General features: G+C 43.0%; 1 protein-coding gene across 2 annotated transcripts; it reads right to left on the bottom strand.

Moving 5' to 3' along the window:
- Positions 1-1,462: 1,462 nt before the first annotated feature.
- tax1bp1b (Tax1 (human T-cell leukemia virus type I) binding protein 1b) lies at positions 1,463-98,940 on the bottom strand. 2 transcript variants are annotated; one of them, XM_055659915.1, is made up of 18 exons: positions 98,788-98,940; positions 82,468-82,659; positions 65,981-66,083; positions 65,009-65,196; positions 61,294-61,452; positions 59,649-59,797; positions 58,304-58,394; positions 55,089-55,274; positions 46,206-46,451; positions 45,533-45,688; positions 40,319-40,430; positions 38,260-38,381; positions 33,985-34,107; positions 28,703-28,798; positions 26,539-26,728; positions 26,246-26,403; positions 2,533-2,624; positions 1,463-2,415 (listed from the first exon to the last, which is right to left on the bottom strand). In XM_055659915.1, exons 2-18 carry the CDS (start codon positions 82,642-82,644, stop codon positions 2,214-2,216), a joined length of 2,550 nt encoding a protein of 849 aa, XP_055515890.1. In that variant the 5' UTR covers positions 82,645-82,659; positions 98,788-98,940; the 3' UTR covers positions 1,463-2,213. The 2 variants fall into 2 exon arrangements, with proteins under 2 accessions (XP_055515890.1, XP_055515899.1); XM_055659924.1 differs by lacking the exon at positions 28,703-28,798 and having other exon boundaries at positions 98,788-98,939.
- Positions 98,941-103,170: the final 4,230 nt, after the last annotated feature.

The raw sequence follows: 103,170 nt of genomic DNA, 5'->3' as shown, positions 1-103,170 counted from the left end.
TGTGTGTCTCTGTGGCTGTGTGTGTGTTTCTGTGTCCCTGTGTGTGTGTGTGTGTGTGTGTGTGTCTCTCTCTCTATCTGCGTGTGTGTCTGCGTGTGTTTCTCTGTGTGTGTGTGTGTGTGTGTGTGTGTGTGTGTGTGTGTGTGTGTGTGTGTGTGTGTGTGTGTGTGTGTGTGTGTGTGTGTGTGTGGGGGGGGGGGGACTGGAGGGGGGGGGTGGGTGGGGGAACACTGGCGGAAGAGGGGGTGGAGGGAGGGGGCTAGAAGGGGGGGGAGGAGGGGGGGGGGGGGGAGAGGAAGAGGGAGAGAGGGAGAGAGAGAGAGCATTGGAGAGAGAAGAGAGAGGAAGGGGGGAGAGAGAGAGATATATAGGGGGAGAGAGGAAATTGGAGAGAGAAGAGAGGAAGGGGAGTGGGGAGGAGAGAGAATTGGAGAGAAGGGGGAGAGTGAGAGAGTGAGGGAGAGGGAGAGAGAGACGGGGAGAGAGGGAGAGAGAGAGAGAGAGAGAGAGTTCTCCCTTCTGCCTCACTACCACTGTTGGCTGCCCTTTGTGAGGTGGTTGGAGACCAGAACCAGTTACCCTTTAGATCTCCCTCCCCCTCCCCTTGCCTCCTTCTTTAGAGAGGGGGGAGGATTAGGGAAGGAAGGGGGGGGGAGAGGGCGGAGGGGAGAGGGGAGTGTGCCTTTGCTTGGTGGAGAAGTGGGATGTGGGAACGCTGTACGCAGGTGGTGACTCACTCTCACACTGGGATTCACTCTGTCATTGCGCAGTCTATCTGACTCCCTGCATCCCCCCCCCCCTCTATGGAGCGAAGGAAATATGCAAAGTTTTGGGTTGAAACCCTTCTTTAGACACGGCCCGAAACGTTGGCTATTTCCTTTGCTCCATAGATGCTGCCTCACACCCGCTCCCGTTGAGTATCTCCAGCGTTTTTGTCTACCTTCGATTTTCCAGCACCTACAGTTAATTCTTAGACGTTTTGCGGTGATGGCTGCATCTGCGGTTCCTTTCTGTTGGGGGGGAGGGGGAGGGGGAGGGGAAAAGAGAGAGAAGAGTCCTGGCCTGTGGCGGCGCGTGTGCTGCCTTGCGTTGAGATGGCAGTCGGTTCCGCTATCCGGTGATGGAGGCCACTCGTAGCCATGCGAGCTGCTTCTCTCCCCGGCCACAATGCGGTGGCTCCGCGCCCGGAGCGGTGAGTTAGTGTTACCGGCATGAACCCGAACCCCTCCTTCTCATCGCTCCTTCCCTCCTCGCAACTTTACCCCTGGCTAGACTCCCCACACGGTGTGAAAGGAACTTTCCCCGAATTGTCATGTTACTCACGACACGTGACTCAATCATAATTATTTATTTATACGAATTTTTTTCCCAATTGGGCCCCGCACATCCTAAGGCCGGCCCTGGTGAAATGATAATGGGTATTTTGTCTTGAGCAGCTGTGATGTAATCCATGATCACTGGATAGATTAGGCAGACCTGGCTTTATTGCAAAGAGAAATTTCACCGAAACAAAGCTGGATACATCATTACTATTGAGAAATGAAACTTACATTCAGTTACATGCTTAGACTTAACACCATAGCAAAATTATTTGTAAAATATTTATCAGTAGACATTTACAGAAAAGGGCTATTCAATCTCACATTCATGGTACAGGAGGTTGCAATATTTTAGTGGAAATGCAATTGTTTTACAGAATATGTATTCAGTTACAATTGTTCATAGATTCAAACTTCATTTAAACCTTTATAAATTTAGAATAAAGAAAAAATTCAAACTCAAGCATAAACTAATTGGCTACTAAGTATCTGTATACAGAGGTTTTGAAAGCTGAAATACACGATATAATTCAGAATCCTTAATAGATTAAATGTTGGAATTGTACTTCTGGTTGCTGACACAAAGATAAACTGCAATCAAATTCAAGATTATCATCTATGGTCTTGCAAGAAGAGTTCAAAATAGTTACTGTTGTTTTCTATGTAACTATGCAAATAGGTAACATTATAATGATTATTCTCATGCTTCTAATAACATATTTAAATTATATTTATATGATGCAATGTAATCATGAGCTTGAAATTATTTAAAATAATACAGCAGACTACTTGCTTAAAAGTGGCCTTCAGTGATAAGATATAGTGTATTTGCTAAATTATTAACATTAACCAACTTTAGTTATAGAGCAAAAAATGGTAAATATGCTTTGCAATTTAATCAAAGCTCTGAATGTTTTCAGAAAAATGTGTCAAGACGTGTCTTTCAAAAATACTTTGGTCAAAATCTGGCGCAAATTGCTCACTGCACATGGGACACACCTTCCAGTGACTATCAACATGTTCTTCAAATTTGCTCTGATCATAACTCGGGGGAAACATCACATCACAAAGTGGACACTTCTTGTGAAGATCAATGCTACAAAATAAAAAATGCATATCAGATTAATGAAGAATTACTTTGTAATTATTTCTAGTCAAGGCATAAAAAGTTAGATGGCAAATAAATGTCAGTGAATTGTAGAAATAAAATTACCTTGAATTAAAGCAGAAGTGAGCACCTTGCTCACGTAGAAGGAAACTTGGAGGATCAGAAATGCCTGGCGGTGACATATTGTCATCATCCTCCTGTCAAAAGAACAAAAATATCATAGTATAAATAAGAAAATGAACAAATAACGATTGTATAGCTGATATGGAAATGCACGCACAATTCTTATGTAATTTTGTCAGTGGAATACGTAATACCAACATATTTTAAATTGCCAAGCAATATCTATCTATCTGTCTATCTATCTCTTCTATATATTAAATTACAAAAATGTAATCTTGTTTGCTTGTATGCATGTGTGTATGTGATCCTGAAACTATGCCAAAACGGTACACGATAGAGCTACAATATTAGGCCCACCTTATTCACCATTGTCCTGCGGTGTGTTGTGGCAGGTTTCCATTCTCCAGATTAAAGAATGCATTACAATATAGGCCCAATTGTATGTAACAATTAATATCATGAAATGGCAACAAATATCACTGCATTTTATGATTTGTTTTGAGAATGATTAAATAATTTGTGAAAAAGAAAAACATAGCAGCATCACAACCATTACGCCTCATTTTGTAGGTGTGGCTTCAGAGAAAAATTAACGATTCCTCAAAATGAAAGATACTCAAAACATTTAACTCATGAGAACGTCTGTACTGCTCCACTCTCTCCAAATTGCTAGAATGCTTTTCTGACATCAATAACATAAATGGAAACCTCTTCTAACAAAATAAATTAGGTCATTGTTTTTCCTACCCCACAATCACCATTCCCTAATCAGACTTCACCCCACATCCAGTCAGTTGCCCAAGGCTGAGCTGCATCATTGGTGTAATACATTACCCAGTGATAGAAACATTGAAAATAGGTGCAGGAGTAGGCCATTCGGCCCTTTGAGCCAGCACTGCCATTCAATATCATCATGGCTGATAATCCAAAAATCAGTGTCCCGTTCCTGCTTTTCCCCCCATATCCCTTGATTCCCTTCGCCCTAAGAGCTAAATCTAACTCTTGAAAACGTCCAGTGAATTGGCCTCCACTGCCTTCTGTGGCAGCGAATTCCACAGCTCTCTGGGTGAAAAGGTTTTTCCTCATCACAGTCCTAAATGGCCTAGCCCATATTCTTAAACTGTGACTCCTGGTTCTGGACTCAGTGCAATGAGTGATGAGCTTCCAAATACACATACTTGACAGAACATAGACCACCTATTTTTCTACAATTGTAACATCTAATATCCCTGCCAACAGCTCATGTGCTGATGAAGCCCTCATGAAAATCCATCATGTCTATCCCATATGCCTGGCATCCTTTTCTATACACCTTGTAACTTGATCAGCCAAAGCACTGCTGCCAAACAAGTTGTGTTTGCTCACTTTACTCAAAGATCTCACTACCAGTTAAGTGATATATTGATTTTAGAATGATAGAAATGTGCAGCAAGGCAAGAGGCCCTTCAGCCCTCCAAGCATTTAAACTAAAGCTATGCTACTTCCAGTTTTGTATTATTCTCCTCATTCTTATAAACAACTCCACTGGTTCTACAACTCGTTTACACACTCGGGACAATTTGCAGTGAAGACTTAATCAACCAAACCACGACTTTATGATGTGGGAGGAAACTGGAGTGCCTGGAGGAAACTATTTTTAACGTTATATGCTCATGATCTGGATGATGAAATTGATGGCTTTGTGGGGCCAAGTTTGTCTGATATGAAGATAGGTGGAGGGGCACATAGTGTTGAGGAAGCAGGGAGTCTGCAGAAGGACAGGTGGGAGAGTGGGCAAAGTATAGGCAAGTGCAATACAGCACAGCAAAGTGTACAACTATATATTTTAGCAGAAGGAATAAAAACGGACTACTTTCCAAATAGACAATAGGTGCAGGAGTAGGCCATTCGGCCCTTCGAGCCAACACCACCATTCAATGTGATCATGGCCGATCATCCCCAATCAGTTCCTGCCTTCTCCCCATATCCCCCGACTCTGCTCTCTTTAAGAGCCCTATCTAGCTCTCTCTTGAAAGTATCCAGAGAACTGGCCTCCACCACCCTTCTGAGGCAGAGAATTCCACAGAAGTAGGGAGACAATTCAGAAATCAGAGGTGCAGGACCTGGTTCAGGATTCCCAAAAGGCTAATTTGCAGGTTGAGTCAGTGGTAAGAAAGGCAAATGTAAAGCTATCATATAAAAGCATGGATGTAATGCTGAGGCTTTATGAGGTACTGGTGAGGCCACATTTGGAATATTGTGATCAGTTTTGGGCCCCATAATTGAAGGATGGATGTGCTGGCGTTGGAGACGGTCCAAAGGTTTACGAGGATAATTCCTGGGATGAATGGGTTAGTTTAGGAGGAACGTTAGATTGTTCTGGGCCTGTACTCGCTGGAGTTTAGATGGATGAGAGTAGATCTCATTGAAATCTATCAGATAATGAAGGACCTAAGAGTGGATGTGGAGAGGATGTTTCCACTGGATGGAGCGTCTAGAATCAGAGGGCACAGCCTCAAAATGACGAGGAGGAATTTCTTAGACAGTGGCTGGTCAATCTGTGGAATTCATTGCCATAGGTGGCTGCGGCGGCAAAAACATTTGGTATTTTTAAAGTGGAGATTGATAGGTTCATGATTAGTAAGGGCATCAACGGTTACGGGGAGAAGGCAGGAGTGGGATTGAAGGGGAAAAATAGATCAGCCACGATCAAATGGCAAAGTAGACTCGATTGGGCGAATGGTCTAATTCTGCTCTTACTCATAGATCACACTCAGGTGATCACAGGGATAATTTGCATATTCCATAGTCAGCTTCGAGATCAGACTGAACTGGGGTCACCGGTACTCTAAGTGCAGTGGGTCCATCCAAGCTCACTTTCAGACCCATATAATTTAGAAACATATAAATTAGGTGCAGGAGTAGGCCATTCGGCCCTTCGAGCCTGCACCGCCATTCAATATGATCATGGCTGATAATCCAACGCAGTATCCCGTACCTGCCTTCTCTCCATACCCCCTGATCCCCTTAGCCACAAGGCCACATCTAACTCCCTCTTAAATATAGCCAATGAACTGGCCTCAACTACCCTCTGTGGCAGAGAGTTCCAGAGATTCACCACTCTCTGTGTGAAAAAAAAAGATTCTCATCTCGGTTTTGAAGGATTTCCCCCTTATCCTTAAGCTGTGACCCCTTGTCCTGGACTTCCCTAACATCGGGAACAATCTTCCTGCATCTAGCCTGTCCAACCCCTTAAGAATTTTGTAAGTTTCTATAAGATCCCCTCTCAATCTTCTAAATTCTAGAGAGTATAAACCAAGTCTATCCAGTCTTTCTTCATAAGACAGTCCTGACATCCCAGGAATCAGTCTGGTGAACCGTCTCTGCACTCCCTCTATGGCAATAATGTCCTTCCTCAGATTTGGAGAACAAAACTGTACGCAATACTCCAGGTGTGCTCTCACCAAGACCCTGTACAACTGCAGTAGACCCTCCCTGCTCCTATACTCAAATCCTTTTGCAATGAAAGCTAACATACCATTCGCTTTCTTTACTGCCTGCTGCACCTGCATGCCTACCTTCAATGACTGGTGTACCATGACTCCAGGTCTCGCTGCATCTCCCCCTTTCCCAATCGGCCACCATTTAGATAATAGTCTGCTTTCCCGTTTTTGCCACCAAAATGGATAACCTCACATTTATCCACATTATACTGCATCTGCCAAACATTTGCCCACTCACCCAGCCTATCCAAGTCACCTTGCAGTCTCCTAGCATCCTCCTCACAGCTAACACTGCCCCCCAGCTTAATGTCATCCGCAAACTTGGAGATATTGCCTTCAATTCCCTCATCCAGATCATTAATATATATTGTAAATAGCTGGGGTCCCAGCACTGAGCCTTGCGGTACCCCACTAGTCACTGTCTGCCATTGTGAAAAGTACCCGTTTACTCCTACTCTTTGCTTCCGGTTTGCCAGCCAATTCTCTAGCCACATCAATACTGAACCCCCAATGCCGTGTGCTTTAAGTTTGTATACTAATCTCTTATGTGGGACCTTGTCGAAAGCCTTCTGGAAGTCCAGATACACCACATCCACTGGTTCTCCCCTATCCACGCTACTAGTTACATCCTCGAAAAAATCTATAAGATTCGTCAGACATGATTTACCTTTCGTAAATCCATGCTGACTTTGTCCAATGATTTCACCACTTTCCAAATGTGCTGCTATCCCATCTTTAATAACTGACTCTAGCAGTTTCCCCCACTACCGATGTTACACTAACTGGTCTGTAATTCCCCATTCATGTGATTTCATTCATCTTTATAGGAAAAATGCCTTTGGATGCCAGGCCATGAAGTTCTGAAAGTCCCTTACAAAACCTCAAAATCTCTTTTCCATGTAGGATGCTCCATACATTCCATCTCTCTGACCAATTTGTTTCTTGGCTGACTTTGATGTGACATCTGTCAATCACTTTAGGGATTTACTATGTTGTAAATCTATAAAAATACAATCTGAAGATGTACTTAAGTATCTATAATGTATTCAGACGAATAATACATACTGGTGGCCCATTCATAGTATATCTTGGCAGATTTGCAGCCTTGTTTCTTTTCTTATGAAGTATGACTTAATTCTGCTTGGTAGAAACCCAGATTGGCAAGATTACTTCTATCATTAATTTGCGATCTGGGGCAATACTCATGACGGCCACATATTCTCTTGAATCCAGAGTATACCTGAATTTACAATGGGTCCAGTGTATACCTGAACAAGGCAGTGTATGCAACAAATGCTATCAAAACCATATGCAAATTGCTAGCAAGAAAACACTAACAGGATTTGTGATACCTCAGATTAACCAGGACTGATATTTTAACAGGGATATTAATCAGAAAGTCATCTGGTTAAGACTTACAGGTGTGAATTAGTGTTTCACCACTCCAGGAAACAACATAACAATATGATTATTACTGAAATCACGCAACACATAAATTTAAACTGCATATTAAATAGAATTTATGTCACAGAAAGACTATGTTATGGTAGAATTTAGTTCCACAAGAGCCTTCAGCTTGCATACACTTTCTCGCTTGTGCATTTATTTTGTTTCCTCTTAAATGCATTTATAATATGTTTCAACCACTCCCTTTATTTGCAAGTTCTACATTCTGACACAAAAAAAAATCCTACTGAATGTCATACTGGATTTATTGGCGAGTTATCATTCTTATGGACCTTAATTTTTTTTTAATGGCAGCAGTGCAACTTGGAAGTGTGAGATAGAGGATGATTTTTTAGAATCTATGACATGAAGGGCAGGGATTCAGTGCATTTAACTATGAATTGATAAGTTGCTCCAACACTTTAAAAATTGCATAACCCATATTAAGTACAGGTTTGAAAGAATCATACATCGATGATGGCTCTTTAAAATTTGCTGCTTCAACAAGATGAAGTTACTGTAATTATTGAAGTTCATTGTGCACGCATTTTATTTACAACACTTTTTCATAATTGAACTTAGAGCTAAACTATCTCCCCAATTTCTCTCAGCAGAACATAAGAGCATGGCTGACTGAAAGTCACTGAGAGTGGGAAACATGAGTGTTGGTATTTAGATGGGGATACCCCATCAGTAGTTGACGACTGGTGTACATTAATAGGATTTACCCACTTTTCTTTTGCCACATCTTCAGTGTCTTCTCAACTAGATTTCCCATGTTTTCCTTCTGCCCTTATAGTTTAGCGATACCACTTTCACCACCCCTACCCCTTGCCTGGATCTTCCTGTCCCATTGAAACATTTGCAACTTGAAATTATTAGTCCACTATGTCTCTTTACAAAAGTTGTCTGACTTGCTGCATGCTATCAAAATATTTTTTTTATATTCCAGTTTACAGCACAATTATACCAGAATATATTAAAAACATTAACATTCTCTAATCATTTTTTGGCTTTCAAAAACGATTCTTGTTAAATAATTAATTCCCAAGAATGCTTTATTTTGTGCCATATTGCCCCACAATGTATTCAGTTTATATGTTGTGAAGACATGTTGCTTGTGAATGGAAGCTCAACAAACCAGTAATCGTTAATACTATTAGTTACATTCTTGATTTCAACAGTTGTAGTTTTTACTTTATATTTTAGTTTTGCAAAGAATATTCAGGAGACTGTTTGATTGGAAGGCTTGAGTTATAAGAAGAAATTGGATAGACTGGGAGCGTAGAATGCTCATGAGTAACCTTTCAGAGATACGAGGGGTATAGATAAGGTGAATGATCACAACATTTTTCCTCCCAGGATAGAGAGGTCTAAAAATAGCAGGCATAGATTTAAGGCGAGGGGGAAAAAAGAGGACTTAAGGGACAACTTTTTCCCACATGGTGGGGATGTGAAACTGCCATTGGAAATGGTAGAGGGGGTGCAAACACTGGGATAGATTGAGGGGGAAATTAGCAAAATGGGCAAATGGACTAGCTCACGTCGGCAACTGTTTTGGCATGGACAAGCTGAGCCAGAGGGCCCGTCTCTGTGCCGTGTAGCTCAATGACTAAATCATGTCATATGTTATCTTTATAGAGACCAAGCTCCACTTCCTGAAAGCGTTCACTTGCAAAGTTTACACAGTGCATTCAGAAAGTATTCAGAACCCTTCACTTTTTCCACATTTTGTTATGTTACAGCCTTATTCCAAAATGAATTAAATTCTTTTTTATCATCTACACACAACACCCCATAACAAAAAAGCAAAAACAGGTTTAAAAATTTTGGCAAAGTAATTAAAAAGAAATAACCGAAATATCACATTTGCATAAGTATTCAGACCCTTTACCCAGTACTTTGTTGAGGCACGTTTGGCAGCTATTAGCCTCAAGTCTTCTTGGGTATGACGCTACAAGCTTAGCACACCTGCATTTGGGTAATTTCTCCCATTCTTCTCTGCAGATCCTCTCAACCTCTGTCAGGTTGGATGGGGAGTGTCAATGCATAGCTATTTTCAGGTCCAGAAATGTTCGATCAATTTTAAGTCCGGGCTTTGGCTTGCCACTCAAGGACATTCACAGACTTGTCACGGAGCCACTCTTGCGTTGTCTTGGCAGAGTGCTTAGGGTCGTTGTCCTGTTGGAAGGTGAACCTCCGCCCCAGTCTAACGTCCAGAATGCTCTGGAGCAGGTTTTCATCAAGGATCTCTCTGTACTTTGCTCTGTTCATCTTTCCCTCGATCCTGATTAGTCTCCTTGTCGCTGAAAAACATCCCCTCAGCATGATGCTGTCACCACCATGCTTCACCGTAGGTATGATATTGGCCAGGTGATGAGCGATGCCTGGTTTCCTCCAGACGTGATGCTTGGCATTTAGGCCAAAGAGTTCAATCTTGGTTTCATCAGACCAGAGAATCTTGTTTCTCATGCCTTTTGGCAAACTCCAAGTGGGCTGTCGTGTGCCTTTTACTGAAAAGTGGCTTCCGTCTGGCCACTCTACCATAGAGGCTTGATTGGTGAAGTGCTGCAGATATAGTTGTCCTTCTTGAAGGTTCTCCCATCGCCACAGAGGAACTCTGTCAGAGTGACCATCGGGTTCTTGGTCACCTTCGTGACCAAGGCCCTTCTCCCCCGATTGCTCCGTTTGGCCGGGCGGCCAACTCTATGAAGAGTCCTGGTGGTTCCAAAGTTCTTCCATTTAAGAATGACGGAGGCCACTGTGCTCCTCGGGACCTGTTGTTTTATACCCTTCCCCAGATATACGTCTCAACACAATCCTGTCTTGGAGGTCTACGGACAATTCTTTCATCGTCATGGCTTGGGTTTTGCTCTGACATGCACTGTCAACTGTGGGAGCTTATATAGACAGGTGTGCCTTTCCAAATCATGTCCAATCAATTTAATTTACCACTGGTGGACTCCAATCAAGTTGTGGAAACATCTCAAGGTTAATCAATGGAAACAGGATGAACCCAAGCTCGATTTTGAGTGTCATTGCAAAGGCTCTGAATACTTATGTAAATGTGATATTTCTGTTATTTATTGTTAATTACTTTGCAAAAATCTCTAAACACCCGTTTCGCTCTTCATTCTGGGGTATTGTGTGTGGATTGATGATAAAAAATAATAATTTAATCAATTTTAAAATAAGGCTGCAACGTAACAAAATGTGGAAAACGTGAAGGGGTCTGAATACTTTCTGAATGCACTGTATAGAATTGAATAAACTCTTGAACATGGAGGTTAATATAATCCTGTCTACATGTCTCTGTCAGTGACTGCTGTGTGGGAGATTGCAACCTTCACGTTGTCCGCCCTATTTCAACTAATGCAATCAACCTGGCGTGCACAATCAAATAAAACAAGTTGTCCTACATCTTTAAGCTGTGCATGCCATACGCAAAAAGAAGTGACTGCCAATTGAAGAAGTGAAAACACATTTGTTTAAACCTGCCTAAATTAAACTGGATTCTAGATTCGCAGACCCTGTGCTTATCACAACCATTGAAATATTAATTAATAAGCCACTAATCCCCAATTCACAACATAAGGAATTAAGAAAACAGATGATTTATAAAATATCCATTAACATTCTAACAATCTATTTTTTAAATGTATGTGACTTCAAAAATCTCAACCTCAGTGTTGTGGTAACAATCATGGTGGAGGGCAAAAGTTACAGATTTAGATCCTTTTCCAGGAATGTATACACCTAGTTTAAATTGAAGAGGTTATTGCACAAGGAACAATTACCTTTAGGGTGAGGCATTAAATTGAAACCATGTCTTTGCAATAGATGAATAAAATCCTATGCGAAGATCTCCTGCCATCTTTTCACTCGTCAATAAATATTAAGATCACAGATTGCACAGTTGTTACGTAAATGCAGATGGTAGGGCACTGTATGCAAAATTAGCTGTCATGTTTCATAAATCATAATAGTCTGTGATAGTTTAAACCACAAAAGTGTGTAGTGAATATGAAGTGGCTTATAATGTCCAGAGGTTGTGAAAGGCATTATATAAATGAAATTTATTTTGCTCTATGAAAGATAGCTTACCCTTAAGGTTATATTTGGGAGATTGTTACACCGCATTATACTCAACCGTGTAATCAGCCACTTAACTCCTGATTTAACATATCCAATAGAAGGGCAATATCCTCCCAGTTAAAACAAAAACTTAAGCAACTATTTTTGTGCAGTAGATAAACAAGCTGCAGTGATACCTTACATAAATTATACATTAGAATTTAGCTGGTTTTATGAAGAATTAAGGATTGAATTAATAAATAGATATGATAAATAAGCTTTAATTCATGACTTTTCTTCTCCTGCCTCCAAATATGAGAGAAAAAAAAATATATATTTTTTTAACTTCCTCTGCCAATTTATCACAAGATGGAGTGTAGTCCCAGAGGGAATTTGAAGAGAATACCTGCATTCTCTCCGGCACGGTGGTGGGCAGCAGATTAACATACTGACCAATAATTGACAATAAATTTTCAATATCAGCAGCATGCAAATAGATGTTTAACCAAATGAAATCCATCCTCCAGTGCCATACCAAGGGCATGCTGCCAGAGGTGACATGCTGTGGATGATACGCCAAACCTTTTCAGACAATGAGAAATATGCCATGTCATCATCCGAGACATAACAGGGGAGAACTCCAGAGACTGTAAATATTTATTTCCTGACCAGCATCATCAAAACTTTAACGTAATAAAAAGGAACTGCTGACGCTGGTTAATACCAAAGATAGCCACAAAATGCTGGAGTAACTCTGTGGGTCAAGCAGCATCACTGGGGAAAATGAATAGGTAACATTTTGGGTTGGGACCATTCTACAGACTGAGTAAGGGTCCTGACCCAAAATGTCACCTATCCATTTACTGAGTTACTCCAGTATTTTGTGTCTGTCACCAAAACCTTGTTTTTTTGCAGGAGATTGCTGTGCACAAATTGCCTGCCATGTTTCATACATTAAGACAATGACTAGCATCACAGTGAAGCGATTTGAAATGCCTTGATATTGTAAGTGAAGTGATATAAATGCACATTTTCATTGTTTACTCATTTTTACAACTTGAGAAATTAAAGAATAATGTTTTTCTTGAAAAAAGGACTATTCAATAAGGTGACAAGGATAAAACCAAACAATTATATAATCTGGCACAATAGAAGCAACAATGAGCCCCACAAAAAGAATGATACAGCCAAAATACCATATTACCGAAAAGGGGGAAAAAAGCATTCCACGTGGAAAAGAAGACTTTAAAAACAGAAGAGCTGTCAATTCTAATTCTGCAAAATCTGTCAATAATGATCTCCACAAGAAAAAACATTGGTCAGCCCTGCACTACGCTTGCCAGCGGTCAGTTCTGAGTGATTTGTATATCCAAGTAAAGCTAGCCAAGCGTGACACACATGTCACGGTGCAGTCAGATGTATCAGCTAAATTGCCCAGTTGGGCTGCTCCTCTCATCAGTTCTGTCAGTAGTGCTCTCATTTCATATGCACTAACAGTGCATAAATAGTTGCAGCAGGCACTGATGAGGATCACAATTCTGATGGACAGCAAGGTTGGCCTCAAAGCACCCATCAACAGTCAATGAGATGCTGCATCACTGGAGGACGTGGCCAAATCTGCTTGCAATTTGAGAAAACATCTGCCGACAAAGTTATGTAGGGATCACGTGCACCAATGAGCAGAGATGCACTGAACAAATAAAAATTACCAGCAATTACCGGTAGATAATAACTATTGCTGAACTAACACTACTGCTTTAGGATTACAGTAAAATTATTTTGAATTGCAATATGTAAAATATTTTAATGTGGATATTTTAAATTTAAATACTTATGTAGATCACTGATGCTGTCTTCATATTTACATTTCAGCATCTGGAAGTGGATTACTGTATGTGTGCAACTGTGCATGTAGAGATCTCCCTCCTGACCAGGGAAATCCATATTTCAGCATCAGCGCAATTAAGAGTACTAGCTGAATGTAGAGCACACCTAAATTTACAGGTGCAAGCTTGTCTACTGAAATCCTTAAAAAAAACATACATTTTATTGGATCAGGACAGGCGAAGCAACATTTCTTATAATCCTATCCTTAAAGAAGTTCTCTTGCCATTTTCCCATGCAATAATACAGATCATATTCCAGCAATACAAATTAATTTGCCATGTAATAGCAGTTCTTATTCACCTTCCTTTTCGCATGAGACAAAATTATTAATTAACTGGTCACTACAAAATTACAAAAGCAAAGGTTAAATGGTGAAAGGCAAATTCCAGAGATTCGAGGAGACTTCAAAATAAATTCTAGAACTAAAATTACAATGTAAAATAAACAAAACCAAATTGCAGCAGTGAACATTTTAAATCTTTCATAGTTCCTCAGTGACAACGTAAAAAATGAGCATTTTGCCACAAAGCAGCATGACAGCCCTAAGATAGCTTGTAAATATGTGTTGTAGAGAGTTAAATCTATTAAAAAAATAATTAATCTGTTCATTAAATGGGTCCAGTATGGAATATATTTTCAGACATACTTACATTTATATTGTGATAAAGAAATGGTAACTAGCCCTTGAACTGTGGCCAATTTATTGCTATTTTCAGGTCCATTGACCGTTCAATCCTGACCTTGAATATTGTCCGAGCACATTCTTCATAACTAGGTTTATTTCATCCAGATTCCCTGGTTTCCACCCACATCCAACACACAAATACCCTGGTAGGCTGATTATAGCTGAGTGGTATAATCTAGGGCATGTTTTTCACAAATGTGTGAAAGAATAAAATTGGTTTAGTGCCGAATTAGTGTAAATGGGGATGTGAGATGGCTGGCACAGACTCTCTGGGCTTTAAGGCACGCCGCATGACTCTCTGTAACTCTAAAATCAAGGTCAATGTAACCATCTACAGTCCATGGACATGAGTTCCCTTCTACATACAAGGAGTAATTTGAATTCATTCCGTGCATTTATTGTAAAATATTCCAAGGTATTTCACACAGACTAAAGAGAGGGGAAAATAACCTGGAGGGTGACAATGTTTGATGAAATTAGTACGGTCCAAGCAGTAAAGGGCCTGTCCCACCAGCATGCGATTGCATGCGTCTAGCGCGACCAAACGTGGTCGCTTGAGGCATACGGCCTCGTGGGGCCGGTCCTAATTCGAACCGCGGAGGCGTATGGAGTTGTGCAGGGCTGGTCCCGACATCATACTCACCACTCAGCTGGGCAGGAGGCGGGCCGACTGTATTTGGACGTCGCACGGCGTTGGGCGACGTCATCGCGCCACGCCACGCGCTAGGCGTCATCGCGTCACGCCACGCGCTAGGCGTGAAGACACTGCGTACGCCGTCAAGACGCTGCGTACGCCCGTCAAGGCACTGCGTACGGCCTCAATGCGGCTGCAGGCCGATAGGCCGTTGTCGCACGGGATTTTCGGACGGTGCAAGATTTTGGGAGCCCCGCACGATATCGGGACCAGCCTCGCACGCCTCCGCCGATCGAAGTGGGACCGGCCCCGCGAGGCCGTATGCCTCATGCAACCACGTTTGGTCACGCTAGACGCATGCTATCGCATGCTGGTGGGACAGGCCCTTGAGTTCCAGAGTTAAATGCACATGTACCAGATTTGCCAAGCAGGGAGTACTGATAAGTTAGAAGTCAGTTTGAGCAACAAAGATTTCTTAAGTGAAAGGAGGTTACAGAAATGCTGCCAATCAAGGGATTGTTGGGATTGAATGAGGTGGTGATGAACTAAGAATCAATTTGATTTGTGAGCAAAGAGCAAAGTTGGAAACAACAGGCACTAGGGGCGCTGCACTGGCAGCAGCCTCTACCTACAGCCTGTCTGTTATTTCTATCTCTTTTTTAATTTTTAGTTAGTCTAAAGTTTTGTATTGGGGGAAACTAACTTTTCTATGTGGTGGAGGGGGGCAGGGTAAGGGGGAAACCGTTTCCCAGTCTCTTCCTGGCGGGGACGCGACTATTTCTCCGAGTCGCGTCCTCGCCTCCCACCTCGCGGCCTACCAGCTGGATCGGAGCGGCCTTTCCTGCCGGGAACCGGACCAGGGCTGTTACAGCAGCGGCGCAGCGCTGGAGTCACCGCGGAGCGGGCGATGCCTACCCGGGTCGCCGTTTGGAGCTCCAGAGCGTTGGGCCGTTGCTCCAACATCGTGGAGCTCTGGTGCGGAGAGCTTCCAACGCGGGCGGCGCTGAACAACATCGTGGAGTCCTGGGGCACCTTGCAGAGTTTCTCCAGCAGCAGTCTCCACCCGGCGCGGCCTGCGGACTTTGGAAGCCGCCGACTCCAGTAGGAGGGGGCCGACTCTGGTGTCCAAGCCGCTGAGGACGTCCCGCAGCCCTGACGTCGGACTTACAACACCCCGGCGAGCGGTCCTGAACATCGGGCCGCCCGTAGCGGCAACTGCGGAGGGCACAGGGAGGCCCTGACCACGGGGAACAATGGAGGAAGAGACTGACTTTGGTGCCTTCCCACACAGTGGGAAACTTTGATTCTGCTGTGTGGGGATGTTTTATGTCAAACCCTATAGTGTGTTGTGTCCCTTATTTTTAAATTGTATGGCTGTATGGGAATTTCATTTCACTGTGCCATCTGGCACATGTGATGAATATATATCTTGTATCAATTAAATCATCATGTTTGAGGTACAATTAATAGAAATTGGAAATTATCCAGATTACAGTACAATCCAAGCATCATAAATGGTGGGATGGGAGAGGCAAGTGGCAGAACTTTTGAACTGGTTCTTGGCTGCCTACACATGGGGTCTAATATCATACCTTTAACAAACATTGCTGAGTGATAGCAATTGGATGAGACGCGGACCAGAATGGAGGCAGGTTTAAGAGTAAAATGGAAGCCATTCTGGGAATTTTTTGGATGAATTGTAATCTTAATAAACAATTGTCAATTAACATGCAAGGACAATCTTACTCAGCTTGGGCAAGGACTGGATTTAGAGCGAGGTGGCATGGGCAACCATGTCAAGAAAGTTTAATACACCGTGTGCATAGTCTCAGCTGGTGCCATTTGATTAGGCTAAATATTCCAGAGACACTAGTAAAAAATGTTTTAGGAAGATATAAACATGGTGTCACGGGAAACACAAGCACTGATTTATTACTTCAAATTTGTAAATTATCGATACAGAATTTTCAACAATAAATTTTCACTATTTTAAACTGAAATTTTTACTCAATTACGATGAAGCTTGCTGATTAAGTTTTTTGCGAGTTTTGATGCTGCATTAATTGATCATCCACTAAATACTTGCAGTTGTATAGCATCTTTTACACAAAGGCTGTAGGTTTCATATAATGTCTGCCAATTAAATGCTTTTTTTGAAATGCAGTTACCATTAATTGTGATGTAGCTACTAAGAGCTCACATACAGCAATATGGTTCAGACCATACTGTTTTTCAAAACTGATTCTGGCTGAAGAATCAATTTCATCTACATATTGGTGAAGAACTGACCACTTCTTTAAAACTTCTTTATGGAATTTTCATTTCCCAAAATGTTTTTTGTCCAATTGTTGAACACCTCATACAATACAAATTATCTAATCTAGTACAACATTAATGTGCCAGCCGCACACATTGTTCTTCAATCTCTTGTACAGATGTTTAAACAGCAAACTTTGACAGCGCAAGAGTGCCACTATAACAGCTGGCTTCAGAAAATAAACGTGGGAGGAACAGCCTGAATGGTCTGTGTCTCAAAAACACATCAAAAGTGATTTTACTCTAGCCTGTTCTACCTCATTTATCAGGAGTAACAATAGATGCTGTCTGTTCAATCACATTCAAAATAAGTAGCTGGTTGTTCCCTCCATCAAGTAGTTAGCACCTTTGCCGCTACACAAAATATGCTGCTATTTCAGATGACAAAAGTAGAAATCAGCTCAAAACACATCATCATTTAACAATTCAATTTAACAACAATGCACACACCTTCATGTTTTTATTCATAGTATGTAGAAGACTAGGAATAATTTTGAGATGGTGATTTATGGAAATTATGAAAAGTATTGATAAAGGGGGCAAGGCATACTTTACTCATTTCCGTAGTTAGGAAATGTGGAAAAACAAGCACAACTATAATTCAGGGCAGATCTTTCAGGATAGTAGCCAGAGAAACACATATCTATGAGTGCACTTCTCTCCCATAGGGATATTGGGGGGGTAAAAAAAATTGTTTCATGAATACATGAAGATAGGGCATGGTATGAATTACCTGAAAGATCAGTGGAACTGAGAACAAACTCAAGGGGCTGGCCGAATCACCTATTGACGTTTTTCTATCATGTGTCTGTGGTTTAATTTCAAGCAAATTATAACACATCCATGGCGTTGCACCTTAATTTTATTGATACTGTCTCAATTAAAGATCACGACAAGTGTGAGGTATTGGTATATCAAACCAGTGCAGGAATTACAAAGAGATTTAGAAGTTGGGGCACATAGCTCTTTGAAAATGGCATTCAGATAGACATGATGATGCAGGAGATGTTGGCTCGCTGGCTTCATTGGGAAGGAAACACGAAGCGCTGGAGTAACTCAGCGGGTCAGGCAGCATCTCTGGAGAAAAAGGAAGGGCATTTGGTACAAAGGTTGGGACACGATACAGCTGTACAAGTCGTTGGTGAGATCACACTTCGATTACTGTAAGCAGTTTCGATTGCCCAGTTATAGGGAGAGTGTCATTAAGTTGGAAAGAGTGCAGATGTTATTGGGCATGAGTTATAGGGCAAGGATGGATAGAATCAGAGTTATACAGCACATAACTAACTTGGCATTGTGGGCGAGTCCCATATGCCACATTTGGCCCATTGCCCTCCAAACCCTTCAACAACTTTCCCACCACTGATGTCTGCCATACCCTGGCCAATAGTTCTCTGGCTTGTCCTTGCTGCCCCTTTTAAATAAATAATGGTATAACATTAGTCACCCGCTAGTTTTGGAACTTTACCAATGGTTAAATGCGATATTCGTATCTTGGCAAGGACCTTGCAAATACTTTAGTTTTCCTACAAGTTTCAAGGATGTACAGTCAAGCACTGGGGATTTTCTACTCAATGTGCTTTAAAACTGCCAATACCTCCACTTTTGTAATATGTCAAAACCATTTTCTTTGGTGTGTGGGAAGTTGAAGGGTAACTTTTTTCCCCCCCAAGGTAGAAGATTCTAAACGGCTCTATGACTATGAATCGCAGTGGTTGTGTGTTTGTTATGATCCTTCCTATGTCAACAGTTTAATCAATTAAAGGTTAGCAATTCTAACTTGCCAATAGTGGAATTGGTAAAGTAACACAAACGCCTTTATTTGTTTTACCATTAGCATAAAGTCTTGGTTATACCACAAAGAACTGCCATTATTTATTTATTATTATTTATTTTATATTTAATATTATATACTATTAGTATAAGAATACCCTTATTTATATCCGTGGGTTCATGTGACTTCCAGAATGTAGAAGTAAATTAGATGGACCTTGGCCAATTTCCTCTAGTATTTCCTACGTTCCAATAAATTTAGCAGTTTAATATAGTTTGTCCAGATACAGGACTATCATTGATGTAATCAATTAAGATAAGATTATAAGCAAGATCACAGGTGCAGCAATAACATTACAAGTGATGGATCAAAATAGATATTCATAAAACAATAACAAAAAAAATAAGACGATGAATGTGAAATTTGTCGATTTGAACATAATAAATGTAAGTCTTAATATTTTTATTTTTATCTATTTAGTTTATTAATTTATTCATTTGCTATGGATATTCTAAACAAAAAGATCCTGTAATTTAATCAATGCTGTTAAAGAGCCTGGATAAAGGATGAACTCATTGAGCATCACTTGTCATGAATGAAAAACAGAAAAACCATGCCATCTGTTGAACCGTTTTAAGAAATCAGACTTTTTGTTGTTTTTCCTCAGCAAGACTGGGTAAGAACACACCAATGTACTTCAGACTAGTCATTGACTTAGTTTGCAATATTTTTCTAGATAATGGAGACTTATTCCCTGGCCTATCTAAAGAGGCAAATATGTAATCACAGCTGATTTGTATAAACTTAGCCATCAATAATGAACACGTTTCAATAAGCAAAAATGACCTTTCTTCAAAAAGAAATGCATTAAACGTGAACAATGCAGATTTAGAAGAAAACAATAAGTAACTGCAAATGCTGTATACCTGAAATAAAAACAGCTAAACTTTAAATAGCCGAGTTAACATTGCAGGTAAATTAAATTTCAGCAAAACCTTTCAGATCAATATAGCTTCGCTATAAATTGGCCATATAAAAATATGATTTCACATCGTAATCTATCAAATTATGCCAGTCACCAACTTCAGAGTCTGATGTCCTCTATGCAAAATTATGTTTAAAGTTTGATTGGCATGGTTGGTGTTAGGAGCTTAATTCATTTGCGGTGTATCATCTGCCATCAATTATTTACTCAAAAATGCATCTTATTTTGAACAACCCGAGACCACCATTTAGGCCACTATAATCTTTCCAAATTCTGTAATGTTAAAATAGCTTTGCAGATATGGGGACTGCCAATGCAAATGGGTCATAAAGCTACATTTTGAGCTCAACAGCACTGGAAACAGCACGTTACTGCATGGTACTGTTTTGCAAGCATCCAACGTTTTAGCTTTAACAATGTAAATATAAAATAAACTGGATGGAATATAAAATAAACTGGATGTGAAGAAGGAGAATAGAAACATAATAGTCAAAGACTATGAAACTGTAGTGTTTTGAATACTTAAAATTGCATTGATAAAGTCACTTCTACAGTAGTAAGTTCATACAAATGATATAGAATTTTAAATAAGTGTCTATGAAAAATTTGTAAATTTACAATCGTGACAATTTAGTTACAATAAATTAACATTTGCGTATACAAAAGGTTTGTTTGGAATATTAATCTTAAATATTTAAAGCAAATGTAAACATTGTTGCTGCAGCAAAATGACATTTGGCTGAAATTAAGCTCCAAGATTCAATCTAAATGATTTTCAACTAACTGCAGATTTGATTAATTGAAGAATTAATTGAATTGTACATACTTAGTCTTTTGCATCAGAACAAAATAGTCTGATAGAGGTATATTGAATTGAAAGTACCCTCAAAAACAAAGAAAACAATATAATCTATAATTTCTGAAACATTTAAATAGTTTCATGTTCTTTAAGGAATTGCAATTCTGTAAAACCTATGACCCACTGACAATGTGCTCATTGGTACACATTAGAATCCCTCTGTCTCATTACAAAAGCTGAGCTATGTCAGCAAATGAGCACAAGACACAAGCGTTCTTCCTCCTGGGTTTGCAGAAGGGCAAAGAGGATCAAAGGCACTCAGATCAGAGTGAATACAGTGCTAATTAAACAGCAGCAGATGACGAAAAGAACTTGTCACATGTAACACTTGCACTGGGGATGGTCATATTAGCAATGCAGAATGAGCACCATGGTAGGTAACATCGCCAAGTGCGCATTTCTATTCTTTCAATGTACTCGTGACAGTTTCTCTAATTATATGCAATAACAGGCAGAAAAGGATAAAAGTCAGGAAGGTGAAAATCATTCTCCCTTTCTCAGATGCTCAGCCATAGATTTGAAATCATTTCTGTCTGTACACTGTTCAGCTTCCACAAAGGTTAATAGCAATTAAATGCAGCAAACTAGATCAAATGAGAAACAGGTCATGATACTGCTGTACTCATTGTGAACAAAATTCCAAACAATGGAACACTGCAATTTGAAATTAGCCAAGAGCATAAAAGAATTACCACTGAAAAATAAATTCTCATTCATCTTTACTTCAAACCCTTCCAATCAATAATTAGAAATGATTATACAACAATTACATGAAAATAAAAAACAATTAAAAGAACAGACACCAAATATTTGATTAGATATATAAATGGAGATATTAATTTTCATTAATCTACAATAACATTGTGCCCAGCATCTACAACTTAAATCCTTGCCAATACAAATATAACCCTTAGATTTGACTTTCTCAACTTCACAATTTCACAAACAGCCAACACAAAATTCTACTGAAGATTCCCGTGAATCTTTTCTTCTCGGGCAATTACGGGATCAAGAGCGATTTACTTCCACTTTTGTGGGTTCTGAGGTGACTAATGAAGCCAATGTAGAAAGCACACATTTTTCTTACCGATGAGCAGATGGTGGGTGGATGAGTAGCTTTTGAGGTGGTGCAATTTTTCTTCCATTTATTCAAGGCCACTGAGTGCTACTACATTCTTAACATTTTACAACATTCTTAATACCCAGCCCTAATGTTCCTTCAACCTCTGCAGTCATGGGTCATGGAATACAAAGAGGCTTTGTGTACATTTTTGAATAATTCCTTCTGTCTGCCTGGGGTGTAATCTATGCATATGAAAGAGCTCGGAATAATATCCACCAGGTAGGGCAGAACAGCAGTGTAAGCAGTTAAGCAGTAGAGTAGCAGTAGGCACGGTGGCGCAGCAGTAAAGTTGCTGCCTTACAACACCAAAGACACAGGTTCGATCTTGACTACGGGTGCTGTCTCTATGGAACGTGAGTTTCAGAGCTTGCTCCTGACTGCAGGCTCTATTTGTACAGTTTATACATTCTCCCTGGGTGCTTCGGTTTCCTCCCACATTCCAAAGAAGTGCAGATTTGTAGGTTAATTGGCTTCTATAAATTGCCCCTCGTGAGTAGGATAGAACTTGTGTATGGGTGATCACTGGATAGTGCGGTGGGCCGAAGGGACTGTTTCCACACTATAGCTATAAATTAAACTCTAAACTAAACATGTCTGCTTCAGGAATCTGGTGTCAGGCATGTGAGTGACAGAGTCCTCAGTGGAGCCATTGAGAAAAACTAGACGCTCAATTCTGTCAATATTAGCCCGCGAGAGGATAATTACAATGTTTCTCTTATCCTTCCAGTGAATGTGGAAGATTATGCAGTGACAGTGCCTGGTAGTGCCTGCTGTGTAAAGTCCAAGTCTTAGAACGGCAGGGATAACTGCTGACCTGAAGACCTTGAGTTCTGTACTCAGTGTGAGGTTTTGATTTTAAAATACCCTTTTCCTCAATGCACCAAATGTTGTTGATGGTTTATTAAAGATAATGGGGAAATTTCATAATCATTGTGTGCATTTGCTGAGCAATTGGTCTTGAGACATAGGAACTGGTCAATATTTTCTAAGAGTTTGCTATGAACCTTTATTGTTGGAGGATGAAGGTGTACAGGGGTGGAGTCTTGTGGTTGATTTATATGACCCATACACCTTCATACTTCAGCAAACATGTTAATTATAGGTAGAAAAGAACTGCAGATGCTGGTTTAAATCGAAGGTGGACACAAAATGCCGGAGTAACTCAGCGGGACAGGCAGCATCTCTGGAGAGAAGGAATGGGTGATGTTTCGGGTCGAGACTCTTCAGTCTGAAGAAGGGTCTCAACCCGAAACGCACCCATTCCTTCTCTCCAGAGATGCTGCCTGTCCAACTGCGTTGTTCCAGCATTTTGCGTCTACCTTTATGTTAAATATAGGTTGGCACTTTATACAAACATTATTTAATTACTGTAGCATAATTACGAAGGTCTGTGCTCGCTGATCTACACTGGTCCTCAGCTAAGTTACACAGGTCTTCAAACTGGCAGCATTTCTAAATTAACTTTCACATCCCTCTGCAGTCTCGTCTCCCAACTCCTTCCTGTTAACAAGCTCCCTCCTGTCTGCAAACTGAATCAACGCAACAACCCTTTGCAATCTCTGTCGTCCATCCTTCATCCTCCATCCAATTTTCTTTAATACCATTCCTCTCAAAACTCAAGTGGACACGATGGTAAACATATACATTTCTCCACTCACACTACACTAATTTCTCCCTTGCACTTCATTGCGACCCATTGCTACAAACCATCTTCATTTATTATTGGGTTTTAGAATTTAAATTCCTGGCAGAATTTCCATTTCCAAGGCACCAGTAATTCATAGCTTCTTCAGGATGATACTCCAATTCTGCACTAACGTGGACACAAATAGATATGCAAGACTATTTCCTAGGCATTTAATAATCTTTTGACCAATTCCAATTGCTTTTCAGAAAAACATATTAGGTTGTAGAAGGTTTTATTTCTATGTTTTGAAGAACATAGTGTGGAGGGGAGGGGATGGGGGGGGATAGAATCTCATTGAAACCTACCCGATAATGGAAGGCCTAGATAGAGTGGATATGGAAAGGATGTTTCCAGTTATGGGGAGCCTCGAAACAGAGGGCACAGCCTCTGAATAAAATAATGTAACTTTAGAATAGAGATGATGGGGAATTTCTTCAGCCAGAGGGTGGTAAATCTGTAGAAAACGTTGCCACAGATGATTGTGAAGGGTAAGACATTGGGTATTTTTAAAGCAGAGACTGATAGGTTTTTGATTAATAATGGTGTCAAAGATTGCAGGGAGGTCAAGAGAAGGGGCTTGAAAGCCTAGATCAACCATAAGTGAACGACAGTTGACTCAATGGTTCAGCCTAATTCTGCTCCTATGTCTCATGGTCTTAAATCATAAGTTCAATTGTTCAAACAAACCTAATGAGCTTGAGATTTCCTATTGACTCTTTCTATGTTTCTTCAATGCAGCACAATCTTGATACATCCAAAATTACCATCTTCAATGGTTGAAGAAGGCTTCCGACCCGAAACGTCGCCTATTTCCTTCGCTCCATAGATGCTGCCTCACCCGCTGAGTTTCTCCAGCATTTTTGTCTATCTTCAATCTGTACATAACTAAAGCTCTGAACTTGTTATCCTCTGGTTATCACCCCCCTCCCCCATCCTCCCTCCCCTCACACCCCCCGCCCCACACACCCTTCCCCCCACCCTTCCTACCCCCTCCCACACCACTCCCGCCCACATACACCCCCCACGGCCCCCCACCCCCATGCACCCCCTGCACCACCCTCTCCCCCACGCTCTCCCCCACACACCACGCTCTCCCCCCCCACCCTCTCCCCCCACGCACCACTCTTCCCCACCCCCCACAACACCCTCTCCCCCCCCCCTCCCTCCCCACACACACACCCTCCCCCCCCACGCACCACCCTCTCCCCCCACGCACCACCCTCTCCCCCCCACGCACCACCCTCTCCCCCCACGCACCACCCTCTCTCCCCCCACGCACCACCTCTCCCCCCCACGCACCACCCTCTCCCCCACCACCACCCTCCCCCCCACCACTCTCCCCACCTTCTCCCCCAACCACCCTCCCTCGCACCCCCCCCCACCCCCCCACGCACCACCCTCTCCCCCCACACACACCCTCCCTCCCCTCCCCCCTCCCCCCCCCGCCCCCCTTCCCTCACACACATGAAGAGGAGGGGGAGGGAGTGCTGGTGGATATGGGGAAATGAGCCGCACCTGCACAGTTACCGGCTTTGGGTGAGTGGTGGAATATTGCGTTGGGGGAACGGTTGAGTGGAGGAATATTGCGTTGTGGAATGGGTTGCGTTGGGGGACCAAGCCTCCCGTGTGACTGGGACCCAACGGGTCCCACTGCGTCAAGTGTTCATTAAAACTTCAAAACTCTTCTTAAAGTCTAGTTTCAAAGTTCACAAATTCATGTTGTAGGAGCAGAATTAGGCCATTCGGCCCATCAAGTCTACATCACCATTCGATCATGGCTGATCTATCTTTCCCTCTCAACCCCATTCTCCTGCCTTCTCCCCATTTTGTTTGTTCAAATTTCTGTTGAAAACTCATCAACCTGAAATGCCAACTACTGCACTCTCCACACTGTGTTTGTTATGATTCCCACATCAATATATTTTAACGGAGAGTTAAATGACCCTTATACAAACATAAACATTTGGTATTATTTTGCAAATGATGCCCACTAGAGACACAGTATCTTAAGGTAGAGATGGCAATGAAGTACATTTAATTCTGTGCATTTACCAGAGGTGAAAAATACTTGGTTTGATTGCAAAACCTTCCACTGTTCATTTTGAAATGCAGCATAATATATGTATGAATATTTCTGTGATAGACATAATGTTGGAGTAACTCAGAGGGATAGGCAGCATCTCTGGCGAGTAGGAATGGGTGATGTTTCAGATTGAGACCCTGCCTTAGACTGTCAGGGTAAAGGGGAACTAGAGAAATGGAAGGGTAAGGCGTGAAAACGACAGATCAAAACAGACAATGCTAAAGGAAATGTCGAATGGTCCATTGTTATCCGAGGGGAAGGTGACAACGAGACATACCATCAGTAAAATTAATCAGAAGGATAGGAATATTTCTGCATCGTGAAATTGAAATACTGCTATAATTATTACAATTAAAAGATAAACATGAAAAAGGGGTATTTTATGAGTCAATGAAATACACTTATATCATGTAAGTATGAAAGGAATTCATTGCCTTCAGTATTCAGATGATTGTTGCACAAGTTGTATTATTCGCATTACTCGCATTTACTTATAATTTTGGTTGTGAGAAAACTTATTTCTGACACTCAATTGTACAACGAGTAAACTTTGTTGCTGAACTACAGGTGGCTCGAAATAATGACATGTCAAAGCCTTTTTTTTGCAACAAACTGAATATAATTTTCTTTAAAAGCAAATGAAAATCAATTAGAACTTGCATTAATAAGCTCTTCAGGGTCCTCAAGGCCATCTGGCCGACTGAAGTTACGAGAGGGTTGGCTGCAGACCACGGCACTCTCCGATCCCCATGGGTGGATTCCTGCAGGTACTTTATGGATCTCATCAGAATAAAGTGTTGCAGCTGCTGCATCTAAACCTAAGCATAAGGAAAACGTGTCAATTTGTTCAGTGACAAAAATGGCTGACATTTTAGTGGTACCTCATTGATCAATAATTTCATGTTGATCTGTCTTCATATACCAAGAGGATGTATCAGATTAATAACACCAACCTCTTCCAGGCTCGGCATAAGGATTTCCAAATAGTAGTCCAGGATGTTTAATGGGCACCAGGGGAGGGTCCAAAGAATATGGATTTGGATATTGAAGTATTTCCTGATCATCTTGGTGTTTTGAATTTTGTAAAATGACCTCTTCAGGGACTCTTTCTCCATCATGCCTGCTCACCTCTTGTGAAAATTCCTGCAAAACAGAGAATGCAGTTAGTGGTGGAATAATGTATACATTGAGAGCCAAAAATAAATAAGATTAACAAAGCTATAAATATTTGTTATACAGCTATGTTTTGTCCAGAAAATAACATATCAAAATTAGGTAATCTACTTGTTTTCGGTAACTTTATTATAAATCAAAAAGATATTTCAGTTACAGTGCTTAGGAAAAAAATATGTAATTTTACAAAGTTTCATCATAATTCATGCCATCAGATTTTAAATAATCCTTATTACATAGTATAAATACCATGAGATTTTTGATCAACTGAGATTATATATTTTACCAGTGCATTACACCTTGTATTCTTGTCTTTCTTCAGTTTTATACTGAACTAGACTAAGTGGGACCCGTTGGGTCCCTGTCACATGGGCGGCCTGGTCCCCCAACGCAACCCGTTCCCCAATGCAATATTCTACCACTCACCCGTTCCTCCAATGCAACCCTTCCCCAATATTGCACCACTCACTCTTAGCCCCCAACTGCCCAGGCACGGCTGATTTCCCCTCATCCCCAGAACTCCCTCCCCCCCTTCACCCTTCCTCTTCTTTCTCCTCCATGGTATTGTGACATCACACAATGGAATGTGCTGCAACATCACGCGGGGGAGGCGGGGCTGGGGCTGGAGCAAAGGCATATGTAAATGAATCAATTCCGGTTGGACACCTGTGAGCATTGGGCATTGTGACATCACACGATGGAATGTTCACCAACATTCTATGGGTGAGAGCTGTTTGATTTTTTTTAACATTTTGAAATTTTTGGGGGGGAAGGATTTTAATAAAAATGTGTACATAAAAACGACAAAATTTAATGAGGAGTTGATTTGCGAATGTAAAAGTGAAAATCTCTACCGAAATGGAAAAAATCTCGGAGTTTCTGCGTGTGGTTTTGGAATCAAAGGAATCAAAGGCCAAAAAATCTAATCTGAAAAAATATCTGAAAATCGAATCGGACATACACCCAACGGGTCTGCACTTGGTCTAGTATACTTATAAAAGTCTGGTGTGTGTGGTGTGTGTGGGGCGTATGTATTTTCGCGAAAACGGTGCCCAATAAATAGCGCAAACATTTTTGCAGAACCTTACTCAACTTTTTTTCTGTCGTTGATTTAATAAGTTTCCTTCAGATTTGATGTTATCTTTCACAAGTTATTGATATTTAAAGTTTTAAAAAGCCAACTTCGAAAATAATAACTGCTTTTGAGGGAGACTCTTCCAGCAGCTTCCAGTGATGATGTCACAATGGCATCTCACAGTTGTCCAATCACAATAGGATCTTTCACACAAGCTGCCGTGAAGATTCCGAAAACCGAAAATGGCATCACAATGTGATCTCTGCTATCAATACCCAAGCTATGAGAGCGTTTTTACATTATTGTAAGGAGAGGGACGTAGTGGGGGATATTTAAGTTTTAAAGTGACATTTAAAAGTTGGATTTCTTCAAATGTACACTGGCAGTTAGGCAGTTATGACATCACAATTCCCTACTGGCTACAATGTTTCTATCCCAGAACACCGAGTCCGTCACAGCAAATGTCCTTCAGAGAAATAATCTGCAAATAATCTGCCAGCCTAACCCAGCACAGCAAAGTTTAATAATTAGATTTGGATAACAAAAGATGGCCTTGTCAGTGGCACCTACATCACATTAAATCTTGGTGCAATTGCATTATTTTTAAAGTTTAAAATGACCTGCACAGTTGGGGACTATGGGTGAGTGGCAGAATATTGTATTGGGGGAACAGGTTGCATTGGGGGAACGGGTGAGTGGTGGGATCTTACGTTGGGGAATGAGTTGCATTGGGGGACCAGGCCTCCCCTGCGGGGGGTTATGGGTGAGTGGTGGATTATTGCGGTGGGGGACGGGGCCCAACGGGTCCCACTTGGTCTAGTTATATAATGAAAATCAGAAAAAAGAGCGGATACATTTGAAACACGTGCCTTCTTCAGCTCTTCCAGCATTTCTTTCTCTTTATCAATTTTTGTCAATTTTGCTTTGAGTTCCTGTATTTCCTGCTCTTTCTCTAAGAGTAAAACCTGGAAGAAACAGTTGGACAGCAAGAAATTATATTGCTTTTACTTTCATTAAAATATTACTCAATGATAGGAATGGTGCTGTGTTTATGACTGTACTTGTATCTGCCGTAATGTGTACAACAGAACAGTGCAGCCCAGAAAAAGCAAACATGCCATACACCTTCTTTACCATCATCTACTTGTGTTATCTCTTTCAGGGAGCCATGGACTTGCATGCCAAGGACCCTCAATATTTCAATGTTTGTTAGGGTCCTATTATATACGTATACTTTCTCCTTACATTTGACCCCACAAAGTGCAACACCTTATACTTGACCACATTAAACTTCACCTGCCATTTCTCTGCCCATATGTCCAACTGAGTGCCATGCCAAATTAAACATAGTGAGAAAGTGATTATTAATGAGGTCAAGAGTCAAGAGTGTTTTATTGTCATATGTGCCGGACGGGACAATGAAATTCTTACTTGCTGCAGAACAACAGAAGTCCAGCAGGCAGGAGAAATACAGGTAGTATGGAAGAGAAGTGAAACTACGTTTATTTTAATAGAAGAAGCTTCAAATATGGATATGGATCAGCTCATGGGATTTTTATATTTAACCTATTATGAAAGTGATGTTGAGAGATAAGCTGGATTGGCAGTTCAATAATCAATAGACAATAGGTGCAGGAGTAGGCCATTCGGCCCTTCGAGCCAGCACCGCCATTCAATGTGATCATGGCTGATCATCCACAATCAGTACCCCGTTACTGCCTTCTCACCATATCCCATGACTCTGCTATCTTTAAGAGCCTTATCAAGCTCTCTCTTGAAAGTATCCAGAGAACCGGCCTTCACAGCCCTCTGAAGCAGAGAATTCCACAGACTCACAACTCTTTGTGAAAAATTGTTTCCTCATCTCAGTTCTAAATGCCTTACCCCTTATTCTTAAACTGTGGCCCCTGGTTCTGAACTCCCCCAACATCGGGAACAAGTTTCCTGCCTCTAGCGTGTCCAAACCTTTAATAATCTTATATGTTTCAATAAGATCCCCTCTCGTCCTTCTAAACTCCAGAGTATACAAGCCCAGCCGCTCCATGTGAACCCACGCTGCACTCCCACAATAGCAATAATGTCCTTCCTCAAGTTAGGGGACACAATACTCCAGGTACGGTCTCACTGGGACACCATACAACTGCAAAAGGACATCTTTGCTCCTATACTCAACTCCTCTTGTTATGAAGGCAAACATGCCATTCGCTTTCTTCACTGCCTGCTGTACCTGCATGTTTACTTTTATAGACCACCAGATCCCGTTGCACTTCCCCTTTTCCCAACTTGACACCATTTAGATAATAATCTGCCTTCCTGTTTTTGCTACCAAAGTGGATAACCTCACATTTATCCACATTAAACTGCATCTGCCATGCATCTGCCCACTCACCCAAATTGTCCAAGTCACCCTGCATTCTCGTAGCATCCTCCTCACAGTTCACACTGCCACCCAGCTTTGTGTCATCTGCAAAATTGCTAATGTTACTTTGAATCCCTTCATCTAAATCATTGATGTATATTTTAAATAGCTGCGGTCCCAGCATCGAGCCTTGCCGTACCCCACTAGTCACTGCCTGTAATTCTGAAAGGGACCTGTTCATCGCTACCCTTTGTTTCCTGTCTGCCAACCAATTTTCTATCCATGTCAGCACTCTACCCCCAATACCATGTGCCCTAATTTTGCCCACTAATCTCCTATGTGGGACCTTATCAAATGCATTCTGAAAGTCCAGGTACACTACCATTCACTGGTTCTCCCTTATCCATTTTCCTAGTTACATCCTCAAAAAATTCCAGAAGATTAGACTCGGACCGATCCTGTGACATATCCAATTGTGCCACTATTTCATCTTTTATGATTGACTGCAGCATCTTCCCTACCACCGATGTTCAGCTAACTGGTCTGCCTGTGTACTATATATTGGTGAGACCAAGCGCAGACTGGGTGATCATTTCGCTGACATCTTCACTCAGTCCGTCTTTGCCTACGCAATCTCACGGTTGTCAAACACTTTAACTCTTCTTCCCATTCCCATACTGACCTTGCTGCCCCTGGGCCGCCTCCATTGTCAGATTGAGGCCAAATGCAAATTGGACGAACACCACCTGATTTTTCGCTTGGGCTTTATCGCTTGTAAATCCAGCGGTATTAATTTTGATTTCTATACCTTTAATAACCTCTCCGTTCATCCCCCACTCCTAGTCGTCATGTTAGTATCACTGTCCGTATGTATCCCACAGCCAACAATGGACCATTGTGAGCTCCACCCTTCCTTGATCATTGTTACTTTTTGCATATCTTTCATTCATTTGTTCCTTGTACCTTCTATTAGCTCATTTCCAAGGTCTCGATCCAAAATGAAACCTATTACTTTTCTCCAACGATGTTGCCTGACCCGCTGAGTTACTCCAGTACTTTGTGTATTTTAGAATATTTCGGAATGCATGGTGAATATTGGAAAATTGGATTTTGTCCAAATCAATCTATTTCTGAACCCAATTATTTATATTATACAAAAGTCACATCTGTTCTTCAAAGTATACATAACTTAAGGTTAAAAAAAGAAAATAAATGGTGTGCAAGAAATGTTCTGTGTGATCTTATACAAATAAGAGATTTGTCAGAATTAATCTGGAGCACTTCTATGCATGTGTCGTTTTTTAAATAATCTTGACCAGAGATCTGTACAAATTCTTTACTTTGAACAGTGCCTAATTTGCATGTAATTAAGGAGCAATTTATTCAGCAAATTAAAATTCTCCAGAAATCTTTTAAACAAAACCACAATAATTTTTTGAGTTTTGAGATGGAATTTTTAATGAATTACACCAGTGTGCAGCATTTTGATGGTATTGTTAAACAAACCCAGTTATTTGAGACTTCTTCTAAAAAGGGAGTTTGCAAGAAAACCAGCAGCGAGAAAATTTGTGAATATTTCAAATGCAACTATCTAAGTAATTTACACTGGATATTAGATCACAAAGAGGAATTATTGGGAAATTCCCAGAAGAATTGTGAGTAAATATCTTGATGATTATGAGCATGTCTTAAGCAATATAAATGCAAAAGCACAATCCATTAAGTGCTGAAAAATAAAGTATGATAAGTGCTCTAATTTGTTTTGAATCATAGCATGCAGAAAATTAATTGAAATTGGCAAGTATCTATATTGAAAGACATCAATTGAAAATTTCCATAATGTGCTGTTAAAAACACTAATTCAAGCTGCATCTGTATAATCCACATCAGGCTTTCAGCTAAAATGATTTCAAATCTTGTGTCAATCCAGTTAAAATGCAGTACAAACTATTGTAAATGTTAGTTTGCATTGGATTAGTTTTTAATCCTGGATCATATTAATGAGTTTCCAGAGCATGCAAACAATTTTCTACACCGTGAGTGTTGTGAAACGGGAAACAATGAAAATTATTTATTTTAAAAGTGCATCGACTTCAGCTGTAAGACCTTTTGTAAAGACATATTTAAAAACTGAAGTGATCACGAGGAAATAAATGAATCCAGAAAATGGTCAGGCAAAAGTGTTATTTAAATTTCTAATATCCCTTTAGAACCAAACATCCTCGACCAGTTATTTTTTGCAAGTTCCTGACAGACGTCATCAAAATTACACCCCGTCGCCCCCAGTTGAGGACTTCAACTTGAGGATCATTGCTATCTTTTTCCAAAACTATCTTGAAAACAATAGAATTATGGTCACTTGTCCCAGGGTGCCCTCCCCCCCACCCACCTCTGACACATCAATGCCCTGTTCAACCTCTTTTCCTATGAGTTGATCAAGTGTAGCTCCTTCTCTGGATGGACCATCTAATTATTGATTCAGTAAACTTTCACAACACATGTAATTAATTTTGTTCTATCTAATCCTTCTAGCACTAACACAGTCCTAGTCAATATTAGGAGAATTAAAATAACCCTTTTAGAACCCTTTTATTCCTAAACTTACCAGTGATTTTGTTCTGCTTGTTCCTCTAATTACTGACTATTGGGAGTCTTTTATAATGCCATCAATGTGATTAAAGGGATATGTGTTTCCTATTTCTATATTCGACCTGAATATTCCCCCCCATGATATCCTCTGTTGTGATGTTCCTAAACAATGGTGCAACTTTCCCACCTATCTTACCTCCACTTCTCACAGTGGAAGCTTCAATACCCTGGGTAAAAAGACCCTAATAGGACTTATCTGCAGGCCCCCAAACAGTAGCCTGGATATAGGGTGCAAGTTGAATCAAGAGTTAAAATTGACATGTTGTAAAGGTAATGCTGCGGTTGTTATGGGAGATTTCAACATGCAGGTAGACAGGGAAAATCAGGTTGGTACTGGACCCCAAGAAAGGGAGTTTGTGGAGTGCCTCCGTGATGGATTCTTCGAGCAGCTTGTATTGGAGCCTACCAGGGAGAATGCAATTCTGGATTTAGTGTTGTGTAATGAACCGGATTTGATAAGGGAATTTGAGGTAAAGGAGCCATTAGGAGGTAGTGACCATAATACAATTTGAGAGGGAGAAGGGTAAATCGGAGGTGTCAGTGTTGGGGACTATGGAGCCATGAGGGAGGAGCTGTCCAAAGTTGACTGGAAAGATTTCCTAGCAGGGATGACAGTGGAACAACAATGGCAGGTATTTCTGGGAATAATACAGAAGGTGCAGGATCAGTTCATTCCAAAGAGGAAGAAAGATTCCAAGGGGAGTAAGGGGCGACCGTGGCTGACAAGGGAAGTCAGGGACAGTATAAAAATAAAAGAGAAGTGCAACATAGCAAAGATGAGCGGGAAGCAAGAGGATTGGTCAGTGGATATTTAAGGCAGAGACAGATAGATTCTTGATTAGTACAGGTGTCAGAGTTTATGGGGAGAAGGCAGGAGAATGGGGGTTACGAGGGAGAGATAGATCAGCCATGATTGAATGGCGGAGTAGAAGATAGGCCGAATCGCCTAATTCTCCTCCTATTACTTTTGATCTTATGTAGAATTTAGAACAATTCATCAACTCTATTGACAATTTTCATCTTTGTTCCCTATCACTTTTGAATCATTTACAGCCTGGTTAACAAAAGTTGGAAGATACCCATGTTAAAGAATACCATATGATACTTTTTTTCTCTGATTTAATCATTGCTGAATGGTTTTACCTTGTACTGAAGATCGTCCGCAGCTTCTCGCTTTAGGTCGTTGTTTATTTTTAACTGCTGCTTCAATTTTTCTTTTACATGAGCCAGTTCTTCAGCAAAAGCTTGACTTCTTTCACTCTCTTCCTGAGGATGAATTAGACAAAATTAGTCAGTAAAGAAGAACATTTACATCTTATTTCATTTCTCATTTTATGTTTCAATGAAATTCCTTCAAAATTTCGTTCCTTCTCGAGAAATCAACATTCATACCGCTGCGTTGTAAGCTGCTCAAGTAAAATATGAGGTGCTGTTTCTCCAATTTGCATGTAGCCTCACTGACAGTGGAGGAAGTCCATTGATCTTTTCCCTCTAATTTCAAGTAATCCTGTGTTCCCTCTTTCGCCCGTCTCCCACCCTACTCTTCCTACTAGTTCCACTGTTTGAATCCTTGTGTCCCTTTCTTATCATCACTTCTGCAGCCAACAATGGGCTCCACTCCTCCTTGGTCATCTGTTGCCTGCCGTACTTTGTTCTGGCCTTATCCTACCTCCAATTCTCTCTCTTCCCCCCGCCCCTACCCCCTCCCAGTATTTAAGATGAGATTGCAGTGGATAGGGCACCGAGAAGCTCCACCACATGTTGCCTGGGATGGCATTGCTGTTACATTGAGAAAGTAGATAGGTTGGGTTTGTTTTCCTTAGAGTAGGAAATTTGAAGGAGGGGAATGATAAGACTACAACATAATGGAGCACAGATAGGATATAAAGTAAAAAACGTTTCCATACATGCACAGGGCTCGAAATTAATGTTTGCCCGGGTGCCAATGGCCACCGAAAGTCCCGCTGGGCAACCTAAAAGCCTGGTCATTTTGCCCGGCTTGACACTGCAGACACTGGTTTATACTGAAGAGACACAAAAAAAACTGGTGTAACTCAGCGGGTCAGGCAGCATCTCTGGAAAAAAGGAATAAGTGACGTTTCAGGTCGGCGGTGGCTCCACCTCCTCCTGCACCCGGCGTGCCCAGATAGCGACCATTGCGTGCCACTCCGTCAACAGCGATAAACGCTTTCAAAACAAACCCTCCCGCACGCCGAGAGGTGGGAGGAAGGGGGAGGCCCCCTTCCGCTGTCTGAAGCACCTTCCTGTTGGCTGGCAGAGGAGGGGAGGCGGTTGGGAGATCCCAACTGCCTCCCCATTTGGCGGCTGCACTTGGCGGTGGACTGGGATGGCCAAGGCAGCGGGGCGATGATGCCGGTGTTGTCGGAGGAGTGCTGACCTCCCTCCCTCGCTCTCTCTCTCTCTCCCCCCCCCCTCCCCCCCCCCCCATCCTGGGACACCTCCTCTCCATCTTGCACTGATCCCCATTCCCGCCTCTATTCAGTCCTCACTAACATCCCCGTGCACCCCTCCCCATCTACGCCACCCCCTCCTGCACTGCTCCCATTCATCATGTACTGCTCCACCCATTCATCCTGCACTGATTTCCCGATCCATCCTGTACTGACCCCGTCCTCCATTTATCCAGCACCGATCTGCCCTATCCATCCTGTAGTGATCTCCCCATTCATCCTGCACTGATCCCCCCTCCATTATTCTGCACCTATCCCTCCATTCATCCTGTACTGATTCCCCCCATTTATCCTGTACTGATTCCCGCCATTCATCCTGCACTGATCCCTCCCATTCAATCCCCAGACAACCCCCGCACTCTCCCCTCACAATTTTACCTATTCCAACCAACACGCACTAATTCCCCTGCCTCAACCCATCCATCCTGCACATGATTGCCTTCTCAACCCCCCCCCCCCCCCCCCCCATCTATCCATCCCGCACTGATTCACCCCCCCCCCCCCCCCCCCCCACCCTCCGACCCTACTGCGCTGGAAATGTCTTCAGAGCAGTGGGTGTAGTGCGGGGTGTCGGAGCGAATGACGAGCCCCGCACAGCAGCAGCGGCTCCACCTCCTCCTGCACCCGGCGAGCCCTGACAGCAGCCGTTGCGTGCCACTCCGCCAACAGCGGAATGCAATCAAATGTGTTTTAATTCCCGATGTTATTTTTTGTTTTAATCCATAAAGATGGATTAATTAAATCGTGAACACGTGAAACATTAAAACCGCAGTGTTCGATTGTTACAGCTGCCATTTACACTTTCATTTTAATTCATTTTAATGGCAAATCAATGCTCTTAATATGGAGTATCAGTACTGTAGTTATTTAATGAGCAACATTCACAACTATTCGTTTTTATTCGTTATCCTGGTTTTACTTCTACAGTCGATCATATACATCACAAAGTTGGTCAGGCGATATTTCAGTTGAAATTTGAAAGTTAATTCTGAAGTGGGAATGGTGGAAACAGCATTTATCAATACATTTTTGTTAATTTGTTGCTTACAAACTGGGCATCTTCATTGCTGTTCACAACACATAACTAATCTGAATGTCCGGTAATGTCGCATTTTTACACGTTTAAACATATTACCAAAAGAACATTTGCTGCAGTTATGTCCTTTGGCCATCTCTTGTCAGTTAGTGTAATGTTTAACCGGTCAGATGGGTATAGTCGGTTTTAACAGATATAATCATAAAATGCCTTAGAAAATACCTTGCAACCTGTATATTTTGTTGTGGATAAATTATGTGGGAAGCGAGAGTGTTTATGTACCAATAGCAATAACGACCCATGCTATGGCCATGTCATAAGTGTCGGTCCTTCACAGAAAACATGCTTGAATCAATCTGTAGTGTGCATGCTTAAACATATATGTTACCATGGTCCAGGATTTATTGACACAGGTTGATCATACGCTGAATAACCCAACCACATTTTTGTTTGGAAGTGGAAAGAAATAATCTGGTGGCCGATTGGGAAAGGGGGAGATGCAGCGAGACCTGGGTGTCATGGTACACCAGTCATTGAAGGTAGGCATGCAGGTGCAGCAGGCAGTAAAGAAAGCGAATGGTATGTTAGCTTTCATTGCAAAAGGATTTGAGTATCGGAGCAGAGAGGTTCTACTGCAGTTGTACAGGGTCTTGGTGAGACCACACCTGGAGTATTGCGTACAGTTTTGGTCTCCAAATCCGAGGAAGGACATTATTGCCATAGAGGGAGTGCAGAGACGGTTCACCAGACTGTCTTATGAAGAAAGACTGGATAGACTTGGTTTATACTCTCTAGAATTTAGAAGATTGAGAGGGGATCTTATAGAAACTTACAAAATTCTTAAGGGGTTGGACAGGCTAGATGCAGGAAGATTGTTCCCGATGTTAGGGAAGTCCAGGACAAGGGGTCACAGCTTAAGGATAAAGGGGAAATCCTTTAAAAACGAGATGAGAAGAACTTTTTTCACGCAGAGAGTGGTGAATCTCTGGAACTCTCTGCCACAGAGGGTACTTGAGGCCACTTCATTGGCTATATTTAAGAGGGAGTTAGATGTGGCCCTTGTGGCTAAGGGGATCAGGGGGTATGGAGAGAAGGCAGGTACAGGATACTGAGTTGGATGATCAGCCATGATCATATTGAATGGCGGTGCAGGCTCGAAGGGCCGAATGGCCTACTCCTGCACCTAATTTCTATGTTTCTATGTTTCTAATAGAAATTGCATTAATTGCAACGTGTAAAAAGAGGAGAGAAACTGTATTATAATTTTACTGCATGTCATTGTGGTATATATCATGTCTTGATTGATGAATATGCTTAGTTTGTGACTTCATTTGAAGCAGAAATAATATGTAAATGCTTCATTGAGCATAATTCCGACTGGTAACTACGCACTTCGGCCGAGCACATTATCACACGCGTCATGCAAGCTGTCTTAAATGACCACCTAAACTATCATTTGGCAACCTAAAAAGCTGCCTAGGTTGCCCGGCTGACAAAAGAGAAAAAAAGTTAAGTGAGAGCCCTGATGCAGATAAGAGGTGTTGAGGTGACCAGAGGATGAACTTTGTCACCCGAGGATGATTGAAATATGGAACATACTGCCCAAGTGATGGAGGAGCCAGGCAGTATGTGACCCACTTGCCTGCTGCAAATGTTTCCTGTTAATTCAATTTGGATTAATGGAAACACTAAATGCAAGGTAAATTCATATTTGGGTTAAGTTCTATGATCATAAATAAAAGACAAGCAAACAAGATTTGCCAGAAAACAAATTATATGAAGTGAAATTTCTTCCATCTCTTCATTATGAGAACCATGCTGTACGTCTTCTTTACTACTTCCTCCACACCCGGTATGACGTTCATAAAGAAACCAACACGTAGGAAGCATACTGACAATAGGTTCACTTACATCAAACATCTGTTTGCACTTCTTGAACTTCATTGTTTTTTCATTTATTTCTTGACTCATTTTACTGATTTTCGTTTGCACCAAGAGATCAAATGTGTAGTCGAATGGAGCAGGCATGGCTGCTATTGTGAAAAGAGCAGAACGTTAACATAAAAGTTATTCAATGAAATTATGTTACAACCAAACAACCATGAAGGATACAACCTTAAAAAAATAGGAATAAGTAGGCAATACATCCCCTTGAGTCTGTTCTCCTGAGCAATAAGATGATGGCTGATCAGATTGTTACATCAACTTCCCATTTGCTACCATTCTCCCAAAATTCCATATATTGTTTATCATGCATCGATCACATTCTGCCTTAAAATAGGCAGATAATAAGCTTCTAATGCCTCCAAGGAGGGGTTATAAAGACTCCAACTGTTTGAGAAAAACAAACAAGAAGGGTCTCGACCCAAAACATCACCCATTCCTTCTCTGCAGAGATGCTGCCTGTTCCGCTGAGGTACTCCAGCTTTTTGTTTCTATCTTTGATTTAAACCAGCATCTGCAGTTCCTTCTTACACATCTTTCATAAATGGGCAAATCATTATTTTTAAATGTTAGTTTTGGAAATCTTTTCTCATGATATCTTATGTTCAATCTGGTCATCCCATATTTATCTAAGCTCCAGCAGGTAAAAGATTTACTTAATCAATTTATTACATCTTAGTCAAAAAGTCATACAGCATGGAAACAGGCCCTTCAGCCCAACTTGTCCATGCCTACCAAGATGCCCCAACCACAATTGTCCCACCTGCCCACATCTGGCCTTTTAAACCTTTCCTATCCATGTACCCGTTTCCTCCTTTCCCCTTCTTTGTATGGTTCTCTCTCATCCCATCTCCCATTCCCTTTTATCCCTCCTCTTTTCCCGTCGTCCTGTCCTCTCACACCCACATCTCCCCTCTCCAGCTTTACATTTCATTCTTCTCCTCCTCTAGTTTACCGTTTAGTCCACCCATCTGCCAACAAAACTCTCCCTACCATTGGAATCCACCCATCACTTGCCAGTCTTTATTCAACCCCCATCTATTTTCCAGCTTTCTCCCCCTAATCCAATCACTGAAGAAGGATCTTGAATCAAATGTCCAGTCCATTCCCTCCACAAAAACTGCTTGCCCCGCTAGTTCCAGCAGCACCTTCCTGTCAAAGCTAAGTGGGTTGATAGAGTTGACCTGAAATAGCAGAAATTATCCACCGTGCAGGATTTGTGTTAGACATATGCCTGATTATGATTACTAACATGTCAAACTTTGTATCCAATCAGCACAGAGACTCGCAATTCATTAAGTGAATTTAAAATGCAAATGTATCATCTGTGCCCAGCAATTTCTGAATAGTGCACAGTGATTTGCTTTTGTTCCAAAATAATTACAGTTAATGGATCAAAACATGGTTATATGATTAAAGCAGATACTGGAGCATCGGAAGAAATTCAGACAATAAATTATATTTTGGAATATTTCTATAATGAAACTGCAAATTTGCAAAATGCGTCCAGTTTATTGAGCAGTTATGAAGTCTTGGTATATCATTAAAATCTCACTAGATTTTCAGAATATATTCCACAGGGATTAGTTCAAATATACATTATATTCCTTTCAAGTTCATGTGATTTCACCTCTATAATTGTGGATAAGATTGCAGTCTATAAAAGTGCCCTGGATTGCTGACAGCAACACTTGAATTTCCATATTAAATTGGATGTGTAGAAAATCCTCAGGCTGTTGTTAATTTAATGGGGTGATGGCAGATAACACCAGTAGTTCCTCCATCATTACTCAAGCTATAATACATACTATTTTTTGTTGTTTTATTAACTACAAACGAATATACAAATTCACGCAACAACTAAATTATGTAAAAATGCAGAGGATATGCAGACTTCATTTGCATTTTACAAAGAGAAAAGTATGCAGACAAACTATTTTTAGAAGTATATATATGTTAATTAATGCAGGATACCTAAAATTGCTTGTTTACCATTATGGATAGAGGCTAACAAAGTGCACAGTACCTGGAAAAGTGTCTTGAGTAAAATCTGCTGCAGACACTGGAGGTGAATCTGTATTTGTTTCATTATCAGTTAGTTTCTGCTTGTTAGAGAATGGTCCATCTTTTTTCTCTTCCTATTAATATAATTACATGATTAGATTGACCTCTTTAAGGAATTGTTAGGGATTATTCAGGGGTCATAAATAAGTGGATAAAGCAGGCATTAATTCAAACAAGAAACAGAAAACCCGTTCTAGCATACATTGCAGGTTGTATCAGTCTGAAATTAAAAAGGACAGCTTTGTAAACAAACTGGGCTGTCTACTGACAAGACCATGGGAAGTTCTTGTATGTATCAGCTAAATGCAAGATAATGCGGTATGTTAATTGGCCTACATCAAACCTTACATCTTCAGCCCAAGTTATTTTGCGCCATTATGGCAGAGATGAAGGAAACTTCCAGACCAGACTTATTTTGTAATTTGGCACATCAAAAATGGTTATAGGCACATGTGTCTGTTTATCAATAATTAAGAGTATTTGTGTACTCAAGAGAGTCAGCCCTCACAAACCACCCCCTATCCCACTTCAGAAGCTTTTAGACCATCCATATGAATTAGTTGTCCCAGCAAAGGAGTTTGAACATTCAAAGGCATATTGTCAGTTCCAATGTAAAAGTGTAATTCAAATGTACCATTTGTCAGACTTAAAATACAAAATTAAACATATCAATGTAGCTATTGAAATTATACTGAATCGTGTCCCGTTTAATTTGATCTGAAGATGCACTGAGTTTGGGACATCCTATTGAGATGGATTCCAAGAGTCTTTTCAATTGGCTTAGTTCACAATTCAACAGCAATTAACATCTTTACAAAAGATATGATGAAAGAATATGCATTTAAGAAGGAACTGCAGATGCTGGAAAATCGAAGGTAGACAAAAATGCTGGAGAAACTCAGTGGGTGAGGCAGCATCTATGGAGCGAAGGAACGTTTCGGGTCGAAACCCTTCTTCAGACTGATGTGAGGGTGGGGGCTGTGGGAAGAAGAAAGGAAGAGGTGAAGCCAGAGGGCTGAGGGAGAGCTGAGAGTAGAAAGTAAGGACTACCTGAAATTAGAGAAGTCAATGTCAAAACCGCTGGGGTGCAAACTGCCAAAGCAAAATATGAGGTGCCGCTGCTCCAATTTACGGTGGTCCTCACTCGGGGCCATGGAGAAAGCCCAGGACAGAAAGACCGGATTCGGAATGGGAGGGGGAGTTGATGTGCTGAGTCACCGGGAGATCAGGTTGGTTATTGCGAACCAAGCAGAGGTGTTGGGCGAAGCAATCACCGATGGAGAGCAGCTGACATCTAGAGCAGCAGATGCAATAGATGAGGTTGGAGGAGGTGCAGGCGAACCTCTGCCGCATCTGGAAAGACTGTTTGGGTCCTTGAATGGAGGAGGTGAAGCGACAAGTGTAGCATTTCTTGCTGTTGCAAGGGAAAGTTCCTGGAGAGGGGGTGGTTCGGTTGGGAAGGGAATTGACCAGGGAGTTATGGAGGGAGCGGTATCTGCGGAAAACAGACAGGGGAGGAGATGGGAAGATGTGGCAAGCGGTGGGATCACGTTGGAGGTGGTGAATATGTCGGAGGATTATTTGTTGTATGTGACGGCTGGTAGGGTGGAAGGCGAGGACAAGGTGGATTCTGCCCTTGTTACGAGTGGGGGTGGGGGGAAAGAGATGGCGAGTGAGAGCAATGACTGGGTATAGAAGAGACCCTGGTGAGAGCCTCATCTATAGTAGAAGAGGGGAATCCCCGTTCCCTGAAGAATGAGGACATCTCCAATACCCTGGTGTGGAACGCCTCATCCTGGATGCAGATGCGGCGCAGACGGAGGAATTGGGAGGAGGGGATGGCGTCCTTACAGGAAGCAGGGTGGGAAGAAGTGTAGTCCAGATAGCCATGGGAGTCAGTGGGTTTATAGTGGATGTTGGTCAGTAGTCTATCACCTGTGATGAAGATAGTGAGGTCAAGAAATGGTAGGGAAATGGCCGAAATGGTGTATTTGAGTACTGGAAGGAAGTTAGTGGTGAAATGGATGAAGTCAGTGAGTTGTGTGTGGGTGCAGGAGGTAGCACCAATGCAGTCGTCGATGTAGCGGAGGTAAAGTTCGGGGATAGGGCCACGGTACACCTCGAACAAGGAATGTTCGACGTACCCTACCAAGAGTCAGGCATAGCTAGGGCCCATGCACGTGCCCATAGCTATGCCTTGTATTTGGAGGAAACGGGAGCAGTCAAACGAAAAGTTATTAAGGGTAAGGACCAGCTCCGCTAAGTGGAGGAGTGTATCAGTAGACGAGGATTGGTTGATTTGGAGGAAGAAACGGAGGGCTTTGAGGCTCTCCTGGTGGGGGATGGAGGTGTAGAGTGACTGGACATCCATGGTGAAGATGAGGGAATGGGGGCCTAGAAAACGTAAGTCCTGGAGTAGATGAAGAGCGTATGAAGTGTCTTGAACATAGGTAGGGAGGGATTTAACCAGGAGGAATATGCACTGGTATTCATTAAGATGGACACAAAATGCTGGAGTACCTCAGCAGGACAGGCAGCATCTCCGGAGAGAAGGAATGGGTGAATTGGGGGCCTGTCCCACTTAGACGATTTTTCAGGCGACTGTCAATTTGCCGGCAGTCGTCTGAAAAACCGGCGACTGGAACGGCGCCTGTCAGAGTGGAACACACAAACACACCGCTTCCTTCACCAGCGGTTACGCAGGGAGGGACAGGGCAAGGGGGAGGAGCGTAGTCTGAGTGAAATTCACACGGTGCAAAGAATGAGTGGAGACAACTTTTAAAAAGCCAGAGATGCACAGCTGTGAAGCTCGGCGGACATTAACATTACCAGTCGGTTATCCTTGGTTCTGAAAACTACTGCTTACTTTTTTTTTCCCCCAATGAGCCAATGAAATTTGCTGTACCGGGTACAACCTACGAGAACCTACGACAACCTTACACCTCCTTGCAACGCACTACCATTGCACCTACGGCACGAGAATTCTCACTACTCTCCATGGCGGCTTCATTCTGGTCGCTGCTAATTTTTCAACATATTGAAAAATTTGCGGCGACCATAATGAGGCCACGACTAGTTCCCACAACGCGGGAACTACTCACGACTATGAAGGTTACTACCCGGCAACCACCTGCCGAAGTGGGACAGGCCCATAAGAGACAAGTTTCAAGTTTAGTACAGTTCCAGAAGGTGGCACGGTGGTGTAGTTGTATAGTTGCTGTCTTACAGCGCCAAAGACCCAAGTTCAATCCTGACTCCGAGTTTTGTACGTTCTCCCTGTGACCGTGTGGGATTTCTTTGGGTGCTCCGGATTCTCCCACGTTCCAAAGACGTGCGGGTTTGTAGGTTAATTGCCATCTGTAAATTGTCCCGAGTGTGTAGGACAGAAATAGTATATGGGTGGTCGCTGGTCGGCACGGATTCGGTGGGTTGAAGGGCCTGTTTCCATTCTGTATCTCTAAACTAAACTAATTATCAAGAAAGCTGAACATGCTGAACCTGCAATAAAAACAGAAAATACTGGATAAACTCAGATCTGGCAGCATTTATGGAAAGAGAAACTGTTAATGGTTCAGCTCTGGGACCTCCAGAGCCTATCCATGGTTGCTGCCTGACCTGGTGAGTTTCTCCAGCATTTTCTGACTTAGCTTAGTTCAAGTCCTGATCAACAAGCTTCAGCGCAAAAAATCTACTTTGACACTTTAATGCACTATTGTCAGCCCTCTGCAACATCAGAGATGTCTATTGAATGGCACGTTAAACCAAAGCACACTCAGGATCTCATGGCAGTACTTCAAAGATGAGAAGGGACCGTGAACAAGGTACTATCTACTCTGTGATCAACATTTCCAAAGTGGATTATCTGGTCATTATCACACGCTGTTTATGGGAGCTTGTTGAAAGGGTTTAAAAGGATCTACATAATTGAAAGTTTTTATTGCCAGTACTCTTGGTGCTCTGTAGAAAACATTAAACCTCTCCTTGGTTGGAGAGTGTCTGTGCTTTTTCTTCAAATGTGAAATTCACATACTAATAAAATAATGAAGCGTGGGTAGCATTTAATTGTTTTTAAAGCACGAATCATGCACGATAAAATGCTCACTGAAAGACACCCTTCTGACTTCTTGGGTGCCAACTACCTCCAGTAACTTTCCCTCAAATGAACATGGCATACGAGATGAACGTTTTACAATGAGCATTGCCAGGCTACAGAATAACAATATCTCAACTACTCATTCATGTTTTCCCCGCAGACTTCCATCAATATTTATACTGTGCGATTTTCCCCTCCCATTCTAGAAATGACTCGTGAATTTTTTTTTCATTATTTCAGGATGATCCAAAGGGTTTGACAGCAAATTAATTACTTCAAAAGTGCGCACTACTTATTTTGTAATTGCACAGCAAAGTCCCACAAATGGCAATGTAATAGGCCAGTCAGGTTGCATTGATGTTGTTGATTAAGAAATATTTTATGAAGACACCAAATGTAACCCCTTGTTCTACAAAATAATGAATGAGGCCCACTTACATCCACTTGGGAGAATGGCTTTGTGTCCTTATTTGATTGCATTTCTGATAATAGAACACTAGTTCTGAAACGCTCGGCTAGATTATTTATTGGAGCTTCTGGAACTGGACTTCAACCCACAAACTGTCAGCTCAGAATGACACTGCCAAACCATATCTAAGAGTAATTATTGAGCCCTACTCCTAAATCAGCATATGTATGGGATTCCCAACTACATTAGCACTGAATGGGTTTGCTTAATATCAAGTAAAACAGATTGTTAGCTTGAGAATTCTCATGAACTGAATGGAACAAGGCCATACAAGGTAATACTCAATATATACTGTTGGTAGAATCTTGGATGGGAGAGAAATAAAGGTAAACAAGGCACCATGGGTTACATTATATACTAGCAAGCCAAAAAATATAAACTGCAATTTCTAGGCATAGGCCTTTAAGCTAAAGATTACAACGATAACCCCTACATAGTTATTTCAGAAAACCTTCAATAAAATTAGAATTTTAAGGAAGTACAAGAAATCTGAAATACAAATGATCATGTTAATTAATCTACTGAAATAAATAAATCTGGAAAAATAACTTTATATTACAATCTTTAATTTTGTTTTGCATCGCCCAATGAGAAAATCTAAATATTCAACTCACCAACTGCTCTGTGAGTTTGGTAACTTGCTTCTGCAATTTTTGACAGTCCTTGTATTTGTCTTTGTAATGTTCTGCAGCCATTTGAAGCCTAAGTTTTAAATCTTCAACCTCTTTATGTAGTTCTTGTTCCACAGTACTGCCAGCCACCGAAAAACCCTAGTTATAAATTTCATAATATGATGTCACTTAACATCTTATCATACACTCTCAAACCTTGTCCACAAATATGTTTTTATTCTTGAGGTGAATCGTATTTACCCTCTAAAACACAGTAAATTAAATAACAATCCCCAAAGCCTTTTTCAATTAAAAGGGAGCCAGGAGAAGAGAGTATGATGACTAAGATGGCAAAAGACAACTGGAGGTGAAAAAGGAAGAAAACGGACAGGATGTCAAGAGGATGGCAGGAAAGGAAAGGGCGGGGGCTGGAAAGGGGGAGGTTAGAAGGAGGTAGGTTGGAGGGGCACAGATCGAGAATGCAGAGACAAATGGGGACAAAAGAATGAGATTGGATGAAGATATGGAGAAGAAAGATAATCTTGAGGGGGAGCAGGAAAAAATATACATATTCGAAAGGGTTAAGAAAATAGTGAGAAGAGTGAGAAAGAGTGAAGAAACTAAATCTCAACTAACCAACCAAAAAATCCAACCTCATCAAAAAAGAAATATATACCTTCTCTTTTTTTGATAAAGCAGCCCTTAGCATTTGTATTTCTGCTGTATACTTATTTTCAGCATCGGCAAACTCCTTTTTTAGCAGATCAATTTTTATTCTTGCGCTATGCAGATCACCCATTGTCCTGTCGCGAACATTAGAAGTATCAGCAAGCTCCCGAGCCATCAAGACAACTCTCTGCTCACTCGCTTGCAGGTGCTCCTCAGCTTTTCGTAACGATTCCCGAAGAATAGATACTTCATCCTAACATTCAAAGCAAGAAAGGAACATGCTTTAGATCTCATAATGGCATACATTCATGTATGAACTCTTGTACACATTAAATAATTGGAAAGACCCATCATCAATAGGCTAGAAACAATTCTATGACTAGTTTAATAAACCAGCAGATACTGAGAATAAAAGCATTTTAAAGTGCTTAGGCAATAAAATAGTCTCCTGTTACCACAGCAGTCCCACAGTAAAACATGTTTTCAAAATGGCTAAGAAAACAAGGCATAAGAGACAGCCCACCAAGCCCCTCGTGGTTGATCTACTCTAGTTCAACAACTCTTCTGTGCCATTTCCCCACACCCCAAAATATTTAAAATATCTACACTGCCCTCCATGTTTGGGGCAAAGTTCCATCATTTATTTATTTGCCTCTGTACTCCACAATTTGAGATTTGTAATAGAAAAAAATCACATGTGGTTAAAGTGCACATTGTCAGATTTTAATAAAGGCCATTTTTATACATTTTGATTTCATTATGTAGAAATTACAGCCGTTTGTTACATAGTCCCCCCATTTCAGGGCACCATAATGTTTGGGACACAGCAGTGTCATGTAAATGAAAATAGTCATGTTTAGTATTTTGTTGCATATCCTTTGCATTCAATGACTTCTTGAAGTCTGCGATTCATGGACATGTCGTCTTCTCTGGTGATGCTCTGCCAGGCCTGTATTGCAGCCATCTTTAGCTTATGTTTTGTGGGCTACTCCCCTTCAGTTTTCTCTTCAGCATATAAAAGGCATGCTCAATTGGGTTCAGATTGTGTGATTGACAGTTACTCAAGAATTGACCATTTTTTTAGCTTTGTTGTTTTAGCAGTATGTTTGGGATCATTATTTTGCTGTAGAATGAACCACCGGCCAATGAGTTTTGAGGCATTTGATCGAACTTGAGCAAATAGGATGCGTCCATACACTTCAGAATTCATTATGCTACTACGATCAGCAGCTGCACGTAAATAGATTTATTTATTGCTCATATTTATGTCGCTCTTCTAGGGAGATGCAAACTGAATTTCGTTGTCTCTGCACTGTACACTGCACAATGACAATAAAGTTGAATCTGAATCTGAGGTCTCATCAATGAAGGTAAGCAAGTCAGTACCTTCAGCAGCCATACATGCCCAGACCATGACACCCCCACCACTGTGTTTCACAGATGAGATGGTATGCTTTGGATCTGGGGCAGTTCCTTCTCTCCTCCAAACTTTTGTTTTTGCCATCACTCTGGTATGTCAATCTTTGTCTTATCTGTCCACAAGACCGTTTTGCAGAACTGTGGTTGCTCTTTTAAGTACTTCTTGGCAAACTTCTTGTAACCTGGCTATCCTACTTTTGCAGCTAACCAGTGGTTTGCATCTTGCAGTGTAGCCTATGTATTTCTGTTCATTAAGTCTTCTGCAGACAGTGGTCATTGACAAATCTACACTTTGCTCCTGAAGAGTGTTTCTGATCTGTCGGACAGGTGTTTGGGGATTTTACTTTATTATAGAGAGAATTATTTCGTCATCAGCTGTGGAGATCTTCCTTCGCCTGCCAGTCCCATTTGCGATTAATCAGCTCACCAGTGCTCTCTTTAATGATGTTCCAAACAGTTGATTATGGTAAGCCTAAATTTTTGCTGATGTCTCTAACAGTTTTATTCTTGTTTCTCAGTCTCATAATGGCTGCTTTGACTTTCATTGGCACAAATTTCATCCTCATGTTGATAAGGTGATGGAATGACGGGAGGAAAGACTAGGTGCTGAGAGCTCTCTTATACCTGCATTAAGGAGGCAATTGAACACATCTGATCAATTACAAACACTGTAAAGCCATGTGTCCCAAACATTATGGTGCCCTGAAATGGGAGGACAGCTGTAATTTCTACATGGTGAAACCAAATGTTTAAAAATACCCTTTAATAAAATCTGACAAATCTGCACTTTAGCCACGTGATTTTTTTTTCTATTACAAATCTCAAATTGTAGAGTACAGAGGCAAATAAATAAAAGATGGGTCTTTGTCCCAAACATTATGGAGAGCACTGTATATATCTACTTTCTGTTTAGTAGACAAAGAGTGGAAAGATATACTTTAACGGTATAACTAATGATCTGACCTCTACCCTCTTTGGTGGCAGAAAATTCCAGAGATTCACTGCTCAGAGATGGAAGAGAAGATCTACGCTACATTTCCAAGGAACTACTCACAGTACTTGACCTTTTCAAACTTTGAGAAGTTCAAGATTTTAAGAGACAAAGCAAGCAATCTTATACAAAGACAAATCACCATTTAGATCAAAGGCACTTTAGCAATGATTCAAAAAGAGACGTTTGACGCAGCTCAGGAATGAGGGGTAGAATTTGTCTAACGAAGGGGACCCAAAAACTCAATGTTAATTGAAATAAATGTTAGTTTAAGTGTAGAAGAAGAGATTAACTTATTTTAATTCAAAATTCCTTTTTTGTCAAGTTGAAACATTAATTTGAAGCCAGAATTGATGCCTGGAGCAAGGCAATTATCCTGAGATCTGCTAAAATCTGCAGTGGCAAAACCTTGTGTCGAAATAGGGCTTCACACAATGTAATGTTATCACATGAACGGGCCAGAACAAGTGTTACATATGAAACAATGAAAGCAGCTCTGGCAGCTAGCTAAAACATACTGCTGAACGGTGTCAAACATGGCACAAACAATCAATGCTTTATTCATTTCTTCATTCCTCTTGCCATTTCAATTCAGACTTTTTTGCTGCCTTCTTGCCATTTGCAAGGGGAGAGAGAGAAGGGGGGGGGGGGGTCGAGAAGGGGGGGGGGGGGGGGAGAAGGGGGGGGTCGAGAAGGGGGGGGTCGAGAGGGGGGGGGGGGGGGGGAGGGGGGGGGGTCGAGAGGGGGGGGGGAAGGGGGGGGGTCGAGAAGGGGGGGGAGGGGGGGGGGTCGAGAGGGGGGGGGGTCGAGAAGGGGGGGGTCGAGAAGGGGGGGGTCGAGAAGGGGGGGGTCGAGAAGGGGGGGGTCGAGAAGGGGGGGGTCGAGGGGGGGGGGGAGGGGGGGGGGGAGGGGGGGGGGGGGGGGGGGGGGTCGAGAGGGGGGGGTCGAGAAGGGGGGGGGTCGAGAAGGGGGGGGGTCGGGGGGGGGGGGGGGGGTCGAGAAGGGGGGGGTCGAGAAGGGGGGGGGTCGAGGGGGGGGGGGGGGGTGTCGAGAAGGGGGGGGTCGAGAAGGGGGGGGGGGTCGAGAAGGGGGGGTCGAGGGGGGGGGTCGAGAAGGGGGGGGGTCGAGAAGGGGGGGGGGGTCGAGAAGGGGGGGGTCGAGAAGGGGGGGGGGTCGAGGAGGGGGGGGGGGTCGAGAAGGGGGGGGGGTCGAGAAGGGGGGGGTCGAGGGGGGGGGTCGGAGGGGGGGGAGAGAGGGGGGGGGTCGAGAAGGGGGGGGTCGAGAAGGGGGGGTCGAGAAGGGGGGGGGAGAGAAGGGGGAGGGGGGTCGAGAAGGGGGGGGGGTCGAGAAGGGGGGGGAGAAGGGGGGGGGGGGGGGGTCGAGAAGGGGGGGGGGTCGAGAAGGGGGGGGGGTCGAGAAGGGGGGGGGGTCGAGAAGGGGGGGGGGGATCGAGGAGGGGGGGTCGAGAAGGGGGGGGGTCGAGAAGGGGGGGGGGTCGAGAAGGGGGGGGGGGGTCGGAAGGGGGGGGGTCGAGAAGGGGGGGGTCGAGAAGGGGGGGGGGGTCGAGAAGGGGGGGGGGTCGAGAAGGGGGGGGGGTCGAGAAGGGGGGGGGGGTCGAGAAGGAGGGGGGTCGAGAAAGAGAGGGGCCGAGAAGGAGGGGGGTGGAGAAAGGGAGTGGAGGAACTAAACTCGCTAGCGAAATGTGAAAAATGTCGGCGTTTTTTGGAGGAGCCGGGCGGCAGCAGCCATTATGGTTGCTGGCCAGCAGGAGGCGGAAAGATGAGTGGGTGGGCGGATTTTATTAATGATGTGTACAGACAAATGACAAAACGTTATGATAAAACGTCCCACCGCTAGCAACATGGTAACGATCTCTCCGTTTCAGCGTGTTGTTTCGACGGACACACACACACACAAAAAAGTATATAGATAGATAATAAAGTTCAGCGGGCATTTAACCTACCGGTCGGGTTTCCTTGGTCCTGGAAAATGCCGATGAGCCAATCAAAATGCCCGGTAAGCGAAGGAGATTGCCTACGGCTGCCCTCGACTGCCTGTAACTCAATAGCAACCCCACTCCACTGCACTACGAGTTAAAAATAACCATGCCGACCAAATTTTACTTGCGTAAAATTTTTCAACATGCTGAAAAGATTTCTGCGACCTAGCTGAGGCCACGAGTATTCGGGAACTTCCCTCGAGCATGAAGGAGAGTTCCAGCGACCTCATAGGACCTCCTAGGACCACGTGTCGACCACACTGCGAGTTTGAAGATCGAAGACACTCTTCTAAACTAGCAGATTAGGTCGCCCAAGTGGGACAGCCCCTTAAAGGCTTGCCATTGATTTCTTGATTTACAGAAGGGATGCTTTGCTGGAAAATAATTTGCATAGTGACATTTTGTAGTGGAAAGGCTGGTGAAAAGCATCACGGAAAGTCTGGTACATTATACTTTAGAAAAACAGTGTGGAAACAGGCCCTTCAGCCCACCAGCGATTACCCCTCACATTAGCACTATCCTACACTAGGGACAATTTAACCAAAACCAATTAACCTACAAACCTGCACATCTTTGACGTGTTGGAGGAAACTGGAGCACCTGGAGAAAACCCACGCGCAGTGACAGGGAGTGTGTGGGTGGGTGTGTGTGTGTGTGTGTGTGTGTGTGTGTGTGTGTGTGTGTGTGTGTGTGTGTGTCTGTGTGTGTGTGTGTGTGTGTGTGTGTGCGTGTGTGTCTGTGTGTGTCTGTCTCTGCGTGTGTGCTGTGTCCTGTGTGTGCCTGTGCCTCACACATCTGGGCACAATCTGGTTAATTCCTATTTTATTCCAAACGCTAGGCCACAGCCTTCCCATTTTCACACATTCTATTCACATTTTCCCGTCGAGGCGATCTTCCAGTTGCATTCCTACCTATATTTCCGAACCTTTTAATCATTTAAAATTTTAAAACAGCCAAACTCAACCATTTTGAGAAAACAAAAAAATCTGACTGACGTCTCTATCCCCCTCCCTCTCTACCCCCCTCTCCCTCTTTATCCCCCTCCCCCATTACCACCCCTCCCTCTCAACCACTTCTCCATCTCTAGGGAGTAGTGAGTATTGGGACCTATGGGTGAGTGGTGGGATATTGTATTCGGGGACCAGCCCTCCACTGTAACACCGCGCACCCCCCCCCCCCCCCCCCCCCCCGAATTGGGGGACGGGACCCAATGGGTCCCACTTGTATATATTACTAAAACTCTCACCTTTGTTTGTATGTGTGTGTTCTCCAAAACCGCTAAAACGGTACATAATAGCGCTACAATTTTTGGCCCACATTTCTCACCATTGCCCTGCGGTGTGCATTAGCCAAGTTTCGTTACGATTGAAGTTATGTTTTACAAGTTATTGACATTTTAAACTTTACAAAAAACACTTTTCCACTTGCCCTGCCCGTCAGCCACGTTCAACGTCACAACAACGTTACAATGGGATCCCAACGGGTCTGCCCCCAGCGAAGTTGGCCCGCAACCATCTTGCAATCAACTTTCACATTGCCATGTTTTTTTTTTCGTGTGTACTTAACTGACCTCACAAGGACCCAATGCCTCCACATGTCCTCTATTCACCTTATTAACTTAACTTCAGCTGTCAACGGCACAACTTTGAACGTGGCAGTCTTTGTTTCCCATTTGCCAGCCACTTCTCTATCCATGTCAGCACTCTACCCCCAATACCATGTGCCCTAATTTTGCCCACTAATCTCCTATATGGGACCTTATCAAATGCTTTCTGAAAGTCCAGGTACACTACATCCACTGGCCCTCCAGTTTCCATTTTCCTAGTTACATCTTCAAAAAATTCCAGAAGATTAGTCAAGCATGATTTCCCCTTCGTAAATCCATGCTGACTCGGACCGATCCTGTTACTGCTATCCCTGGCCCTGGCCCATTTATCAGCCTTCAGTCCCATCAGTCTATCCAACACCATTTCCTGCCTAATGTGGATTTCCTTCAGTTCCTTGTCACCCCAGATCCTCTGGCCACAACTATTGTTTGTGTCCTCCTTAGTGAAGACAGATCCAAAGTACCTGTTCATTTTAAAAGGTCAACTTATTGGTTTGAACATATTTAGAACTGGAACAAAATTGATTTTCCCTCTGATTTTATGCCTCCAATTTTCTATCTCATTGGTGATAGAAATTGGAATCTACTGGCACTGGTTCTCCAGCAATTGTGCTGTGCCTTATTGAGATCATACTGACCTTCTTGTATCATAGGAGGTCATCCTTTTTGAAAGCTGCTGGACTTCAGCAAAGATTAAATCTTTCTTGGCATCCAAGGTCTCTGGTTAGGGTAGACCCTAATACTCTTTTTGTCAACTATTTTTTGTGTGAAATTGGTAACAGGTATATTCATTCAGGTTGGATGAAGTGATCTTGAACATGTCCTAATCCACATACTCAGGACAATCCTGAAGTAGATTTTCAGCATCCATGGATCACTACTGTATTACATGCTTTATTGATGCCACTTATTTTATTCTGTTTGTAAGTCAGCAATTGCAGCAGCAACAGATAATCAAACTGCCCAAAAACAAGGGCAAAGGAAATAGATATAGGGAGAATCTATTAAGGCTTAGCAATAGGTGAAGGTCGAGAATGTGAACACCCTCAGTGGGGCTAGAAACATGCAAAAGTATTTGGGTAGCACCTTCCTTTAGTTTGCTTGATTGTTATGCCATAGTATAAATGGCCAATGCTTAGTGGTGCAACTTGTAATGAGTTTACAGATGTGGAAGTTATTGTAAATATGCATTTAAGAACACTTAAAATTATTGCAGTGTAAAAGGCTTGGCCAAAACTTCAATTAATAACTCAGTTTTGCATATATTGAAATTTTATTAACATTAAAAAAGGACAAGGAATATACTTATACTTTGTGGGGCTAAAGGTAATCTAAAACATCATGGGATCTTTTTGTGTATTCCATGAGAGCAAAGGATTTTCCATCTCATGATAAAGACAGCATTTACAACAACATGACATTCCTCAACACTACAGTCATCATACTGGAGTGCTGGATATTTCTTTACTCAAGTCTCTGTAATGAGACTTAAGCCCAACCTCTGACACAGAACAGTAATTCTAACAACTAAACCACATGCTCATAATCTTATCACTTGCCATCTAGCAAGTAAAATAAAAGTTAGAAATGGTCTAACTGTAATTATGTCAGATCAGAGCCAGCCACTAGGTATAGCCAAGTATTATCTCTGAAAACAATTAGCCTGCAAAAGCCAAGTTCATAAAAGAATGCCAAAAAGAGTAAGCAGACACTTTTTGTAACTACCAGCTGTTTCTAATTTAACATTCAAGATAAGTAAACATTGACTGGTCTGTAAAATCTTACAAATAAATGGACAAAACTGTCTAGACAGATAAGAATATCTGGTATTGTCCCTTAGAGGTCACTTTCTTATCAGTTTGGTGCCAGATTAGAAGGGTGAGAAATCAGGGAATTAAACATCTTCTCCAGCAGCTAAATTTACACATCAGTGTCTTTTATTCCCCGGCTCCAGGAGAATGAAAGATGGTCTAATTGAAACTTAAGAAAGTCCTGCATATGTCAAGAACATAGATGCAGGGGGTAATGATGTTCTAGGGTGAGCAGACTGGAACTTATTTCAGAAGATTGGAAAGGCTGTTTAGAACTAAGATGGGGATACATTTCTTCCTGTGCAGAGGAAATTCCTTGGAATTGTGGAGGATGGTGGAGGCTCCTAATTCTTTAAAAACAGGATTGAAACATTACTGAAGAGATAGGGAATCCGAGGAAATATCAAGTGCGGAAAATGGAGCTGAGGCAATATCTTGATAAATGCCATAACAGGCTTGTAATACTAGGTCATCTCCTCAGAGTTCTTGAACATTAGCATTATTATTGGACAAATTGGGCAAACTACAAATTACCTTTGAAGTGTTGTATTCTCTGTGTCTTTCTAAAGCCCTCATCACCCACTTGATAACAAGTGATATATAATTGAATGGGAACAATCATATGGCTTAATCACTTAACCCGCCTGTACATTTATTAAATGTACACAAATTGTGGCAGCAAAGCAAGCAAACGCAGTGTATGAAATACCATGGTAGACAAAAATGCTGGAAAAACTCAGCGGGTGAAGCAGCATCTATGGAGCGAAGGAAATAGGCGACGTTTGGCGTCGAGACCCTTCTTCAGACATTCCTTCGCTCCATAGATGCTGTCTCACCCGCTGAGTTTCTCCAGCATTTTTGTCTACCTTCGATTTTCCAGCATCTGCAGTTCCTTCTTAAACGTATGAAATACCATAATTCTTTCTCCTGATATACAATAACAATGAAGACATACGAAGCAAAGTCTGAAACAATACTGCCAATAATCTATTGATTGCCGAGACATAAATAACTTAAGAACTCATGGTACTGAAAAGTTTGCCTTCTGAAATAACAGTTCTTACCATGTTCGAAGAATGAACTAGCATTTCCTTTTGCAATTTCTCTTTTTCCGACAAGCACTGTTGTAATCTTCCTACTTCTTCCTTGAAATGGGTCAGCATGCTCTCTTTATTTACATCAAGATTTTTAAATGACTGCATTTCTGTTACCATCTTTGTGTTTTCAATGTCTGTATTTTTTGCATGAACCTGAAAATAATTAAAATTTGTTAAAAGGGTAATTACATGGCTTGATAGCAAGTACAAATTACTACTGAATAGTTGGGGGGTTCTGCTAAATCTTATGCAATGTTGCATCATGCACATATTGCAAAAGTAACCACCTGCAAGTTTGTTACAAATCCCAAAATAATTGATTTTTAGTAGAGATGTTCCGAGATGGTTGATTTATCAAGAACATTAACATAATGTAGATTTTGCTTAGCAAGTACAGAAAGATCAGAGGAAATTTGAAAATATCTATTTGCTCATACTAAACCAATTCCATTATGGGGAACTTAATGTGTGCGATTTTTGTTAAAATGTTTGACTGAAAATTCAAAGAGTAATTCAAACTCCTCAATGACTATATTTCTTCATTTTTACTTTGAAGATAAAGGAAACTATAAATAGGGAGAATTATGCTGAAGATACATAGGGTTAGGGATCCAAATGCTTATGAAATTCTTAGATATCTATCAAGCCTGGAACATTCCCCACCCAAAGCAATTTCATTTATTTTTGAGTGTTCAAGTGCTTGTGGAAATGTGAGATGGCAGCAGTTTTGTTTTAGTTATTGGGATTGACGAGTTGCTGGAAAGGCCTGTGTGTAATGGCCTTGGGAAGGTGATGATGTTCACTTTATTGAACCACAGACATCTTACAGTCCTTTGACTTTAAAACTCAGAGATATAGCATGGAAACAGACCTCTCGGCCCACTGAGTCGGTGCTGACCACCGATCACCCGCACACTAGTGCTATCTTACACACTATTTACAGATGTCAATTAACCTACAAACCTGTATGTCTTTGGAGTGTGGGAGGGATACGGAGACAACCTACGTGGTCACAGGGAGAACGTACAAACTCAGTACATACAACACCCGTAAACAGGATCAAACCCAGGTCTCTGATGCTGTAAGGCAGCAACGCTACCGCTGCGCCCTTCTTTAATTGTTTTTTCAATCAAGTGTGATTGAATAATCAATACTTCTAATTGACAATCAATACTACTGTGAGGAGGAAGTTTGAAGATTTAAACCACATTGCAAAATTTAAAAAGTTATATTTACTGGTCAAGATAGTGTGCAACTTAAGAGAGAAATCTTCCTGTGGTGATGTTCCTACACAGCTGTTGCCCTTGCCCACCAAGGGATGATGCAAGCTGTAGGTTTGGGAGGATCAGTTTTGGAATAGTCCAGGTAGGTAACGTGAATATTTTTTATGACAGGAACAAATGCTTAATATGGTGGTCAGTGTATTTTGGTCTATTTGAATCATTCTTTTTGGTTCTTTCAACCTTCAACTACATAAAGCGAATAAGCTCATCCCTAAACTTTGGCCTTAGGGCCTCCATCTGCAACCGGCATCTGAACTTGCAGACTAGCAAAACTAAGTTTGTTAGAATTAGTCATGATATTTCTTGCGCCCCCTGAATGTCCGCACTGGTACACCTCAAGGTTGTATGCTCAGTCCCTTGGTCTATTCCCTGTATGATTGTGTGGCAAAGTACCCCAACTTGATTTTAAATTTGCTGTTGGTACTGTACTACTGTTGTTGGCCGGATCAACAACAACGATGAAACCAAGTACAGGAATGAGATAGCAAACATTTGAGTCATGACATCAAGGTAACAAATTAGCCCTAATGCCAGCAAGACAAAAGAGTTAGTTGGTGACCTAAGGAAACAAAGGGTTAAACATAATCATGTGTTCATGTGATCGACAGCGCCATGTCCCTCGGTATCCGTTTCACCAGCAACCAAACCTAGTCCCTGTCCTTGATTAGTAATGGCGTCGAAGGTTACAGGGAGAAGGCAAGAAAAATGGGATGAGAGAGAAAAGTAGATTAGCCATGATTAAATAGCAGAGTAGACTCGATGGGCAGAATGGCCTAATTCTGTTCCTATGGTCTATGGTCATTACACTGAAGCGGGGATCAAGAAAGCGCTTCAGCGTATTTATGTTCATAAGACATGGGAGCAGAATTAGGCCATTTGCCCCCATCGAGTCTGCTCTGCCATTCTATCATGGCCGATCTATTTTTCCCTCTCAACCCCATTCTTCTGCCTTCTCTCCATAACCTTTGACGAACTTTAATATCCACTTTAAAAATATCCAATTAAATGCCCTCCACCACCGTCTGTGGTAATGAATTCCACTAATTCACCAATCTGTGGCTAAAGAAATGTGCCCTCTGGTCCTCAACTCTTATACTACAGGAACAACCTCTCCACATCCATTCTATCTAGGCCTTTCATTATTCAGTAGTTTTCAATGGGAGGAAGTCCAGAAGCTTTACTTTTTTTTTGGTGTTTGAGATAATACAGCATGTTCACGAGGATTCTTTAGAAATAGCAGATGTGCTACAGGAAATATTCTGAATGCATTTCAGCTTGGTATGGCAACTGCTCTGCTCTCGACTGCCTGAACCTGAAAAGAGTGGTGAACACAGCCCTATCCAACTTTTTTCCACCTCATCACTTCCTTCCACCTCGTCCATTTTCACAGTGCATAGCATGAGGAAGGCTGCAAGTATCGTCAAGGCTGCCTGATTGATTCCTTATTTAGTTAGTCCAAAAATTCATTTTGTTGTCTCAATTCATTTCGTTGTCTCAAATTGAGACAATGACAATAAATTTGAATACAATACAATACAATACAATTATTCTTCAATTTCAGATGGCACCAATTTGGCAGCATTCTGCTATTTTACGGTCACACTTGCATTTATTGTTCAATGAGAAATTTCCTTTTTTGTTGATGTGTACAACAATAAACTAAGTTGAATCTGGATCTGTGTTGCTTTATATTTTAGGCTGTAATAGATTCATTCAATATTTACCCAAAAAACTGAATGAACACAAGGTCGATTAATCAATATGAACTCCATTTTTTTTTTTTTTTTTTTTATTTTTACACATTGTGAGATGGCCTTTACATGATCATTACAATCGTTTGCATGACTAAGATTTAAGACAAATTATTCAAATAAAATCAAAAGCTATTACTATTTTTACCTTGTAGAGCTCTTTCTCGTCTTTTTCATTCTTCAATTGTAATTCTAATTGTTCTTTTTCAGCAATTAATCTCCTCAGTTTGTGCCTTATGCTGGTGAAACAATTTAACATCAAGTTGTACATTAATATGCATTACAAGAAAATAAAGAATATAACATAAGTTATAGAAGATTTTATGGCTCTCAAGTCTGCTTCACTGTGCGTTGTCCACTTGGCTACCTAATCCTCATTCATTTCCTGAAAATCATTAAAACAACTCCCTTCCCAGCATGTACATTGTCATTCATTCTTAAAATTTCATATTACTCAATGATAGATATCACCTCAAGTGCTTCAAATTTAATTGAGTGTAGTTTCAATCTCCTACGAGACTGATTTCCTTACCAGGAATAAATGTAGTGAATTTATGCAGAACTAGATCCTGCCTATTTAAGTAAGAATGACCCAAAACTGCATACCATACTCCAAACAGAATCTCAGAGCCCTGACAAATCTCCCTACATCTGTACACCTAACATTTTGCAATAAAAGTAAAATATCACTGACTTTCTGATCATTTGATTGCAGAGTCCTATGTCCTTCTCACTTTGCAGTAATTATACTGGACTTTGGTGCATTGCGGATTCAGTAGATTTTTTTTATAAATTGAGATTGTGCCATGAATAGAAACGGAGTAGGTTAGACCATTGCTCACTGCAAGTGGAAGACCAAGAGGTAATCTCATTGAAATACATAGAACAATGAGGGGTAACCAATTATGTACAATTAAAAATCTCAAATGGGGGTAGGTATAGTTTAAGCATTGGTCATTTGAGACCGAAATACTAAACGCCTTTATTTAATTGTAAATGATTGGAATTTATTTCACCAGATGGCTTTGGATGCTCAATCAAGTGTATGGAAAGTTCAGTAGAGTAGGTTTTTGGAACCAAGGAAATAAATTTGATATGGGATTTACAGGAAAGTAAAACGGAGGTATTGTATCATTCATGATAGTGAATAACCTTACACCCTACGTTCTTTAAGGACCTGCTTGAAAAATGTGTTGCTGGCGAAAGCAGCTGGATGAAAAGGGATATCAGAATGGTGCTATGAAAAAAAAACAAAAAACAAAAAAACATGAATGTGGTGCTCATACTACTTTGGGCCAGAACTTGCCATCAGCAATGGACAGTCCCTACTTTGTATAGCACTTCTCAGCACGCTCTAGCCAAAATTTGTAAACGACAAAATGTCAACACTATTTAAAGAATTTAATGCAAAACGCACATGCAAATCAGACTCCCGTAATAATTATGAATCAAAATGGGAAAGTAACTAAAGAGCATATCAATATTTTTCTAACCTATCCAATTCAGTTTCCTTTGCAATCGCTTTTTGATTGGCAGTTACTATGTCTTCTTCAAGTTGTGTAATTCTAGTAGCAACTTCCTTATACTTCTTTTCAAAATCATCCTTCTCGATTTTCAATGTTTCTGAACTCTGAAAGAGATCCTATTCGTACAAATTATAAAAAAAGTGTTAGTAAGAATTTGAAAGCAAAATTTATATTTTGTACATATACATGCAACAAATATTTTCATGTGAACATAGTTGCTCTTCAATGCACAAGAGCATTAACTGCTGCAATCTTCCAAATTTGGTCTCTCTAATGTTCAAACCATACTGAATTTACCTTTTTTGTTCTTTCTATTACCAAAACCTTCATCTCTGTAATATAGGTAAATTTCTTTCAGCAGTTATTTTCTAGTGAAATAACCTGAAGGGACTCAGTGGATCATGCAGCATCTGCAGAGGTAGAGGGACAGTCAACATTATGAGTTTAGACCAGGGGTCGGCAACTTATGCCCCTCCCCCCAGGCCAAATGCGCGGCCCATAACCTGAAATCATCCGGCCTGCAGGTGTTTTTTTTCCCCCGTAATTATCCGTCCCGCAGACTTCCGTCATCTCTGATACCTCCTGGGCCCCAAGGCCGCAGCTCCCAGGAGCAGTAATGCAAGGACGCAAGGAGGCCTGCGCTGGCGGCTGCAATGGTGGAGCCGCCGAGCAGCGCCGAGCTCTGGCTGTACCGCATCCTGCACAAAGCCGCCGGCACGGCCACAACCTTCTGTGTGTCTGGGCTTCACTGTCGGGATCGGGGTTGTCAATAGGCCAGGGACGAGTGAGTGTGATTATTTTAGCCTTCAGGACAGAGCCAAGGCAATGGTCCATAGGTACGCCAGGTTGGTGAGCGCCCGTAACTGGGGGCCAGTGCTCCGTCTGGGTGGTGTCCTCGAAGGGGCGGGATCTATGTGGACACGTGATTTGATGCCTGCCATCCAGTGCGGGATCCATGTGTACACGTGATAGATGTGGCCCGCCATCCGCTCACAGACGTGCGTCCTGGCCCCGATGCAGACCAAGGTTGCCGACCCCTGGTTTAGACTTTGCATGAGCAAATCCAGCAGATATGTTGTTCTTCCCATTTGCGTGGGGACAGTCCATACCAAGTTAATGTTGAATTATTTTATTTTAAGTAACTTCTACCTACACACCCCTCCCCTAGCACCCTTCTTCTACCCTAGTTATTTAACCAGATGCACAGTTCACCACCTCATGAGATCACACCTTCCCTACCTAATAATGGGCTGACCACCTGCCCGAGGTAATTTGGTTCCTGCTCCGATTGGTCTGGTCTTGCCTCGCCTCTGGCCAAACAGAGGTATTCAGCCAAGAATTATTTTCAGTAGCTGGAAAGATTTTGTTATTGTGTAAATCCAAACCACTGAATCCAAAGGTGCATCTCCACATCAGCAGATAAAACCAACACGCCCTCCTATTTAATCAGCTTCAACAAGCCTGGCAAAGTTAAGAGCCAAATAAAACTATGGATATTAATTTCATACAAAACTGAACTTTGACTTTAAAATATTCTTTACTGCCAATAATAGAGGAAGTATGTGGAATAAACTATTGATTTTTCACAGAAGCAATGCATTTATCTTCATACCTTGTTATCCTTTTTTATTTGATCGGAGATTTCTTTCTCATGATGAATTTCTTTATCAAACTTTTCTATGCGCTCATATAATTGACCAAGTTGCTCTTCATGCCCAGATTTAACTTCCAAAAGTTCCTCTTTTTCTTTGAGCAACATTTCAATCTTTTGCTGAATATACAGAAAACAGGAGTAATTTTAATACGGTGTCAAAAATCTAATTTAAACGTTAAAATAACCCATAACAGTTGGATACTTACAACAAACTTCACAACAGAAACAACAAATCAAACATGACATTTCTTAACATTAAGAACATTTTATTGTAACTACTACTGTTTATAATTTCTAAAAACATATGCAACAACCAGCATCAAGGTGAATTAAATATTGTGAACTGATCTCCACAGTTGCTGTCAGTTGTTAGTGTATCATTCTGGTCTCTACCTAAACCTGCACGGTCTGTCGCAGCCCAAACCCAAACACACTTTGGTTGAAACATAACAAGAGCAGGAACAGGCCATGATGTCCTCAATGACTTTTTGATCTGATCATTGGCCTAAGCTCTATTTGCCTATTTCATTGCCAGTGCTCAGAATCTGAAGTCTACTTCAGCCTTGAATTTACTTAATGACTCAGCAACAATAGTTCCACAATATCAACAATTCTCCAATATGGACAATTCTAGATTCACAATAATTTAAGAGAAAATTCTCATCATTTCAGTCTTTATTGTGAGATAATGCACCTAGATTCCGCCATCTTTCTCATCACTGGTGCCCCGCAAGTCTATGTTCTCACTCTGTTAATATCCTCCTTATAAACTCATGACGGGAGAGGCTTCAGAGGGATAAGGCAGACATGCACTTGAATAGACAGGGGCTGTTTAGAGATAGATTTGTGCACGGGAGATAATATCTTACAAATCTGATTGAGTTGTTTTGAAGAGGTAATCGAAAAGGTTGACAAAGTTAAAGACATAGTCTAGATGGATTTCAGCAGTCTTTGAAAAGGTTCTGTATGAAAGAATAGTCCGGAAGGTTAGATCCAGGAGGAAATAGTCGACTGGATAGAGAATTGTTTTCATGGAAGGAAGCAGAGGGTGATGGTGGAAGGTTTTCAGACTGGGGGCTCAGGAATTGTTGCTGGGCATATTGCTGTTTGATTAGGCATAATTAGAACATTTGCAGATAATACTAATGTATGACATGACCTTCACAGTGAATGGTATGGCCCTTGGAAGTATTATAGAGCAGCGTGATCTAGGAGCACAGTTTAGTACTCACATTTACCCACATTATATACCATTTACATACAGAAAAGCAGAGCATATTTTATAGGTTGTGAGATTGAGTGGTGTTGATATTCAAAGGGGTCTTGATATGCACGCATGCATGTCATTGAAGATTTACACAGATACAGCAAACAAAAAGGATGGCAAAGACTACATTAGCCTTTAATATGAGAAAACAGGAGTACAAAAAAGTTGCAATTCTAAAAGGCCTGGAGAAGACTGCACCGACTCTATGTAGTCTTGGAACTATTTAACATACAAGGAATGTAGTTAAGACCTGCTAGACTGGTTCCAAAGACGGCGAGTTTGTTATATGAAGAATAAATTTATACAGTTTGACAATAAGCAGTAAACCATTAAGATTAGATTGGAGATTTTTTTTGGTGAAACTGTAATTTTCCACCCAGAAGCTCATTGTTCATTCAAAAAGATATAGATTTCTGGACATTATGAGAATTGCGGGATCTTGGGACAGATGGAAAATGGCACCGAGGTAGAAAATTAGGAACAGACAATAGGTGCAGGAATAGGCCATTCGGCCCTTCGAGCCAGCACCACCATTCAATATCATGGCTGAACATCCACAATCAGTACCCCTGCCTTCTCGCCATATCCCGTCTCCGCTATCTTTAAGAGCTCTATCTAACTCAATCTTGAAAGCATCCAGGGAATTGACCGACACTGCCTTCTGAGGCAGAGAATTCCACAGATTCACAACCCACTGTGTGAAAAAGTTTCTCCTCTTCTCTGTTCTAAAGGGCTTACCCCTTATTCCTAAACTGTGCCCCTGGTTCTGGACTCCCCCAACATCGGGAACATGATTCCTGCCTCTAGCATGTCCAAACCCTTAATAATTTTATATGTTTCAATAAGATACCCGCTCATCCTTCTAAATTCCAGAGTATACACGCCCAGCCACTATATTCTATCAACATATGATAGTCCTGTCATCCAGGAATTAACCTTGTGAACCTACACTGCACTCCCTCAATAGCAAGAATGTCCTTTCTCAAATTTGGAGACCAAAACTGCACACAATACTACAGGTGTGGTCTCACTAGGGCCCTGTACAACCGCAGAAGGACCTATTTGCTCCTATACTCAACTCCTCTTGAAATGAAGGCCAACATGCCATCCGCTTTCTTCACTACCTGCTGTACCTACATGCTTACTTTCAGTGACTGATGAACAAGGGCCCCCAGATCGCGTTGTACTTCCCCTTTGCCCAATTTAACACCATTCAGATAATAATCTGCCTTCCTGTTTTTGCCACTAAATGGATAATGTCACATTTATCCGCATTAAACTGCATCTGCCATGCATCTGCCCACTCAACCAACAAAGCCTTGCAGTACCCCACTAGTCACTGCCTGCCATTCTGGAAGGAACCCGTTTATCCCTACTCATTGTTACCTGTCTGCCAACCAATTTTCTATCCATGTCAGTACCCTACCCCCAAATACCATGTGCTCTAATTTTGCCCATTAATCTCCTATGTGGGACCTAATCAAATGCTTTCTAAAAGTCTAGGTACACTACATCCACTGGCTCTCCCTTGTCCTTTTTCCTAGTTCCATCCTCAACAAATTCCAGAAGATTAGTTCAGCGTGATTTCCCCTTCATAAATCCACGATCTTAGGCTTGGAGAAATACAGCATGGAAACAGACCTTTTGGCCCATGGAGTCCATGCTAACCATCAAGCACCAATTACACGAATCCTACACTAAACTAAGCGGAGGTTTTACAACCTTATTTGATTTTTCTCATAAAGCCAGCAGCCAGTTTGTTTAGATAAATTATGTACATCAGATCATCATTTGGCAATCTAATTCAAGTAAGATGTTGTTTTGATGCCAATGGCTCACAGAAATTCTATTTTAGGTTAATTACTTTCAATTCTTGTAAATTACAGCCTTTTTGCTCCCCCTAAATATTGGATACTGGTCTGCATATTGTTATGGTATAATACACCATCTAAACCTTTATGAACAAAATAGGAAGTGCCGGAGATACTCAGCGGGTCTGGCAGCATCTGTGGAGGGAATTGACAGGTGATGTTACGGGTCGGAAGCATTCCTTCCACAGATGCTGCCTGACCTGCTGAGTTTTTCCAGCACATTAGGTTGTGCTCAAGATTCCAGCATCTGCAGTTCTTAGTGTCTCCAGATGTCTGGATGCAGTTTTTACAGCATGTCTAGTCATTCAACCACATGAGCTTTCAACCCTTGATGACCTGGTCTTTTTTTAGCAGAAATCTTGACAACAATCAAATCCAGGAAATATCATTATATTTCCTCCTCTTTAGCCCAGTAATGGTAAAACTTTTATCGGGGACCTACAGTAGTTTCAGAATGGTCTCACCAAACCAAAGCAGCTAGGAATCTGGATCTTTTGAACACAACATAAAACACTAAAAGTTGAAGATATCCCACCTCAAGAAAATTTGTTTTTGTTGTTACCACGAGCATGTCAGAGTTTGTGTCATCTTCTATGGTAAGCAGATCATCAGTGGGTGACGGCACACGGAACTGGAAAGGTGTACTTGCACCTCGGATTTCCCCCTTGTGTGTTACATAGCAGAACTGATAAAACTCTCCATCATCATTGGGAAGATAATAACCTAAGGATTTAAATGTTACATTTTAATTTAAAAATTCTCAAATTTAAGGTAGACAAAAATGCTGGAGAAACTTAGCAGGTGAGGCAGCATCTATGGAAATGATGCAAATTTAAGATAACTTTACAAAAACTCCTTGAAGGAGGCAATGGGGACCGGGGGAGCCTCTATCTTCACCTGTCCCACAATGCGCTGTGCGGTTCAGGTCTGAGGGACGGGGACTTCCTGGCTCAGGGAGGCGAGGAACCAGAGAGGAGGAAAAAGAGAGGAGGAAACAGAGAGGAGGAAACAGAGAGGAGGAAACAGAGAGGAGGAAACAGAGAGGAGGAAACAGAGAGGAGGAAACAGAGGAGAAAAAAAGAGGGGGAAAAAAAGAGAGAGAAAAAAAGAGACAAAGAGAGGTCTGGCGGTGACACCCAGGTTGGCTGTGTGCCCTGCGAATGGCTGCAGTTTCCACGTCGGCTCGCTTGCCCCAGGTCGCCTGCATGCCCCGGGACTGGCTGCAGTTCCCAGGTCGCGAATACTAATTGAAAAAAAAAAAAAAAAAAAAACGCCTGCGGGCTGGATGAGTTTGGGTTACGGGCCGGATCCGGGCCATAGGTTGCCGACCCGTGTTAGGCCTCATTGTGTCCCCCCCAATGTTTTAAAAGTGAATTGGCCCAAGTCTATCTTTCTTGGCTAACAATCTAGCCTTCGGCCTCCAAGACGCAGGTAAATTTTCGGGCCTTATTTTAGGGTAAAAAATAGCGTCTTCATTGCCGGGAAATACGGTAGCTAATTGTTTTACCTTGGAAAACCACAAGACGAGTATACAAAATTCCTTCCACATAATCTTCTGGTACTTGAGACCACAGAAATGTATAGTAGTCACGAGCAGTGCTCCAGCCAACCTACACATTGAAAAAAACATAAATAATGAAGCATTTGCAATATTCATATTTTATCCTACTGTATCCTAAATTCCACACATCAAAAATGTTCATTTTAAAGATTATTTTATTCTCAAAATTCTGATAATAAAGCAGTGCATTACTTCACAATAAATTGATTAATATAAATAAAAACTATCAAATAAACATTTTAAAATAGAAATTAGTCTTGCATGTGTGAAGAATGCCAGTTAATCGATACAACCAATGCTTTAAATTAAAATGCCACGTAAATCACAGTGACAGGTGTCGAGGTGTTGATATGACAAAGATCACTTGAGATAGACCAATTAGAATAGAACTACAGTTAACATAAATTAATGCAGAAACATATTGCACTGGGAAAGCAAATTCAATTTATATACAAAAGATAATTCTCATTGAATGCTCAACACATTAAAAACCTATTCAAAATCTATTGCTTAAATAATCTCAATGACAGAACTCAACATCAATTAAGGCAAAGGCAACTAAAAACCCAAAGATAGACCAAACATGTTGGAGTAGCTCAGCAGGTTAGACAGCATCTCTGGAGAAAACTCCAGTATTTTGTGTCAAGAGTCAAGAGTGTTTTATTGTCCCAGATGGGACAATGAAATTCTTCCTTTCTGCAGCATAACAGAATATGTGCATATGTAAACATTGTACATAAAGGGGAAAAAAGAAAAAGTTCAATAAATAACAAATATAGTGCAAATAACAAATAATAATATAATGTTTTGCAGTTCAGAGATCAGAGCTTATTTGTTGTGTTTAATAGCCTGATGGCTGTGGGGAAGTTGCTGTTCCTGAACCTGAACATTACAGTTTTAAGGCTCCTGTTCCTTCTTCCTGATGGCAATGGTGAGATGAGTGTATGGCCAGGATGGTGTGGGTCCTTGATGATTTTGGTTGTCTTTTTGAGTCTATCTTTGGTATAAACCAGCATATGCTGGTCCTTGTTATTACATATTAAAAACCATTTGTATTAAACTACTCATTACTTCTTAAAATTAGGTAAAGTTCTCCATCAATAATAAACCCAAACGATTATTTAAAATGTTTAATTTGCAATACAAAAGGATTGTGATACAGGTCTGAGTGATTTAGTTTGGTATATATTTATTACAGGAAACATTATTTATTTTCATATTTAATCATGTAATAATTCCCATCATAAACACTCTTTATTTACAAAAGAAAACTGGTCTTCAACTGGAATGAATCCCAACTAGTTAAATTAACTTCAAATCAAGAATTATTGCAATAACTGTTAAATGTGTAATGTACTAAGATGTTTTTCTGTTAATCTCTTTCTGCCATGGCTAACATCACGCATTATGTTGCAAGATGACTTACTAAAAGTGTTGTATGTAAAGGTCATCATTATATATAAAACTGGGGAGTGCTTAAATTGATTTAGTTTTTGGCAGCTGTAAGCTAATTGGCACGTATTTACAGTACAACGTTTTAGAACTCGCCAATTGAGTAGGTGGAGGCCAAGATCATTACAACACTTTAGAAGTATCTACTCAAATCACCAAGGCATTGAATGAACTTGCCAAATACTGGAAAATGGGCATAGTACAAATGTGAAACATAAAAAATAGGTGTAGGAATCGGCCATTCGGCCTTCGAGCCAGCAATACGATTATGTCTGATCATCCAAAATCAGTAACTGGCTTTTTCCCCTGTATCCCTTGATTCCCCTTAGCTCTAAGAGCTAAATCTAACTCCCTCTTGAAAACATCCAGTGAATCAACCTCCACTGCCTTCTGTGGCAGAGAATTTCACAGATTCACAACTCTCTGGGTGAAAAAGATTTTCCTCATCTCAGTCCTAAATGGCCTTACCCCTCATTCTTAAACTGAGACCTCTGGTTCTGGATTCCCCCAACATTGGGAACATTTACCCTGCATTTCCCTTGTCCAATCCTATAAGAATTTTATATGTTTCTATGAGACCCTCTTTCATCCTTCTAAATTCCAACAAATACAAGTCCACTCGACCCATTATTTCATCATATGTCAGTCCCGCCATCCCGGGAATGAACCTGGTGAACCTACGCTGCACTACCTCAATAGCAATAACGTCCTTCCTCAAATTAGGAGACCAAAATTGCACACAATACTCCAGGTGCAGTCTCACCAGGGCCCTGTACAACCTCCTTGCTCCTAAACTCAAATCCTCTCACAATGAAGGCCAACATGCCATTGGCTTTCTTCACTGCCTGCATGCTTACTTTCAGTGACTGATGTACAAACACACACAGGTCTCATTGCACCTCCACTTCTCCTAATCGGACACCATTCAGATAATAATCTGCCTTCCTGTCCTTGCCGCCAAAGTGGATAGCCTCACATTTATCCACATCATACTGCATCTGTCATACTTCTGCGCACTCACCCAACCTATCCAAGTCACCCTGCAGCCTCATAGCATCCTCCACGCAGCTTCACTGCCACCCAGCTTTGTATCATCCACAAATTTAGATATAATATTTAATTCCTTTGTCTCAATCGTTAATATATATTTTAAACAATTGGGGTCTCAGCACCGAGCCTTGCTGCACCCCACTAGTCACTGCCTGCCATTCTGAAAAGGACCAGTTAATTCCTACTTTGCTTCTTGTCTGCCAACCAGTTTTCTATCCATGTCAATACTCTACCCCAATACCATCTGCTCTAATTTTGCACACTAATCTCTTGAAAGTCAGCATGGAGATGGTGGAGTCTCTGCTGACTCTGTGACGTGGTATTATCATCAATTTTACACACTAGTTTTCATTAGTTACCAATGCCAATTCAACAGTAAATTATACCTACATATCTTCCATTTGCTTATTTTAAATTTATGCCATTGGTCAGTCTAGGCTATGGAAAATATGATTTTAATAACATTTACACTCATAAATGCAGTCAATTTTCAATGCATTTGATAGCTTGACTCTTAAATCGACTGCTGCCAGGTCTCAACCACCTTTTATTTAAATAGGATCATTTTAACATCTCTTTGAATTCTACCGAAACCCCCACCTGCATCCTGTTCTACACATTTACAATGTGTAATTTACAACGGCTAGCTGCAGGATAAGAGGCAACGACAACTTGCTAATCCAGCATTGCTGTGAAATATACAGGGGGATCTTTTATGAAAGGACAGATGTCACATTAACATTGTTGGAGCCTATCAGCACAGTGGTAAGCTTGTCAAAAATGATTGCTTGTTAAAGCCGCCCTCTGCCAAGAACTATACCTACAATCTAAGATTATCTCACTTCCTCCCCAGCTATGCCTGCCTCTTTGTAGGGTACGTCGAACAATCACTGTTCCAGGCATACAATCAATCAATCAATCAGTTTTATTCGTCACTTGCACATAAAGTGCAAGTGAAATGAATTTGCCAGCAGCGGTACAATTAAAAAGAACACACAAAAACACAATAAAAATTTAACACAAACATCCACCACAGCATTCATCATCGTGGTGGAAGGCACAAAAATTGGCCAGTCCTCCTCCATTTACCCCTGTGGCCAGGACCTCAAACCTCCGCAGCGGGCGTCCAGATGAGTAGACAAGGTAAAAAGTCCAGGTAAGTCCAGAATCGGCGCTTCCCTACCGGAGATCACGGCTTCAGGTTGGTGTAGGCCGCAGGCCAGCAGTCGAAGATTTAAAATTCCCGCAGCGCCGCAGCCAGAAGCACCACAGACTGCAGGGCCGGCGGTCGAAGCTCCCCTCCAGGGATCCCCTACTCACACAATTCCTCCGTCTACACCTCAACTGCGCCCAGGATGAGGTTTTCCATACCAGGACATGCATTGAAAATTGACTGCATTTATGAGTGTAAATGTTATTAAAATCATATTTTCCATAGCCTAGACTGACCAATGCATAAATTTAAAATAAGCAAATGGAAGATATGTAGGTATAATTTACTGTTGAATGATGTCCTCATTCTTTAGGGAAAGGGGGTTCCCCCTTCCATTGCAGATGAGGCTCTCGCTAGGGTCTCCTCGTTAACCCGCAGCTCCGCTCTTGCTCCCCCTTAACCTACCTGATCTCCCGGTTGCTCAGCACTTTAACTCCTCCCAATCTGATCTTTCTGTCCTGGGTCATAGTGAGGCCCGGCGCAAATTGGAGGAACAGCACCTCATATTTTGTTTGGGTAGCATGCAGCCCAGCAGTATGAACATTGACTTCTCCAACTTCAAATAGTCCTTGCTTTCCCTCTCTCCATGTTCTCCCACCAGTCTTACTGTCTCCGACTACATTCTATCTCTGTCCCGCCCACTCCCCTGACATCAGTCTGAAGAAGGGTCTCGACCCGAAACGTCACCCATTCCTTCTCTCCAGGGATGCTGCCTATCCCGCTGAGTTACTCCAGCATTTTGTATCGCCCTATAATTTAATATGCAGTTTTAATTGCTGCACTGCATCACAGACCAATAATCTACCAACATCCTTATTAAAAGAAAACAGGAAAATAGAAGTGAAGGAAACAAATCCGTTGAATGCTGTCATGAGTTATATATTAAGAAATTATGTATATAATTAGCACATTATTAGCACAGAGTTGGATGATCAGCCATGATCATATTGAATGGCGGTGCAGGCTCGAAGGGCCGAATGGCCTACTCCTGCACCTATTTTCTATGTTTCTATTAGCAAATGAAGAAAAAAACTAGTCAGTTGAAAAAACAAAGCATCTGTGAATACAAACAAGCATCACCAACCACAAGGAAATATGACCAGGGTTTCATTTCATTAGAAACAAAGTCTGCAAGTCACATAGCATGTTGGGATCCACAGAACCATTCTAGCTATTTTCAAGTTAATATACTTGATGTGTTTAAATGCCCAAAAGATAAAGCTTTAACAATTTCTATTAATTAACTCCAAGACAGCAGCATTTCTTTATAAACATCATTTTTGAGACTTAAATTACCAATATATTATTTATAAACAACTTTTCTGGTGGAAAAATGTAATTGGTAGTACAGAAATAAAATTAACATGACATTTTATCTATCATACTTGATATTTCTTAAATTGCTTCAGATTTTAGATTTTTGAATCATCAGTACTAAGCATTGATATATGGCCTTTTTATGCATTTCACTTTTAGACGATATATTTTATTTACTTATTTATTACATTTATCCATCCCATGAGATATGCCTTTTTGAACCTGCAATCATTCTGATTAAATCGGTCAATAATGGGTACAGAGATCCTGGATTTAGAGCTTAACTTGATAACATAATTTCAGTTAAATAGGGCACTGGTGAACCAGACCTGTTAAAAGTTCTCTTCAGGTTTAGTCACCAACTATGGAAATATGCTATTGATAGAAATAGATGCAATATAGGTTCATTAGACCAATTCTGAAAATTAGGAGTGATTACTGGCACACTGGTGTCAACACTAGATTAGAAAGGAATGGGAGTTAATGTCAATGAAACAAGACACATCTTGAAGCATCTGTTTGTGTGTGGAATCATTACCTGTGCTGCCTGAATTCACTTTCATAGCCTAGTTGATCAGAGTTAATACATTAAAACAATTACATAATTAAAAAAGGAAATACAAAGCAAGACAGAGAGAAATGGATGGAAATTTAAATGAAAAGTCTACTAACATATCAAATTCAATATACTATACAACATAATTAGAAAATTTCAGACAGTCATTTGTACTAAATATTAATGTTATCCTTTGAATTGTTGTAAACTAATTTCTGGTAACAGCAAATTGAGCAACATATCTAGTTAACCTGAAGAGGAATACTATTTCTTTATTCTTGCATGGCCTTGCAAATTTTGCGACTGCATCCTACAGCAGTGCAAAATATCTTTCTCACAATAGCAATTACAGATGGGCAATAAATAATGACCTTATGGGCAACACCCTCGTCCCATATAAGAATCAGCAAATTTTATGTACAATTTATTTGTAATGTATTTTATTTCTGCTAAAAGGAATATACAACCAAATAATCCTTCAGCCCTGCAACATGCAAAAAGCACCAGGAGATGGCAGCACAGTTTTCCTCCCTGCAGGTTTCTGGTGCGGCACTCAATTAAAATTTTAAAGTTATCACTTATATGGGCCGCAATTGTTTTCACCAGTTATTAATCAAAACTGTGTATAAAATCCATTTAGTCACCAGCCACAGAAGACAATGATAATCAGCAGCTGGCCATACTATGTTGAATTAATCAACCTTCTGTTAGCCTCTTCATTAGCATCTTCTAAAGCAGAATAGGCTGTCCTGATTTGAGTTTTCATGACTACAGATTGATCTCATTAAATGTTGCTTAAACATATTTTCTAGTGGATCAAAATGTACTATAGGATAAAACATACTAAATTTTTGCAAGTGGTTCCATAAAATATCAGAGGCAAAGTCCTCCCTGCAGGTTAACTGGAACTTTCATACTTTCACATTAAAATGCAGAAAACACAGGCAGGTTGAACATCTGACTTCTATTGCTCCATTGAATCTAATAAATCTGGATGCAGAGTGCTGATGTGTGTGATCCATGTGGCTGAACGTTCTTTCCATTTAGCTCCTAAACGTTACTCCAACCATGGCTGACATCGTTTCTGCAACCCTACTTATTTGAGATTTAAGAATACAATAGAATAGAATTACCTTTATTGTCATTCAGACCTTACGGAGATTGCGATGCTAGAATCTTGAGCACAAAAAAATGCCTGAGGAACAGGCAGCATCCGTGGAGGGAATATGAACTGGGTCACTTACATTAGAAAGGCAACTACATTTAAGTACTTCAATAATTTCTCTTCATTTTATTTTTCTAGTTAATTTAATTTCATGTCATTTAAGAAACATTTAAATGAATGCATTGTTTTTAATGTTTTTAAAATTGATAATGATATTCATCACATTAACCTTTTCGAGCCCAACCTCTGATCTACTGAGATACATGATCTGGTTCAAAACAGCTCCATGTAAATGTAGAAGCTGGTGAAAATATAACAAAATACAACAAAACGTTTGCATCTATTCTGTTCTACAACACTCACTCAGTCTGTGAAATTCCAACCCTGTTTAATGGGGAATAATTCAACCGTTCGTACTAATCTGAATTAAACTCCTTTTGCCATTCCTCACCCCATTTACCCAGCTGATCAAGATCCCGTGTTAATTCCTGACAGTTTTCTTCACTGGAGGGCGGAGAAAGCAGTGGAGGTGGCAGAGTTATGCCCAAGGCAAAAGGCATTGGTGGGAGTCATGGCAACTGGCAGAGCGCATTTGGGATACTTCCCCAAATCACTGGTTGGCAAGGCCCGGGGCAAGGAGAGACACCATCTAACAGGGCCGGCCCAATTGGGAACAATTTTGGTGAGTCCCAGGTTCCCAGTCATGGTCTGTAGAATCATAGAAATACAAATATCAAGTCTGTTATAGTCTTTATATCTCAATGGTAGAATGGAAAGTAATCAAATTGCACGCTTAAAAAGTGCCTGCGAGTTAATGGACCAAACAGATCTAAGCTACATTTTAATATAAAATTGCATACATGTAAGCTTAGGGGGGGGGGGGGGGGGGGAAAGGGAGGGGGGGGGAAGGGGGGGGGGGGGGGGGGGGAAGGGGGGGGAAGGGGGGGAGAGAAGGGGGGAGGGAAGGAGAGAAGGGAGGGAGGGAAGGAGAGAAATAAGGGAGGGAAGGAGAGAAATAAGGGAGGGAAGGAGAGAGGGAATAAGGGAGGGAAGGAGAGAAATAAGGGAGGGAAGGAGAGAAATAAGGGAGGGAAGGAGAGAAATAAGGGAGGGAAGGAGAGAAATAAGGGAGGGAAGGAGAGAAATAAGGGAGGGAGGGAGGGAAGGAGAGAAATAAGGGAGGGAAGGAGAGAAATAAGGGAGGGAAGGAGAGAAATAAGGGAGGGAAGGAGAGAAATAAGGGAGGGAAGGAGAGAAATAAGGGAGGGAAGGAGAGAAATAAGGGAGGGAAGGAGAGAAAAGGGAGGGAAGGAGAGAAATAAGGGAGGGAAGGAGAGAAATAAGGGAGGGAAGGAGAGAAATAAGGGAGGGAAGGGGGAGAAGAGATAAGGGAGGGGAGGAGAAAATAAGGGAGGGAAGGAGGGGAGGAAATAGGGAGGAGAGGGAGGGAAGGAGAGAAATAAGGGAGGGGGAGGGAGAAATAAGGGAGGGAAGGGAGAAGAAAAAGGGAGGGAAGGAGAGAAATAAGGGAGGGAAGGAGAGAAATATAAGGGAGGGAGAGGAGAGAAGGGATAAGGGAGGGAAGGAGGAGAAATAAGGGAGGGAAGGAGAGAAATAAGGGAAGGGAGGGAGAGAGAGAGAAATAAGGGAGGAAGGAGAGAAAATAGGGGAGGGAAGGAGAGAAATAAGGGAGGGAAGGAGAGAAATAAGGGGAGGGAGGGAAGGAGAGAAGGGAGGGAAGGAGAGAAAATAAGGGAGGGAGGGAGAGAAATAAAGGGAGGGAGGGAGAGAAATAAGGGGAGGGAAGGAGAGAAATAAGGGAGGGAGGAGAGGAAGAGGAAATAAGGGAGGGAAGGAGAGAAATAAGGGAGGGAAGGAGAGAAATAAAGGGAGGGAAGGAGAGAAATACGGGAGGGAAGGAGGGAAAAGAAGGGAGGGAAGGAGAGAGAAATAAGGGAGGGAAGGAGAGAAATAAGGGAGGGAAGGAGAGAAATAAGGGAGGGAAGGAGAGAAATAAGGGAGGGAAGGAGAGAAATAAGGGAAGGAGAGAAATAAGGGAGGGAAGGAGAGAAAGAAGGGAGGGAAGGAGAGAAATAAGGGAGGGAAGGAGAGAAATAAGGGAGGGAAGGAGAGAAATAAGGGAGGGAAGGAGAGAAAGAAGGATGGGAGGAGAGGAGAGAAGGGAAAAGAGAGAGGAAGGAGAGAAAGGAGAGAGGGAAGGAGAGAAGGGAAAAGAGAGAGGAAGGAGGGAGGGATGGAGAGAAGGGGATGGAGAAAGGGAGGGATAGAAGGGGGAGGAGGAAGGGGAGAGGAAGGGGGGGGGGGGGGGGGGGGGGGGGGGGGGGGAAAAGAGTGCCGGCGGCAGATGCTGTGGTCCGGGCGGACGGGTGACTGCGAGCCGAGGCCGAGGTTTGTAAATGTTGCTCCAACCCCCGGTCCGGCCCTCCCTGTAGTGTTCACCGCATCTTCCCGGGGAGAGAGAGGGGTGGAGCCGGGGCTGTGTGCGTGAAGCACGGCGACTGGAGGGGCGGAAGCGCTGCCACCTCCCCTTTCTCTATTCCCCCTCACACACCCTCCCCGTCTACCCCTTTCTTCCTCCTCCACCCCTCTACTCTCTCTCCACCCCTCTCTCCCCCCTCCACCCGGGGTAGATCTACCTGAGCTGAGAGAAAATTACTCTGGCGCGGGGCCCAATTGGGAGCAATCGGTCCAATCGGCTTAAGGTCGGGCCTGCCATCTAATCCAGGAAGAGGTCCGAGCAGGTGTGGAGGAAGAGTGTGTGAGCAGGACAGTGGGGCTCAGGAAGCAGGTAGCGTGGACAAGGTGGTCAAACATCATGCAGGCACTTCCAGCACGTCCAGTTCCTTGTCCAGGCTGTCTATGATGCCCTACCAAACCCAGCAAACCTCCACATCTGGGGCAAGAGCGAGACACCTTCCTGCCCAGTTTGCTGTGGAAGAGGATCATTAGAACATCTCCTCAGCAGCTGCCCAAAGTCCCTTGGGGAAGGTCGCTATCGGTAACAACAAACACCACCACGCCCCAAAGAAATCAATCACTTTTGTCAAGGCTGGAGAGAAGCCTCGACCACAACCAAAAAAAAGGAGGGGCCTCCTCTACACAGCCACTGACTGGCAGCTGCACGTCGATCTGGGCAAACAGCTGAAATGTCCATAGCACATCACAGCAACATCACTCCGGCCAGAAATGATCATCACCTCCGAAGTGACAAAACAGCTGATCATTCTGGAGCCGACAGTGCCCTGGGAAGAGCGTATTGAAGAGGCTAGTGAGAGGAAACGCGCAAAGTACCATGAACTGGTGGAGATGTGCCAGGACAGTGGCTGGAAGACATACTATGAGCCCATAGCGGTGGGCTGTAGGGGCTTTGCAGGATGCTCACTCTGCAAAGTCCTCAACCAGTTGGGCATTACGGGGCTGGCGAAGATGAGGGCCATTCAATCCGCAAGCGAAGCCACAGAGAAAGCCACTAGGTGGCTTTGGATTAAGAGGGCTGATCCGTGGGCGGTTGCTGCTGGGACGAAAGTCGGGGCTTGATCAACCCCGGCTGGGTCGCCTGGGCGAGGGTGTCTGATGTTGTGAGACCCAAAACACCCGATGACCACAGGTCACATCACTGAGGATGCATCCCAGCGCATCTAGAAGATGTATCTTTCACACTCACACTATCTACAATACCATCTAGTTTAGTGACATCAGCTGCTGACAGCTGTTGGCCCCGATTTGTCCTGTCTTTTTCCCCCGCTCCACCCACTTTAGTCAGTCTGAAAAAGGGTTCTGACCCAAATGCCACACGCATTTTCTCCAGAGATGCTGCCTGACCCGATGTTACTCCAGCATTTTGTGTCCATCTTTGGTAAAAAACCAACAGCTGCAGTTCCTTTTTCTTATATCGGTATTCTGGTATGCCAGTCTTCTGCATCCTCTCCAAGATCCTTCCTGTAATGGGCTATCCAGAACTACAAACAATACCTTAAATCCAACCTAACGAAAGTCTTAAAGCTGAAGCATGATCTCAAGACGCGAATACTCAATGCCCCAATGGATGAATGCAGGCATATAATACACAATCCTTACCACTTAATGTACCAGTTTTAGGAAGCTATGAACTTGGAACCAAGATCCCTCCATATATCAATGCTGTTAAGGATCTTGCCATTAACCATATACTTTCTCCTTGCAGTCAACCTCCCAAACACCTCACACATGCTTGGATTAAACTTGATCTGCCATTTCTCCACTAGTTTCTAAAGCTGATCTATACTTTGTCAATCTATCTAATAATTAATAATAATAATATAATAGTAAATACTTTATTGATCCCCTCAGGGAAATTCAGATGTCCAGAAGCCCCCAACCAACAAACTCACACATTCAAAGCGAACGCAGACAAAAAATACATAAAATACAATGTGGACACTACCTGAGAGCAATAAATACTTAAAAAGACCAATAATAAACAATTAAAAATTTAAAAATGCGTCCCCCTACAGCCTAGCGGTCCGAATTATAAAATCTAATGGCTACAGGGGTGAAGGATCTCCTGAACCGCTCCGCTCTACAGGGCAGGGAGAGGAGCCGGTTGTCATTCCGAGTGCTCTTTTGACTCTCCAGAATTACATGGAGGGGATGCCAGGGGTTTTTCAGGATGACCTGCACCTTGCGCATCATACGCCTCTCAAGCACATCCATCCCAGAGTCTACTCTCCCCTCCAGCACTGAGCTAGCTTGTTTAACCAGTTTGACCAGCTTCTTGTTTTTTTGCACTAGTGCTGTTGCCCCAGCAGACAACAGCGTAGAAAATAACACTTGCAACCACAGTGTTGTAAAACATGTGCAGCATATCATTACGCACATTGAAGGATTTGAGCCTTATGAGGAAAAAGAGTCTGCTTTGACCTTTTTTTGGAGAGGGCGTCAGAGTTGACAGACCAGTCCAGTTTGTTATCCAGGTGCACTCCAAGATATTTATATGTCTGCACCACCTCAATGTCAGCCCCTGCAGCGTTGACCGGCTGAAGGGGGTGCTTGGACCTGCCAAAGTTAACCACCATCTCTTTAGTCTTAGTTTTGTTCAGGATGAGACAGTTCTCTTTACTCCAGGCACAGAAGGCACTGGTTAAGTTCCTGTATTCCTCCTCCGTTCCTTACACCTGCCACAATCGCTGTGTCATCTGAATATTTCTGTATGTGGCAGGTGTCAGACTTATAGTTAAAGTCTGCAGTATACAGGGTGAAGAGGAACGGGGCCAGAACCATTCTCTGTGGGGCTCCAACATTGCACACCACTGTACCAGAGACACAGTTCCCCAGCTTACAAACTGCGGTCGACCCGTCAGGTAGTTGTATATCCAGGAGTTAAAGGTGGAGTCCACCCCCATCTTCTTAAGCTTGTCATTCAGAATCAGGGGTTGGATGGTGTTGAACGCACTTGAGAAGTCGAATAACATACTCCTCACATAGCCACCTGGTTCGTCCAAAAAGGAGTAGATCCGGTGCAGCATGTAGAGGGCTGCGTCATCCACCCCAATGTTACGCTGGTATGCAAACTGTAGTGGGTCTAGTGCGTGCTCGACTTGGGGTCTCAGAAGTCGAATGAGTAGCCGCTCCGTTGTCTTCATGATATGGGATGTGAGGGCCTGTAGTCATTAATGTCAGTCAGCCGCGCATTTGGGATGGATGGATGGATGTATCTATCTATCTATTAAAACTGTGTGCCTGCCTTCCTTTGATTCCTTGCTACACCGAAACCAGACCCAGAATTGCCAAGATCTTTTCCATTTCGGTAGAGATTTCACTTTTCTTTCTCAGTATCCACTCCTGATTACATTTCGTCATGTTTATGTACACATTTTTAATCAAATCCTTCCCCCCATCTCTTTCTTTTCCCCCCCCCTCTTCCCGCCCCTTTCCCTTCCCTCCCGCCTTCTCCCACCCTTCCCCTTCTCCTCCCCTCCCCCCCCCCCTCCCTCCTCTCCTCCCTTCTCCTCCCCCCCCTTCTCTTCTCCTCCCCCCCCCTCTCTCTCTCCTCCCCCCCTCCCCCCCTCTTTCTCCCCCCCTCCCTTTTTTCCCCCCCCACCCTCCCTCTCTTTTCCCCCTCCCTTTCCCTCTCCCTCTTTCCCCCCCCCCTCTTTCCCCCCCCCTCTTTCCTCCCTCCCCCTCTTTTTCCCCCCCTCCCCAATATTTAAAACAAAAAACTGGCTTCTCACCCATAGAAGCAGCCCCAGCCCCTGGTGAACGTTCCATCGTGTGATGTCACAATGCCCAATGCTCAGACATTCTTGCCATAGAGGGAGTACAGAGAAGGTTCACCAGACTGATTTCTGGGATGTCAGGACTTTCATATGAAGAAAGACTGGATAGACTCGGCTTGTACACGCTAGAATTTAGAAGATTGAGGGCGGATCTTATAGAAACGTACAAAATTCTTAAGGGGTTGGACAGGCTAGATGCAGGAAGATTGTTCCAGATGTTGGGGAAGTCCAGAACAAGGGGTCACAGTTTAAAGGCAAGGGGGAAATCCTTTAGGACAGAGATGAGAAAACATTTTTCACACAGAGAGTGGCGAATCTCTGGAATTCTCTGCCACAGTTCATTGGCTATATTTAAGAGGGAGTTAGATGTAGCCCTTGGGGCTAAAGGGATCAGGGGGTATGGAGAGAAGGCAGGTACAGGATACTGTTGGATGATCAGCCATGATCATATTGAATGGTGGTGCAGGCTCGAAGGGCCGAATGGCCTACTCCTGCACTTAATTTCTATGTTTTTATGTTTCCCTCTCCTCACCCCTCTCCCTCCCTTCCCTCCCTCTCTCCCCACGCCCCTTCCCCTCTGTCCCTCTTCCACCACTCCTCCTACCCCTCCCTCCCCACTCTTCTTCCACCCCTCTCCCTCCCCCACCCTTCTCTTCCCCTCACTTCCCCTCTCCCCCACCCCTCTGTTCCTCTTCCGCCACCCCCCCGTCCCTCTTCCACCACTCCCGCTACCCCACTACCATTCTACCCCTCTAACCCTCTCCTCCTCCCTCCTCACCTCCACTCTGCCTCCCCACTCTTTCCCCTCTGTCACAGTTTAAGGATAAGGGGGAAAATCTTCTAGGACCGAGATGAGAAAAACATTTTTCACACAGAGAGTGGTGAATCTGTGGAATTATCTGCCACAGAAGGTAGTTGAGGCCAGTTCATTGGCTATATTTTATGAGGGAGTTAGATGTGGCCCTTGTGGCTAAAGGGATCAGGGGGCATGGAGAGAAGGCAGGTACAGGATACTGAGTTGGATGATCAGCCATGATCATATTGAATGGCGGTGCAGGCTCGAAGGGCCGAATGTCCTACTCCTGCACCTAATTTCTATGTTTCCCTCTCCTCACCCATCCCTCTCTCCCCCCACCCCCCTTCACTCTCTCTACCCCACCCCTTTCCCTCTCTTCCCCGCCCCCCCTTCCCCCCTACCCCTCTGTCCCTGTCCCCCTCTCCCCCTCCCCCCCCCCTTCCACTTCTCTCCCCACTCTTCCACCCACTCTCTCCCCCTCCTCCCACTCCCTCCTTCCTCTCCCCCCCCTCCCCCCCTACCCCATCTCTCCCTCCTCCCCATCCCTCCCCCCACACCTCCCATCCCTCTCCCCACTCACCTTCCCTCTCCTCTCTACACCATATCCCTCCTCCCCTTCCTCCGCCCCATGCCTCACACCTTTCTCCCCCTCCCCATCCCTCCTCCTCCCCCTCCCCCACCCCTATCTCCTCTCCCTCCTCCCACCCATCCCATCCCTTCTCCCCCCACCCCCTTCTTCCCCTCTCTCCCACCCCTTTTCCCCCTCCCCACTCCCTCCACTCTTCCTCCTCTCTCCCCTACCCCCACACATCTCTCCCACTCCCCTCTCCCTATCTCCCTCCTCACCCTTCTCCCTTCTCCCTCTCCTCCTCCCCCCACCCCATCCCTCTCTCCCCAGCGCTCTTCCCTCTCTACCCCACCCCCTTCCCCCTCCCCCCAACATCATCTCTCCCCCTCCCCTCCGTCCTACTCGCCCTTCTCCCCTCCCCCCAGTTGCCCTTCCCTCCCTCTCTACCCACCCCCTTCCCTCTCTTCCTCCGCCCCCTACCCCTGTCCCTCTTCCAGCCACTCCCCTTACCCCCACCCCATCTCCCTCTCCCACACCACACCCCCCCCACTCTCCCCCTCTCCCCCTCCTGTCCCTCTTCTACCACTCCTCCCCCTCTCCCCTTCCCCTCCCCACTCTACTTCTCTCCCCCTCTCCATTCTTTCCCCTCTCCCCCCACCCCTATCCCCCTCCCTCCCTCCTCTCTCTCTCTCCTCCCCCCTCACCCCCCTCACCTCCCTCCCCACCCCCCTCCCTCCCCCCCCCCCCCTCCCTCCCGGGACCTCGCTTTGCTGTGGCCACTGCAAACCCTTGCCCAATGCAACGTTCTTCAAGAGTATTTTACCACTTGTTTTCTGCCTGCCGCCACCTATCTGGAGCCCAACACTGTGCTGTGAGCTTCTCGGCAATTACCACCACAGTCGCCTCCATCCGCGATAACAGAAATCCGTTATAATGAGGTCCGTAATAACGAGTGTAGACTGTTGTTGAGAGTTCAAGTTCCTAGGTGTAAATATCATCAACAATTTGAAGATAGACACAAAATGCTGGAGTAATGGACCCGTCTCACTCACGGTGCGTGTCTACCCTCGAGTGATGCAGAGTGAAAGGAAAAAAGAAAAAAAAAAAAATCACACTCGTGGTTGTCTACTAGATTCCAAGTTTATGTTCCCGAGTACGGGAGACAAGTGTTGATGTCATTTTTTTTTAATCTGCACTCTCTGAAGCTGTAATTCAGCACCTCCATTATTTTTTGCGCTACATCATTTACTCACAAATAATATCCTTTGCCTGAATAGCACAAAAAACAAAACAATTTTTCACTGTGCCTGGGTATACATATCCATGTTTTCAGCATCCAAGCTCCAAGTACAGAGGAGATGGCATGATCCTCCACTAAAGTAACATGAAGGTTAGCCAGTGTAGGAAAGAACTACAGATGCTGGTTTAAATCGAAGGTAAACACAAAATGCTGGAGTAACTCAGCGGGACAGGCAGCATCTCACGACCCGAAACGTCACCCATTCTTTCTCTCCAGAGATGCTGCCTATCCCACTGAGTTACTACAGCATTTTGTGTCTACCTAAGAAGGTTAGCCTTGCAGTGCCTAAGGTCCTTTGCCCAAAGAAGGGGTTTGCATATAAACACTAGGTACACAAATTATGTTGTCCAAATTTCAATAGAATTTTCTTGCTCCCCCTGTTGTAGGACAGGAAGGATTGGGTAGAAAGTCAAAAAGATGAGATGGGAAAATGCAATAAAAAAGATAAAAGGGAAAGCCATTGTGTTTTTTTTAAATGATCTATTCAATTCCCACATCCCTCTTGTCCCACTCCCCTTTCGACAACTCCCTCCATTTATTTTTTGTAAACATAATTATTTGTATTGATTCAGCTTATCCAATCCACAGGAAAAAATCTTTGCTTCATGCACATCAATTATACCTTTAGTTATGTACTACTTCCAGAAACATCTTACAGAAATAGTAGACTGTACAGTTGCACTGTAGCATGAATCTAGCAATTAAAAAAACTCAAATGTTACTGTAAATCATGGAACTCACCCGGAAGATGCCAACCCAGTCCTTTTGATGGGGCTTAATGTATGGAGTCAGCGTGTAATGGCACTCAAGTGGAGCATGAGGGAGATAACTTTTTGCCACATTTTGAAAGATCACATGGGCAAAATTCGATGACAGCATTGTGCTGCTTGATGGAAGTGGAACATGAACGATATCCATTCTTTAGCACAATATCTGTAAAATTTAAAAAAAAATTGGCCAGTTACTCAAATTGCTATAGTTTCCAATTTATATCACCCGCAATACAACCGAGGATCAAACAACATTTTAAGTATAACAAAGAAATAATGAGATTCAGCGAGTATATAAAGCTCCTACATACACAAGTAAGAGCATTTCACCTCATTTTTATGCAGCACTTTTGGAGATGTCCAATAGACAGAGGAACAGAATCAAGCCATTCAGTGCATTGTTTACTCTGGCATTCAATTATTTCTGATCTACCAGCTCTGTTGCTATACAACTGCAAGGTCTCCAAGTTCAAACACCAGTTCGCTGACCTCCCAAACATTGCCTTTTACATTTGTGTTGGATGCCTGGATCTAAGTCTGGGATAGACATAAAATGCTGGAGTAACTCAGCGGGACAGGCACCATCTCTGGAGAGAGGGAATGGGTGACGTTTTGGGTCGAGACCCTTCTTCAGACTGATGTCAGGGGAGTGGGCGGGACAAGATAGAATGTGGTCGGAAACAGCAAGATTGGTGGGAGAACTGGGAAGGGGGAGGGGATGGAGAGCGAGGGAAAGCTCTTGCTATTGAATGTTGAAGTTAGACAAAATCAATGTTTATACCGCTGGGGTGCAAGCTACCCAAGCAAAACATGAGGTGCTGTTCCACCAATTTGTGCCAGGCCTCACTCTGACCCTGGATAGAAAGGTCAGATTGGGAATGGGACAGGGAGTTAAAGTGCTGAGCAACAGGGATATCAGGTAGGTTAAGGCGAACTGAACGGAGGTGTTCAGCAAAACGATTGCCGAGCCTGCTCTTGGTCTGGCTGATATGCACGAGTTGACACCTGGAGCAGCGGATACAGTAGATTAGGTTGGAGGAGGTGCAAGTAAACCTCTACCTCACCTGGAAAGACTGTTGGGGTCCTTGGATAGAGTCGAGGGGACAGGTGTTGCATCTTCTGCGGTTGCAGGGGAAAGTACCTGGTGAGGGGTTGGGAAGGAACAAGTTGACCTGTGGGAACGGTTTTGGCGGAAAGCTGAAAGGGGTGGAATACTGGACTCGCTGAATGTCCCTATCCAGCTATCCGGCAAGCTAAACAATGAATCCAACAAACACCAGTAGAGACGAGCTGTCGTATGATGCTTTACTGTATTCAACTGTGAAAAGGCATTGCGTCTAACAAACTCTGTGGGGGGGGGGGGGGGGGGGGGGGGGGGGGGGGGGATGGCAATGGATTACACACCGTGAATGACACTGTCTAAACACCATGAGGTACCCTATCTGAGCTGGACCCTTCCTTGTTTTTGACAACTTCCTGTATAAAAGGAAGCGTAACTTAAAGCTGCTGTACCAGAACTTCCAGCAGGTGGCATTAATGCTTGTAAACAAAATACAGTCCAGTACACTCCCCGCCTGGGGTCTCCCAGACCCCATGCAAGTCTCCCATTTAACCCCCAGAATCCTCGGGAGACAGGAGGAGGAACACTTCAGTGATTGGGCGGATGTAGAGCTTCTGGCCTCCATCCTTGAAGATTCTGACTTCCATTCTCTGAACCTTCCCATCCTGACTTGGAAAAGTCTTTGAGATGATTGCCATGGGCCCCTCATTTCTTCTGGCCTGTTTGTCCTTCAGGAGGACGATGTCTCCTTCTTTAAGATTTTGCCTTGTGTCCAACCGCTTGTATCGACTTTGCAGTAACAAGATACTCCTGACGCCATCTGCTCCAAAAGGTTTTCACTAGGCTTTGAACACGCTTCCACTCTTCTTTGAGAATAACTCCTTTCCCAAAGTCACCAGGAGGAGGAAGGGGAACATCTGTCTTTCGAGGCAGGAGTGTAGCTGGAGTCAGAATGAAAGGTGACCCCGGGTCCGAAGGCACATGGATGAGGGGTCTTGCATTAATCACAGCTGTGACATCTGCCATAAATGTCGTTAAGGCCTCATGTGTGAGGCAGGCTGCTCCATTGTGGTGGAGCATGTAGTCGATGATACGACGGGTGACACCGATCATCCGCTCCCACGCTCCACCCATGTGGGAGGAATGGGGCAGATTGAATACCCATGTACACTTCTGATCCTGGAGGTACTTCTCGACGCTGTCGGAGCTGGTGCTTGAATCACCCATCTTCAGCTCATGACTCGCACCAACAGTTAGTGACGCAGTCTGATCGTATCTGCTTTACTGGCCCTCTGATGGCAAAAAAAACCTCCTCAGGGCATTGATAAAGCTGCTAGCACTCATGCTCTCTATCACTTCGATGTGAACAGTTCTGTACACATGCAGGAGAGCAGCACAGCCCATCTCTTGCTGTTGCTGTGTCCTCCTCTGGTCTGGCGTGACGTCACCTCCCAAGAGCCAAACACGTCATCGCCCATGTAAGTGAAGGGTGGTGCCACTTGTAGTCATTCAACTGGAATGTCGGCCATCTGCTGGTACTCATTCTTACCACGGAGTTTCCTGCAGATGACGCACCTGAAGTGGAAACCACTGATGCACCTCTTCGCTCCAACCACCATTTGATGACGTCCTGGGATGATTACTGGATTGGTTTCCTCTGTTCCCAGCTTTGCCTGAGTGATGCGGCTTCCCACTCGTAGCAATCCACTGCCACACAATATTGGACACAGCTTGCACAAAGGGCTGTGTGCGGGGAGGTTGCATGCTGCAGTGGTGCACTCCAACTATTACGAATAACACTGTTGTTGGACACCCTTCATAATGAGCATCTCTGCTTTCTGCAACTCTTCTACAGTAGGGCCTGAACGACAAATGTGCCAACCTTGGCAGCTGTCGCCTTGGTTAGGCTTAGAAGACATACATCGCCGACAACTACCCATCCCAGATCCAGCTTCTAATAATAATGATAAATTTTATTTGTGGGCGCCTTTCAAAAGTCTCAAGGACACCTTACAGAAATTAACAAGAATAATAAACCATATAATCGGAATAAAATAAATAATAAAGACATCACCAATACACAAATTAAAGACAGAATTCGATCCAAAGACAAAAAATCAAAAACACAACGTGAAGAGAGAGCAGCGGCAGCCAAACCGCGCCAGCGTACACTCTCCCTTCCGACAGCCATCTTGGACACAGAATAAAATATTCAGTCACTCACAAAAATCATCCCCCCACAATGGTTACCAATGTGGGGGAAGGCACAATGCCCTGTCCCCAACCCCAGTTCTCCCAAAGTCAGGCCTATTGAAGCCTCCGCTATTGCCTCTATGGAGGCCCGATGTTCCTGGCCGTTCTGGCCGGGTGCTGTTGCCCCGGCGTTGGGAGAGTCCACTCAGCGGCTGGGCCACCTGGAACGGCCGCTTCCTAACCGTAGACCGCGGCTTCCAAAGCCGACAAGGCCGTGCCGGTTTGGAGCTCCCAGGCTCCCGATGTTAAAGTCGGCGCCGCCCACTCCGCTCCACAGACTTGCAGCCCGGAGGTGTTGAACTCGGCGGTCACAGCTCACCGGAGCTCCAGCGCGTCAATCCAGCGCTGCGACCCAGGCAAGGCATCGGCCGCTACGCTCCACGATAGCCCTCCAGCGCTGTGCCGCCACCGAAGCCGAGGTGCTGAGCGGTCCCTGCCAGGAAACGGCGCTCCACGCCCGCTGGTAGGCCACGAGGACGGGTCGACGGGGCAGCCCGGAGAAAAAGCTGCCTCACCGACCAGGTAGGGACCTAGAAATATAGCTACCCTCTTCCCTCCACATTAAAAAGTCTATTTCTCCAACAGACAAAGCACAGGACTCACTAAAACTTCAAAAAAAAAGTGAATTAAAAGGACGGCTGCTGGTTAGCACCCGTTCCCCAAGATGGCTCCTCTTCTGGGCGAACGGGGCATTGTTGGGACCATTAATTTGCTTCCTCACTTTATGCATCTGCAGAATATCTCTTCCCAATAGGAGTAGTATTTCGGCCTTTGGATCCAGTGGAGGAATCTCATTGGCAGTGTGTCTGATGACTGTGGTGATGCGCAGCATTGGGAGTGGGTATCTCGGCACAGTTGTTTAACCACTTGATTGCATTTTAGGAGCGGAGGAAGAGGGAGCAATGTCTTCTCATCCACAGACTCCACCATGTAACCGCAGGCTGTTCTACCTGCAGTCTGCTTGAGCCCGGCACATGTCCGCAGTGTATATGGCTGATGATTTCCTTTGATCTCAAAGATATTGAAGAACTCAGATGTTGTGAGACAGCGGTTGCTCTGTTCATCTAAGATGGCGTACATCCTGCGTGCCTCTGGACGACGTCCTCTGGATAGACTGAGATGAGACACATCTTAGCACATGCTTTCGCGCTGACCCCTTCACCGCACACCTCTGTGCATCTGGAGGTGATCTCCTGGTTTACCGCTACCTCTTCCTCCCCGCCATGCTCAGATGCGGGGGGAGATGGCTTGGACTGCCTAGGGGCTGGGCCTGGATGTAGAGCAGAGAGGTGTCTGTCACTGTCACACTCAATACAATTCACTTCTGCTTTACAGTTCTTGGCAAAATGACTTGTGGAGGAGCAGCAGCGGAAACAAACGGAATGTTCCTTAATGAAGTGTTTGCGGTCTTCCAGGCTCTTTACTCTGAAGGCTCTGCACTTCGTTAATGGATGAATCTTAGCATGAATGGAACACAGCTTGGATGGGTCACTGGATTTCTGTGTCTCAGGGGTTGTTGGAGATGCTTGTGTCCTGTGGATGGAGACAAGAGTTTTACCATGTCTCTCTATTTTTTCTCCCTTGACAATTGCTGGATGAGAGAATCACAGATTGAAGCTGGGGTCCGTTCTGGTTTTTGCCTCCAATAGTCGGCAAACACACTAAATGGGGGGGGGGGGGGGGGGGGGGGGGGGGGGGGAAATGGGATGCAGTGGCGGCGTTTATAATTAGATCCAAATTTGGTCCACTTTTCCTGGATGTTATAACGAAGCTTCTCAACAATCGGTGCAACTCCCCTGGAGGTATCAAGGTAAGACCAACCAGGTAGTACCCATCAAACTTTGATTTCTGACAGAAGGTCCCCGAGCCCACGTAGCTCCTATGGCTCTTTGATGGTGCTCCTGGGAAAGTTCTCAAGCTTGGTAAAGAGAACCAAGCTTGTCCAAGCTCAATATACTCAGGTGAACCATAACTTTCTTCAAGCCTCTGCCAAACCATCGTCAAACCTGCTGGTGGATTTCTCATGTCGACAGCCTTAATTCTTGTTGCCTGCTCCGAGGATTCTTTTCCAAGTCATTTTATCAAAAGATCTAGCTCTCCTCCGGGTGAAAGGCGCAGGTCTGCTATGGCGCTTTGGAAGGAGGATTTCCAAGCCCAGTAATTCTCGGGCTTGTCATTAACGGCCGTCAATGCCGTTATAACAAGCTGGCTGCGGGCGAGGTATCTGGCGAGGTCTACGGTGGTGGGATCGATATTGTTGTTGATTCGAGGAGGGTCGATAAAGCCATTGTGGTTAAAGGTTGAAGTTGGCTTTCTATCCTCCAATTTAGGCTCCATGATTCCTTGGACATTACTGGCATTGTCATGCCTATGAAATGAACTGGCCAGATTAGACTTGGTCTGATGAATGGACGGCAATGAACTAAATAGAATGCTTTCACTCTCGATATCATGATTGGTGACATGTTGGCTTGACTTTGGTTTCCTCCCACACTCCAAAGACGTATAGGTTTGTAGGTTAATTGGCTTGGTAAATGAAAAATTTGTCAATAGGATAGTATTAATGTGCGGGGATCACTGGTCGGTGTGGACCTGGTGGGCCGAAGGGCCTGTTCCCGCACTGTATCTCTAAACTAATAAAAACTAAAACTATAATGGTTATAATTCCTCGAATGTTGCAAAACATACTCGGCTATTAAATTACGATTATGATTATGACAACTATAATGGAAGAGGAGAACCCCCCATTCCCTAATGAATGAGAACATCTCTGCTGACCTGGTATGGAAAATCTCATCCTGGGCACAGAAGCGGCTTAGATGGAGGAGTTGGGGGGGATATAGTCTTTACAGAAAACAGGGTGGGAAGAAGAAGTGTAGTCTAGATAGCTATGGGAGTTATTGGGTTTGTAATAGATGTCAGTCAATAGTCTGTCTCCTGTGATGGAGACGGCGAGATCTAGAAATGGCAGGGAGATGTCGGAGATGGTCCAAGTGAATTTGAGTGCAGGATGGAAATTAGTTGTGAAGTTGATGAATTCAGTGAGTTCTGCTTGGGTGCAGGAGGTAGCACCGATGCAGTCTATTCATTTATATAGATCATTTCAATTACAATATGAACACACATTTATAGCGTAACTAAGATTTATAATATTTTACAGATGTAAATTAGCATTTAGATATAAATCTACATATACATAAACCTGCTATCAACTTTTCCACTAAATTTAGATTCAAAACTGCCTATGCAAATCTATGATTAATTGAAGGTAGACAAAAATGCTGGAGGAACTCAGCGGGTAAGGCAGCATCTATGGAGAGAAGGCGATACTTTGGGTCGAGACCCTTCTTCAGACTGATATCGGGGGAGGGGGCGGTAAAAAGAAAGGAAGAGGCTGAGAGTAGGCTTTTGGGAGAGATGGGAAGCAGGAGGGGAAGGAGGGAGAAAGCAAGGACTATCTGAATTTAGAGAAGTCAATGTTCATACCGCTGGGGTGTAAACTACCTAAGCAAATTATGAGGTGCTGTTTCTCCAATTTGTGCTGGGCCTCACTCTGGCAATGGAGGAGGCCCTTGGACAGAAAGGGCAGATTCTGAATGGGAGGGAGAGTTGAAGAGCTGAGCCACCGGGAGATCAGGTTGGTTAGTGCGAACTGAGCGGAGGTGTTGGGCGAAGTGATTGCCAAGCTTGCGCTTGTTCTCGCCGATGTAGAGAAGTTGACACCTGGAACAGCGGATGCAGTAGATGAGGTTGGAGGAGGTGCAGGTGAACCTCTGCCTCACCTGGAAAGACTGCTTGGGTCCTTGGATGGAGTCGAGGGGGGCGGTAAAGCGACAAGTGTAGCATTTCCCACGGTTGCAAGGAAAAGTACCCGGGTTTGGGTGGGAAGTGATGAATTGACTAGGGAGTTACGGAGCGAACGGTCTCTACAGAAAGCAGACAGGGGAGGAGATGGAGTAGATGTGGCCAGTAGTAGGATCCCATTGGAGGTGGCAAAAATGTCAGAGGATTATATGTTGTATGCAACATTGATTAATTGAATGTCTACCTATTCGATCCTAAAGCTATTTCTTTTTGTTTATCATCCATTTTACCACTGACCATTATTTAATGTTGACAATCTCTAAAAGTGGATAAGGATGCTTCTTTAGGAATATGACCACGTCAGTTAATTAATCTCTGCAATTTTGTTTTTGCTATTATCAATGTGCCAATGTAACATTTTAAGGATATTAATAAATTGAAAGACTTTAACGATGATTATGGTAATTGGGAGGTTTTAACTGATGACAGACAGAATGGCAACATTGACAGATAAACAGTGGTTTCAAAAGCTTAATCGTGGACGCCAGTATGTTTAGCAAGACCACATTAGCCAATGGCATATTCTGTTGTGGCGGATGTGACAGACTATCTTTGCAGAATTTGTTTATTTAATCACAGGCAGAAATTCTGTGCATCCAATGTGATGGTTGAATAATTATCACCTCATTTTGAAGAAGAAATGTTAACCACGTGTAAAAAACATTGTAGTACTGTGTTTAAAACTGTTTCTCTTTAGACTGGGTGATCAATATGTCAAATTGAGCTACACCAAATATTTTTTAAATCAATAACGTGTTACACTGCATTTGGAGACGGTATTTAAATTCAGTCTATTGAAGCAAAATGCCAGTGGTGAATCCTTGGGACAAATGACTTATCTGTGCAGTAGCATTCTTAAATAACTAAACATTTTTAATTATAATAAATCTTCATAAAACATAGTTTTGTTTATTGCCACATGTACAGATGTACAGTGAAAAGCTTTTGTTGCGTCCTAACCAGTCAGCGGAAAGTTTATAATCGAGCTATCCACGGTGCACAGATACATGATAAAAGGAATAAAGTTTTAGTGGAAGCTAAAGTCAAGTAAAGCCCAATTAAATATAGTCCAAGCATCTCCAGTGAGGTAGAGAGTAATTCAGGACCTCTCTCCAATTGTTGGTAGTATGATTTACTTGCCTGATAACAGCTGCAAAGAAACCGTCCTAGAATCTGGAAGTATGCATTTTCACACTTATGAACCTCTTGCCTGATGGGAGAGGAGTAAGAGGGAGTGACTGGGGAGAGACTCATCCTTGATTATGCTGGTGCCCTTTCCGAGGCAGCATGAAATGTAAATAGGGTTAATGGAGGGAGGTTGGTTTGAGTGATAGTCTGAGCTGCAATTCTCTGCAATTTCTTGTGGTCTTGGATGGAGCTGTTGCCAAACCATACCATGATGCATCCCAATAAAATGCTTTCTACGCAGACATTGGTGAGAGTTATTGGGGACATGCCGAACTTCCAAAGCCTTCTAAGGAAGTAGAGGTGTTGGTGTGCTTTCTTGGCCATTGCTTCAATATGGGTGGTCCAGAACAATTTGCTGGTGATATTTACTCCTTGGAACTCAAAGCCTTCAACCATCTCTTCTTTGGCATCATCAATGGGCATGTGTACAGCATTACTTCCTGAAGTCGATCACCATCTCCTTTGTCTTGCTGACATTGAGAGAAATATTGTTGTCTTCACACCAGGTCACGAGGTTCTCAATCTCCTTCCTGTAATTCGCCTCGTCATTATTTGATATCCACCCCACAACGGTGGTGTCATCCGCAAATTTGTCAATTGAATTGGATGTGTAATCGGCTGCACAGTCGTGGGTGAATAAGGAGTAGAGAAGGGGGCTGAGAACACATCCTTGCTAAGCACCCATGTGGACGATTATGGTAGAGGATGATTTTCTGTTAGTGAGGAAATCGAGGATCCAGTTGCAGAGATGAGTGCAGTGAGAGAAGATAGATAAGCACCTATTAAAGTTACATGCAATTCTAGTCATTCTTAATGTTGTCAAATAATTAGATCCATATTGGGCTTGAACTGAATCATCTGCTTTTAAGTCACATCGAGTACATGAAGAAAATTTAAGAAAGTGAAATATTTCAGTGTTATGCATGCACTACAAATAGAAACCCTTAATTACTCATTAAAAACCAGGTTGCTTCGTGCTTTTTAGTCTACTGGAAAATTAGGGCGCATGACAAATATAAAAGACCCATTTTCTTTTGCTTATGGATCATGGTTGTCCATTGCAAGGCCAACTGCAGGTCCACCTGGTGAAAGTACTCCCATTGTGCTGTAGGATGTAACATTTCAGGATGCAGATACAGTGATAATGAAACAGAATAATATTTCACATGCTAGATGGAGCATGATTTGAAAATTAATAGTTGTTATTGTCCATCTCAGCAGTGGAAATTGCAAGCGTGGGAGCTTCTAACAAAACGGTCCCAGCAAGGAACTAAAGTATGCATCTCCAAGATGCACTGCAATCACAGCAATTCATTGATGAAGTAAACAAAGATTTAGAAAGGTGAACAGAATTTGAAGGCATTAGCTGTAAGGAAATGTTGAATAAATTTGGATTGTTTTCTCTGGAGGTGTGTATGAAGGGAGACCTAATAGAAATGTATAAAATAAGAGGAATAGATAGGGGAGACAGTCATGACCATTTTCCAAGGATGGAAATGCCAAAGCTTTAAGGTGAGAGAGGCAATGTTAAAAGGAGACGTGCATGGCAAACATGTTTTAAATATATAAACACACACACACAACATGGAGATGTGCATGGTGATTCCTTTTTAAACACAATCACGGAGATGTGTTTATAAAAACAGACAGATAGGCAGGGCGTTTTTTTTTTACACATAGTGGTGGGTGGCCAGAATGTGCAGCTAAGGGTGATGGTGGTGGCAGATATGATAGTGGCATTTAAGAGGCTTTTGGATGAGGACATGGATATGCAAGGAATGGAGGGATAGGGATCACATGCAGGCAGAGGAGTTTATAGAGGCATATTTGGCATGGGATTGTGGCCCAAAGAGCCTGTTCCTGTGCTGTACTGTTCTATGTTCAATACTATTGAATGTCATGGATAAAAGACTATATGCACTCTTCTTGAAGACAATCATTGTCTGACACTTGTGCAGCATAAACATCACTTGACCCTTATCAGTCCAAGACTGGCTATTATCTCAGTTTTGCTGCCTGCATGCACAAACCATTTTATCATGCAACTGGTTGCAAACAGAGTTGAACAGAGATAGAAGTGGGACAAATTGTGATGGACGTCATGATCTTAAGACCGAAGCATACCGAAACTCTTGCATTAATGTCCTGGGTTTGATGTCTGAATGTCAGAATCAGTGAAGAAGTGTTTTGGCCCGAAACGTTGCCTATTTCCTTCGCTCCACAGATGCTGCCGCACCCACTGAGTTTCTCCAGCATTTTAGTCTACCTATAAATTAGGTGGTAATGGAGACATTTGATGAAAAGTAAAATTTCTGATAAGGCTGGGTCTAATTGGTCCTGATTTGGTTGAAAAACAGACTCAGTTCACAATTTTCCACCCCTCCACACCTCTGCAAATAGTGGAGGAGGGTAAAGGGACTGTCCCACTTGGCTGTCTTTCGTGCACCATTTACGCGACCTGCTAGCACGTGGATAGCGCGGGGATGGGCGCACGGAGTGGTGTGGAGGAATGTGGAGTGGCGTGGAGGAGTGTGGACTTCGTCCTGCACAAAATCTTCGCCCGCTACCGGCCTGTCACGTAACTGACAGCCAAAGTGGGACAGGCCCAAGACCCTGGCGTGACGCAATGTCTCACCTCCAACAGCAGCAGAAGCAGGCAAACGATCGTCGAACTCAGCCTGGGGCTCACGGCCGTTGCGGATCCGGATCCGCCCCCACTTCTACTCCCAGAGCGGGGCCAAGAAAATTGAAGAGAGACACAAAATGCTGCAGTAACTCAGCGGGACCGGTAGCATCTCTGGAGGGAAGGAATGGATGACGTTTCGGGTCAAGACCCTTCTTTCAGACAGAAGAAAAGTCTCGACCCAAAACATCATCCAATCCTTCTCTCCAGAGATGCTGCAGGTCCCGCTGAGTTCCTCCTGCATTTTGTGTCCATCTTCAAATGACGTCATGCGCTCCAGACGGCTGTGCGGGCGCATGATGACGCGAGCGAATCTCGTGGGACCGTCACGCCTCAACGCGACAAAGAGGTCTTGTAATTAGCGTGCCAAGGACACATAAGGGCTAAAGATTGCAAATTATATCCAGTTCAAAAGGATGAACACAGCGACTATACACCGATCAGTCTTTCCGCTGGCTCCCTAGCACGCAAAAAAAGCTTTTCCCTGTAACTCAGTACACGTGACAATAAACTAAACTAAACATACTCATTGAGAGAAAAGAAAAAGCCACTTTGAAATAGGTGCATTAAATGAAAACCAATAAAGGTGTTGAAGGAGAATATTTCCTGATGCTTTGTTTCTTGGAGACTTTTGGAGGATTGAAGATGTATTAAGAATAACAAAGGAATTAAAGTGGAGTCCTGTAGATTAAACTGCCGGCAGACGTACCGATACAAATTCAAGTGACAGAAATTAAAATAATGGGGAATAGCAGCTATACCTTCATTATCACTGCTCCTTCTGTATTATTTTAATGACTCCAATCTATCCATCTATCTATACATAACTAAAACTCTGATCTTGTGCTCTTACGGTTTGCGGGGTTTTTCTATTTGCGCAAAAACATTACGCGATAGCGCTGTGATTTCTCGCCCTCTTGCTCACCATTCTCCTGTGCTGCGCGTGCAACAGTTTTGTTCCGATCGATGGTATATTGCAAAAGTTATTGAGGTTTAAAAATCGTAAAAACTGCTCATGCGCAGATTGCTGTCAGTCACCGCCACGCGATTGGTCTCATCTCCAGTCACACAGGAAGGGGCGTCGCCACACTGATTGGCCGCGTCTGTGGTCAATCAGCTGGAGGTCGCCATGGTGAAGGAGTGGTGCCTCCGCCCGAGGAGCTGCAGCCGCGCAGTACCTGGTGAGGAGGATGGTGCTGCGGGCCGAGCCCAGTGATTGGGCCTGGGTGGGAGCCCCGGACTGGAGCCAAGGATAAGCCCGGGGACTGGGCCTGGGCTGGAGTTGTGCCCAAGCCCGGGGCCTGGTCAAGGTGCACCAGCACCTCGGGGGCCACCAGGCTGCCGCCAACCTGCTGCACAACCTGCACTTCCTGCTCTGCGGCCAACCCTCCACCCTCACCCCACTCCCGGCACAGCGAGCCCAGCTCCTTCGAGGCCCAGGTCCGCGAGTGCTTCGGCCGCCGATGGCCAGGGCCGGGCCGAGTACGAGAACCAGGCTGAGTTCCAGGCCTTGGCGCTGCTCTACAACCTGGATAGGTGCTGGGACAGAGAATGGGAGTGAGGGGAGGAGGATGAGGGAAATGGGGTGATAGAAAGAGTTGGGGGAGGGGCTGCGCCGGGCCCTGCTGTCTGAGGGAGGGAGAGGGAGGGAGGAAAGAGAGGAAGGGAGGAAAGAAAGGGAGGGAGTGGGGTAGAGGGGCAGTGGAGTGCATGGGGAGTGCATAGGGAGGGGGGTAGAAGGGGCCCAGGGTGATGGGCAAGGTAGGATAGAGGGGGTGAGTAGAGGGAGAGGGGGACAGGGAGGGTGGATTTGATGGGAGAGGGATGGGCGAGTGGTGGAAATATTGCGTTGGGGGAACAGGTTACTTGTGGGGAACGGGTGAGTGGTGGAATATTTCGTCGGGGAACGAGTTGCGTCGGGGAACGAGTAGCTTTCGGGGAACGAGTTCGGGGAACGAGGAGGGGGGACCAGGCCTCCTGTGTGACAGGGACCCAACGGGTCCCACTTAGTCCAGTATAAATAAAATTTCAATCTCAAAGTGTATCAATAATACAAAAGTTTAAATTGATGGTAGAAGTTAACAAAGGCAATAACATTAGGAGGACATGGACAGGAGAAATGTCATGATTATTAGGAACAATGAATATACAAAATAAAATAATCAATGTCAAAATGAATACTTAGGCAAGGGTAGACAACATTTCGTACATGGTAGGGGAAATAATGACTTAAAATAGCATTAACAATCCTTACTAGTATACTGATATCCATTTTCTCATCAGGTTTTTAGAAACAAATGGATGGATAGAATACTTTGTCACATGTGACAAGGCACAGTGCAATTCTTTACTTGTATACCCAATGTATACGACGAGTTAAGGCAAAGCATTCAAAAGATGTTTACTGAAATGTTATGATGAATAAAATAAAGACAAATTCAATGTGTGTTCTCCCAAAAGCAAAACTGATATCTTCAAAAAACCCAGAAAGTAAATATAGAAAAATGATTTCAGTGATACAAAAGGTGGGTATTTAGGTTACAGATTTAAAACACCATTAACAAATAAATAAATTTGAAGCCCACAGGATTATAGGGATGCAAGTTTATTAAATAAAATAAAGTAAAAATAGAGTTTAGAGTTGAAAACAGCAGGATAAAAATATTTTGCAGGAACACAAACTAAAACACAAAAATATTGCCATTGAGAAGGCATGACTGTTCTTTCAGAGACATATGATGGTTAACTGACATCAAAACCATGCCGATTTCATTCTATAAATAGAATGAAATGTCATCATTCAGAAACTCGTCAATTCAATATTTACATTTTAATGCTAGCAAAATTGTTTTGTAATTAGGATTCATTTCCTTTTAAACTAGTTGTATCAGTGAATGCAGCACCTTTTATGGGAAAACAATCAGATTACAATTGGAGGAATATACACTGCAACGGGCATCTCCATAAATCCTAGTATTATGTACTACTTTGAAAATACCCCGACCACATTATCTACACAAAACTTTCAGAATATTTATATTTCAGGGTCCATTCAAATGTAAAACCAGAGAGCAAAACACAAACAACTGGAGGAACTCAGTAGTTCTGGCAGTATCTGTGGAGAGAAATGGACAGTCGACATTTCAGGTCGAGGCTCTTCCTCTCATCTGAAAGAATGGAGGGAAGATAGAAGAAGGGTCTCGACCCGAAACGTCACCCATTCCTTCTCTCCAGAGATGCTGCCTGTTATGAGATGCTGAGTTACTCCAGCTTTTTGTGTCTATCTTCAGAATAAAGAGCATATGGGCTGGGACAATAGCAGTCACAATGGGTGAATCTAAATGAGGTAGAGTGGTGGCTGGAATCAGGTGGGATAAGAAAGGGGTGGAGGAGGTAGAGGCTGCAGATGATGGAATTTAATGGGAAGGGAAGGTGGAGTGGGTTAGGGTGGGCACCCAAATGGGAGGAGCGTGTGAGCGATGGGCGAGTGGGCGATGGGCATATTCAGAGGTGCCAGGCTGTCGTCAGAAATGGAGGATCTGGGTAGAGGGGTGCCATCTCCGATGAACTGAACTCTGACAACTTGCATTCATTTTCCATACACACTTTATTTACTTGTGCACAAGGAGAGCAGCACAACCCCAGTTACTGTACTACCCTAAAATTCCACTCGGAATGATCAATGTTTTATGCAGATTTTGACCCTTTAAATTGTGCGCACTTTCTAATTTCTTATCATCAATAACAATATGTTCTCAAAACACTAATACAAATACAATAATACTAATACAAGTAAAACAAAATGCTATTTAATCCTTTATTTAATTTTCAGTAAGGATGACTATCAATAACCTTGTAGTGTGCGTCAAGGAATACTTATCAGGAACACTGGTGTATGTCAATGAATGCCTAAAGATTGTGGCGCTGTACAACTATCTTAACCTTTGTCATGCTGCAGTTCCCACAAGGGAGGGTGGGGTGAGGGGGTGGGGTGGGAGAAAGAGAGAAGCAAGTTACTTAAATCTAGAGAATTCAATAGTCAACACCATTGTGTTGTGTAGATGGTTCATGCATGCAACCAATAATATATTGCAAGCAGTCAGTGCTGGAATGTGTCTAACCTGAGTGATCATTAAACAATAAGTAAAGTTACAAGTGTGTCAGACTTAACTGCTTTACATGTTGTATATAATGAATCTAAATACTATCTAAAATCTAAATGCAGTTACTGAATACAATGAATGGACTGTTTCTCTAATCTGCAAACTATTTTGACACATTCCATCTCCTTTACCTTCAACTAACTCCATCCATTTCATTCCTCACATGGATCTACCCATTATAGCCCAGGTTCTTGACCAACCTCCTCATATGTATATTTTAGTCAGGACAAGGGTCTAAGCACAAAACATCAACTGCCCATTTCCCTCCAGACATGTTACACAACCCAGAGTTCTTCCAGAACTGTGTTTGCTCATGGCTCCAGCATCTAGTCTCTCCTATTTCCTCAAAGCAAGAGAATATCATCTATATTTGACTAAATATTTTGCAACTCAGAAATTGCTTTAAAAAAGCAACCTTCAGTTCAGCAATCGGATCCTTTTACAGCAAATGTGTCCATATTCACAATCTACCACTGTTCTACACTTCAATAAGAACCAACTCTACATTAGTTACAAGGGATTTTCAGAATCCCACTCGAATTGAGTCGACTTTATTTATTTTATTTAAATAGTAGGCTGTTTGAGCTTTGGTTGTTTGCTTTCATTCTCGTATTGACACTCTTCCCTTTCCGAGCACAAGAGAACTCCGATTCCCAAGTCCCAATAACTGCGACATACAAACGGCAACTGAGAGCAAGTGCTGGAAGTGACGAGGAAAACCATTCACCGTTTAACAGCGCACAAGACAGGTCATCGAAACTGAAGGGAAGCGGAGGCAGATGTCGGGAGATTTACCGGGGAGTTAGTCACGGTGCCACCGGGTACAATCCGTGCCAACTGGCGGCCTGAGTCACACAGGGCCGCACTCAGCGGGCTCGGGACCGGGCGGGCCCTGGCGCCGCGGCCGAGACTCTCGCCGGGTCCGGAGCAGACAAGCGGCGATCGGGACCAACTTTAAACCTGCCGTTGCCTCCCGTTACCCCGGTGACACCGGAGGGTCAAGTGCCCGCTTCCCGTCGCGGCCCCGCTCAGAGCAGAGCGGGAGGAGGAGGGGAGGCGCTCACTCACTCACTCACTCACCTGGTCGCCGCGGTCCCCGCTGCTGCCGCCGCCGCCGCTGAACCTGCTCCTCCTGCCCCGGCTTCACAACTCCGTCACTGAGGCCGCTCGGCTCGGCCTGTGACGGCATAAACCAGCCAGACAACAACTTCCTGGGTCAAAGGGCGGGGGCGGGGCCAGGACAGAGGGCGGGGCCAGGACAGAGGGCGGGGCAAGGACAGAGGGCGGGGCAAGGACAGAGGGAAGGGGGAGGGGGAGTGAGGGGAGATAATAATAATAATAATAATAATAATAATGGATGGGATTTATATAGCGCCTTTCTAGATACTCAAGGCGCTTTACATCGCATTATTCATTCACTCCTCAGTCACACTCAGTGGTGGTGAGCTACTTCTGTAGCCACAGCTGCCCTGGGGCAGACTGACGGAAGCGTGGCTGCTAATCTGCGCCTACGGCCCCTCCGACCACCACCAATCACACACACACATTCACACACATTCACACGCAGGCAAAGATGGGTGAAGTGTCTTGCCCAAGGACACAACGACAGTATGCACTCCAAGCGGGATTCGAACCGGCTACCTTCCGGTCGCCAGCCGAACACTTAGCCCATTGCGCCATCTGTCGTCCAGCATCACGGTGCCACCGGGTGCAATCCGTGCCAATTGGCGGCCTGAGTCACACAGGGCCCTGTGCCCCCACACATCCGAGATGCTAGAGGATAGATACTGCTCTAATAGGTATGTTGCAAAGCGTACCTGAAGCGTCACTGAAAATCTGCCCCAGTCCGTGTGCGCGATTTTGGCGCCGTTTAGAGGGGGGCGGGTTTAAAACGCGATTTTCACTAGGCTGTTCCAATCGAAGATGTTCAGCCTAGTAAATCATTAACGAAAAATCGCTGAAAGACCCCATCGCAAAAGGTATTATTAGTTTTTATTGCCTTGTATAATAGTTATAATAGTTTAAAAATCACTCTCTAAACCCGCGACCTCACGCAACCACAGGGCCGCATGGAGCTGTATACAGAAGGTATGTAGCTTATTTTTACATTCAAAAGGGCTTCTTAAGAACCCTTTATACAAAGTTTAATATTGCGAGCAGCTAATTTTGGGCTTTTTATATCCCGCAGTATTTTTCTGGGCATTTGAGGGCACAAATCCACCACAATGTGAACGTTCTAAACCAGCGCGTTCACAGGATCTCACTGGAAAGCTGATTTAAAATGGACTTTAATTTACAACAATTGAACACTAAATTCCTTCCATTTGGCCTATAAATTAATGTAAATGAGATTTCAAAATCATGTTTTATTGTGAATTATTTATGAATATTATTTGGACACTTGGGCTATTTAAAAATGTTAATCATTTATTAAGAAATGGATAGATGTTTAGATCTAGTAATTGAAGTTTGAAATTAGCTACACTTGGGTAACTAACTAATTATATGTTTTAATTTCAGGTCATCCAAGTAAGATTATTTTATATTTGTTTCAGAATGGTTTCAGAAAATTTCATTCAGTTCTCTTAATTTTTAAGAAGGTTATGGCCTTTTGACAGCACACGATCACAGCTTTTTTGTTATGTCCATAGAAAATCAATAGGGAACAAGATGCTAATTTCCGAGTATGAAAATGGCCATAACTTGTTAAATACTTGAATATGAAAGTGAATTAGGTGTCAAATTAAACTTCTTTTTATGCTTTATCTGATGGGATAAATTACAGACTTGATTTTTTAAATCTCAAAATTTTGTAACATTGCTAGCTCTAGTATCTTTGATGGTGATCTCGTTCTCCCTGTAACCCCACGGTCTGGAGCAAAGGATTCAGTCGTAGTGCAGAAGGGTTTTGGCCCGAAACGTTGCCTATTTCCTTCGCTCCATAGATGCTGCTGCACCCGCTGAGTTTCTCCAGCTGTTTTGTGTACCATGGAGCAAAGGATCTTTGGTCTAGAGCCCTCTCGCTGCTGCATGTTGGGGGCACAGGGTGTGGTGGAGACCAATGATTATAGAGGAGCTCTATAATCTTTGGTGGAGACGCCCCTCAACTATATCACTCCAGGGGACCACATGAGTGGCAAGGGTGTTGGGTTAAATATTTATGTAGCGGCGGTTTTTACAACGTCTCAAAGTTCAACTTTTGATAGCCACTAACTTGTCGGGTGTGATTAGTAAAATAGTCTCACGCACTCCACGACACATTTGAAACAGCAAGTAGCAATGTTACAAAGTTTTGTGATTTTAAAAATCAAGCCTGCAATTTATCCCACTGGATAAAGCATAAAAATAAGTTAATTTTGACACCTAATTCACTTTCATATCTTCAGTATTAAAAAAAGTTATGGCCATTTTTATACTCAGAAATTAGCATCTTCCCTATTGCTTTTCCATTGACTTAACACAAAAGTTGTGACCGACGACAGTCAAAAGCTCATAACTTTCTTAAAAATTAAGAGAACGGATTGACATTTACAGTTATTATAGATTGAAGCATTCTGAAACAAATATAAAACATCTTACTTGGATGATCTGAAATTAAAGCACATAATTAGTTAATTACCTAATTGTAGCTAATTACAAAATTGACAGTTGCGTCGGAAATAGTAATAAACACCCAGATTGCCTTGAAAATTCAATGTGATATTCTCAAGATAAGAACTTTAATATTATTGTACTATATGCTGTAAGTCCGTAACAGATACGTAAATAAATAACAATTTCTAGCAATAGACCAAGTCTTTATGGAGAAGATCAGTTGCTAGCTGGTACATTGGCATATCATAGAAACATAGAAAATAGGGGCAGGACTAGGCCATTCGCCCCTTCGAGCCTCTGCTGACATTAAATAGGGAGGGGGGGGGGTTCGTTTTAATGTCCTCAACTTTGCTGATGAAAATTTGTAAAAAATCTTCACACTTAGCCGGGGACATATCCAAGCTGGTAATGGGGGCAGGACAGGTGTAAGAATTTATGGTTCTGAATAACACTTTGGGATTATGAGAGTTGTTGGAAATAAGATCAGAAAAGTATTTTGCTCTCGCAGTCTTGACATATTTGTGAAGACTTTTTCTCAACAGATCAAAGGAAATTTGGAGCTTATCACACTTCCACTTACGTTCTGATTTTCTGCACTCCCTCCTCAGGGCTCTGGTGGTATCATTAAGCCAAGGCCAACCTTTAGGCTTAGGCTTTTTCACTTTAAGAGGAGCGACAGAATTCATAATAGAAGAACAAATGGTATTAAATAAGGAAACAAGTTCCTCAGTGCTGAGATGGGGAGGAGAAGCCTCAATAGTGCGGATATTGGGAGCAGCTATGAGAGCCTCAGAGGACTTATTGGCAGTCGAAGCGTTAATGTAGCGGGAGCTACATTAGGTTGAATCCTCTTCCGAGGTAAGTCCGCCATTTTCTGTTCTCCAACTTTTGCACTCTTGAGCTCAGCTAATCCATTCGACTGTGGATATTCAGGGCTGCTGGTGATGTGGTGAAAACCCCAGCGTGCAGCAGTTTTCCCAGAGCCGTTGCCCGTCCCGTTGAGTCACCTTCAACTTCAGAGCCAAACAAAAAACACAGAGTGCTGGAGGAACTCAGCGGCCCAGGCGGCTGCCTCACCCGCTGGGTTTCTCCAGCATTTTTGTCTACCGCAAAACGTCAATGATTCCGGGAATGCCGAGGCGACCGTGTGAGAGAGCTAGAGGGAGACGAGATGGGGAGCAGGAGAGAGAGGGAGAGGGAGGGAGAGAGCAAAACACAGAGAGACACAACGTGGGTCGGTAGGTGAATGACTAACCTGCACACCAGGAAGAAGCCCCTACTCGCGGTCCGGGGCCCTCAATCATGATGGTGAGTTTAAAGAAATTCTCAACGTGTCATCGATCTACATTCCTCAGTAAATGTAATTGTGTTTTAAACAAGTATTAATGACGCCGCGTGAATTTTATTCAAAGGAACACGACGTCATCAATACTTGTTCAAAACACAATAACATTTACTGAGGAACGCGGATGGATGCATTGATGACATTGTATAACAACGTGTTAAGTACTTGCTGTTAAGAAGTGCTAACAGTACTAGTTAACAAATTGTTTGTGTCTGATGGCGGTGCAGCGGTTGTTATACACAGAGATCCTATAGTGGAGCTCTGCTAGAAGATCTTTGTTCGTTTAAAAAAAAAATCCGGATGGCGAATAAAAAAAAAACTTTATTTACCAAAGAGAATTCGTATTTCCATACGAAATACGGAACATTAGTGCGGGGCCCCCCTTAGGCGCGAGGCCCAATTGGGAGCAATCGGTCAAATCGGCTTAAGGACGGCCCTGTGTATTCGGCCTTGCCTGGCCAGTAAAACATGATTCTTGCCCATAGGACGGTAGCTTCAGCGCCTGGATGTCCTGCATGGACAGC

This window comes from Leucoraja erinacea, chromosome 2, assembly GCF_028641065.1.
Source record: "Leucoraja erinacea ecotype New England chromosome 2, Leri_hhj_1, whole genome shotgun sequence".
Classification (NCBI taxonomy): Eukaryota; Metazoa; Chordata; class Chondrichthyes; order Rajiformes; family Rajidae; genus Leucoraja; species Leucoraja erinaceus.
Note: the sequence above shows the minus strand (reverse complement) of the source record. Positions and strands in the feature narration are given on the sequence as shown.

Bases quoted from the DNA above. Each gene is read 5' to 3' on its own strand.
- tax1bp1b (XM_055659915.1), bottom strand. From the start codon at position 82,644: ATGGATATCGTTCATGTTCCACTTCCATCAAGCAGCACAATGCTGTCA. The intron at 55,275-58,303 runs GTAAAAATAGTA...AATTATTTTCAG, and splicing joins ACGAGAAAGAGCTCTACAAG to GTTCATGCAAAAAATACAGA. The intron at 40,431-45,532 runs GTGAGTTGAATA...TTATATTAATAG, and splicing joins CCAAACTCACAGAGCAGTTG to GAAGAGAAAAAAGATGGACC.